The following is a 144,179-nucleotide window of genomic DNA, read 5'->3' on the forward strand; positions in this document are numbered from 1 at the left end:
AGGAGAAAGACCCCGAAACACAAGCTGCCATATTTTTTTCATCATAGTCCCCTACCTCCAAATAGAGAGTTCTCTTCATTCTTTCTCTTTATTTATGGTGTGCCTGTCATGGTCCAGATAATGTAAGAATTATAGCTAGTCTACCCTAATGCTCTAGATCATTCTAGACAGGAATAACGAAGCATATGGCTTTTACCATCTATCATCATTTCCTCGCCTACCAACCCTGTTTGCTCTGCCTTGCCATGGTGTAGTGGGGATTTTGCACTGCATCCAGGACAAACAGATTGCCCAAGCTTAACACCAGCAGTGAGATCATCTCTTGGTGGCCTAGGTCCTGTCCCTTGCCAGCCTACAAGAGACAGCAACACGTTGTGAGTAAAGCCCTCGCCAGTCCTGTGAAGAACTAGGTATTTTCTCACTTCTCCCTAACGAATCCTGAGTGCTCTGATGCATTAACCACGTTGTCAGTGGTTCATGACAGCAGGACCTGTGTTCCTGCAGCCACAGAAGCTTTGTCCCCAACACAAGTTTGATTTTCTGCAAGCCATAGGACCTCATGAGGAAGAAGATGAGTCGAGTCTGGCAGGATCTCCTGTATATCTGAATGCAAGTAGGGGCTGGAGGTTTCTGCTTGGCAAAAATTCAAAACTTTGCCCAAAGGGGGAGCTACAAGAGAATGGGACATGAGCCGAAAGGGATAACACTCACTCCTTCCTGTTCTGCTCTGCATCTGCTGCTGTGTCCTGATCATCAGATAGGCTTCCTCACTCTTCCCTGGGGAGCACCTGGCACAGGAGCAGGCGAATCTGGGTGGCGTTCGTTCTATTACAAATCAGCTTTACTACCTCAGAAATAACCACTAGCAGGAACGCTGGGATTCTGGTCACATGGCTCCTCCAATAAAATGGAACTCTGAGTGAGTAGTTTGCCCAGATAAGTCATTTTTTAACTATTTATTTGATGGTGTTGAGGATTGAACTCAGGCTCTTGTGCTTGCTTAGCAAAACTGCTTGACCCATGGTTCCAGTCGTTTTTGGTTTTTGTTTTCCAAGTAGGGAATTGTATTAACATTTCCTGAGCTCTTCTCAAACTGTGATCTTCCTAATTCTGCCTTCTGAATAACTAGGAAGACAGGAGAATTGTGGTTTCAACTCAGCTCAGGCAAAAAAAAAAAAAAAAAAAAAAAACAAATCCACAAAACTATCCTAACAAGAAAAAAATCTGGGTGTAGTAGTGCATGCCTGTCATTCTAGCTGTGAGGGAAGTATAAATAGGAGGATCACAGTCTGAGACAAAGGCAAGAGTTTGTTTGAAACCTAACTTATAGAAGAAAACAGGGATTGGAGTGGTGGTGGTGGTGGTGATGGTGGTAGTGGTGTTGAGAGAAGACACTCTGGAGATGCCAGAAATTTGACTGTCGAGTTCAGAGGAGGCAGAGACAGCATGATGAGTAGGATCAGAGAGCGTTCTGCTTTTGCATTTGTTTGGCTTTCAAGATTAAAAAAAAAATCTGTAAGAGTTTATAAGAAGGAGCCATTTGAGAAAAGAGGATTGATTACAGGAGGGTAAAAGAGTTGGCTATGCTCCCTGTGGGAGCAGGGTGGGTGTTTGAATTGAGGTACTGCAGATGTTTAAAGATGATAATCCTTTTCCTTCTTAAACAGTAGAGAAATGGCTGAGATCAGAGCAAAAGGCCTCCTCCCTGGAGAAATGAAGGGGCATGCATTCTACCCCTTCTATTCTTCCCTTTGAAGTTGCCCTGGCTCTGAAAAAAAGACGATGGGTCATCCATGGTGTAAATTGAGGTGGAGAAACACCACCAAATGTGTGAATACTTGAGGCAAGTGAGAAAGAATTACAGTTAGATGTTCAGCCCCGTCCATGACCCAGATGACAATGAATAATCAAAGTGCTACCCTTGTTCTCTGCAATTTCCTCTATTACTGTTCAGCGGCCCAAGGCATGGATTCTTTTAGAATCTGTTTTGGCTAAATGAATGCAATGGCAAGACAGAGCTAGGATGAGAGCTCCTAAAACAAGGGGTGGCAGGACAGCTGTTGAAATACTGGACCATGGAATCTAGGGTAACAAAGGGAGCAGTCAAGGTAAGAGTCACAATTATGTGTGTGATTAAGGTTGAAGTTGAGGTAAGCAGGGTCAGGACACAGTGTAAAGATTCTTAAAGATCACCAGGCTTTGCTGATTCATGCCTACATTTCTAGTTACTCAGGAGGCTGAGATCTGAGGATAGCGATTTGAAGTCAGCCTGATCAAGGAAATTCCTAGAGATTCTTAGCTCCAATGAATGATCCGAAAACCACAAGGGGTGATGCGGCTTAAAGTAATAGCACATTACTAGCCTTGAGCAAAAGAGCTCAGGGACAGTGCCCAGGTCCTGATTTCAATTCCTGTGATTGAACCCCTCCCCCAAAAAAAGAAAGAAAAGAAAAAAAAAAGAAATTCGTAAGGATGAAATAATAGTTCATGCAACTAACTAAGGGGAAAATGCCCAGCAGACAGATGATTCCAATTTAATCAGCTTCCATTGGCAGAAAGGGCATGTTTAAGGGTCTGAAGGGTGTGAGAGGAAAAGAAAAACACTAGACATGAGTGGATTTCTCACAGGATAACCAAAAGAATCTGTGAGGAAAACAAAGGCTGCTTGTGATTCAGTAGTCTAGGGGCTGGAGGAATGTTAGGTGCCAACCATCACACACTGGATAACTGGCAAGCCTGATGGCAGAGGGAGTTGTTACAGGCATGGGCGAGCAGGTATCTGAATATTACCATGGGGATTGAGGAAGACACTCATCTTACTGTTTGACATTTCATATTTGGAGATGTCAGAAAAATAGAAACAGCCTCTTAAGGTGACTGAGGGTTCTGAAAGAGACCTGGGATCTAGCTGTGGCACAGACAAGCAGAATGTTATCAATAGATGTTTTAGGGGAATTTTTTATGGGATACATCTTTCAGGGTACCAGTTATCTGAGAGGGGAGAAGGAAGAGGAGTTGGGAAATGCTGTCTCAGGTGGGGAAAAAAGCACACAATGCAGAAGAACATGGAATTTGGGGAATGAGGGCTGTTGTGCTTTATTATTATTAATAGTAGTAGTAGTAGTAGTAGTAGTAGTAGTAGTAGTAGTAGCAGTAGCCATTGAGCTTGAACTGAGGGCCTGGGCACTGTCCTTGAGCTCTTTTGCTCAAGGCTGGTGCTTGGCTACTTTGAGCTACAGATCAAAGCTCTGCTTCCTGTTTTCTGGTGGTTTATTGGAGATAAAAATCTCACAGACTTTTCTGCCCTAGCTGGCTTTAAACTGGGATCCTCTGATCTTAGCCTCTCAGGCTAGGATTACAGGCATGAGCCAGTAGCCCCCAGAGATTATTCTACTTTTTAAAGTCATTGAATCTTGGGATATTGCCTGAATGAAACAAAATTTAAGACCTGGAGATCCCTGGGGTTAGCTCTGATAGTACCTTTGAAATAGGTGGAAATGAAGAACTGAAATAATAAATGGCCTTTGGTTTACCCAAGGACAATGTTGATTTGGTCACAGAAATCTCAGAGGCAGAAGACAAACCTTTGAGTTATGTTAATGGTCCTATCTCTGCTGACCCAACCAGTTTATTTGTCTAAATGTTTACTACTTTGGCTACAATCTGTTATTACATGCATTGTTCCTATTTGCTTATAGACACATCTCTCTTATTAGACTCTGGGTTCCCAAAGGATAAAAATGTCAGTCTTATCTTTATCATTAACGCTTGGCCTAGTGCTTGCTCAATAAATCTTTGACCCAGTGACTTCAACCACTCTATTTCTAGTCCATGCTCAGTGTACTATCTACTATTCAATGTAGCTTATCAATGCCATGCATTGCTTTCTTTTCTCATGATTACTTCCAAAAAATTATTTTTTAATGCCTAGATATAGAGAGATGTTGGGCACAAACAAGAGGAAGAATGTGGAAGTACCACTTACTGGGTAAGGATCAGAGATAAGAGAGAGGAAACCAATTAGCATTCTTTTCATTATCCGTTGTTTTCAATCATGTTATGATTTCCTGGATAGAATTTCCCATAAGAACTAAATAGTGGGGTGGGGGGGAATAAAAGAGGAATAAGTTGATTGCTTCACTAAATTTGGTGCTTAAGACATCAGCTTGAAAGAATGATTTTAATAGTAAATGACTTCATTGTATTTATATAGATTTGATACTTTATAATAAAACTTCTCTCATACTCATCAAACAATGTTGCCAAACTTTGACAAAGTAAGCTTAGTTTTCATTCATTGTGTCCAAATTAAATCACAGCTGGAAGTTTTCAGTGATCTGTTGTTAAATTTTACATCTTTCCCGTTGAGGGAATTTTTTTGTGTGCCTATTTTCCTAGCACTCTTAAGTTTTCTTTATACTAGTTGGATTTTAATTTCTACTGTGGGCTTTGTAAGGGATATTATAAAGCCTTACACTGAGATATTATCAAATATAGCTCTTGGCAAATTCTAGTGGCAGAAACATGTAATAGTTTTGTAAGGAGAAGCAAAATAACATTTTCACAAGATGAACTCTTAGTTGATCTCTAACACAACTATGCAACTTCTCTTTTCTACTGTTAAGTTTTTCTATTAAGGTTTATTAATACCATAATAAAAATTATCATAAATCCTCTGCTTTGTGTTGAGTGTTTGAAAGCATCCCACAGAGACATAAACAAACCTGAAATGTTTCACCATTTCTAGATGACAGAACTTGAGTCACAAAAACACAAATAGCTGTCATTACATTCTTTTTTTTCCTGAACTTCAAAGGTTTTCCGAAAGGGTTGCAATTCCACGTATCTATTTAAGCACCAGTGCTTCTTGATCAGTGGCCCTCCCATCCTTCTCCTTCTGTCTGTTCCTTCCCTTTAACTCATTTCACATTTCTCACTCCTTTTATCATAAATGGACAACAAGTCTTCTTGCTGTATCTCTCTTCTTTTTCCTTTTTCACATCCCCTAACAATCCTCGTTTTCGACTTCGTTTCTACTTCCTGATACTCATTTCGTTATGTAAGTAGAGATGCTGAATTTAATGGGTCTCATCTTGGCCATGTGGTGGATGATAGGGAATTAGGTTTGGTGGCATCTTGTCTTCAAGGTGGAAGCAGGGAAGTCCCACCTCCTGGGTGATGGGTGTGCCTGAATTCCTAGAGGCAGGGAGGGGCCTTGCACTATAACTTATTGGGCCTACCAGTAATTCTTAAGCTCCCTGTGATTCTGCCCCCTGACCTGACCCTCCTTCAGCCCAGACCAGCTCAGAGGCTCACTCCTTGCCATGTGTGTCTTGTCTGCTCATGCCCTGTCTCCTCTGATCAACATGGTATCTCACTTCAGCTCTCTATTGGAGCTGACTTGGTTTGATGGTATTGTTTTTCTGCTCTTTCTTTCCTCTCCTGCCCACAGGGCTCAGTTTTCTGATAGTGTTAAGCATATTTGTGGGGCCATAGGTCTTTGTGACAAGAATCTGCCTGCAGTTGCTGGCCTTTTAATAAAGATTACCAATTCTACCTCTCAAAATGTGTATGGTTTTTTTTTTCTCACTGTAAAACAGTTAAACCATCTGTTTAATGTGTGAAAGGCTTACTTCATGGACTCCATTCCTGCATATACTGTACTGTAGATGCAATATTTATGATATCATCTTAGAATTAAGTGTAACTCTTCTCACCATGCTCTCTGTAGTATAGGGCATCATCTCCATTCCACCTATGTACCAAGGTTGTGTGAGCATGCATGACAATAAGCATTGGGTAGCATGTAGAAGAAATCAGGGACAACTGCAGGAGGACTAGCAAAATTTTAGATGAAAACCATAGGATCTTCTGGGATGAGTGATTTAGAGTACAACTTAATCTTCAGCTCCTTCCCAGTTCAGCTTTTTGTTTTTTCTTTTAATGGGCAAAGTTATACTTGTTCTACAAACTTGTCTGTTTCTTATAGTCTTATAGTATCATTATGTATTTCAAAAATACAGAAGATTCAGTCAACTAAAGTATTTGTATCATAAAATGAAATCAATTCTCAATTCACAAAGAAGATACATACAGGTTTAAAACAATGATCAAGTTTCTACTTCCTCTTCTCCCCATCTTTCTAGTCTTATAAAAATATAAACCATTGCTGGAGATGCAAGAATTAACAAAGCAATCTCATTCTGATATTTATTTTTAAAACTTCTAAGACATGCTTAACTTTTTTAAAAAGGAAAAAGAATCAATAAAAAAATCTTCTCTGAAAAAAAAATATATAAACCATTTTATGAGAATGAAGTATGACCACTAAACATGGATTTTAGAAGCTAATGTATTATTATAGATGAATATATCATTATGAGAATAATGCTTACCAAAAGAAAAAATATTTCTTTATTCTCATAGGAAGTCTACTAAAACCAGATTGTCTCTTGGGCAAGGATGACACTGTACCACTCAAAAGACAATATCATGAGCTTAGTGTTGACCAAGTAACTCTACTTGACAATAGTTTTATTCCTCACAATAAAACATGTACAGTGTTATAGCATGTGCTCTGCTGAGTCATCTTAATAATCTTGAAATATTGTCCCCAGTTGCTTATCTGAAATTCCAAATTCCAAAAGCTTTTAAAAACTAAAGTTGTAGAAGTCTGATACCAGCAATTATTTAGCTAAAAACAGACCTCAGACTGAAAAGGGGCTATATGTCATCTTTATTTCTCACTTTGTATAAATTCTTAAGTGTTTTCATAACAGAAACAATCAAGTTTTCAATTAAGGAATGCTGCAGGTGGTGTCCAAGATATAAAACATACTACATATTGTTATTCTAAAGTCCAAACAGCTCTCATCCCAAGAGTTTTGGAAAATGGGTTTTATAACACCCCTCTCTTATGTTTGGCTCTGTTACAGTTACACAAAAGCTATTGCATGATTATATAATGAAGTTTCTCTAAGTCAATATATTTAAAGTTAATTTGAAGCTAAGCACTAGAGTTTCATGCCTGTAATCCTAGTTACTCAGGAGGCTGAAAATTGTGGTTCTAAGCCAACCAGGGCAGGAAAGTCCATGAGATTTGTTTCTAGTTGAAGACCAAAAAGCCCAGTGAAGCTCTAACTCAAATAAGTGATAGAGAGCTAGACTTAAGAAACACACACACACAGTTCCTAGAGCCTGAGTTCAAGCCCAAGTACTGGTACACACACACACACACACAAAAATAACAAGCCTAGCAGCTCATGTCTGTAAGGATAGCTACTCAGGAGGCTGAGATCTGAGGATTGCAGTTCAAAGCCAGCCCAGGCACAAAAGTCTATGAGCCTCTAATCTCCAGTTAAACACCAGAAAACTGGAAGCAGTATTATAGCTCCAGTGGTAGAATGCTAGCCTTGAGCTGAAGAATTCAGGGACAGCGGCCAGGCCCAGGGTTCAAGCTCCATGTCCAACCAAAATAAATAAATAACGTTAATTAGAAACAATGAGATTGTTTTTATAATTACAGTCTGGATGAATAAATAAGTGGCTGTCTAGAGGAAGAAGGACATCCACTCTTGAGAGGGATAAATTGGGTCTTTCCATTTTAAAATGCACAGTCATAGAACTTCACTTCTAAGAGAATAGAGCATTTATTTTTGCACCAGGAAGATTTTTCAAGCCTTCTTGACACAAATCTTGCCATCCTCAACACAGAAACACATTCTGCCACTATTGTATGAAATCAGATCACATAAACTCACTGTGTCTTGATTACTTCTTTCAGCAGAGTTTGGATACCCATCCTTGTTATATATTGTTTGTTTCTCATTTATTATTGACCAAGGCTCATATATATATATATATATGGATATATATATGGATATATATAGGATATATATATATATGTTGGATATATATCACAAAATGTCTACAGTCATTATCTAGTAATATCAGCATTTCCAAATCGAAGTTGTTATGAGTAAAGTTGGACATACAAGACTTCAGAATAAACCAAGACGGGTGGGGGGGGGAGGGAAATGGGTACCAAGACATGTGAAAGGGTATCAATGTATGTGAATTAACGCACCTTCTATCTGGCAAATATCATGTAACCCTTTTACTAATTACAATAAAAAATTAAAAAAAAAGACTTCAGAAGGTACATTTTTATTCCTTGAGTAAAAGCCTAGAAAAGAATGACTGGACCAAGACATGTAAAAGGGTATCAATATATGTGAATTAATGCACCTTCTATCTGGCAAATATCATGTAACCCTTTTATTAATTACAATAAAATAAATTTAAAAAAGAATGACTGACTGGATCTTATTACAAAAAATAAATAAAAAGGGGGATTTAGAAATAGATATAAGAAACTATAAGAAATTTCCAAACTATTGAGAGTGATTTATTTTTTTCTGTTTAAAAATTTCTACTAGATTTTTCTAAATAATTCCCACACCCATTCAATATAAACTATACTGGGAGATATAAAATAAATATAGTTAAAGGACACAAATGTGTCTCAAGAGCAGTATTTTTTTTTGCCAGTCCCGGGCCTCAAGCTCTGGGCCTGAGCACTGTCCTTGGACTTTCTCAAGGCTAGAGCTCTACCACTTGAGCCACAGCACCATTTCTGGCTTTTTTTCTATGTATGTTGTACCAAGGAATCGAACCCAGATCCTCGTGCATGCTAAGCAAGCACTCTACCACTAGACTAAATTCCCGGTCCTCAAGGACAATGTTTCTAAAGTAACATAGTTCTTGCAATATTTGAGGCACTAGAAAAATCATCCAACTAAGAGTTTTTTGAAAAAAGGCACCATCTAATCTGGGCTGTAGATGATGGTACACTGTTGATGGATAATGTTGAAGAGATGGTATCCCATAAAATAGAGCAAGAAAGATGTTTTCGAGGCATGGTTTAAAAAAGAAAAAGTAGGTGTGTAAGGCAATAACAGTCCAAGCATTTTGGCTACAGATTAGCTCTTTTAGGGAAATAATGATATCTAAAACTGGGAAAAGATATACCAGAAGAAGGATATAAAGAGGATTTTCACAATACTCACTTATATATGAAGTATTCATTGGATTCTTTTTTCCTGAAGGGATACTCACTAAGTATTTCAAGTTCAGAAAGAATATTAATTGAACTAAAGAAGATGTTTTAGAAGAGTTGTTCACACTGCTTTAATAAAGGCGTTCCAAGGTATAGTTATTGAATACACAATTAAGAAGACTGGACTTCAATTTTCTCTTTTGTCCGATATGTTGTCTGTCTGCATTATAATTGTGTGTTTTCTGTAGGTGAATATTGTTGCCATTTCTGTCTTTAATATTTCCAGCCCTAGCATAAATCACCCAGAAATATTAATGTTATGCATACTGTACAAAAAGACATAGGAGGAGAGAGAGCATAAATTTGTAGTTACAAGAACTATGAATCTTCATCTTGTTACTAGAATTGGCTTTCAGAACATGCATCATGATTTACCACAATCTCACTAGTAAAGTACCAGCATTATTCCCTGTGAACCACTGTGAACAAAGGAAAGTCATAATTATCTCCAATTCTCTCAGGTTCACTTTTACTATCTATAAAATGTGAATTTTAAATGAAATGATACTAAGATCCCTTTATCTCTGAACTAAACATTATCACAAGGAACAGATATATTATCTCTTTGGTAGATATCCTTTAATGTCAAATTGCTTATGCACAAGTTTCTTTAAAGTCATTTTTTAAAGTAGTGGGAAAAATTACTCTGACATTAGCATTTACAGCAAGCAACATAATAATTCATTAAATACAGCATCTACAGAATATTAACTCCACTTGGTAGTAAGATCTCATATTTTGATTTCTGTAAACATTACTCAGCCTTAACAAAAGCTATATAGTGAGTGATTGCTATCCTTAATGTACTATGTTATCTCTCATCTCTTTTGCTGTCCCATATTGAAACAGTATTTTAACTTGTTATCTGATATATTGTATATATGTTTATTTGTTTACTTGAAATAAGATAGGGAAGAGGGGTAAACAAGATGAGGGGCGAGGGTGGGGGCAGGGAAATGGGTACCAAAACATGAGAAAGGGTATCAATGTTTGTGAAGTAATGCACTTTCTATCTAGTGAATATAATGTAACCCTTCTATTAATTACAACAAAAATATATGAAAAAAACATTTCTCAGCCTTAAACAACATGTGATTAATTATTGATTATTTACATATTATTAACTATTTATTTTTATCAATTACTAATTGTAATAGTCATTTTTATTGCTAGAAAAATAGTTTTTATTTTAAATATCTTCATGGGTATTTTTAGTGTGCATTGAACAATTTGTAGGAATATATTATTTTGTCCGGTGCCACAGTAAGGGCTATTTAGGAAAGCATTTGATATTGGTTAAAGAACAGTGCAGATGCTTGGTTAGTAGTATCTAAACTTCTAGGGAATAATCTTTTTTAACACAAAATGCACTTTATTATGAATTGCAAGCATGCAGAAAAAAACACAATACTAATGTTTTATGAACTCAGTAAATGAGAATATCCATAAAACCATAACCTGAGTAAAAATACAGAGCTTGTCAAGTTTCAATACTTCCTTTTATGCCCAATTTCCCTTATTATTCCTGTCTGCTCTAAATAACCAATGCCATGATATCGTAAGCTTATAATTTAGTTTGGAGATTGAAAAAATGGAATCATATTATCTCCTTTTTCATTCATTTTTTTGTTTATGAGACATGTTGATAAATGTAATGATAGCTTCAATTTGTTTGTTTACATTGAGCAGATATGACATTACTTATTCATTCTGCTGCAATAGACACAAGTTATTTCCTATTTGAACTCTCAGTAACAAAACTAAGAACATCTCTGTGTGTAGATGTTTACATCTACAAATAGAATTACTGGATTAAAGAGTATACTTATAGCCAGGTGACAGAGGTTCATAATACTACCTACTTGGGAGGCTGACATTGGGAAGAATGGGTTGGCTAGACAGTCCAGGCAGAAAATGTCTTCATGACTCCATCTCCACAGAAGCAAGCTGTACACCCTGTGATCTTGGTGAGGATGGAATGCCTCATAACTCAGAGGCACACCTGGGTGGGAAAGGAGGCCCTGTCCTAAACTAACCAGTGGAAAATGAGGCTGGAAGCATGATTCAGCAGTATCTCAACAGTCTAGGAAGGTTGAGGCTGTGAATTCAAGCTCTCTAGGGAATAATCTTTTTGGATGAATTTTATTTACCCTGGAGATCAGAGCACTCTGTAAGGGAAAATAATGCACATTAATTCAGATGATAAGAAATACAGAGTTTTTTAGGAATTGAAAATGAAATGTGATCTTAAAAATGAATAGAGAGAAAATTGATTACAATGGATTTTTTCTTTGTCATGGAAGTCCATTTAAAAGATCATAATTTCAAAATATATAGTTTTATTTGTTCATATTAAATAACCCTCTAATCATATTTAAATGTCTATTAGCATATAAATAAGTGCTAGAGAAAATAACTCTAATGATGAAACTAACATGAGCTAGTGACTAAAGAACCAACTTTTATAGAATGTCCAGTAGTTCTTCTGCAAAGAAACAATTGATTCAGATCAAACCTTAGGTTATTTTTGGACTGGTTTCACAATACTTTTGAAGCCAATTGTTTAGAAAAGGTCATTGAGTATACACTCAAACAAAATGAAAAATCAAGAAATTTTACCGTTCAATACTTCAGATCATTCTAGAAGTCCATTAAATCTCTCTAATAGCAATGCTAACCAGTTGGTTCTTTAGTCACCAACTATTGTTATTTCCATCATTAGAGTTATTTTGTCCAGAATTCTTTTGTTTCTATATCCAATTAGGATAATACTTCTCAAAAAATTTCAAAGCAAGTTCTAGCAAGGAAAGAGCAGGAAAAGTCACAGGGTTTAAAGGCATACCATATTCGTGCTTCTTTTTCACAGAACTTAGGTCCTACACACAGCCATATATTTAGAGATAGAATAATAATAGATAACAGACAAAGTAAAAGATGCACAAAACACAATCACGTTGATGAAATTTAACCTATTTTCTCTAGCCTATTTTTTCTGAGTTAATATAATTGCAATAGTTATTAAAATATTATTTAACTCTCCTGTCAATACAGTTTCAGGTTATTCATTGATTTTTTTTCCTTAAGTATGTGCATTTTGCTTGTAGGTTTAAGAGAGACTGCTTTTCACAGAGCTTTGCCCCTGTAATTTCCAATCCAACAACATGAAAAAGCAGAGGAAAAGGGAAAGAAGAATGAAAAAAAGTGAATATTGGTCTATAGATTGTTTTGAATATGAGAAGGAAAAAAATCACAATTGAGGAGAAAACCCAGTAGAGCCTCTGAGAATTAGAACTACAATTCCATTTAGTTTCTAATTGCTAGAAATTTAAATTTTATTTTTAAAACAACAGTTAGACAGTAAAATTTTCATATTTAATCCATCTGCCTCACTTTGAGCTCCATCTTCCTAAAAATTTCATTGAATTTGATTCATTTAACTGAATAAATTTGATTGTGGGTTACACAAAGTCATAGGCATACCGGTTGCTTAATGACTTCCAAAACTTAACTTGGATCTTAACCTTCTAAAATTCTGAACTTTAACATTTCAAGTGTTTTATTTTGCATGTTATGTAGAAATGAAAATAAAACTCTCCTGAGAAAATTTCTGTGCAAGCAAAATGTATTCCAAAAGGACTGTGAAGCTCTATTTGATCTCCTTATCTAAAGAGAGAATGAAATTATCATTTGATAAAGCCCAAAGAAAACTTGATGGTCCCAGATAAAATGAGTGATCTTTGCAAAGGAAAAGTACTTTACAGAAGCCGGAAACTGGAATACCAAAGGGAGGAAGCTGGTTCTAGAATATTTCACTTAATGACTGCATGACAAGTCCATCACAGGTCATTATTTATAGGTCATTTTCCTGTCAATTGTAGGAATCCTGGCCTTAATCATTTGTGTCAACACACACTTCCGTATAAAAACTTCCAACATGATACAGATAATTCTGAGAAACACGATATGTGTTCTGACAATTTTGTGCTTTCCTTTTGACTCTGAGTTTGCCAAGATACTTCCTGTTAACTCCTTGGGATGAGTGTTTTTTAAGTGCCTGTTACTGATGCCAGCACTGGGTGTCATGCTGGGAAAATCCAGTTTTTGTGAGGAAAATTACAAAGCATTGTGGTCAGCATTAACTTTAAAGGAACATTTACTACTATTGTTGAATGCATGTCCACAGTAAGGCATATCATTATTCTAGACAGGTTTTCTTTTTCCTTTGCTTTGTTTCCCTTGGGCAGAATTATCTCTTTCCATTCACCAATTTTTTCAAACAGGCCAAAATTAATGTAGTTCTCTGTTCTAAAAACTTCAACTACAGAAGAATAGTGATTTCTCAAAGAAAAAGAATCTATATGGCCAAGATAGCAAATATTCTAAAAAAAAAAATGAATGCATTCCCAGGGATGTTTAACTGTGGTTGATAGTCAAAAAAAAGTTCCCTCAACTGGTAAGAAGGTTTCTTTTATAAGCATTGTTGTGCTTCATCTCAAAACTACCTATTTTCAGACAAAAGAAACCCATATAATTTGGTCTGAAAACAATTTACAAAATTTATTTTTTTCTAAATTAAAGCTATTTAATGAAAAAGTGAGTGTGATAGCATTAAAACAGATGAGGGAGAATGATGGAGTGATGTATTTGTACACCAATGAAACTGTTGTTTGTTTTGTTTTTCTGTTTGTAATTTTTGTGAGCTATAGAAGAAAAAGGAGCTATTCCTGGCTCCTATGCTATTTCTAGTTTGGAGATAAGAAAGGCAGCAATTCCAAAGTTTGTAACTCAGAGAAAATCAAAGTCTCATGATGAATCAGTCTCAAGCTTTCTGATCAAAATAATATTTTCTACCAGAGATATTACTTACATTGTAAATGACTGTGTGACTTGTATGAGTCTGGAATTTAATATATTAGATTAAAAGTAAAGTTAGACATTTACAAATAAGGGAGAATCTTCACTTGGGTTACATAGAAGAAAATAAATAGCAAATAGAAAAGTGAAAGAACAAAGATAGAAGATGTTCCACAATTTAATTTAATGATTTATGAAGCACAAATGGAAAACAGCCCTAAGTATCAAACCAACAAGATAAGAAAATTAATTTTATAGGAATGTAATTTAATTATTTGTAAAGCTTCCCCCACTAACATTCTTGAAAAAAAAGATACTATAACTGTAAGTAAAGATTCATCAAATCATTAGAAAATAAAATTTGACACTAGGTATAAGTGTGTAGCTAAATTTTAGTCAAATAATGAGTTGATAGATAGGACAAACTCCAAATGCAAGGCCTAAGTTCAAAACCTAGTGCCATCAAAAAAGAAAAAACGTCAATTCTGAACTTTTTTCAAGAGCTTGTGATTACCTTGAGTCTATCTGGATAAGAAAGGATAATTCCTCTATGGCAAACTTAACTCAATCCTATGTGCAAAGTATCTTTAGCAAAGGAAGTACCAGAAAAATATTCAGATGAACAGTTGTGACCCCTGTAAATTATGTGAAGGTGAAACGTAACCAGATACTTTTATATCTGAAAGAAATCGTGGTTCCTTGAGAAAGGAAAAAACAAAAAAAAAAAGCAAAAAGGCCATGTTGTTTGGTTCAGATCATGTCAGTCTCAAAGACAGCACTTCCTCTGACTCACTATGTTGCCAAATCCCAGAGTAAGCATTTCATTGGCTAATTTGAAATGGCGTGTTTGTGATTAACTTTAATTCTGGATGTTCCTTAGAAAAAAGTAATTTAAAATTTGAATTACCTATAAAGCAGGCCTGATATATATATATATATTATTGTAATTAATAGAGGGGTTAGAAAGTTACATTCTCCAGATAGAAGGAGCATTACTTTACACACATTGATACCCCTTCTCATGATTTTGTCCCTATTTCCCTCACCCCACCCCTCCCCTCATCCTGCTTTCCTCCCTTCTCTTTCCTATTTCAAATAAACACATAATCATGCATACAATATACCAGATTACAAGGTAAGATACTGTAACAATATGCGCATAACCAAGGGACAACAAAAGAGATGAGAAATAACATAGTACATTAAGAACAACAGTCACACATTATATAGCTCTTGTTTCCATATCCTGGAGGTTCTTTTTTTTAGTCTCATCCTATATGCATCTAGGTTTTGAGCTATTGTAATCCTCTGCTAGGAGAGTCCAAGGTTTGTACTAATTATTACAAATGAGGGAAACCATTGAGCCTATGTTCCTTTGGGTCTTGCTTACTTCACTTAATATGATTTTTTTTCAAGTCTTTCTATTTCCTTACAAATGGGGCAATGTCGTTCTTTCTGACAGCAGCATAGAATTCCATTGTGTATAAATACCACATCTTGTTGATCCGATCATCTACTGAGGGGCATCTGGGTTGGTTCCATATCTTTGCTATGGTAAATAGTGCTGCAATGAACATCATTGTGCTAGTGTCTTTAGTATGTCCTTGTTTCTGGATAATTGGGTAAATGCCAAGGAGTGGAATTGCTGGATCATAGGGGAGCTCTATGTCTTTAGTCTTTTGAGGAACTGCCATACTGCTTTCCATAGTGGTTGAAGGAGTTTGCACTCCCACCAACAGTGTAGTAGTGATCCCTCCTGGCCACATCCCCTCCAGCATCTGTTGTTATTAGATTTCTTGATCATGGCCATTCTAACTGGAGTGAGGTGGAATCTCAGAGTTGTTTTGATTTGCATTTCTTTAATAGGCCTGACATTTTTACAAAATAAAGTGTTTTAAAAATTACTTTTCAGAGTGGTTAGCTGAACATTTCATAAAATTGTCTTGTTTCACAATAAATATAAATCTGTAAGGCTTTCCACAAACAACTGATGGGGAAGTTTCTATAATTACTTAAAAGTTGACTTTGAAAATATTAGGTTTGAATACCTCTGCACTTCCCTATAAACATAGGGTTCACTTTCAAAGGGCCTGGTACCATTGAGTAAAAACAGTGTCACCAATATTCACAAAGAAAGTTACCCACTGGCTCTGAATTATGTTCCAATGGGTAAGTTCTACTTAAAAAATTATAATTCATGTCCTCAAAATCAAAGGAACCCTTAGAAAGGACTCTTTCACACCTGTTATTAAGAAGAAAGAACTCAAATTTTGCCCTGTTTGGAACTATCAGAATTTAGATTAAACTTCCCACGGGAAGTGCTGGAAACAGGTAGGATAAATGTTTCCAAAGAAAGAGTGACTCATTTTGGAAGTTTATAATTAAAATCTGAACCCGTCATATAAAACACTCTTACCAAAGTAAGCCAGAGAACTAATATTTTCTTTGAAGCAAAATACTAAATAGTTTAGCTTTATCAGGGCACCTTGTCTATTTCAAACACAATGAATATGACTGCCCGTTCCCAATATCTTTAAGAATGCTCACTATTGTTATTATTACATATATAATTGAAAAGAAGAAGTAGATCCCCTGTATTGAACAACTTATTCACTGTATTTATTTCATAAATACTTGCAACAAATGATTGCTGAGAACGGAATATGTAGCAGGTAAGGTTCTAGGTGATAGACTAAGTTAAAGACAAAACAAGAGAGACAGAAGACTCGCCCTCATGTAGCTTACACCGAGTGGGGTTTCTGAAGGAAATACCTACACAAAACTAATGAAAGAACAAGTTAAAATCATGTCAAAATCTAAAAAAAAAAGAACAAGTTAATACTGAAATAACAATCGCATGAAACATTGTCCTGAAAAGAATAAAGCAAACTAAGCAGGTAAGTAGCAATTATTGGTGGATATATTTTAAATAGAGTAATCTAAAAAGATCTCTCGGAGGAAATGACATTTGTGCATAGACATTTGTTCTGAGAAAGCAAAGCCACCCATCATACAAAATTAAGTTCATTCCAAGCAGAGGGGACCAGAAGGTAGAGCAAGCTCTAGTGTGGCCAGCCACAGTGAACAAGAACCTGGTGGGAGACGAGGTCCATGGAGGGGTGGGGCATAAAGTTTAAGTTTACTTAGGAGTTTATCTTTAGAGGTTTTGCAGTGGAGACAGAATATGATCCTGTGTCTGTGGCCAAAAGTCCACCCTAGCTATAGTGTGAAGGATAATGTAGCTGTAAAAACAGAAGCAAACACAGATGGGATCATTTCAGGTGGAAGATCTTGGAGAAGGAAGAGTTGAAACATGAGGAAGGATTGGTGTTCTGGCTCCTCCATGATTCTTTTCCTGCAGAAAATATATGAGAGGAAAGGCAGGGGACACACTGTAGCCTGCACTGCTAGTCTCAGAGCCATAAGAGCTCATCCTTGTCCCCTCTCTATTCTGTCCTCTGCTCACTTTGTGTCAGTACCTCCACCTTAGTTATCAGAACCTCTAATCATCAAGGACAGGTACTCACAAGTACTAATTAACCATCAAACTTGGGTTAAGTGATGTCCATAGAGATTTCCTAAGGACTAAATGTATTCCTTTCTGCCTTAAGTGTGCAGCAAGAGCTGCGTCACAAGCTGAGGATCATGATCAGCTGCATCTGCCATGGTGATCTCTTCTCTGTTCACCTCTTGGCTTAGGTACTTAGGTAGCAATATGGCCTTAAATTCAGTAGGATGCATGGTATGCCTCTGCTGGAAGCGTTCTTCCTTGGAGAAGCAAGCCATCTCCACCAACAGAATTCAAAAGATTCAAAGAGGGAAGCACCAGTTCTCCATGAAAATACAGCATGATGTTTGCCAGACCCAGGAACTAGGATCTAGGAAATGGAGACATGACACCAAAGAGCAATCACTGATTATAGAGTCTCAATAATTAAGCCAGCAGGACGCCAACCTGGTATTGCAAGTCTGAATTCAACAAGTTACTGGATCTCTCAGCATGTAGCTTTGAAGTTGGATGTGAGTACTAGAATCCAGGACCATGTGCCCTCTGCCTTTGCTGAAAAATAAATGACCCCCATGATGTAAATGGAATGAACAGAGGAAGGAAGGTATTGGGGCATCATGATAAATGACACAGAGCTTCAACGATGCCTGCTCTGTGTTTGTGCAGCCTATTTGTATATCCCACCTTTGAGTGTTTCTGATTCTAGGTGGATCACTCAATGGAGACTACCAATATCTGGAAAAAATAGTTCTTTGTTCAGTCAATGGCACTGGACAGAATAAAGCATCATCTCCACATAAGCCCCAAAGATTTCACATGCTAGCTAGATGTTTTCTCCTTGCCTCAGCCCAAGAATCAATAAATAGCATTATTCTCTTTCATAGCAAGGCACCAAGATATAGAAGAAGGTTTCCTGTTCTATGCAACTGTCAAGTTTGTCTCTGCTCCATAGTTAAACAAATGAAGCCACAAGTAGATGGAAGTTGCCTCTTCCATCTGACAACTATTCCTTTTCTCTCCATTCTTCTCTGTGTATAAAACATTATAGCTTGACCATGTTTTCCAAGCCATTTACTCTTCCCTGTGCAAGCACTAAAGACTAAACAGAGAGGTCACCTATGACTCAGCAATACCACTCCTGGGCATTTATCCGAATGTCCAAAAACAAGGCTATACTAAACCTACCAGCACAACCATGTTCATTATTTACCATCACTAAGACACAAAACTAACACAAATGCCCCACAATGGAATTCTATGCCACCATCAGAAAGTCTGATATTGCCCTATTCATAAGGAAATGGAAAGACTTGGAAAAAAAATCATATTAAGTAAGCCAGACCCAAAGGAACACAGGCACCATGTTTTCCATCATTTGTAATAATTAACATGCACCAAGACTTTCCTAGAAGAGGAGCATAATAGTTCAAAAGCTATGTACATTTGGCCATATAGGATGAGGCTAAGCAAAATGAATTCTAGGATAGTAAAACAAGAGGTCTATCTTTGTGATTATTGTTCTTAATGTACTATGGGAAGTTATTTCTTTACCCTTTGTTTTTTCTTTCTGTTGTTGTTGTCTCATTTTCCCCTTATGTTTTATCCCCTATTGTTGTGGTTGTATATGACTTCGATACCTAGTAGACTGTATATACATTTAGTTATTTGAATCAGGGAAAGGAAGGGAAAAAAGATGATGAGACAAAGAACAAAGTTGAACCAATGTAACATCAATAGTCACAAGACAATATGTTGGAAATAAACTTTACAACTTGGGAGGAGATGGGGGGGAGTAGGAGACAAACATGGGAAGGGGTAACAATTTTCAAGAAGTAATGCAATTTTTTTCATTCACAGTGGTCCCTTTGGTGTCCCTTGCTTTCTCTTCGTCTCTAAATAGAAAAGATAGTCAGTTCTTGGCTCATGTCTGGATTTGAAAGGCAACTGCAATCACTAAAGAAAAGGAATTTCAACATGGATATTCTCGGGAAGTTAACAATATCAATAAGACCACTGTGTGTCCCCTGTCTGCCTGTCCTGGTACAATGAATGCCTTAAATTCTGAATGTTTCCCACCTCAAACCTCTGTGTGAAGAAATAGCCTGATTCATCTCAAAAGAGACATCATCCCATTGAAGTTCTAATAACGCTCAATATTCAAACAAATGGTATAATAGCTGATTTCCTTCACTTTTTTTCAAAATATAAACCACCCATTTTCCCCTACATCACTGTCCGGTTCTATATCCACCTTGCAGCAACATAAGCCCCAGTGACATGTCTTTTCATTGATAGTCTAGGACACATGTCAGCACGCCACTGACCCTGAGCTTACCTATACTTTCACTTAGTGCATCATTAAAGTTGACTTTTCTCAGGAAATTGGCAACTTCTGTCAGGTCTCTAAGGTTAATTTTATTGTTCAGATAATACATGTAAATACACCTCAAACTAATTTGTAAGTTGTGAATATCTATGTATGTATGCACAGTCCGACATACAGAAATGCTTCATGTATACATAATATTTCAAAGTCCAGACTGCTTTGTTTAGGCTTCCTTATTTCAGCAGAGGAAATTAATACAAAGAAAAGCAAAAGAAGACAGATTTTTCTTGGCCCCTTGGTTGCTGATGATAAAATTCCAAAAGGAAAGAGCATGTCAAGGGTTCTCACTGCCCTCTCTTGCTTCTTTGCTCCTCTCCTGAAATAAATCCCAGTGATACCACCATGATCTTTGCAATTAAATTGCTTTACCCAAAGCAGATGTTCCCTGGAACATTTCCCACTTCTATAGCCCAGAGCTTCGTACTTTCTTGGCTAGTTTATCTTGTTAACTCGTATCTGAAGGAATACATGGAAATGGCATGGGTGAAAAAGAAACTGGATACTGAAGGAGTTTAATTTTGCTATTAATACTATGCTAAATTATTAAACAGCAAGTCATATAAAATAGCTGACAGGCTGAAAAAGACATAAATCAGCCAACACCTACATATTTTATTACCTTTTCTTTTTCTTTTTTTTTAAACTGTTCTAGTACTAGCCTCAGTTTGAATAATGAAACAGAATTAATTGGTTTACTTTCAAAGCATTGCTATTAAAAACATGTACAAAAACCAAATAACACTCTCCTAAAATTCATTCGGCATTATCAAAATATATTTTAAGGCATTCTTATTTTAACTGAAGCAGTGAAATCTCTGTGTACCATAATAGTTTCAGTACAGCATATTTTAGCTTTCACCAGAATTCTTAAAAATCATTACATTAGGTTTCCTTTTCAGGCTTTAAGAAACCAAAAGCATGACTTAAAATAATAATATTTTTATTTAAATAAAATTAGCTTAGTATGAGTTAAACAGAAAAAACTAAATCACCTTAACATAATGTTGAAGTTAGGAAATGTGAGATTAATATGCTTTGCTCTTAATATTTGGAGAAAATGCCCCCTATATGTATAGCTAGATTTAAAAATATACCTTGGCCATTTTGTTTCTGTACAGAAATTTAAATTAAAGGCAAGACATAATGAAAATCTCAAAGATCTTAAGAGCCCTCTACTGTAAAGACTTATCTTACATTTCTATGTGATTTCCATTAATTGGAAGCCATCTATATTTTCATACAAATACCACTGAAAGTTTTATAAGTCACTTGGATATGCTGATGGTGGAAATAGCTTTATTTTTTCCTTTGAATGAGTTCCAAGTTACTGTTAATATGTACATATATATATGTAAATGCACACATATATATGTTATTGATTTTATAACAGACTTTCTCCATCTGGAATAAACTACACATTGCTGTCATGTTCAAGGACAAATACACAAGATTTGAGTTCTGAAAAGCAATAACATATGGGGTTTTCATAGGGGTCCTTTGGGGAGGCTGAGAGAGGGCTCACGTGACTGTGAGAGCAAGACTTAGGATCACATGTGACCCATTTGGAGATAGGCTCATATGTGGAAACTAGTGGTAATCACCAGCACGTAAGTGGGATCTACTAGAAGAATCAGCCTTTGTTCTGCGCTATGGGGACAGGAGCCTCCTGTCCTCCAAGAGGCACAAAAGGGGTAGGAACTGAATAGAGAAATCTCTGCAGTGTTTAATATGGTCTTTGCCTTACTTGGTGACAAAAGCTTATTTTTTCTAACAGAACCAACATTAGCCAACAAGTGATTGGTTTCTTTCTCCTTAAAAGATAAAGGTTTTCATTAAAGCACATTGTCATGCATAGATGAAGACTACATAGAGAACAGTTAGGTTAACTGCCAAACTTAAACCTTGTCAATTGCTGTGTTGTAAAAATAAAATTTTATTTAAGGATGTACATGCAGACTGGTGAATATGGATAATAGTTTTTAACATCAAATTTTGTGCCCAAATAAAAAATTTTTGTTTTTGTTTTTACTATGAAGGGCATAATTACATGATGTTAGAATGAAGAACAGAAATCCTGGGTGGCCTTAGTTTGTTGTGTGATCTTATAAAGGATGCTGAACCTCTGGGACCTTAGCTCTCTCATTTATGAAATGAAGAGCACAGTTCAATAATTAAGATCCTTTGTGAGGTTTAATTCTGCTTGTCAGCTTGATTGAATTGAGGAGCACTTAAGAACTTAATAAAGCTCACCTCAAGATGTGTCTCTGAAGGTGCTTCTAGAGAGGATTAAGTCAGAGTGAAGAGGGATCACCCAATCCCACACCTCTCTCTCTCTTCTTCCCTTCTTTATGTGGATAGATATATAGGTAGATAGGTAGTAGGTGGGTAGGTAGATAGATAAATAGGTAGACAGCCCTTTTCTCCTCCTACAATGGGCTGAAACTATAAATCAAAATAAACAATTTCTCCTTTGAAAGTATTCACAGCAATTTGATCAAGAGAATGTGTAGTCAAGATACATTACAGGCATACAAGGACATGTCAAAATGAAATCCTCTTGTACAATGAATTGATTCTAAAGAAATAAAAACTGGAAAGGAAGGGAGAGAAAGGAAGGAAGGAAGGGAAGGAGGGAGGGAAGGAGGATGGCAAGAAAGAAGGGAAGGAAGGGAGGGAGGGAAAGAAAGGGGCAGGGAGTGTGGCCTAGAGGTAGAATGCTTGCCTAGCATGCACAAAGCCCTGAGTTCTATTCTAAGAAGCTATTGAAGAATAATAAAGAAAGAAATGTAGGGAAAAGTGAAGGAAATTAGGAAAAACATTTGAGAAAACACAACCAGAATCTAAAATCCCTGGCTCCCAAATACTGTCAGGTTTCACTAATGCCTGTTTGTTTAGACCTCAGTATAGTCTATGGGCCCTATGCCTTCAATAGAAGAACTATGGCTTTATTTATCTTTTCTATTTTTATAAACTTATTTTGGGAGATTGGAATTCATGAACTAATAGTATAGATAATGTATCTCAAGGTGATCAACTTTATATGTAAATACTTGCATGTGTCCTGGCACTAAAGGGAAGATTTGGCAGTGATTAAAAAAAAGCCCATTTCCCCCAATGTTCCAATATAATTATTTGTCATAGTTGCTACTGAAACCCTTACAATGTTTCTTTACCCAATCCCCTAAAAATAACCTTATGTTTATGTGTAGTCTCCATTTTCTAATAACATCAATATTCTGTCACCTCAGGAAACTCCAGACTATAAATGATTTTGTTAGCAATGCTATAAAATACATTAAAAATAATTCATTGTAGAAAAATCTTAGAGGAGAGCTCAAGGCCTGGGAGTGTGACCTAGTGGGAGAGTGCTTGCCTAACATGCACAAAGTTCTGAGTTTGATTCCTTCGTACCACATAGAGAGAAAAAGCTGGAAGTGGCACCATGGTTCAAGTGGCAGAGCACTAGCCTTGAGCAAAAAGAGTGTCCAAGGACACTGACTTGAAGCCCCAGGATTAGCAAAAAAAAAAAAACATATAATCAGATTATGAGAATTCTTGTATAGCTTTTGTCTTCGTTGGTCTACTAATCTGGCTTATAATCTGTCCATGTTTCCCTTCCCTTCTGAAACACAAAAATGTAAGGTAAGGCTTGCACAAAGCAAATAGTAATACAGTGCCGTACAGAAATCCACACATGTACAAAATGCATCAAAAGGGTCCATAGCCTTACTTCTCTCTTGATCTAAAATATTTTGCTCAGGTGTCTCTATGGGACCAACCACTACAAACCTAATGGAGGATTTGTCAATATTCCTCACCCCTGATAAACAATGACCATTTGTATTTCCCATACTACTTCAAACATACTTGTGTTAAGCCAAATTCATGCAGAAAACCTTTTAGTAACAAAGAAAACTGTAAGAGAGATAAATGGGATTTAGCAATGATACTCATTAATTCAGGTTGGAATTGATTTCCACAAAAAGGTTCTTTATTTCTAGTCAGGTTCTTTCATTGTGCACTCAACAGTGCTATTTTAAAAACAAAACATAACACACCTTTAATTCCTTTCAGGACTTTTTAACAGAGAAAAAAATAGATCTTAAAACACTTAATGTCATATGCTTTTTTATTACAAAGAGATTTTTCATACACACTTGAGAATGATATTCAAAACATTTGGCCCGGGCACTACCAGCTAGTCACTGCTCAATTAGAGCTAATGTCTTCTCAAGTCCCTGTACAGGGCCTTTATCTTTACTAAATAAATCTGTGAAGATTGGATGTCGGGAGAAAGGAGGTCAGGGGAGGGAAGAATGGGGGGAGGAAGAAAGGATTGGAGCACCAGACAGGAGTAGGGACTTTTCTTTGAAAATATTACAATAATTTAACTATTGTTCAGCTCACAACCTAGGCCAGTCAGTACTTTCTTTCCTGTCCCTGTTTCCTAACTGATGTAAAAACATTACCACCATTGACCCACACTGCGAAGGTCTATTAGTCTTCAAAATGAAGGGGAAACAATAGTTTCTATATGCACCATAGGAATGTGTATCTGTCAACATAGTGTACATAATAGAATTTTAGAAACAGGAGTATTTTATTTATGAATTCAACAAATGTTTCCTAAGAACCTACTCTGTGCTGAGCACTGAGTTGCAGATGAAAACACAATGCAATTCTCAACAGAAAAAGTTGTGCATGAATGGGAGAAATCTTAAGGTAACATCCAACCACCATTATTTCCCAGTGACCTTTTGGGGCACCTAGCACTGTTTGTGTTACTTTGCATTTTACGAGAATAAAAGAATACTCTAAACACATTACCTGCCTTCTTCATCTATAATAAACCCACTTCAACTCTCCAGCTAAAACTACGAACATTGATTTGCCGAAGCTTCTGCATTTATACCAGACAGCTCTACTGAGATTTAGAAAGGTATCATTTTTCTGACACCTTTAGATTTCTCTTCATCCAGTTGGAGGACACACACACACACACACACACACACACACACACTCACCTTTCTCTGCAGGCCTTCTTCAGGATATATTTGATTAGAGAACACAAGGCTTAGCTCTCCCTGTGCTGAATTGAAGGTTTCCCTGACCAGTTGGGGCTCATGAGAAAAATGCGTTCTTTTGAATGAAACATTTCCTGTTTCGAGACAAGGATATTAACCAAGGGGATTCTATTTGGCTCCTTTTGGATGATGTTTGATAAAAATTGAAAACATTTACACACACACACACACACATACACACACACACCACACAAATTTCTCCCTGCTCTTAGTGGAATAACTTTTCCTTGCTGTTGGAGACATCAGCCTCCTGAGGAAATAAGATTATAAGATGGCGCCTTGCAGCTCGCCAAAGAGGATGAGTCAGTACTTGCTGACCAGGAAGTTTCTTTGCATTGGTTGATTTGTTTCTTCCATGCTCGTGGAAAAAGCGTGATCGCTAGACTTTTCCATGTATGCTTGTTGCATGCACAGATGTCCTTTATTGTGATTGGCTGCTATATGATATAAAGGGTGAAGGATTTCCAGGGGAGGAGAGGGAGAGAGAAAGACAGAGAAAAGAGAAGAGAGAGAAATAAAAGACCTCTGATTACAGCTATTTGAGTCTGTGTTCATTCCCAGTCGGCCCCCAAAGTGACGCGTCCTTGCAGCAACAAGTGGTGGCCCATACAGGGAATGTTTTTTCATTTCACTTTGGCACAGTGGGTAAGTACTGAGGAACCTCGCAGAAGTCTCTGGTCCGCGCGGTAAGGGCGAGGGAATAATGGGTTCAGAAGTTTCCAAGAACAGGATGGTTAGACTCATACGAGATTTATTAAAGCTAATGGTACTGCAGCAAAAGAAGCCACAGCTAAGGCTTATGTGGATACGATAGCGAAAGTAAGTCCCTGGTTTTTAAATGAAGGACTTCTTAATATACCACAGTGGGATTTACATAAATTAGATTTGGAAAAAGTGTTCCTCCCCCAAGGAACATTTTCTATGTGGCAACTTATACGGGAGTGCTTGTTTTCGTCCAAACAAATAGTTAAAGAACAGGTGGAAAGAAGTGCAGAGATGCTTGGAGAGATATATGAGAGAGAATCGAGCAAGCAGGAAGAGGAAGAATTAAGTGGTAGCGATTTGGAAAGCCTGTGCTTGGGTGCGGAATTGCATATTAGCATGCCCTAGTTTAAATTTACTTTCATAACTTTTTGGCTCAATGTCAGATATGTTAAAGAGTCATGGACTTCATATAGCTGAGGAAAAGGTACAATCAGGTTCTCCCATTCTGTATTTGGGATATCAAATTATGGGTACATGTATTAAGCCACAAAAAAATCAAACTGCTAAAGATAAATTGATTACTTTAAATGATTTTCAGCATCTCTTAGGGGATATTAATCGGCTACGGCCTTCCTTGGGTCTATCTACAGGACAACTTAAACCCTTATTTGAGATATTACGAGGGGATCCTGATCCCTCATCTCCTAGGGAGCTTACTCTGGAAGGAAGAAAAGCCTTGCTTCTTGTAGAAAAGGCTATAGAAACAGCTCAATGTGATCATATTGATTTTTCTAAAGAGCTCATGTTTATTGTAATTTCTTCTGCTTATACACCTACTGGGGTTTTTTGGCAAGAGGGTCCTCTTTTGTGGGTCCATTTTTCAACTTCCCCAAAGAAAGTTATTATGCCTTATCCATCTATGATAGCTGAATTAATTATGCAAGCCCTTACTACCTCCCTTAAGGTTTTTGGGTTCATCCTTGTAAAATTATTACCCCTTATACATTTCAACAATTGGAATATTTAATCGGAAATACCGATGAATGGGCCATTATACGATGCTCTATTCAAGCCTGCTTTGATAATCATCCTTCCAAATCTAGTTTATTATCATTCTGTTTAGAACATCCCATTATATTTCCCACTATAGTTAGAGAGGATCCCATCCCAAAGGCTTTGACAGTATTTACAGATGGATCTTCTCTTGGCACTGCTTCTGTGGTTACTAAAACTACTATACTTAGACATGTTACCCCTCATAAGTCTGCTCAGTTAGTAGAATTGGAGGCTATTGTTGCAGCCTTACAACATTATCTTTATGTTCCTTTAAATATTTTTTCTGATAGCTTGTATATTGTTCAACTTTTTCCTTCTCTGGAAACTGCTGGACCTATCTCACCACAAACTCCCGCCTTTTCTATGTTTTTCCAGACTCCAAAAATTTTGTGGAAATGTAGCGATCCTGTTTTTATTGGGCATGTGCAAGCTCATACGGGATTGCCAGGCCCATTAAGTAAAGGAATTCAATTAGCTGACATGGCTCCGAAAACTATTTTCATTTTTTCAGTAATAGAACAGGCTACTCACTTTCATTCTCAATTCCATGTTAATAGTATGACCCTTACTCTGCAGTATGTGCATGTATCTACTGATACCTGTTCTGGATTCATATCTGCTTCCTCTCATGCTGGAAAAAGGTTAAGGATATCATATCTCTTGCACTGCATGCATGTGCGGCTATGGGGATGCCTAAAAGTATAAAAACAGCATATTCATCTGCTTCCTTTGCTCAATTTTGTGCAACTTTAAATATTGTTCATAAAACAGGTATTCCTTATAATCCTCCAGGACAAGGGATAGTAGAGCATGCACATCAGACATCAAAATTATTGCTTTTTAAAACAAAAGGGGGGATTGGAAGACTCCCAAGGATAGACTTACTATAGCTCTCTTTACTTTAAGTTTGTTAACTCTTGATGCTGAAGGACATTCTGCAGGAGATAGACATTTTAATCCTTCTAGAAGTCATAAACCTTTAGTATTGTGGAAAGATATTCTTTCTGGAAACTGGAAAGGACCAGACCCTGTCCTCATGTGGGGGCAAGGAAGTGTTTGTGTTTTTCCACAGGATGCTGACAGTCCCATTTGGGTACCAGAGAGACTGATACGTCAGACGGTGGAGGCTCCTCGGAAGCATGTCAGTCAAGATGAAGGGTCTTCTACTTAGCACGAGTACAGTTCCCCAAATTAATCCACATGGCAATGATACACGACCCTATCAACATCGCTGAAGACCACGCTGCTGAGAACCTGAACAATCTTGGCCACCCTCCTGGACTGGATGTGAAGGATCCTCAAGAGCTAATTTTGTGGCTCAATCATCTTTTATCAAAATCCAACTCAGGCATCAGTTCCCAAACCATTTGATGTATGGTTGCTTTGCAGGCAATATACTTGCATGGACCTTAGTCCCTTAGGTATGATTCGAGGGAGTGTAATTGCTAATGGATCTTATAATTTCAATTTCAGTGAGGTGTTTGAAAAAATATGTTCAAGTTACCTTCAATAATAAGAACCTTAAAACCTTTGCTGCCACCCCTATATGTGTTATTTCCCCATTTTTGTTTTTAGTAATTGTTCCAATAATTCTATTAGTCTTTCATGTTCTCATGAATGTTTTCTTAGTCAGTGTTGGAATGCTTCCCTGTTTTCTCTGGCTGTTGTAGTCAGAGTCCCTCAGTATATACCAGTGCCCGTACAGGCAGAGGAAAATGCTTTCCTGCTTATCAGTAAAACAAGTAAAAAAGACTTTGGTATTTCCCTGGCCATGGTGGTGGCTGTTGCCGCATCTGTGGCTGCCATTACTGCAGCTGCGAATATTGCCCTTGCTACTGTGGTTCCTACAGAGAATGCTTTGCTTTATTTGAGACTGTTTGGGGATTTGGTCAAAGGTGGGCAGGATTGATTGGCTTGGTTTTGTTTTTATGTGTTATAATTGTAACATGTCTATATTGCTTGTGTAAAATAATACAAAGTCAACTCAGGCAGTGAATGCTAATAGGACAGGCGTTTGCTGCCATGGAAACAGGTGCCTCCCCTCAGGTCTTGCTTGCTTAAATGGATGGCTGATAGTCAGAGACAGGTAAGTCCCAGCTGTTAGCCTATCAACCTAAGACAGGAGCCAAGTAAAGAGTACTTGATGATCCCATGATGGGTAAGAAGACCAACGAGCTTGGAGACACCTAAGACAGGCACAGTTGATCTGATATAATGGTAGCCCCACATACCAGAGGTATTTTTCTTTTTTTCTTTTTCCTTTTCTTTCTTTCTTTTCTTTTCTAAAATAAAAAGGGGGAGATGTTGGAGACATTGCTTTCAGCCTCCTGAGGAAGTAAGGTTATAAGATGGTGACTGGCAGCTCTCCAAAGAGGATGAGTCAGTACTTGCTGACCAGGAAGTTTCTTTTCATTGGTTGATTTGTTTCTTCCATGCTCGAGGACAGAGCGTGATCACTAGATTTTTCCATGTATGCTTGTTGCGTGCATAGATGACCTTTATTGTAATTGGCTGCTGTATGATATAAATGGTAGAGGATTTCTGGGGGAGGAGAGGGAGAGAGAAAGACAGAGAAGAGAGCAGAGAGAGAAATAAAAAGACCTCTGATTACAGCTATTTGAATCTGTGATCATTCCCAGTCCACCTCCAAAGTGGCGGGTCGTTGAGGCAGGCAATGACACCTTGCAGTCTTCATAAAGGCTGAGACTGCAGAGGTCAGAAGCTACACTATGAAGGCATGATACTTGAACCAGCGTTCAGAGAAATAACTCAAGAAAATTCTTACAGAGTAGTACCAAGTAAATAAAAATTATCAGCAAGTACTTCACATATGTGTATTCACTAGCATTGAAATTGTGTGGAGAATGGTTGGTGTGTCCTGAAGTTAAGATTCATTCATGAAGAATAAAATAAATAACAGATCAATTCACTTATACAAATAGCCCTACCCTTGAGCCAAGCCCCACTTCCCCATTTCCTAGAGGTTAATTGGAGATAAGAGTCTCAGGTCCTTCTGTGCCTGGGCTGACTTTGAATCTTGATCCTCAGATCTCAGCCTCCTGAATAGCTGGGATTACAGGTGTGAGCCACCACATCACATCTGGCTAGAAAGAATTTTTTAAAACAACAACAGCAAGAAGAAATGTGAACCAATCAGAACCATGATCACTGGGAGTCTGAAAGGTATTATCTGTGATGCAAATCTTAAGTCATAAAAGACAATGAGATGTGGTTTAATGAATGACTTTGTTTTAGGGAGCTGTGTCTCATAGGAATGGTGGCATATCTGTTTCTGGGCTGAGTGACTCACCACCACTCAAAGGGTAATGGTCCATGTTAAGGCCAACCCAGGCAAAAAGTTAATGAGACCTCATCTCAACAAATAGAAGAGCTAAGTGTAATGGCATGCCCAGGTCATCCCAGTCTCACAGGAAGAATGTGGACAAGACAGCATAAATACAAGACCCTACTGGAAAATTCATCAAGTGGGAGGGGGGTATGATTCAAGTGATAAAACACTGAACGCCTTGAATTCAAGCCCCACTTTTCCCCTGACCAAATAAAAGAAACTATCACTCTAGCCTTGCTTTTATGACTAAAGCTACTCAGTCCAATATGACAACTAAAAGCAATTATTAAGTACTTCAAATGTATTTGTTCCAAGTAAAATTAGTTTTATCTGTGTGGGGTCTTTTTTTAAATGCTTTGTTGCTGTTTTGTCTTACTTTTTAAAATATGTATAGTCCAAAATTCTGAAATGACATATATGGTTTACATTCATAGCACATTTTATAGTCCTACCACACTAAACTCCATTATTAGCTCATTAAGACCCAGTGGGAGTTAAACTAACTGGCAATTGTTTACTGGAGAGATAGTGATGGTTAGCTCAGAACTTATCAGAGTGCGTCAAGTCCCTAAACAGGCAGTAACTTCTTGAATAATAGAGACATTTGCTTTAAATCTTTGTAACTCCCTCTGGCTTTGGACCAGACATCAGTACTAAAAATCAGTACATCTAACTTCTACTAGTCTCTCTGGGGCAATATGAGTTGACAGGTCTGGATTGAATTGACGAAAGAGACCAAAATCATTTTTAATGTTCATCTTGTTGAGAACCCAATGCTGATACTACGAGGACGAGATTCCAAGTTTAAAATGTGTATGAATGAACAATCAGATAAAGCTAAATGTTCAAGGGAAATGGGGAAAGCAGGAGATTGAACTCAGTTCTGACAGAGTTGTGAAAGAAAGAAAACCCTCTCCTCCAAAGACAGCCAGCCTTGTCTGGAAAAGCAGAGCTGTGCCATCTCAGTTCAGGAAAGGCGGTACCTGAATGGAGACAAAGAGATAGGGGGAAATATGTGGGCATACGGGGAGTTGGGGGGTTTCTGGTCTCGTAACCATTTCTATCCTTCATTTACTGATTTCTGTTCTGCACCATTATGATAGAAGCTGGAATCTTTTTGGTCAAAGCAGATGCTTGATATAGCACCACCATTTTTAAGGGTAGCTAACATCTTACAAGAATCTATTTTAATTAAGCCACATCTTGTTATGAAAATATTTTTAGGTACTAGGAGCATGATTCAAGTGGCAGAATGCCAACTGAGAAAGAACTGGTTTTCTAAGTTCCTGTTTTGGTTAAGAGTCCAAACCAGACTAGCCATTCAGCAAGATTGTGATCCAGTGCTCACCAATCAGAATGAAGGACTGTTGTGGATTAGGGATAAAATCTGAGTGGACCACTGGCTCAGTGCACTTGCTTACTGAGCTTCCTGTCATTAGCACAAACTTCCGCAGAAGTAAAATCTTGTCTTCCTGAGTTCTCCTCCAGCTATTGTCCCTCTTCCTACAAGATACCCCAATATCTCAAGACATTTCTAACATTATAGAAGCTTCTTTAAAGGCAAAAGAAAGAGCTTTAGCTACAGTCGAAAAAATGCATTACTTTTTAGACGGAATAAACTTAAGGGAGGAATTCAAGAATGTTATGGAGTTTGTTCTTCCTTCTTGGAATTATTAGAAGAGCTTTTTCAAGAACAGTGACTTTCTCTTGGCCCTGGATTACTGTCTCCCACTTGTTTCCAGTTAGCATTACCTGAAGTCCTGTTGTCAAATTATACTGGAAGTGACAATAACCAGAGGGAGGTGGGGGAACCAGGCAGAGGTTAGGAAAATGAATGTGTCAAGTCTCTTTTGTACTTTTAGTGCTGCTCCATGTTCTTTTATTTTGTTGAATATCCTTGTTCTCTCCATTTCTGTGATGCTATGGATACAGATAATTTTGCGTGGATTTAGATACTTTGGGTCTTGTCCTGCTATCTTAGTCAGTGACTTTGTAGACTTTATTAGTGAATAGGCCATTGAACCATTTCTGCTTTGGTGCTCTATTTGGCCTGCACTGTTTCTCAACCTACATCTCTATCTTTCCTCCTCAAATGGTTGTGACTAACTTCTCTACATGGTGAGATGGGATTGTGAAATAAACTTTTAAGACAGTCTTATTTTACTTATGGAAAATTCCATTTTCACTTCTCCTTGTCAAACAGGTCATATAGATCTTTTACACCTGTTGAATCTGTACAAATATGCAGCCTATTAGTAATTATAAAGCTTAGGACATTGGCTCATGCTTTGGGGCTTCAAAACCATGATTCCTACTTCATCTGAAGCTGTAAATATTTAAACTTTGGCAACGAATCTTAAAGAAAACATAGAATGATTTATTTTCTGAGAAGGGGCCACTGTTAAGAACTCTGGCAAGGTGCAATTTTTTTCTTTGCATTTGTAAGACAAGCCAACTGCTCAGCTCACGTACATTTCTAAGATGAATGACACAAGACTTCTGTGACTCTGCACAAAAATATTACTAACCTCATAGATCTTATGGAAGCAAGTCTATGATTGAGTGAAATAAATAGGCTGGGAACAACCAAAATTAAAGACAGACTGAGCCCAGAGAAAGGTTTCTGCCAACACTCAGGATTTACTACTGAAAATAGTCCCCAGATCTGGAAAATGTATTTCAAATCTGCAATTGAGGTAGACTGAAGCCCTACTGAAATTGCATATCATTAGGAAAGACCCATGACATTTTCTATTTTGAGGCTATGACTATAGTGTTATACAATACAGATATTACCATTAAATACATTCACAAAAGTAAAAATGGGACAACAATGTCACGTGAAGTCGTAGACACACAGGGCTGGAAAGTCCTGTAAAGTCACAAACATCCAATTACTCACTTCCCATAAAGCTTCATGCAATACTGGACTTAGCATGATTATAAATTATTATATTCCTTTATTTTTAGAATCCATAATACAGATTCTTATATATTAAATCTATAATTACACAACAATATATTTTTTCCATTTTAAAAGAGCACCATTTTAAACAAATTTCCCCAACAAAGGTTATTAAAAGTAAGTAGAGCCTTGGTTGTGGATCAAGAGGGCAGAGAATTTAATTCAATGTGCCCAGCATGAAATGACCAATAGCCTTCATTACATCTCTAACACTGTCAGTGATTATCAAGGATCACAAGTTAATGGCCTTCTAGATCGTTTCATGCCATGATTTTCTGTAAATTTGATCTCTTATTGTCAAGAGGGGCATGTACTCTATGTTCTGTGCTTCTATGTAGTGGTTTAATTCATTAATGAGAATAAACATTCCAGTGGGGCTTTGAAAGGGACAGAGAGCTCCTGGTAGGACTTTAGAAATTTCCAGAAATGAGTAGATCAAGGAAGAATTCAGTGAAGCTTATTTGCAGAAGTTCTGAACTGACAAATAATATAATCCACAGTCATCTTACACTTTAAGCCTCTCTCCTGAAATCAATGTCTAGATTTCGGGTAAGGCAGTTCGAACTCATGGCCTTGCACTTGCTAAGCAAATGCTGTACCACTCAAGCCACATACCTAGCTCATGTTTGCTTTCAGTTATTTTTCAAATAGCATCGGGAAACTTTTACTTGAGACCAAACTCAGACCTCAGTATTCCTACCTCCCATATAGCTAAGATTATAGGCACATGCCCTTTTTCTCTGCTCAGATCACTTTATATTATTTTGCCAGTCCTGGGCTTGAGCTCAGGGCTTGAGCAATGTCCTTGGACTTTCTCAAGGCTAGAGCTCTACCACTTGAGCCACAGCACCACTTCTGGCTTTTTTCTTTGTACGTAGTGCCTAGGAATTGAACCCGGGTCTTCCTGCATGCTAGGCAAGCACTTTACCACTAGGCCAAACTCCTGGCCCCAGATCACTGTATTTTTTCATATATTTTTATTGTAATTATTAGAAGGGTTACATTATATTCACCAGATAGAAGGTGCATTACTTCACAAACATTGATTACCCTTTCTCATGTCTTGGTCTCCATTTCCCTCCCCTCACCCCTGCCCCTCATCTTGTTTTCCTCCCTTCCCTATCCTATTTCAAATAACCAAATAAGCATATATACAATATATCATATAATAAGATAGAATACTGTAACATTATGAGATAACCAAGAGATAGCAAAAGAGATGAGAGATAACATGGTACATTAAGGACAACAATCACTCGTTATATGGCTTTTGTTTCTATATCCTGGAAGATTACTGTATTTTTATGTGAAGTTTTTCTATCATAAAAAAACACTTTGTTTTCAAGAAAAACACATCTGGTCCCTGTGCTTCCAGTTCCCAGCCTAGGGTCAAGAGGTTCTCAAAATTATTAATCCTTTACTAACTTCCTCTGCTTACTGCATTAAATCATTCAAAGATGGTAGCTCCTTAATCACCAAGAACTCCGATGTGAAACTTGACTGAAGGGAAAATTCATTCTTAATTTCTTATTCCTCAAGGACTATACCCATTGTCACCTCAGCACCTCAGCTAGCAAATTATGCACTCACGTGAGTTACTAAAGAAGTAGTAAAATGTCATAGAACTCAGGAAATGTTTATAAAATCATTCCTGTATGCCAGACACAAAGTAAATCCACATGGGAAAGGGAAAAACACACCATTTGGTTAGTTACATTGAAGGAGCTCAAAATTCATAATAATGATACAAATCAACACATTAATGATATTACTGCCAAATGAAGAATGCAATTTGTGACAGAAGTAGCCAGATGAAAACCCTTCTTTTGTTTGTTTGTTTCTAGGTTAGCAAGCAGCTAAGTCCATTTTCTCTGATTCTCTTATTAGCTGAGCTTGTACATGAACAATGGGGAAGGGAAAGCAACCTTTTACTAAAAGGTTGAAGCAGAGAATAAGGGCAGGAGCAAAAATAAAACTGAATAATTACCTCCTTTTATACACAGAATCTCATTAAGGTCTTGTTGTTTTTATTGAAAGATGAAAACAAAGATGTGATTGAGCCATTCAGATGCCAGATTTTGCTAATTATTACCGTCTAGTACTCAGCATTGTCACAATCAGCCCTTTCTAAAAGAGTAGGTCTCTATCTATTTTAAATAAAAAACACCTGCTTTGTTCATTCCCTTCTTCTGAATAACTCCTGGGAAAATGCTGAAATCAAGTTTCTAATTAGCTGATATTTGTCCTAACTCTTAGAAATAAAATCAAAGTTCACATTTAATGAGTACTTAGCTCTTCAGAGAGTCCAATAATGTGGTGTCAGAAAAAGACCTAATATAGAAGCTCTCAGACGAGTACAAAAGTGTGCTTGACTTTTGTCTATCCTAACAACCACTTCAGAGATTTCAGTGTGCTCAGGTACTTTTCTTGTCTATCATTAGTAGAGACTTGAAAGGAATAAGACCTACAGTGCTCTGTGCCTTAACCTACATGGCAATTATTTGCTGTTGTAATGAATGCAGGGGGGACTGGTAGGCTTTGATTCAAAAGCAAACAATGATTTTTCAAATATTCATGATCTCAGAAGCATTGTTTCTTAAGGAACATTTTTCTCTTTACAAGAATGTAAAAACAAGGGAAATGGGGACAAAAACATGAGAATGGGTATCAATGTGTGTGAAGTAATGTACCTTCTCTCTGGCGAATATAACTGTAACCCTTCTATTAATTACAATAAAAATATATGAAAAAAAGAATGCAAAAAGAAAAGATACTAAGTTATATCCCATCAAAACTGTATTAAGCCTTCTGTGAACTCGCAAGAGGGTAGAGTGAGGCCAAGGGGAGAGGAGTAGGAGAATGAAACAGGGAAGTGGGGAGAATACAGGTAAGAATTCACTATATATACCCACAGATTCTGACAAATATAAGGGAAGAGGTGAACTGAAGAGTGGTGAAGGCCTTTAAGTGATGACACAGATCAAGGGTATTGTCTACAAAAAGTGCTTTGCTCAGGCAAAACAGCCAGACGCTGGTGGCTCATATTTGTCATCCTGGCTACTCAGGAGGCTGAGATCTGAAAATCACAGTTCCACACCAGCCCAATCAACTACTCAGAAAAAGCCAGAAATGGTGCTGTGGCTCAAGTGGCAGAGCACTAGCCTTGAGCACAAAGAGGCTTAGGGGACAGCACCCAGGCCCAGAGTTCAAGTCCCAGGACTGGCAAAAAAAAAAAAGGCAAAACAATTAAATACATAACCTAAAATTAAGATAAGTAAGGAAGAGATGGGGTGGGGGGGATAGGTGAGAACAGCAATCACGATGCACTATATTCATAAACTGCCTTAGTAAATACTTAAAGATAAAAATATTTTTTAAAAAAATTAGTGGAATATAAATTGCATAAAAGATTTCAGAAGAGCAAATCAAAATTAACCACTTCCAAAATCCTTCTCACTTAGTAAAAAGAGAGAGAGCAAGAAATAGAGAGAGGAGACATTTAGGTGAATAGAGTCGATTGTGTTCAAGATGAAAATTGTTAATGTCTACAGCAAAGAAAATAGTTACCAAGTCAGAAAGACACTTGATTCTTGGTTTTTCTTTCATGAAAAGGCTAAGAGATCTTGACAGTGTGCATCCAGGGACTACAAAATGTTTACATCCATCAGGGACAAGCACACACAAGAGGTAAAAGGAGCATCCTCTGATGCTGGTCTGAAACGGACCAGGGTCCACATTGTTTGTGGGTATTCACGGCAGGAGAAAGGTAAAGCCAGTCTATCCGATTACAAAGTCTTGGCCACAGGAACAGGTAACAGGATTTCTTTTTCGTGCCCATGTAGTGCTGCCCTCCATATTTCTCAAGCTGAAATGATTTGTTTGAACTATTAGCCATTCCTAAAGTGGTTTCTAAGGCTGGGCGTCTTCTAAAGTTTACTTGAGCAGAACAGTCTTCTATTATTTATCTGCCATGACGGACAGAAGGACAGAGACTGCAGTTTCTTATTCATTCCCTACTCCTCCCAGCCCTGCAGGTGCAGAGCCATGGGAGATAAAGGTAGACTCGGTATTTTCACAAACTGTCAAGCTTTGCCTCCAACACTCTTTGATGTGGGAGCAAAACCTCTCAAAAAAAAATAGAAATAAATGGTTGTGTGGAAACATCACCTCCTACATTCATGTCCACACCCACAGTTTGTGCTGCAGACCCCCCCCCTCCTTGTCCTGAAGAGCATCTTAATTATGCTCTTTAAAACCCAGGTTTCCACTTTATAACTATCCTCTGACATAAAATTAAATGTAATCTGACAGGAACGTTTACCAGCTCCTTTGTTAGGAGGCATCTAGAGCTCTCTGGCCCTAAGCAGCGGTCCTGCTATCTCAATATGATTACAGCTCCATATATGATTTTGAAAATTGGGTTATCAGGGCCCATACCCATGCATGCTGATTCCATGAATTTGGGCTGCAACTCAGAAATCTATCTAAAAATGAAATTGAGTTTTAGTTTGTTGTAATGGAAGTAGTCCACAAGTCTAACATTAGCCTAGGGAAGGTACTCTCAGAAAAGGAATGAGCAATTTAATTTCCTTGATCCCTAGCCTTGAAAAATTGTGTGTGTATATGTGCACCCAGAATAACATAAGTACTTTGCTTATAGGTACTACAGGACAACTTTGTCCCTTTGGCCCAGGGATAGGAAATAATATTCTGTGGACCACGTTAAGTAGTTTATTCAAAATGACTTAACAAATCTGTGAAAAATTGATAGAATATTACTCTCTTACGTTGTGTCCCATACTTGCTGTATAAAATCTACATTCCCACAGCTATAAAACATATGCTATATTCATGTTCTTGACACCTCCAACAAGTTACATCATGCTTCCATTTCATGTACTACACATATAGAGATACATAGGTATGTATGACAGATCAAATGACTGAAAGAACCATTGACTTTAGAAAGGTGACGGTTGCTCTGGGTGATTATACAAGCTACTGTGGCTTCTAGACATCCTTTCCTCTTCCCTCACTCCTCTAAAGTCTAGTCTGCTCTTCTCTGCAACTCCATGAAACCTGCTCTCCCGAAAGCTCCTCATGGCTTTCTTCTTGCAAAACATGAAGGAGAACATTTGGATTAAGGTAACCATGCAAACATAACTTTCTATCTCACAACTTTCTATCTCATTTCTTGCAACCTAATTCTTGAAACAACACAAAGACTTTATAGGAAAGGACATCTCTACCACTCAAACAAGAAATGACCAGTGGTGAATGCATAGACAAGAAAATGTAAGATTGAAAGCAAATTGGTAAGACTAAAGGGAAATAAGAATGGAGAAGTCAAGAGATACAACAAAAACTACAAAAGGCCTCAATGATACTTTAAAGAACTTAAAAGATATCCATAACAGTTATAGCTCCATTACCATTTCTTACACTCTGATGAGATGCACAGAACTGTTTTAAAAGGACTAGCATCCAAAAATTGTTTCCAGCAGTAGGTAATCTTAGGGAAGTCTAAGAATATTGTTATTGAGATAATAACTACTGCAAGTGTTACAAAGAATCTGCTATATGTCTGCCCCTGTTGTAAGACCTTGACTTGGAAGTGGTCTGTATGCTCTCCTATGATACACCTACACTGTGGTACTTTGCCCATTTCAGAGGACCCATGTGGTTTGCCCAAGGTCACTCAGCTAATGCACAGTGGAGCTATGATAGGAACTCAAAATGCAGCAAAGGCTGTGGTTAGCCATTATGCAGCTGGGAACTCAACAACACTCATAGACACTCATAGGGAAGAAAGTCAAGTAACAGCTTACCATTTTGTTGATTTAAAAAAATAAAAGTATTTTTTAATGTGAAGCAGAATCACAGCTGAAAATTTTGAAAAGAATGATAGAAAAAAGTAATCAGAAAAAGGAAAGGACTTCTTGAAATTACTGAAAATCAAACAACAAAAGATGAACCAAATCCTAGAAGGGACACAGTAGAAGATTACAGTAATAAAGCAGAAGACAAAGTCAAGAAAGCCTTCTAAACAAAAAGAGAAGTAACTTGATATAGTAAGAGACATTCATAGTTAAGAAATTGGACATCTGTTTAAAAGCAATAGCAAAACCAGAGAGCTAAGACACAAAAAGAATAACAAAATGAGAATAAATTAGAAACAGAGAAAGGTGTTGAATTTGATTGGAGTACATTGTAGAAAAGTCATAATGAAATTTCTCCCTTGTATAAGCAATATATGCTGATAAAAAAATCTTTTAGAAGATTCTCTAAATTGGAAGGCACAAGGCTCAGATTGAGAAGACTCATTGAATTCTGAGTAGTGAAATAGATTGTTGATGAGGTGAAAAATGATAAGAATAAACTAAATCCTCAATTGTACAAAGAATAAAATCTGATATTGAAAGCATACCGAAAGTTCTACAAACATAAGAAATTTTAGCAAGTAAAAGCATAAGCATCCTAAAATTGATCTATAATTGACTGACTCCAATTTTTTTTTTGCCAGTCCTGGGCTTGAGCTCAGGGCCTGAGCCCTGTCCTTGGACTTTCTTAAGGCTAGAGCTCTACCACTTGAGCCTCAGCACCACTTCCAGGTTTTTTTTCTATACATGTGGTACCGAGGAATCAAACCCAGGTCTTCATGCATGCTAGGCATGCACTCTACCACTAGGCCAAACTCCCGGCCCCAGTGACTCCAATTTTTTTAAATCTACTAGAAATATATGCAAAACTTCAAAAGCTGGTGATAAAATTCGTATGGAAGAAGAAACAGTCATGCATAACTAAGATAATTTCAAAACAATAAGTTAACTCCAACATATCACATCTTATTTACAACTAGGGTAATTAAGACCATGTGGTATTGGCCCCAAAAGTGGATGACGACTAAAACACAGTCAACAACTCTGAAATGTGAAAATCTGGTCCAATTCAGAAGTGGAAAGAACAAGCTAGTCAATGAATTCTAGGACAAATGATTTCCAGACTGAACAAAATAATGGTGCTTGCTTCCCACAATACATAATATGGATTTTAGATGTTTTACAAGCCTAAATAAATCAAGTAGGCTAAGCTTTTAGAAGATGATATATTGAAAGTAATATTGGCCTGATAAAGATGGACTTTGACTAATTTTACTTTGACATAGAAAAACTAAAAAAAAATGTGTTCATATCTAGAAGAAGAGATAGACAAAAATAATGAGAGAGGGCTCATTTTAGATTTGCTTGTAATAACAAAAAAAACTAGGGGAAAAGCTAAAATAAGGACATGCATATATTCACAATGAAATTGAACTATATGAAACCAAACAGAACACATATTAAACAGTTATAAAATGATAGTAATAATATCATTTCACATAGATATGATATATAAAGTGTCCACACATTCATCACTTCATACAGCAATGTTGTACTTAATGCATAAGAATGATAAAAAAAAAAAACAGTTCCCTCTATAAAGTACAAGAGATGAATAGGAACCAGAAGTGATATTGAAGGCCTTCAGTTAAATCTGAAAGGCATTACTGCATCTGAATATATTTCATTACAGCTGTAGCATAAAAGACATCGGTTATAGTTTCTGATCTGATCTTTTCTCTATATTACTAGCATTTAATGAGAAATTTAGCTTGACCAAAAAAAAAAGCCTACAGTACATAATTTGTTTTCTTTCAACAAACAAGTCAACTTCTCTAGCACCTGGGAATGTCCCAGCAGGAAACGTCTGATAGTAATTGTTCACACAAATGCTTTAATATACCCCAAATGAGAATATAACCTGCTATAATGATTTTGAATACACATTTTTATATTCCAAGGGCCTCTTGGGAGTGACAAAGGAAATTCAAGTGAAAAGCCCCATCCAACAGGCTAGCCCCAGATCTCCAAGGTCATCTTCTCCCCTGAGAAGTAGTGGAAGAGCAATTCTCACTCTCAGCAAGGATTTAGACCATCTTTGGTCCTGTATTTAAACTAATGGGACGGCCTACTGAAAGGCTGACTGGTGGCCTGCACTAGAGACCGGAGATCGACAAGTAAAGGAATGAGAGAAGGCTGAACTCTTGTTTGAAACTGAGCCCGTTTCCTTTGTGAATAGTAAGTTTGATCAAATCATTATCATCCCATTCACAGACAATACTGAAAACACACATCAGCTAAGGTCCTAAGTGATGAATGGATACCCTAGGGTTGTTCTGAGACAGAGAAAACCTCAGAACATCCCAAGACTAGATCCTTACCTCTATATTCTATGCTCATATTCTGTGTCACCATGAATAGACCCTGAGGAGCCTCAAGGTTCATTTAACCTTGGAGCTGAGTTGCATGGGTAACGTGCTACACCAAGACCTCAGGACACGACAATGGTTGATGTTCTTCTATATCAACTGGAAAATTTGAGAATATTTTTCTATCTCTGTAAAATGCAAACCTTAACCTTATTTCACTAAGCTCTCCCCACCTCCCACAGTGGTTGTTTTTCCATCATGGGGAAAAGATACAAAGGTTGCCAAGAGACTTTTACAGTTTGCTCTAATGGTACCAGATGAGGGGTAATTTATAAAGAGTAGAAATGTAGAAATGTGTTCTCTTACAGTTCTGGTGGCTGGGAGTCCAAGACCAAGCCAATCACATCTGGCATGCTACTGCTCTTACTGCTCCTCAGAGAGCAGATGAGCAAATGAGGGAAGCTTTACTCATAGAAGTCTTTGATTGCAGCATTCATCTAAGGGGTCCCACTTCCCGACACTGTTACACTAGGGATTGAGCTTACATTATAAGTATGTGGGGGACACATTCTGATCACAGCAGGAGCCAGGGTGAAGGTACAGGGTCTGGGATGCATCCCAGCCCATGCGATGGCTTGCAGTCAAGATCTCAATCACTGCCATTCCTTCTTCACAGCCATCAAAGAAAATAATGTAGCTTGTTTCCCCAGCCATAATCAAGACTCCCTTCATAACTTAACCCAGAAATTAATTATTCAGCTAGCCCAGAGTAAAACAGTCTTAGAATTTTCTCTCACCTTTCTAGTAAAAGAAGCACAAAGCCTACCTGTTGAGGCTTCTTGATTATTTTATACCAGAAGGAAGTAATTTCTACCTCAGTTGTTGTTTTTTTTTTTTTTTTGCCAGTCCTGGGCTTGAGCTCAGGACCTGAGCACTGTCCTTGGACTTTCTCAAGGCTAGAGCTCTACCACTTGAGCCTCAGAACCACTTCCGGCTTTTTTTTCTATGTATGTGGTACCGAGGAATCGAACCCGGGTCTTCATGCATGCTAGGCAAGCACTTTAACCACTAGGCCAAACTCCCGGCCCTACCTCAGTTCTTATATTTGCCTTATTTTGACTTTTCAAAGTAGATTTTCCTAGGAGAACAAGAACAATGGGGCTGACCAGCACAGGATCAGCCAAAATACTTGCAAAAATAAAAATGGAGGGGTATGACCCAACTCTGGGGCTTCTTATCTGATTTAGATTCCAAAAGGATGTGCCTCTAAAAATTGATTCACTTTTAATGTTCCGTAGGTAATTCCTGGGTGTAGTTTATTTGGGAATCCAAGATCAGTGTGGAGGGCTAAAGGTGATGTTTGGAGGCTGCATAGATCTGGGGTCCATCTACACTTCATCCAAACTATTTGACAAAGGCTCCAAAAGGAAAACACTGAAGTCAGTGTGCTTTCATACCTTTCTGTTTTGACATTCAGTAGTATATTATAGACAGTATTCTGGAGCCAGGCTGATTGGGAGGGTCAAGTGTTGAATTGCAACTGTTTTTTTTTTTTTTGTCATTCTGTTGGTTAAAGTATTCTATCAATACCAAGAAATGCTACACATCAGGAAATTAACTCCCCATGGGGAATTTTACCAGTCTATCAGTTTACCACTCACCTCCTTGTCTGTCTGTAGAGGACAAAAAGAATAGTCTATTTAATATAAACATCCTTGAACAAATGCTGTCACCGTATTTAGTATGTTTATGTGGAAAGTGAACTATCAACTTGTGGGCAGAGAACAGAGGGAGAAGCTGAGAGAAAGTGAAAAAAAAAAGATGACATTGTCAAAAAAAAAGAAATGTACTCATTACTGGGCCATGAAGTGGTAATCCCTGCATACATTATACAATTCCTTAATAATCATAGGGAGAATTATATATATATATATATATATATATTACACAGCACTGTGACATCACTGTTAAATTTATTCAACTGAGTCTAGTGCCATAAATATTTAATATTCAGCAAAATTATCCCCTTGCAAATTACCAAATATCTTTAATAAGCCAAAAATTTACCTCCTCTGATGACAGGGGTGATTATTGATCAAGATTCACAGTATTCATATACTGCTTTGTTGTTGAATAGCAACCCCTTTGTACAACTAGTTAAAGATAAAACTAAAATTCTCTCATTTTTTTAACATTCGCTCATTTTTTCTTGAGGTCATATTGCCTTTCCACATCTATCATAAAATTTTATTCAAACATACTATGCTTTGAGCTTGCAAGTCTATTTTTATTTATTCTGTCACATCTCTTGTAATATAGAGAGAATCTTGGAATTAGAGGGTGTTTTTTTTAAATTTTCTATGATCCTAGAACTCTAAGTTGGAAATAATACTTACTGGATTAAGCTATGAGTACTATTATTACTAATTTACTAAATTACTAATTTAATTTTTTACAAATTAAAGAAAGTGAGTTTTTTTGGGGGGAAACGAATTACTCTCAATAGGGAGAAGAGTTGCGGCATTATCTCCAATTAACTGGCCCAAGCTGGCCTCATACTTGGGGCCTCCTGTCTTAGCTTCACCAACACTGGAATTATAGGTAAGTGCTACTATACTAGGGAAGTTCATCAGTCAATAAAATAGATGTAGGTATCCATCTGCTTTTCATCACTGTGACAAAAATACGTAGAAACAACAGCTTGAAAGGGAGAAAGGGTTACTTGGGGGTCGTGGTTTCAGAGCTTTCAATTCATGGTCACTTGGATCTTTTGCTATGGGCCTGTGGTGAGGTGAAACATCATGACATGGAGTCTGTGTTAGAGCAAAGCTGCTCACCACGTGGTGACCAGGAATCAGCAAGTAGAGAAAAATAAAACATAAAAGGCCTAGGGGGGTCCCAATATCACTGTCAAAGGTACACACCCCCTATAACCCAACTTCCTTGCACTGGGCCTCACCCCCTAAAGACTCTACTACTTCCTGATAGCACCATTAGCCAAAGGCCAGGTCTCCAACACACAAGCTCAGAGGGACATTTAACGTAATCATGGAGCAGTTAAAATTGGTAATACATTCAAAAATGATTATTACCTAGTGCTATTATGAAACAGGCTCCATGCTAAGCTTTATTACTATTTTTTCCTTTACTGGAGGGGCTTGTTTAACAAAGTAATAGGAATGAAAAATATAGTTATACTAGAGTCTCTCAGTTCTCTAAAGTGTTTCATACAGGCCAAAAATCCCATGGTGGATCTGGTTCAGAAAAATAATTCTTATGTATGAGATGTGTGGCAATTGCATGCTGCAGAAGAGGAAACAGAAGACTTGGAGTTGAAAGTACCAGTGCCCTGGTGTTTATTTCTCAGTGACTATGTTGATGTCAGACCCTCTCCATCACATATAGGTAATAGTTCCACCTTGTAGGCCTGCAATGGAGAGGAAGGGAAATAAAGGGGAAGATTTTTACACAATGAGACTGTGAAGATACAGGGTAATTATGATCTTTAATTTCAAATCATTCTTTTAAGGATATTTTTTGAAATATATAAGAAGGCTAGTTCTATAGAAAGACTTAAGAAAATAGAAGATCAAGGTGGTGGAAAGTGAAGGAATCTCCAAGAATTTGGGGATGTTCTGGAAGAGCCCAGGAACTTCTTGTAGGTCTTTGGACTCACAGATGATTATTGTTGAATTTTACATTCTCTTTATACAACTAAAGCCACATGGATAAATGTTGGTGAGAACACATCTCAGAATTTACTCTTCTACCAAGCAATGGGATGTTTCTGCAAATTCCTGCATGAGTTGATAAAATATATTAGTATAAATCTTTCTTTGGGTCAATGGGAAAAGTCAAAGGTGCTGGTTGGGGCAATCAGAAGTGGGTATTCTTCTTTTCCTTGAACATTGACTCAGCCTCTTAGTACTCCATAATTAGGGTTTAAGGCTCTTGTAATTTGCAGATAAAAAGGATTTATTTTAACAAGTAGAAGGAGGTGGTTCACCTTATAGGTTGTAGCTAAGGAAGTGTCTATAAGATCTTTATCTGCTTTTTGTCAGCATCTACATTAAGTGATAATGAGGTGGGGGAAAAAAGAAATGGGTATCTTTTTAATTTATGGTTATCTAGCCAGAATTATAATCAAGGACACACTCTAAAATCTTTACCCATCAGAATGCCAGGAGGCTTAAGACCATTCTCCTTTAGGGTATTCCTTGTTCCCTAAAAGTGACATCATATCTAAGTGTTTGTGAACATAATCATTTCAATCTCTCAGAAGTACAGAGAATTATGAAGTCTAAGTGAATCTTGTTTCTTCTATGTCTTGAAACCAATGCAATGTTTTTTTGTTTTGGGTTTTTATATTATTTAATGTTTGGATATAGTTTTATTTTTTCATATATTTTTATTTTAATTAATACAAGGGTTACATTATATTTGCCAGATAGAAGGTGCATTAATTCACATACATTGATATCTGAAAGTTTTGACTCTTCAAGAATTAAAAGCCTAGTAACTCTAAAGATGAATGGTAATCTAATAGATTCTTAAAAAAAAATCAGAGTTTTGAAAAGAAAAACTAACAAACCCACTGTGAATAAACAGAGGGCTCCTTCTTGAGTGTCTTAAATCCAGTTACACCCATTGGCCAGAGAAACCATTGGCCAAATCCTGCCACTGAAACCACGAAATGCTGTGGGGAAAAGTGCCAGAAATAATAAGTGGAAGCTTAGACAAAACCCAAGAGGAAACACTTGATGTCAGATATGAGTTTGCCATTGTTTTGAAGATCATAGATGCAGGAAAGGGCAGATGTCTGTGCGTTTGAGACTCAATGTATATATGCTGACTGTCAGAACTGGTCTTATTTTCCCAGGCTGCTTACCATGGCCACTGGTTCTTTCATTATTATTATTATTATTATCATTATTCTTATATTTACTTTAATAGTGACATTCATTTCCAGGGTGTTCTCTAGGGTTAAAGATATTTCTTAAAAAACAATAAATGTATGAAATAACAAATATCAGGCAGATGGTTATAAGCACTAGCCAAGTTCCTTTCCTATCAGTGTGATACTGCATCCACTCATGGCGAATTCATTTTGCTTGTAGGGATAGATAACCTCCTGTCTTCCATATTCATAATGAGTTTGTATCATTACTGGTACATAATAGAGAGACTACACGTGGGAAATTTCACAAAATGCATGCACACCCCTCCCATGATAGGTGTGCCAAGGTGTGTATAAAACCACCATTGTCTTACAGAAAAGGGGAAAAATCCAACAGCAAAATGCCACATCGACTTTCAGCAGCCAAAGACTGCTGACCTGACCTAGTATCATTTCATTGACCTCCTATTGAGTAAGCCAATTACTTACCATGTCTAAGACTCTGACCTGTAGAACCACTTCATCTCCATTGCATAATACCTATTTTTCAGCCAGTGCTTAGGCTTGAACCTAGGGACTCATTCCCTTGCTTTGTGCTCAAGGTTGGGGCTCTACCACTGGAACAATACCACTGCTCCCGGCCTTTTGCTGGTTAAATGGACGTATGAATCTCACAGACAAACTGGGAGAAAATGAGGGTAGAGATGACACTGTTTGAAAACAAATGTACTCAATACTTGACTTACATGACTGCAACCACTCTGTACATCACCTTTATAATAAAAATCTTAAAAAGAAAGAAAGAGAAGGAGAGGGAGGAAGGCAGGAAGGAAGGAAGGAAGGAAAGAAGGAAGGAAGGAAGGAAGGAAGAAAGGAAGGAGCAAGCAAAGAAACAAAGAAAAGGAAGCAAGCAAGTGAGCTAAGGCAACAGCTCAAAAAAATCACATTAAAAAAGATAATAATAATAATTACCCAAATGCCCAGAACCAAGGCCCTACTAAAGCCACTAGCACAACCATGTTCTTGCAGCACTATTTACCATAGCAAAGATATGGAACCAACCCAGATGCCCCTCAGTTGATGAGTGGATCAACAAGATGTGGTATTTATACACAGTGGAATTCTATGCTGCTGTAAGAAAGAATGACATCGCTCCATTTGTAGGGAAATGGAAACAGTTTGAAAAAATCATATTAAGTGAAGTAAGCCAGACCCAAAGGAATATAGGCTCAATGGTGTCCCACAATTGTAATAATTAGTACACATTTAGGATTCTCCTAGGTACATATGGTCATATAGGATGAGACTAAATGAAAGGATCTCTAGGATATGTAAACGAGCTTTATCTTGGGTGATTATTATTCTTAACATAGTATGTTATTTCTCTTCTCTTTTTTGCCCTTAAGGTTAATCTCATATTGTTACTGTATCTGACTTTGTTACCTGGTATATTGTATATACATTTATTTGTTTATTTGAAACAGGAAAGGGAAGGGGGTAAAACAAGATGATTGGGAGAGGCTGGGAGAGGGAAATGGGGGCAAAAACCCAAGAGGGGATATCAATGTGTAAGAAGTAATGCACCCCTCTATACATTATCCCGACCATAATTAATAAAAACAATAATAATAATAATGGCCAGGAGTTTGGCCTAATGATAAAGTGCTTGCCTAGCGTGCACAAAGATGCAGGTTCAATTCCTTGGTATCATGTACATAGAAAAAAGCTGAAAGTAGTGCTATGGCTGCAGTGGTAGAGCTCTAGCTTTGAGAAAGCCCAAGGACAATACTCAGGCCCTGAGTTCAAGCCCCAGGACTGGCAAAAATAATTAATTAATTTGATTAATTAAAATAAAATGAATCTCACAGACTTTTATGCCCTAGCTGGCTATGAACCTTAATCCTCAGATCTCAGACTTCTGAGTAGATAGGATTACAGGCCAGATCCACTGGTATCCAGCTCAATAAAATTAATAATATTTATTTTATATATGCGTATTTGGTTATTTGAAGTCAGATAGGGAAGGGAAGAAAAAAAGATGGGAGTGGGAGTGGGGGAAGGGAAATGAGGACCAAGACATGAAAAAAGGTATCAATGTATATGAAGTAATGCACCTTCTGTCTGGTGAATATAATGTAACCCTTCTATTAATTACAATAAAAAATATGAGAAAAAATTAATAATATTTATATCCCTAGAATACTACATAGAATCACAGAATTTTAGAACCAAAAGATGTCAGAGAAATGATCTGATTACATCAAATCCAGTTCCATAAGAATTGAAAAATTACTTAATATATATCTAGTATGTGCCAGAACTGTATTTTATTACTACATATTCATGAAGTACTGGACCTTGAAATGGTAAGATGATGATGATGTTGATGATGATGATGATGATGATGATGATGATGATGATGATAATAAATGTCATAGTCCTCATTTAGGGTGCTCACAGACTAGAAGGGAGAAAGATTCAGATAAAATAAATTGTGCCAAAATATACCCAAGCTTATCCACACAAGTGTAGCCACAGGAGATACTGATTACTTTTCTCAGTCATTGAGAGATTACAGAGAAGGTAGATTTGTGTAAGTCAGCAAGGATAATTTACATGACATTTAGAAGAAAGACACAGAGGAAAAGCTCCAAGCAAAATAATCGAAGAATAGAAGCCAAGTTGAACAAACAATAACAACAAAAACCCACAGGCTTGTTAATCTACATGCTGCATTTGTAGAGTTTATAATACAGTAAGACAAAAGTGGATGTCAGAGAATGGTTACTGGATTATTTTACTGATGAGGCTGACTGGATCCCAGGTGGAAGCCTGGGACAATTTGGGCAGAATGGCAATGATATTCAAGATTGAACACATGGTTAACAGTAGTACAACGTGTGATGGAAAAGAGTGGGAAGAGACTGAACACAGCCAGCAGGAAAGAAATGATGTGACAGGTATCAAGTTGGAACAAAAAATAATAATAATAATTTACTAAGGAGCTAATGGGGCCTTTTGCTTCCATATCCTTGACCCCACAATCCTTGTTTGCTTCCTAGTTCTACATCAAGATAAAATGCAAGATGGAACGTTACCCAAAACTCCAGCAAAGAGCAGCATCATATTGAAAAATGTGCATTGCTGGGTTTAACATCCTCACACCCACATTCTCTATCATGTTCAAGGTCTGCCATCAGGAGCAGTATAGGGACTGAAGGAAAAACCATAGCATGAAACCATAGGAAGACTTCAATGCTGGGCTACTTTCTGGAGACTCATTCTCAGCAGGGCTTTGGAATTGCACAACAGTTCAGGAAACTAGAGTTCTATGAATTCCTGGTATTGGACAATTTGTCAAAGGCCTGGCAGCCAGCACAGCTGGAGCAACAGCTGCACAATCACTGCCAGGGTGGTTGTGGCTCAGGCCTTGCACTTCCTCTCCAGATCCCAGCGGGGACTCTCCTCACTGAAGGGAGGGATTGCATTGTGATTTGGGGATAGGAGACTCTGTCCCTGGACCTTGTGTCTGGTAGTTCTGCTTAGTCTCCACCCACCTACCTGATTCTTGTCTACCTCTAGCATCCTAATCTGGTCATAGCTACTCAAGATTCTCTGCTCTGCACACATCTTTAAGTAATTGTCCAAAGGAGGTGCCACAGAACAAAGCAGCAAGAATACAATGCATCTTGATCAGTGTCACCCCCTTTCAAAAGTCTCATTCCATTACAAACCATCCCTTCTTTTACTTTCTTACTGTGTTAGACTAGTCCCCCAAATCCTGTTGTTCAGGCTTGCCATATAATTGACATGACTCAGGGAAAATATATATACAGAGAGTTGTACTAAGTGAATTTTTAGTAGCATGGTTCAAACTGAAAATATTTTAAAGATACAAGTAGGGTTGAGCTTTTCACTTTCTTTCTCCAAAATAATATTTTAAAAAATGAGCTGTTTTGGAATGTTTTGGCAACTATTCTTTGTCTCCATTAAATTGACATCTGTTGAGGTACATCTTTCTTTTCTGAGTTTAATAAAATGAATGAAAAGAAATTTCTCAGAAATAAACAATAAAAGTTCAAACTATGTGAGCTGATTCAAAACTTTGGCAAGACAGCAGGGTATAAAATTAACCCTCAAAACTCAACTGCCTTCCTATATGCCAACAGTGAGGGGAACGAGGTAACAATCAGGAAAGCAACTCCTTTTGCAATAGCCTCAAAGAAAATAAAGTACCTAGGAATTAACTAAGAATGCAAAGGACCTTTTTGATGAAAACTTTAAAACCTGGAAAAAGGAAATTAAAGAAGAATTGAGGAAATGGAAAAACCTCCCAAGCTCCTGAATTGGAAGAATTAACACCTTGAAAATGGCCATCTTGCCAAGGACTATCTACAAATTCAACACAATACCCATCAATATCCCAATGTCATTCTTTAAAGAAATAGAAGAGGCAATCCAAAATTTCATATGGAATAATAAAATACCCCGTATAGCAAAAACAATTCTTAGCAGAAAGAACAGTGCAGGAGGAATTTCAATACCAAACTTCAGACTCTATTACAGAGCTATAGTGACCAAAACAGCTGGTTACTGGTACAAGAACAGGCCTGAAGAACAATGGAATAGAACTGAGGACCCAGATATTAACCCACAGACCTATGGCCACCTAATCTTTGACAAGGGAGCCAAAAAAATAAAATGAAAGAAAGACAGCCTCTTCAACAAATGGTGCTGGCAGAACTGGTTAAGCACCTGCAGAAAACTAAAGTTGGATCCTTCTTTGTCACCCTGCTCTAGGATTAACTCCAAATGGATCAAAGACCTCGCGGTAAAAGCTGACACACTGAAAACTTTACAAGAAGGAATAGGAGATACACTAGGTCTCCTTGGCACAGGTCAAAACTTTCTTAATAAGAACCAAGAAATACAACAAATCAGAGAAATTCTGGATAAATGGGACTGCATTAAACTGCAGAGCTTTTGTATGGCAAAGGACATAGCTAGCAGCTTAACTAGAAAGCCTACAGAGTGGGAGAAGATCTTCACTAACCCCACAACAGACAAAGGCCTCATATCTAAAATATATCTACAGCTCAAAAAATTGAATCACTCCAAAACTAATCTCCAAAGAAACAACCACCCCATTAAAAGATGGGCCAAAGACTTAAAGAGAGTCTTCTTTGAAGAAGAAATAAGAATGGCCTATACACACATAAAGAAATGCTCAACATCTCTGGCCATAAAGGAAATGCAAATCAAAACAACTCTAAGATTCCACCTCACTCCAGTTAGAATGGCCAGGATCAAAAAATCTAATAACAACAGATGCTGGAGGGAATATGGCCAGGAGGGATCACTACTACACTGTTGGTGGGAGTGCAAAATCGTTCAACCACTATGGAAAGCAGTATGGCAGTTCCCCTATGACCCAGCAATTCCACTACTTGGCATTTACCCAATCATCCAGAAACAAGGACATACTAAATCTACTAGCACAATGATGTTCATTGCAACACTGTTTACCATAGCAAAGATATGGAACCAACCCAGATGCCCCTCAGTTGATGAGTGGATCAACAAGATGTGGTACTTATACACAATGGAATTCTATGCTGCTGCCAGAAAGAAAGACTTCGCTCCATTTGTAGGGAAATGGAAAGACTTAGAAAAAATCCTATTAAATGAAATGAGCCAGACTCAAAGGAACATAGGCTCAATGGTTTCCCTCATTTGTCATAATCAGTAGAAACCTTGGGGTCTCCTAGCAGAGATTTACAATAGAACAAAACCTAATTACATAAGGCCCATATAGCATGAAAGGACCTCCAGGATATAGAAACAAAAGCCATGTAATGAGTGATTATTGTCCTTAATGTACTATGTTACCTCTCATCTCTTTTGCTGTCCTTTGGTTATCTCATATTGTTACAGTTCTTCACCTGGTTATCTGATATATTGTATATATGCATATTTGTTTATTTGAAGTCGGATAGGGAAGGGAGGAAAACAAGATGAGGGCAGGGGGTGGGGAGAGGGAAATGGGGACCAAGACATGAGAAAGGGTATCAATGTTTGTGAAGTAATGCACCTTCTATGTGGTTAATATAATGTAACCCCTCTATTAATTACAATAAAAATATATGAAAAAAATTCAAGCTATGGAAGGATAGAAATTGGAAGAATCAAGACCATCAATGCTTTTTTTATTTTGTTTTCGCAAGGCTAGTGCTTGTTCTACCACTTGAGCCAAATCCTCTACTTCTGATTTGTGTGTGTGTGTGTGTGTGTGTGTGTGTGTGTGTGTGTGTGTGTGTGTGTGTGTGTTTAATTGGAAAAAAGAGTCTCATAGACTTTTCTTCCCAGAATGGATTTGAACCTCAATCGTCAACTCTTAAGCCTGCTGAGTAGCTAGAATTGCAGGTGTGAGCCACTGGTGTCCAACAGTTCAAAGCAGTTTTTTTAAATTATTTCCATTTTTTCTTTTTTATCTTTTGATCTGTCATGGGGCTTGAATTAGGTTCCCTGAGCTCTTTTGTTCAAGGCTAGCTCTACCACGTTGAGACATTGCATCACTTGGTGGTTAATTGGAGATAAAAATCTCACAGGCTTTCCTGCCAAGGCTGGCTTAGAACCAAGATCCTCAGATCTCAGACTCCTGAGGAGCTTGAAGTACCGGTGTGAGCCATCAGAGCCCTGCCTCTATTTATTACTTTTGATGTTCCCAACAACTCCAACTGAGATCTGCCTACCTTTTTCTCTAATTTTGGTTCCCGTTCTGCTTCTGAGAATCACACTAATACACTAGGAACTTCCACCAGTACACATAATATTGTAAACAAATGTATTTGAAGAAACTGACTACAATCACCTAACTTTATATTTTATAGCCCATTCTACCAACAATTATTTACATAAACTTAACAAGTCCCTCCTTCCTATGACCACTGTGACTGTGGAAATTAACTGTTTCTCAAGGTCTTTTTGGTATTTTCAGTGTACTGTCAGATGGTGTTTCTATGAATGCAGTTAAGATTTTATTTTTTCAACATCTGTGTCACCATTCATTCTTTTACGTATGGTACAAATTAAATCCTTAGATCAATTTTTAAGCAAAATATCTGCTCTTACCATACACTAAAATATTTTTCCTAGTAATGAACAAATGAAAAATAAGGTAGAAAGACTGGGAAGAAACTAGCTAATCCAGGCAAGTGAACAGGAGAAATATAATTCTCATTGAAATTTTCTATTTTTCATACAATTTGGTTTATTGCCATCTGGCAATATCATGCTGTTGATTCTCTGGAGTAGTGTCGATTCTGTTTGTTATTATTGTATCTATCATAAGAGTAGAGACAATTGGGCTAAGAGTATTGTATTTTTAAAACAAATTAAAATTTAATTGAAAAGTTACATGAATATTTGCTTGGTGAACTGAAACCTATCTGAAGCTCTTTATTATCTTCATTTATCAGTGTAAAGGTTTGGAGGTGGGTGTTGTTTTGTTTTATACAACACAACTGCCATAGGACCAGGACCAAGGCCGGACCAGTTGTCAGATGAATCTAAAAGTGCATTTTCTGGTGACCAGAATTAAAACTCCATCTGTTCTTCCCATTTCCTTCCCAGCAGGTGTGCTCTGCTCTCCTTGAGGAATGCTGGCTGTGCTCTCTATGATACTTTAATACTACATAACAGAAAATGAAACCTTTCCTGTTATTAACTCCCCAAATCATCTCCTCTACTTTCCACAATCAAAAGATTTTATATTATATTTTAAAACTCCAAATATTAGCTTTTTCAATTTTTTCTTCTTGCTGATCTAAGGATTGAACCCAGGGCTTCGCCCTTGCAAGGCCACATTCCATCTCATGAGAGCTAAATTTTCAGCCTCCCGAAAATATTAGCTTTAAAAACAACACCGAGGAGTTAGAAAAGTTAATTTCCTTATCTCATTTGCTAAAATCATACTACGTTATTGTATGTGAAAGGATTATAGCCATTAACTGCTGTGGTTTCCATTATGGCACTGTAGCTCAGAGCAAAGGACAGAAATATTTTTTTACACATCCAGTTTCCACAAAATGATCTACCTATCAACTCCAGTATGGAGAAAGCACTAAGATTGACTCTCTCTAGCTGCTTAATTTTAAGCACCTTGTTGGAACATTTTGAAAAATCAGCTTATTTTCTCCTGGAAATTAAAAAGAGTCCCTCCCCTTTCGCAAAAAAAAGTCTTTCCTTTGAGAACATGGAATTTCTGATGCTCTCATGCCCCTGGTAAGTTCTCTGTCCAATTACCTATCATCGCCCAGCTGTGATTCATACCCTACACTGAGATTTAGTGAGAGAAAAAGAAAATAACCTGTCACATCCAAACAGTTCAAATGAAACAAGTTAAAAGGATACAGCATGGATAATTTTGTATGCAGATGCTCAACACAGAGTTCAGTAGCCAGTATGGAAACATTAGTGCATTCTAACTTCAGCATTCTATAGCCACTAACAGAGAAGCCATGAAAATAATGCATCTTCTTCAACTAAATTTTCTGGTCTGCACCATTTTAGTTCACTGTATGACACTTTTTCTTTCCCTGTATAGTTGTTTTTCTGATTACTCTACAGTTTTACCAAGTCATAATTGCTACAGATTGCTCTTTAGACACTGAATATGGGAAATTGGCATGGAAAAGACTACATAATAAGAATTAATGGAGTTTCCTCTAATGGATCCTTATGGTCACTGATAGTTAATGATGTGAAAATATGAATGTTAAGTCAACAGTTCTCCCACCAAAGGTTATTCACTTGAGAAACCAACGGCTCATCATAGAACTATGAGTGCTAGTAAAAAGGAAAAAAAAAGGCTAGAGGAAGTAGAACAAAGCAGAGGAAATATTTAAATTGGTCACAGAGGAAGGCCATGTCAAATGAGTATGAAGTCAGAGTTCACCAGAGCTAGCCATGAAGAGAAATCAAAGGTAACCTTTCTAAATGGAGGTCATGCCTCTCATCCAAGCAAAGGCTACACAATGGTAGATCTCCAACTAGCAATCACCTTCAAGCTGTAAGCCTGCCTCAGATGTCAGCAATATTTATTGCTGAGCTCACTCTTCTCAGAGGAGGCAAAGATCAGCCATGTTCTCAGGGTCTAGAAGCAATGTAGTAGGTACACAAGTGTCAGTACCTAAAACTCAATCTGACAATACTAAGAGGCATGACTGTTCTCTTGGAATTGAAAAGGAGAGTGCTAACTGCAGCAGGAAACAGAAGAGGAGAATTCTGTAAACTTTTTTTTTAAGACCAAACTCTGGCTTCATGAAGGAGGTAGCATCTTCTAAATTTGATAATTTCCTGGGTAATCTGCTGGTAATATTTTTACATGGCCTTCCTCCAAGTTTCTCTGGAAGTTTCTTCATAATCAGATAGGTAAAAGTGAATAAAAGGCTCAGGAGCACTTAGTAGGGCTCTATGCACATCTCAATAAGAAAATGTAAGACCTTACTAAAAACAATCTAAATTTTTAATGATTTTTAAAATATATACAAAAAAGACTCTATAAATAATCTCCCTACATTACCCAATATGGTATCTACCACCAGTTCTTGTGGCTATTCATGTTCAAACTAAATTAAGTTTAAAATTCTCTTTTTCAGTTATACTATTAAATTTCTTATACATCTAGTTTGTAATTGTTATTGCAAAAGTGATGTACAGAGGGGTTATAGTTATATACGTTAGAGTATATTTTTGAACAATGTCACCTTTTCCCTCACTCTCCCCATTTTCCCCCTCCCATCCCCACCCACAACATACTGTCTAATATCATTGCTGCGTTTGTTCCCCCTTTGTCCCTCCATTTCTGTGTCTCCCTTTGACCCTCGAATGATAGATAAATGACAAACAAGACAAAAAGAAAACAAAAATAGGAAGAAAGGAAAAAAACCTCTTGTTTCTATTTCCTGGAGTTCATTTTGATAAGAAATATTTTATGTGATCATATGTACTTAGCTATTGTGCCTTTGTGATCCCCTCCTAAGAATTCCTCCTTTGATCTCATTCTGTGTGAATCCCTAGAGATCATGTTCCAGTATTTTTTTTCCTTTTCCATCCACTTTTGGTAACCATTCTCATTACCAAAAATGAGGGAAACCATGCAATCTATGTTTCTTTGAGTCTGGCTTACTTCACTTGATATAATTTTTTCAGTTTTCACTTCCTTATGAATGGTTCAAGATCATTCTTTCTAATGGAAGCATAGAATTCCTTTGTGCATATGTACCACATTTCCTTTATCCATTCATCCACTGAATGACATCTGGATTGATTCTGTATCATGGCTGTGGTAAACAATACTGCAATGAATATGGCTGTGCTGGTAGCTTCAGTGTGATATGGTTTATATTCTATTGGGTAAATGCTCAGGAATGAAATTGCTGGGTAATAGGGAAGTTCTATGTCTAATCTTTGAAAAACCTCATTCTACTTTCCAGAGTGCCTGGACAAGTTTACATTCCTACCAACAAACATTAGTTAAATTTTAAATGCTCAATAGCTACATCTGGTAAATAGCTAACATATCAGAGAGAAAAAAAATAGAATACTTCACTCATTCTAGAAACCTCAACTGAGAAGCACTGAGGTTTGGCCTCATGGTAAAGTGCTTGCCTCGCATGCACAACGACTAGGTTTGATTCTTCAGTACCACATACTTAGAAAAGCCGTAAGTGGTGCAGTAGCTAAAGTGGTAGAACACTAGTCTTGAGAAAAGCCCAAGGAGAGTGTTCAGGCCCTGAGTTCAGTCCCCAGGACTTGCAAAAAACAAACAAAGAACAAAAAAAATCTTTGCCACTGTCATTACCAGGTACTTTCACAGAAACGTAAGCTAAAAATTAAATACTAAGGATAATAATAAAATAAAAGCAAAGTGGCATTGTTTTATTTATTAATTCAATTTAAATTATTAAGAATGTAATTCTTTCAAAAAAAACCTTAGGATATTTGCTTTTGATGATGATTAGAGTGAGGAAAATTAATTAAACAGTTCAGCAACCAAGAAAAGGCTGGATAAGAAATCAGAAGTGTGGAAAGAAAAGTCATGATAAGAGATCCAAAGTATAGAAAGATCAGGCAAAAAGAAAAAAAAAGTGAGCAATTTCAATGGAATTCTATTCTGCTGTCAGAAAGAATGACATCTCCCCATTTGTAAGGAAATGGAAAGACTTAGAAAAAATCATATTAAGTGAAGTAAGCCAGATTCAAAGGAACATAAGCTCAATGGTTTCCCTCATTTGTCATAATCAGTAGAAACCATGGGCTCTCCTAGCAGAGATTTGCAATAGAGCAAAACCTTGATACATAAGGCCATATAGTATGATGCTAAATGAAAGGACCTCCAGGATATTGAAACAAAAGCCATATAATGAATGATTGTTGTCCTTAATGTACTATGTTATCTCTCATCTCTTTTGCTGTCCTTTGGTTATCTCATATTGTTACAGTATCTCACTTTGTTATCTGATATATTGTACATATGTGTTTTGGTTATTTGAAATTGAATAGGGAAGGGGGAAAATCAGATGAGGGGTGGGGGTGAGAGGAGGGAAATGAGGACCAAGACATGAGAAAGGGTATCAATGTTTGTGAAGTAATGCATCTTCTATCTGGTGAATATAATGTAACCCTTCTATCAATTACAATTACAATAAAACATATGGAAAAAAGTGGATAATTTAAGTTAGAAAACAGAAGGAAAGGAGAAGTAAAAAAATATATGCAAGTGTCAGGAGTAATGTTTTCTCCAAGTAACAGTGAAAAAAGCAAATAATCTGGGGAAGAAGAAGGTATGTTTTCGGAAGTCATTATCTCAATTATTTAATTCCCTGGGGTCTACCTAAAGCATACACAAGAAGGTTACTAGCTTACATAGTTTCTCCAGTATGCACAAAATATTTTTTATAAATTTATTGCCTTGGTTTTTCATCAATTCACAGACTACTTATATATAATTTTAGTGCTCTGTTGAAATTTGTCTTTTAACCTCAATGTTATAAATTATAGTTGTAAAGTCCCATGTGATTAAAATATTATGTCACAGACCAGTGGAAATATTCTTAATGATTCACAGCAAAATACAACCACCCAAACCAAGCAGACATTTTCTCCTGGGAATTCAAAAAGACATAATAATGTGGCCCATTTATATGTCCTACATAATTAAAACAAACTTTGAAGGAACAGTCTAGGATCAAAGTATGTTTTAGGTTGTGTATATCCATAGAGCTACAAGATGTATACTTAAATTTCTTTAGCAAAGCAACAAATTAGCTTTCAAAAAAATGAACTAGCAAATTATCTCCTTTAAAAAAAGAAAAGAAATTGAAGGTTAAAGAAGAAATGTGGCCATTTAGATAAATTTAACCCAGAACACAAAAGCAGTAATGACTTATTGCATACTTTTTAATTAGTAGATCTTTAGAAAGAAGCTTCCAATCACAGCGCTGCTTAAATAAGAAGGAAAAATATATTTTATATGATAAACAAAAAAATTCATGGCTTAAAATATTGTTTGAAGGCATGGATAATGCGCTCTCTCTCTCTCTCTCTCTCTCTCTCTCTCTCTCTCTCTCTCTCTCTCTCTCTCTCTCTCTCTCTCTCTCTTTACTTTTCTTCTTCGTTTGTGCCAGTACTGGGGCTTGAACTCAAGATGCTGTCCCATAAGCATTTTCACTCAAACCTGGCATTCTACCACATGAGTCATGCCTCCACTTTCAGATTATATTCTTAATGTATGTTCTTTTACAAGAAAAAATATATAAATGTAGTAACCAAGAATTTTTTTAAACTGGAGGTAAGAAGGTAAAAAGACCATATCTTAGCCGGGCTCACACATGTAATCCTACCTACTTGGGAAGCTGAGATCTAAGGATCAAGGTTCAAAGCCAGCCCAGGCACAAAAGGACCTGAGACCCTTATCTCCATTTAACCTCGAGAAAATGGGAAGTGGGGCTTAGTTCAAGGAAAGGGCCATAGCCTTGAGTTGAAGAGCTCAGGCTGAGTACAAGCCCCGTGACTCCCCCAAAAATATCTTACCATTATATGAATAATATTCAAAGATTCCAAAGCTTTTTGTATATACTACTGTATTTAATCCATACACCAATAATTCTTCCTTACTGCTTGTGGAGAAGCGAAGCTCTACTACAGTAGGGTGTCAAGGTATGCCCACACGCAATCATTTGTTCCTAAAATTGTGGGCAATTGGGGGTACTGACACTGATTTTCATTTGCTAGAGAAAGCTGCAGAAAATTAATTGCTACATCGTCTCACCTATTTCCTGTGCAGTAATGTGTTTAGGTATTATGCTTACCTAGAAACCATTTGAGACTGAAAGGGATAGTACCCACAATATGCCTGGACAGGAGAGTAAACTGAAATCCTGCCAAACCAAGGCCGCAAATCACCCTACCTAAGAATAACCATGGATCAATATGGCTATAATCTGTGACTCTGCACTTTCTACTGATACTCTAAAAGAAACCCAATTCCTTAGCTTTTGGGGGAGATTAAGGGGGATAGGGAAAATGCTATCCTTGACTTCTTTTCTATGAAGAATTCACATGTAACTGACAGCTTTTTAAAAAGAAAGCCTGATTATATATTCAGTTTTCAATCACTGAGACACCATTTAAGAATCTTAACCCAGCTAAGGTTACAAAATAAGGCCCCAGCAGCCTGTTAACATTTGGACGGAGCCAAAAGAAAATGAGGCTTTGGAACTGAACAACTGTATTGGAACACAGCCCCTCCTCTCTCCCAAGGCTCTGGAGTTTTCCAGTGGGTCAAGGCCTATCTCCAACAGTAGAGATGAAGTTGCAAGTCAGCCTTTCCTTGGATCATGGTGGGGGAACAGGAGCAGATGCTGCTCATGTTTATTCTCAATCAAGGCCTTTCCATCTTAAGTCATTGAAGGACACTGCATGAAAATGATACAAAGGAATCAACTGAGTCTCGCCTACAGTTTAAAGTGAAAAAGAAAAGCAAAAATTGCGTGTGTGTTTTAAGTAATCACAGTTTGCCACAGTATTTATACTGTGAATCTATACTTCAACTCTCTTCCAGATGACTTCTTAATGATGCTGTGAGAAATACAGGACGCTGTATGAAGCCCGGATGGAAATACTGAATCTGGGTGCTGTATGTTTCCCATTGGTTCCTACATGGTCTTGACTCCCCAAAGGAAAGATCACAGTCTTGACCACGACTGCAAAAGTCTTCTCCTTGTGAGTATGCTTTCCCTCTGTGATTCTCTAAGACAGTTTTCCCGTTGTCTATCCATTTCTACAACTATATGGCACGTTTGTTTTTCTGTGAACTCCGTCATGTAGTTGCCATGATTCTGAGGCTTTCCAAGATAGATGTCTGACATGAGATTTATTTCATTCTCTTCCTGAATAGAAGGTAAAGAAAAGCAGGTAACATTTTAACATCTATAATTTTTTTAAATTGTGGCTAGTAACTGAGTGCTGACATACCAGCACCAATGATCCAATTTCACAGTATTTAAACTCCACCTCAGTTTTGGATGATATTACTTAAAAATGAATTGTGTCCTCTTCCAAACAATTCATATTCTCAAGTCTCTAACGTTGGATTTATCACTTCCAACAATACTTAAATATAGGATGAAGTCATTTAATTGTTTTTCCACAGATTCTAATAAATATTTCAGAATGGCATAAATCATAACAAAATGAGAAATAGAGAAGCCCTAATACACCACTTGTGATCCATGCAGTATCTAAAATGATGATCACAATGAATTGGATAAGTAATTTGCATTCTTCACACCATTAAAAAGTAATTTGAAGCCTGGAACAGTGGCTCATGCCTGTAATCCTAGCTATTCAGGAGTCTGAGATCTAAGGATCAAGGTTCAAAGCCAGCCAGGGCACTAAAGACCGTGAGACTCTTATCTCCAATTAACCACTAAAAATCCAAAATTGGTGCTGTGGTTCCAGGGTAGGACAGTAGCCTTGAGCTAAAGAGCTCAGGGACAGTACCCAGGCCCAGAGTTCAAGCCCCACAACCGCCAAAAGAAAAAAGAAAAAAAAAAAGTAATTTCAGTGAACAACATATCATTATCTCATTGGTAATCTTTAAGTTTGTGGAATACATTAAATATCAAAGGATGAGCTAGACATACACATATATATGCATGTATGTGTATGAGTATGAATGCACTGTGTGTTTTTATATTACATAGCATGAAGATTATAGATACTCAGAAGGAAAGCCAAAGAACAAACAACCTGGTAAGAAATTTGACGCTAAAATGATTGTCAATGAAGGCTGCATGTGGAATATCTGTCTAAGTCTAAGGTACCCACAGTGTTCATTTTATGAATTCCCCTGTCTTTATAATTGAAAAGACCAAATGGAATGCGTTAAATTAACCTTTATGAGCTCTTAGTTTTATGAATTCATCTATGCCTCGGACTGGCAATCTAAGTCATTTCTTCAATAATAATAGTTATGGCATCTGAATTTTAGTTTTGGGGTCCTGGATCTGTTATGAGGTTTGAAACTGTTCAAATGAGAGGAAGAAATTAGAGCATAGTTGCTCTTAACAGTTTAAATTTCCCCTAAAGTGTCATGAATAACTGTGACTAACCTCCCCTAAGTGAAGTTGATTTCTTAGAATGGGATATCACAAAATATAGAACAGAGTCATTTTCATGAAGATGAACCTGGTTTGTGTGTTGGCGGTGCCTGGGTCTTGCAGATTCATCTGGGGATATTAAGCATTCCATAGCTAAAGAACCCTGGCAAGTTCGTATTCCTAGGGAATAGTAAACTTTTGCTTTTCTTCTTAGAATTTTTCAGATCTGGTTTGGTTTAAGTCCCAGTGTTTACTTGCTAATTTTACCAGTAACTCATTTATATACACACTAAGAAAGGACATGCACTTAAATTAGCAATAACAAAAGGGGAACATGAGAAAAGAGATACAAATAAAAGTACTGTTCTTATTTTTCCATTCAGGATTCTCTTCATTTTAAGCATATTTTCAAAGAACTAGGTTTGTTATTTAGATGATTCAATCATGGATGAGGATTTACACGTAAAGCATGATATACCCATGCAGTAATGGCTTGGAAAACATTATGAGCAACTCCATGACTCAATAATTCACATTGAGCAGATAAATAAGAGTTGCAAAATGACATTAATTAATTTTCCACAATGTAATTATTGTAATTGGGGTACCTATCTACAGACAGAATGAAAATATAGTTGTGTAACATTCTAGATGTTGGATTGATAGAAGTTTGAAAATTAGTTTTTAATAAAAAAAAACTGCGTAACAATTTAGCTCAAGGTATATTATTAAAACTTAAAGGGAAAAAATGTTCTCTTGGAAGACATTTTCTAAGAAATAGTTTGCAATCATTGCTCTGAAAGTTCTATAATTTCACTCATTACAACAATTTTAGCTGTCTTTGGTTACTGATGCTTAAATTACTTTTCCTGTTCCAACCTCATCTCCATCTGAATGACTCCCTAAAGTAGAATTAGGGCTCTATAGATCTTACATTTGTGTCAGCCCCAAATAACTACCCCTCTTCCCCAAATCTTTTCCTGGTAACCACATTGTTTCTTCTCGTTGTTCACTTGTCCCGATTTACTGTTCACTACTAGATCTAATGGTGTCTACTCCCAGATCATATCCTTATCCCCAGTGTTCGGAAATGGCATTTTTGTCTTGGGTTTCTGCCTTACTTCCTCATGCACACACAGCTTACCACTTTGGAGAAAATCAGGAGTAAATAGCTTTTCTTTTTTTTTTTCTTGAGTGTACAAGCCCACAAAGTATGTCTAGATCCTCTGGTTACAAATAGACTTGGCTCCAGTATTTAATGATAGTTATCACTATGTACTTATTGTTTTTTATTATACAAATAATTTTACTCTTTGGCAGAAAACAGGATTTTAAAAAAACAAGGGTATAAGGTCATCACAGTTAGTGGCTTAAGAGAACAGGAACAAATAGCTATGTTCAGCTGTTGGCTAATTTTTGCTACTTCTACAAATAGTCAAAACCCTATATTGATCCTCAAAATGGGAAATAAGTACATGCTTATTAACCCTTTTAAAAAGAATGTGATATGGACTGTCCTCTGTGGCAAAAGGGAAACATTAGAATGTGTGTGCACGTGTTTATTATGTGGAGATGATATGGGCTGTATTTTAGGAATTAACCTGTATCTGGAGTCATTAAGACAAACAACAGTTGGATGCCCCAATCTGGGTTTGGCACTCGGTGTTCTAGCCTTGCTTCTTGAATGGCATGTGGCTTAGGATATGTAAAAATCCCCCGCCACCCCAAAATATATATTCAGCTAATATCTAAGTCCTTAACCCAACTGTTGGCTTTCATTGTGAAAAGACATGCCTCAGCACAAGTGGGGATGGTAACTACATCCGGATTCCCAACAGGCTCACAGCAAGGGCGGGAATGGCAAATAGAGGGATACGTAAGGCAGAACCCACAGGAGACACCTGGAACCTATGAGGAGAAAGCAGTCTTTGACCATAGCTTTAAAGAAAAGGTGACCGACGACACTTTAAGAGCAAAAGATTTAATAGTTACTACCCAGATTGAGGATTTGTCATCCACCCAGTGAAATGGGCACCTGTAGAGGAGGACTTCTATATCAATGCACCTGCAAAGTGTTCTTTCCTTTTATGATCAACTTTCATGATGTGCATGGATGGAAACGCCATCATGAAACACCTGACTGTGCCCAAGAAGTATACATGATTGTAAAAACGAGGGAAAAAAAATATCTAATACCACCCATACACCAAAATAAGCAAAATAAAACAGAGCATGTCAAGGAGTCCCAATCCTCCAGCTTTACATAACAAGCTGAGCATGCCCAGAGCATTCCTGATCACAAGCTTAGTCGATCTGTTCCACCAACATGATCTTGAGTTAAGCATGCCCCATGACATGACCCTCTCTTGAACTTTGAACTTAAACTGAGCATGCTCAGAAATGTACTCCTTAATTGAACAATGTGCCTGCCCCTACAGTGTTGCTTTCCTGAATATGTATGAGCTCCCAAATCAAACACCAACTCTTCTTGCTCAAGGAGAGAACCTCTTTGGAAATAATTCTGTACTCTTCATATCTGCTCCAAGTAGTAGATATTTCCATCCATTTGGTGGGGAACCTATGGGATCTTTAAGCCACTTACATTTGAATATCAAGGAATTGGACCAGGAGTGTGGTCTAGTGGTAAAGTGCTTGCCTAGAGTGCTTGACACACTCAATCTTGGTGTGTCACTCAGTGGTGGAACATGTTCCTGTCATGCACAGTGGGTTCAGTCCCCAGCAAAGCAAATAACATGCATCTACAATACTGTTCCACCAGTGTTCTGTGGATTAATAAATTAGCTATTCTGGTTTGCACATCAGGGTGTAGGATTCACCATCTAAACTCTTTTCAAAAGAAGAAAAGAACCACATTCTGGAAATCAAAAAAACAGCCTTCTGTGCCTTGAAAGCTGGGGGTGAAGTTCCAAAGAACTGCAAACTAAATCCAGTAACGCCTGCCACCCAGGAGTTCTTGTGGCTAAACATCAGAGTGCCTTTTTGAGAACCATCATAATTGCTCCAAGATCGACCTGGAAATTCAGCAGAAAAAAACGATCATAGTAAGACTCATTATTCTCTTCATATATATTCAACTATTCAACTACCACTTTCAAATACATTTGACCTACAGTAAAGAACAGGAAAGTAATGAACAGGATCACGATTGCATTGAATTTCATGTAAGAAATGGGTTATCATAAATGGCAAAGTATGTGGTTAGTCAAAAACTAAAACTACAGTTTTAAACAAAAAAGACTATAATTCTTAATTGCCTATTTTGATATAGTTTGTAATCCAGTATTTGTAGATATCTTACTAGAGTCCAATTTGGCTAATCCTAATACACACTAAGTTGAAGTTCATGAGTTTTTTGAGATGTTATGCTCAAGCACTTAGGTGGCATCTTTATGATGTTTTACATTACTTCTCAAGTGAAGAAACACTTTGTTATCTGGGAATAACATTATTTTGGCTTTGACATATATAAACAATTGTAATGTCACATGCAGCTGTTGAACTGTAAATGAAAAATAAGTTAACCACATTTGGAAACCACAGGCTTTACCCCTGCTTGCATTAAACCATACTTAACCTTTGTTTAACATGGAATACTGTTAAGTGTAAGTTACTTAGCTTCGTATTTTAGGTTTCATCTTAGTGACTCCACATGAAAAGATCAGGTGTATTACATGGTATTTCCTCAAAGTATATGCATAATGACTTTATTTCTCCGTCTAGAGAACTGAAGGTTTCCATGGGTAGACATGCAGAATCTGTGTAAAATGTGACGGAGTTCATAAATATGTCTGGGTTATGACCCACAGATTCAATGCAGCAAAGGCATGCTTGAGACCAAAAGCCACAGAGTTTAGCCCATCAAAGTGAAATACAGCTTACAAATTTTCATTCATATTTGAAAGCATTTTTTAAAATTTTACATTTAAAATAAGTATCTCAAGTATCTTTCCCATGTTGGGATTATTTTGGTGCTGAGAATACAAATGCCACAGTCTTTCTGGAACTTACATCTCAGTGACAGAGAGAGATTCTACCCAAGATCAATTAAAATGGGTTGTCTGTTAGATGGTGATCAATGCAAAGGAAAAAAACAAATCAAGGAAGGAGTCCTGAGCTTCTGTGAGGTGGTGGGGATAGAGAGAAGTGAGAAGGGGCTGCAGTCTTAAATTTCTTTCACCATGTATTCCTACTTACTAAAATAATAATTGAAAATATTGATTATGTTCTCACTGCAAGTATTTTTTCTCTGGCACTGAAGTAATTTCACAAATTTTGCAGCTAGACCATAATACATATCTGTTTTGGAAAATAAGAGCTAAAAACTTGAATCTTTCTTTAGTCTAGGCTAAACCTCTTTGGTTTACTTCTGCTATTTCAAAAAATTCTGACAACACATGAAATGCGAATTTCAATAAGCTTACTGGTCTATAAAACCTTTTTATCAATTGTTACCAACCTCTCTCTTACTCAAGCCTTTTTTGTTGTTGTTGTTTTTTTTATTCTTACAATCATCAGACTGAGAGTTCCACTTCTCTGCAAAGCAAAAGATTCACTGAATTGCATAATCAGTGCAAATTATATAAACTGTGGTCTTCTTCATAATGAGTATATCAAACACTTTATGCTATAGTATTTTCCTATTTACAACTAGTTTAATTCCTTAGTAAACTATATTTGAGTCCCTGACCTACTTTGTAAATTTAGAGTATTTCCAACACTTGGTCTAAGCAATGAAAAATAATAATATTGATAAAATAATACCCACATACCATAAATGTAATTTGTTTAATTATCTAAAACAAATGTATCTCACCTAGAACAATCATTATCACACTTATTTGGAACATGGAGACAGACTATTCTGCCAGGGATTTATTAGTGCTGCATTTTTTTAAATTTATGAAATGTTAGCAAACAAAGAGTTCAATCCTATATCACCAAAGCTCCTAGGAACTACCCTTAGATCATCAGGGCCAGCAGTATTCCACAGTCTGTGCTTCAAGAACCATTTCCCTAGGAATTCATTACTGCAGCATCTTAGGAGATGTACCAGAGGAGCACAAGTGACTGGAAGAATGAAATGATATCTCATGTCAACAAGGCATGACTTTTTTTTGCCAGTTCTGGTACTTGAACTCAGAGCCTGGGCAGTTTCCTTGAGCTTTTTCAAGGCTAGTGCCCTACCACTTGAGCCACAGCACCAATTCCAGCTTTTCCTGTGTATGTAGTACTAAGGCAAACATTCTATCACTAGGCCATACTCCTGGCCCCAAGGCATGATTTTTACGTAATTTATGTATTGGTTCTCTGGAGAAATGTTTTACTTAAATTTTTTGGCTGATTAAACAATAGAATTTTACGAGCACCACTGAATTGTCTAGAAGAGGAACTATAAAGCCATTGAAGGTACATTATTTGAAAAAAAAACCCATATTCTTAGCTAGTGGCACAGCTCAAGTAAGAATTCAAGTTCTCCTAATTCAGCATAATGATATTTCACTTTGTTCTCTTCTTTTCTTCATACTAAAAGAAAGAAACGATTATAGGATCTCGTAAGCATAAAGCTATTGACACTTTGATCTGAGCATCATGGATGATGTCTATGATCCTAGCACTAAAGAGGCTGAGGCATGAAAATTGAAAACTTGAGAAGGTACTGGGATAGATAGGAAAGAAATAGAAAAATAGGGTATGCGGCTTAATGGTAGAGTGCTTGCCTAGCATGCATGAAGCCCTAGGTTTCGTTCCTCAGTACCACATAAACAGAAAAAGTCAGAAGTGACACTGTGGCTCAAGTAGTAGAGTGCTAGACTTGAGCAAAAGAAGCTCAGGGACAGTGCTCATGCCCTGAGTTCAAGCCCCAGGACTAGGAAAGAAAGAGACGGAGGAGGAGAAAAAAAGAAAGAGGGGAGAAAGAGAGAGCAGGAGGGGAGAGGAGAAAAGAGAAAACAATGAGTCTGTCTGCTTTAGGAAAATGCCTAAATTTATATGCAGTATGTCCACTGAAACCTCTGAGATGTGTAAGATAAGATGAACAGAAATATATGGAGTAATTTTCATTATTATATAGTCTGAGAAAAATAGAATATTCATAAATTATAATTCTCATGCTATACTGTTTCAGGAGCTAAATCTATTACTATTCTGGTGATTACAAAATTGGATCAGTTGATTTCAGTATACCAAATTGATTGTTCCATGAATGGAATGAAACTACCATCCCTCACACTACTTTTGTTCATTTTTGTTATAACTGAAATGATTCCTGTGGAATATTTCTTAGAATTCACTTGTCAGAGTTCCATTCTCTGACCATAACATTCCCCAGGCAGAACTCCATTGAAAAACAAGCATCCACTTCTGACCTTTAAATTCATCACTCTTTGAAACTCCAATCACAGAAAACACTTAGGAAAATGTGTCTCTTTAATCTCTGTGCTGGTATACACATAGCCCTTCCTACAGGAGCTGGCAACCCTGAGTTCCTCTTCTCACTTGTGAGAAATGCTTTGAAAAAGCCATTTCCAGCCAAAGTTCTCTGCCCTCTAGTTCCTTCTTTACTTAAAATGAGGAAATGATTTGTAGAAAGAGGTTAAAAAAACAATAAAAGGATTCATTTTTGTCTGCTTGACTGGTACATTATCACCCAACTCACATCTTTGCTGATCCTGGAAACTCCTTGAATCTTTCTCAGCACTTGACAGGGACAACAAATTTACTAAAATTGAGTTCTCCCATATAAACTGAGAGTTGATTTAAAAATAACATAATTGGCTAGGCTTGGTGGCTCACACCTGTAATCTTAGATAGGCGGCTAAGATCTGAAGATCTCAGTTCAAAGCCAGCCCAGGCACTAAAGACCTTGAGACTCTCATCTCCAATTAACCACCAGAAAACTGGAAGGGAGGCTGTGGCTCAAGAGGTAGGGTGGCAGACTTGAGTTGAAGAGCCCAGGGACAGGCCCAAAGTTCAAGTCCCATGACCAATGGGGGAAAAAAACAGATGCTAAACTTATTTTGACATGTGGCATATGTATAAGTATTCAAGACTTTGCAATGCTGCACATTATTGGTTTTTAGATAAAGTTACCTTCATAACCATAGCTATTTGATTTCCCCCAAGACACCACGGAAATATTCTTCATGTGCTAGTTGGCTTGCTGGCAATGGCATGTGCATTATCTCCTTGAAGCCCAATCTCAGACTTTAAGGGGAAGAGGATTTATAAATGTTAGAACCAAGGTCTTAGAACAAGCATTCCAAGTGTAAAGTCTAGATTCAAATCGAGGCCTAACTAGATGGCTTGATCATCTAATACCATTATCCTGGCTTCAATGTACAGTACAATGCTACTATTAAATTCCTTCAAGGATGGTGTGTTCAGGTAACCAGCACAGAAATAAACTCCACAATGTCTCAAATTTACTCCTAGCCTTTCCATTCATCATCCTACTAAAAATCAGTAAACCTGACAAAATTAGAGTGTTCTATCTTTTTATACCACAACTGATACTCTGAGAGTTTCATTTATTAAAAAAAGAAAAAAAGATGAGCTTGGCCTAGTGATAGAGTGCTTGCCTAGCATGCACGAAGACCAGGGTTCGATTCCTCAGTACCACATACATAGAAAAAAAAAGCCAGAAGTGGTGCTGTGACTTAAGTGGTAGAGCTCTAGCCTCAAGAAAGCCCAAGAACAGTGCCCAAGCCCTGAGTTCAAGGCCCAAGATCAGAAAAAAAAAAGAAAAAGAAAAAGATAGACTTGGATGGTATATGTCATTATCACACTATTAGAACCATCATGATGCAATCATCTGAAAGATGATCTGTAAGATTTAAGAATAAGAAAGTGATTTTAATTCTATTTTTCCCTTTAAGTATTTCTACAAAGAAGTTCCACTCAACACAGTAGTATATGAATACAAGGGTCTTGGTCAATATTATCCCCTTTCATAATTTCGATTAATTTTTTTCTCTACAGTAGAATTATATACCCGTGGGGGGAAAAAAGTCATTCAAAAAAAAATGAAAGTTCCAAGGTTTAATGTTGCCCATAAGTTCAGTAGAGTGCTTATTCCTAGGTAACTGGATTCTCATCCTTATTTCCATGTGATGAAATTGTTCAGCTGAGAATATTTTGAGTACAAGAAATCATGTGCGGAAGTTCCCTGATTATTTAACCATTCAAAGGCTCCCAAATCCTTGGAACTAAAGTCTCTGATTCACCTGAGACCTTCCCATCTCTCACATTGCCTATAAAACCTAATTAATCCCAAATTCCTATTTAAAAAGGAGCAAAAAGAGACCATTCCAGACTAAATTGGCCCAGTGGAACATGCCAAATAGCTACCTTGAAATATAGCCTACTAAAACAAACCCACAAAGCCTCCCAAAACCCACAACGCCTTCTTTCATCTCAAAACTTTTTCTTTTTTCTTTTCTTTAAAAAAAAATGATTTATTTTCTTTAACTGAGAATCTTGGAATAAAGTCTCCCCTGGAGAGAATTTAGGTGTAGGCAATATGGCTGGTCTGGACTTGTGGAGATATCACTTCGCTGACCACTGAAACAACCACCGCCTATGGACTACCACGCTGCAGTTGTTTAATTAAACACAGCATCCCATGCAGGGCAATTTCTGGAGGGAAATGCAAAGATCCCACTTGAAACTGCTAGGGGGCACAAAACAGGCAAAATGTAATTATCTGGACTGGAATCCAGCTGACATCTCTGACAGCCAACTACCAGGGGATCTTTAAGGATCAGATACTCCATTTGAAGTCAGTGCCTCTGGCTCTCCCTTCCTCCCCCACCCCCCACTTTCCCTGTGGAGAGGAAAGCTCACCCTCCCTCCATCACCAGCCACCATTTGATTTGGCTTGTCAAGTCCAGCATAGCACAAGGAGACCAGGATTATACTACCATAGTAATTGAGACAACTATCCAAGTATTTTAAGCCAAATGCATTTTGATCCTTTCCAAATGAGAAGGATTATATCGTATGTTAAAAAGCTACCCTGACCCATTCCAGACAAAATCAGTTTTTCCTGCTTTTTGAAAGTTGGTATGTGGAGATAGAGAATCTCATACCTATATCTTATGGTACCCAAGGAAAATATTTATTAAAATCCATCATAAATCAGCCTTTCAGGAAAGCATACTTGGAATTTTTACTCATGATGGGCTGCCCCCCTTCTGTTTCTTCTAGTGAACAGATTAAAACCAAGGTACTATCCGAGTTGTGCCAAAGCTCAGTGTCCAGAGTTTAAGTACCTCAGCTGAGATCACTGGCCACAATCACCCACAGTGGCTCGTTACCTTAAGAAAGGAGAAGAAACTTTAGAGTGTCTCAAGGATATTAAGAATTACAGCCAGGTACGGTGGTCCATGCCCATAATCATAGCTACTCAGGAAACTGAGATCTGAGGATTACGGTTCAAAGCCAGCCCGAGCACAAAAGATCATGAAACTCTTATCTCCATTTAACCACTAGAAAACCTGAAGTGACACTGTGGCTCCAGTGGTAGGGTGGAAGCTTTGAACTGAAGAGCTCAGGGACAGCACCCAGGCCCAGAGTTCAAGCCCTATGAGGGTGGAGGGTTGGGGGGTTTGGCCTAGTGATAAAAATGCTTGCCTAGCATGCATGAAAACCCAGGTTTGATTCCTCGGTACCACATGCATAGAAAAAAGCCGGAAGTGGTGCTGTGGCTCAAGTGGTAGAGCTCTAGCCTTGAAAAAGTCCAAGGACAGTGCTCAGGCCCTGAGCTCAAGCCCAGGACTGGCAAAAAAAAAAACTACAGAAAAATTTCTGTTAACTGATCATTTAATGGTCAACATATTTCTTAATAATATATATACATATATACATGTACATGTACATTATATAGATACTATATTCTCCAGCTCTCCTTTGCATTTTAAATTTTTTTAGTATTTTATTTAATATTGGCTAAGGATACTTTCCCATGAAAGAACTTTTATAATCAGCTTTGGCTGTTAGAAATTTTTTGTTGGTACTTCACTTAGCTCAATTTTTCCTTTGTTTAGGTTCACACTATTAGTCTTAATTACATCCCATCGGGCTTCTCTAAACAATTCTTTTCTTTATTCCCAATTCCTCATAGGAAAAACACAGTTTACTTACTGAAAGTGTTAGCATTTTTCCTCTTCTCACTTACTTACTTTGAATCCTTTCCCCATTTCTCTTGTTGGCCCTATGTTGTAGACCATTATCTTGACATAATTATCAGCCTTAGCGAACTGGTTTGAATGATAAATTGTATAGTCATTTTGAGTTTAAAGTACTGATTGGGCCAATACCTTCCTTTAAGACTAATAGGAAAATGTATATGAGAAAGCCACTCTCATAGTCCTGCAGAAAAGATTATGAAATGGAAAATAATGGCATGTTCAGGTTTAGGATGTTCTTTCTCCATAAGGCTAACATACTTAGTATTAAATTATGTAATTATTTATTTAATATCCTTTTTCTCTTTCAGACGTAGTCTTATTTTGCCTCTTGTTAGCATGTAACCATCACATAATCTATGAGTAAGAGGTATTTATTGAACAAAAAACTAAACTTGGATTTCTAAAACTCAGAATTCTATAGTTCTGGTATTTCTTATCTTTTCTCTATTGCCCTGTACTTGATCTTTAGTCATAGATTTGGGATAAATGTAAATAAAAGTATTTTCCTTCTGTTCCCACTTCATGAAAATATAGAAAATTTTTGGCTCATTTCCTTACTTCTTGTCTGAGTTCCCGAAATTAAACTGAAAGGTATTTGTGTTTGGGTATTCATAGCTGTCAATTATTCAAAAGAACATGACTAAAAAACTCAGCTCTCACTAGCAAACTTAAGCTTGTTTAGAAATTGTATAAATCTCTTAATTCCATAATGGAATCCCAGATTGTATTTTCTTTCCCATTTTCAAGAGATCTTGTACTTACATCTCCCCATCTCAAATAGCTCAAATAGTTCTTTAGCCTAAAGCTGAGAAGTATATTCCCCTAATTAAACTGTATTTTCAAGGACTATAACCTTTCTCATTTTCATTGCCAGACTCTCCAAAAAGGCAGCCTAACATTTTTTTTGCCAGTCCTGGGGCTTCAACTCAGGACCTGAGCATTGTCCTTGTGCTATCTCAGGGCTAGTGCTCTACCACTTGAGCCACAACCCTACTTCTGGCTTTTTCTATGTATGTAATACCAAGAAATCAAACCCGGGCCTTCAAGCGTGGTAGGCAAGCACTCTTCCACGAAGCAAAACTCCAGGCCCAGCAGCCTAACTTCTGGTATTTCCACTGAAATATATTACCACCAACTCTAGCAATACCAATGCACTTTATCCTATTGCCTTTTTAGTTTTTTAGCTCTGTTACTGGTGAAACTAAGAGCTCTTCCAATTGGTAAAATTCAAGAAGTAAGGACAGTGTTTGTAACAGGTCCCATTTACCCAGTATTCCATTCTGTGTCCAAATACTTCTTTTTATTCATAACTACATTTTTCACCCCTACAATAATCACTCAGTCCTGACCTTCATCACCTAACATCTAGAGACTATTTCACAAGAATTCCATAAGACTCACAGAATGTCACTTGTCACAATTAATTAAATGTTGTCTTAGTCAAGAAAATATTTCATTTCCAAATCCTCATATCCTATTTCTGTTCTCCCTGTCCCCTCCTTTTCTTTCCTAATTGCTCCCAAAGGACCTCTTTGAACACATTTCCACCGAACTCTAGCCTCTACCTTCAGTTCAGCTACTCCAGGGTGATCAGAAAGGGATGGAAGTGCATACTTACTCCTCCATCCATATGTAATATTTTGCTTCTCAATGTCTTCTAGTTTGTTTCTCTATAATAGTTTGCCTCCATCCTACCCTGTAACTCTGTCCTCTGATTTTGAACTATCCAACTATGACATATTTATTTATTTACTCTTACTCTCTTACTACAAATAGTAAATCCCATAGAAAACTGACTTTCTGTTTTATCTTTTTCCTGAATTATCCCCAGAAATTCAAGAGTAAGAGTTCAATATAGGTAAAAATATGATTCATTTTATGTTGTGCTTTATATGTAAACAATTTCAATATTCTGTGCCAGTATTTTTGGATTGCTTAAACATAAATATAAGTATCTACTGAAAGATTTCTAAAATTTAAAAAAAATTCAAGGATGGTGTAAGGAGGATTTACTAAGCTTCTTTTGTATTGTTTTTCCCTGTTGTACCCAAATACTATGGAATGTGGACTTTGGTAACTGCTGACTGCCCTGTAGACCATAATTCCTATTCATTTCCAATCTCTCAAATCTCCTTCCCTACCAAAGTAGACTTCCTTTGATGTGAACACTGGAAAATTCAACAAACTTTCCAGACTAGCAAATAAGTCTTGATGTTCCTGTATGTTCCTTTCCTCACATTTTCCCTTCCTGCTATGAGTCAAATCACAGAAGTGATCACCATGAATCAGTTGCTAATTTCACAACCCACACGACATCCCCATTGGTATATGAGGCAAATTAAGTTTAGAAACTTAACTAAGTAATCTAATGTCCTAAAGTGAATTTGCAAAAGATTTAGGAATCAAACCCAGGTCAAGCTAACTCTCCCGAACACTGTCCTATATCACTTCCACCACAAAATGCATTAAGTATGTTTTAAAAGAATAGTTCCCTTAAGAGGGCATTAAGAAATTAATCTCTTTGGAACCAGGTAGGGAAAGGGATTGAGTGAATTAACAAATGATTAATTGCCTCCATTTTCCATTTTATTAATGGTGTTTAATAACCTAACTTCAAGCTAACCCTAAGAAGGGCTGGTTTTCATCCAAAGAGAGCATCTTGTACATTACAGCCATTAAGCAGACGGATTCTAAGTGAACATTTGCCAAAGACTTAGCAGAGGATACTCCTGACCAGCGTGGGAGGGATAACTCCATAATTTCGAAGGTCTCTTGGGGATCAAGTGATACATTCCATAATTCCAAGAGGTTCCTGTAAAGCGGAAAACTAAAAATCATGAGTGACTAACTGCAGTGTCTACAGAAAGAAAAAGAGTACCTAAGTTGGTCTTTTTTTTTCTTTCCTGCAAAATCCAACAGATCTGAGGGCAAATCCAACAGATTACAATCAGAATATCACCATTTTGACCTCTATCAGCCTCAATTCTTTTTTTTCTTTAAGTTTGCACTTTTGTAGGACTCACTTTTCTCTAGAGTCAGAGAAAATGACAATGGTAAATAATGAGCACTTCATGTTCCTGGAACAAACTACCCGATGCTAGAAGTGCCGGGTTCAGCATGTGCTGAGAAAGCATCCAGATGTTAGCCAGCTGAAACAATATATCCTTTTGCACCTACATAAAAAATTCATCTTCATTTTAAAATTGGAAGACAAAATGGAGCACAAGATTCTCACTAAGATTCAAAAAACTGCAAACACAAATGAAAATGAGCCTACCAGATATCTGAAGGTACCCATTTGGTTTCTAGGACACTGGGGATAAGAAAGAAAATGCTATACTAGGTAAAACATTTTACCTTACTGGCTTCTGTACCAGCTACTAGGTCATTTGCCAACTTCTGACCACACACTAATTTCTAATCTAATCTGGAAAGAATGAGATTAAAAAACATAGCAAGGGGTATCAATGTTCAAAAAGTAATGCATTCACTATCTGATGAATATAACTGTAACCCCTCTATACATCACCCTGACAATAAAATACTATTAAAAATGAGGCTAATCAAATGCCCCTGCTGTGACAAATTTGGAAAAAGAAGGAATGATGACTAAGAACTAGAACTCTCTTTGGGGAGAGAGTAAAAGGGGACACAATCGAAAGGAGGGAAGAAGAATGAGCAAATACAGACATTATGCTTAATATATACCATGTGACAACTGAACTACAAAACTTAAAGGTAGGAATAAAAGGAAGAAAAATAGGGAACAACAATGAAAGAGTTGACATTGGTAAAGAAACATTGTACTCATAGCCTGATTTGGAGAACTGTAACTTCTTTGTACAGCTACTTAATAATAAAACAAATAAAAAGGGGGAAAAAAGAAGTAGGAATTGAACAGACAGACCATCATGAGGTCTGAGAGTGCCAGGATCTGCCATACATTGTTTCTGAAATTCCCTAAATGGAAAAAGTAATAAAACTCTGAGGCAGACAGAACAAAGTGCAAAGGAGCCTTGAAAACTTTAGAAGAAAACAAAAGTTTCTCAGAGTCACAGAAAAAGAAATTGTACTCCCCCTAGAAACTTAATTGAGGAAAATGGAATTCCAAATTGAGAGCAAAAGCCTGCATGCTTTGATTTTTCACAATGGCTCATTCTTAACACGTGATCTGAGAAGGACCAGAGTATGTTTCTCAAAGGATGGCCCACAGACTTGCAGGCATTACAATTACACTGTGATTTCCCTCAAAAAAAAAAGCCCAGAAAGGGCTTTATTTCAGATCCAATAAATAAATATTTCTGGATACTCAAACTGTCTACATTTTATTATAATTTCAGTGATTTTTTATGTACACTAATAATTGAAATCTTTAGGACTTGAATGCCATTTATAGGTACCTTTTTTTTGAGAAATCTGAAGTGCAAGACCATGATTAATTTTGACTACATTATAAGAAGGAAGGACAAATCAACTTCAGTTTTAGAAAACAGAAAACAGACAAAAAGACAAACCAAATGAAATCCTTCATGGGAAAATAAGGAGGGAATTAGAATCAAGCTTCCCTGCTTATTTTCCTTTCTTTATTCTATCTTAGGACAAAAAGTAGAGGCAATAAAGTAAAAGAGGTCAATTAGTTTGTTTGGAGAACAGTCTTTTGTCTTTCAAAGACTTTTCTGTTTACTGTGACACCCCAAGGCCACTTTGCTTATCTGTTCTTGTACCCTGGGCTCATCTGAGGCAGAACTATGAAAGAGCAAACATTTTCCTAAATAGGGAATGGAGAACTTACATTAGTCCCCTATGCCTGCCATAATAAATGACCACAAAGTGAGTGGTTTCAAGACAACAGAAATGTGTGCTTTCTCAGTTCCGAAGGCCAGGAATACAAAATCAAGACATGCACTGGGTGGCACCCTCTCTCCAGAGGCTCTGGGGAAGAGTCTGTTCTGTGGTAGATTAGGATGGTTGTTAGCGATCCATGGTGCCCCTTGGCTTCCAGATAAATCTTTCCTCCTTTCCAAAGGAGGACTTTGAAAGTAAGGCCCATCCCAATCCAGCACCACTTCAGGTTAACGTAATGCCCTCTGTGAAGATCTGATTTGCAAAGAAGGTCATATCCCTGGAAACAGGGGACTAGAAATCAAGTAAATGTGAAGCGTCAGGGGTCCCATTTTTATAACACATCATGCTAAGAAGATAATAGGATGTGACTCTAAAGTTCTGTTGTTTCCCCCTTCATGTTGTACTTTCTCCTTGAATGTCAGTCCCTGAATTTACGTCCCACCTAGATAATTTAGAATAGTCTCATCTCACGTTTCTCAATGAAGGGTCTTTCAAGAAGACTTGTCATCAGATAAAGTCATAAGGGTCCTAAAAGCCCCAAGTCCCAAGGATTAGGCTATGAACATACCCCTTTAAGGTGGGGAAGGAGTGTTGCATGTGCTCTATTGGTACATAAACTCAAGGCCTGGATGCTATCCCTTAGACTTTTCACTCTATCACTTGAACCACATCTCCACTTCTACCTTCTTGCTGTTAAATTGAAGATAGGAGTCTCATAGACTTTTCTGCCTGTGCAGCCTTCAAACCCCAATCCCCAGATCTCAAGTCTCCTGAGTAGCTAGGATTATAGATGTGAACCACTGGCACTGGACTAAATGACAGAACTGAAAAACAGAAGTTTCATCTGTCTGGCTTAACTCTTGCCTAAAGTGAAACAGGTCAAATAATCAGTATGTTTATTTCTAATTAATTTTTTTTAATTTTATACTCATGGTAGAGTTTGGGTTTGCAAGGCCTCAGCCAAGAGAAAAAAATATCTGGGCAAATTTATCACAAGTTGAACTCAAAGCATTCTATATTCAATGGGTTTAAATTTATAAAAAAAAATGAGCATTCAAGACCTTTAACCTGGATAACACTATTTTTTACATAGTCTAATAACCAACTAATTGAAAGATTCACAGTAATAAGAGTCCATTTGAAGCTGTCAAATGTAAATTTTCCTGTACAGTATTTCCAGGCCCAGCCATCGACCTTGCTCTCTAAAATTTGGAACAATCGGTAATGTTCTGATGCTAAGGTACCCAAAAGATGGTACTTGAAAAATGTCTCAGAGTTTAGGATTAAGATCAGGAAAACCAAGAATAATGTGCCAGTATGGATATACCTACAATTATCTAACTCTGCACTGAGATGACTATCAGGGATGACTCCATGAAGCAACTGTGCTGACCAGAAACCAAGTAGGCCATGAAATCTATAATTTGGAAAACCAAAGTAAATTTACTCTGTAGTCAATTTAACAAAATTTCAAGTGGAAAAGTTACATAGCATCTATTTCTCTTCTTGTTTCCTAGTTATTCAAACTCTGTAAAGAAGCATACATAAAAAACATCTATCAGGGTAAAACAAACAAACAAAAATCTGAGCATATTTTTTTCATCTTAAAATATAAGAAAATACTCTGGGCATTGGTGGCTCATGCCTATAATCTTAGCTGCTCAAGAGCCTGATATCTGAGTATTGGGGATCAAAGCAAATGTGGGAAGAAATGTCTGTAAGATGCTTATCTCCAAATAAGCCACCAAAAAAAACAAAAGTGGAGCTCTGGCTCAAGTGGTGGAGCACCAACCCCAACCAAAAATACTCAAGTACAGTGCCCCTGCCCTAAGTTCTAGCCCCAGAACCAGCCAAAACCAAAATCTGTGTCTCATTTTTAATTTTAAAACATAAAAGAGAGAAATCTAATTTCCTTTTATTTTAAAGAACAGTGTCCCAAATGGATCAAAGACCTGGAGCTGACACACTGAAAATTTACAAGAAGGAATAGGAGATACACTAGGCCTCCTTGGCACAGTTCAAAACTTTCTCAATAAGGACCAAGAATCCCAACAAATCAGAGAAAGGCTGGATAAGTGGGACTGCATTAAACTGCGGAGCTTCTGTAAGGCAAAGGACATAGCTAGTAAATTAACTAGGAAGCCTACAGAATGGGAGAAGATCTTCACCAACCATACAACGGACAAAGGCCTCATATCTAAAATATATCAACAGCTCAAACAATTGAATCACTCCAAAACTGATCTCCAAAGTAACAAACATCCCATGAAAAGATGGGCCAAAGACTTAAAGAGAGTCTTCTCTGAAGAAGAAACAAAAATGGCCTATAGACACATGAAGAAATGCTCGACATCTCTGGTCATGAAATGCAAATCAAAACAACTCTAAGATTCCACCTCTCTCCAGTTAGAATGGCCAGGATCAAGAAATCTAATAACAACAGATGCTGGCAGGGATATGGCCAGGAGGGATCACTACTACACTGTTGGTGGGAGTGCAAACTCGTTCAACCACTATGGAAAGCAGTATGGCAGTTCCTCAAAAGACTAAACATAGAGCTCCCCTATGACCCAGCAATTCCACTACTTGGCATTTACCCAATTGTCCAGAAACAAGGACATACTAAATCCACCAGCACAACAATGTTCATTGCAGCATTATTCACCATAGCAAAGATATGGAACCAACCTAGATGTCCCTCAGTTGATGAGTGGATCAACAAGATGTGGTATTTATACACAATGGGATTCTATGCTGCTGTCAGAAAGAACGACATTGCCCCATTTGTAAGGAAATGGAAAAACGTAGAAAAAATCATATTAAGTGAAGTAAGCCAGAAACATAGAAACATAAAAACATAGGCTCAATGGTTTCCTCATTTGTCATAATCAGTAGAAACCTTGGGCTCTCCTAGCAGAGATTTACAATAGAACAAAATCTAGAGAATAAGGCCAAATAGTATGACACTAAATGTAAGGACCTCCATGATAAGGAAACAAAAGCCATACAATGAGTGATTGTTGTCCTTAATGTGCTATGTTATTTCTCATCTCTTTTGCTATCCCTTAGTTATCTCATATTGTTACAGTATTTCACCTTGTTATTTGATATATTTTATATGTGCTTAATTGGTTATTTGAAGTTGAATAGGGAAGGGGGGAAATCAAGATGAGCGAGGGGGGGGCAGGAGGGGCGGGAAATGGGAGCCATGTCATGAGAAAGGGTATCAATGTTTGTGAAGTTACACACCTTCTATCTGGTGAATATAATGTAACCCTTCTACTAATCACAATAAAAAATTATTTAAAAAAAGAATAGTGTCTTCATGACTCATGAAATTCCACATAGTGATATACATAGCAGTAATATTTTTACTTATACAGTTACACAACATGTATAATTGTATAGATCATAATCATAAGGAAGCCCTTGATTTAACCAAAACTGAAATAATTTAGTTTGTCTATTCTTTACCATAAAGCACAGCCCTCTAAGTTTATCTGTTTTGTGTATCTGGATTTTATATAGATATGGATTACATTTAAACATGGATATAAATTACACTGAAGGTCTTGGGAAACTCTTCTGCTCTTTGTGGAACAAATCTAGTCCACATGCTCGAAGGGCAGACCATCCAGTAGGATGACATTTGCATAAAAGTCCCAGCATGTCCCATCCCTAGTAAGATAGCTCCCAAATTCATCAAGAAAATCCTATCCTAGCTACTCAGTCATTTAGGAAAAAAGGAGAGGAAAATATTAATTCAAATCAAATTCAGCAATTTCTTCAGTCTTCATAAAAATAGTTACTAGTGTTACATACAGAACATCCTACAATTTAAATACTGCAGTGTGAGTCATAGACATTTGGGAGTTCCTTCTGTGACATAAATTCTCTTTTCTTCCTAAGTATCTTGAGAAGGATGTGAATTACCTAGAGATTTCTTTGAAGAATTAACCAATGACTTTTTGTGTGCTCTAACACTTGAGCCACAGTTCCACTGCCAGCTTTCTCGATGGTTAATTAGAGACAGAGTCCTAGGAATGTTCCTGCCTTAGGCTGGCTATGCATAGCAATCCTCATATCTCAATCCTCCTTAGTAGCCTAGGATTGCTGGTGTGAGCCACTGGTACTTAGCCAATAATGGAGGTGACTTTGATTTGTCTTAAAGCTCACTGAAATAATTATTATCAGTTGTCATGTCAAGACAACCTGATGATCCATGTTCCACTTATTAGGAAGGCATAAACATTTTATTCCCAACAGTGCTTCAAGTAATCATGAAGAAATAATCACAGCTTTCTTTCTACTACCAATCTTCCTTAAATCCTATCATTATTCTTTTCAGTTTACAAACTGCCTTCTGATTTTTTTTTGGTCAGGAAAGAAGAAAACAAAAAACCTTCTCCTCTCCCCAAGGAATGACCCACATGACAGGCTGTTCAGAGTTCTCTAAGCCCCTTGACATGCTCATTAGTCCAACAATGGACAATTGGCCAAACAAGGTCAGCTTGAATCTTTGCAGCATTGAACTAAAGGTTACTATGGCAGGCAGGGAGCAGGTTTGGTTTCCCTCTGAGATCATTGGCACCAAAAACAAGAGAAGCCCCTGCAACTGGAGCCACTTTTTTGCCACCAAGGGGGAAAAAGGAGATCTTCTTGAAAATGAAATCAGCACAGAAGAGGTGAGAATTGGGGAGAAAAAGAAGGCATCCTGCTTTACACATGCCCTTTCTGGGGCAATGATTCCCCTCTTAGAATTGTGTTTCTCTCATTTGCGAATGAAAAAAGTCCTCCACCTTCTATCTGGCAAATATCATGTAACCCTTTTACTAATTACAATAAAAAAAAAGAAAAAGAAAAAGAAAGAAGTCCTCTTACCACAAGAGATGATACTAGAGTGCATGAAAGCCATAGTGTGATAATAGCACTTGTCTTTTCTGGATATACTTACCTACGTGGCCAAAAGACTAATTTCTAAATAGCCTGAAATTCATCACAAGACTGTGACTGCATCTCACTGAGTGGTCCAAACATGAAAAATCATCCATTGCATGTTTCTTAGGCATACACACCACACACACACACACACACACACACACACACACACACACACACACACACACACAATGTTGCCTGCAAAGAACATCAGATAGATTTTTTTTCTTTCAACAAACATCACCAACAACAACATAAATGCTTAGAATTCCTCCAATTACAACTACCTCTAACATAACCTACCTTATATCTACTTGGACAATTTCTAAATTTATTTACTTATCACCCAATATAGCTTCTCCTAGACCATACAACATTCCGAACTGATGAATATAAATTTGGTTACAACATTTTGTGACTTAGCTTTTAGAAGCTGAAGATCACCAAATGGAAATTACCATTGATCAAAAAACAAATCAAACATTTCTTCAAGCCTCTAATCAATTTTAAATAGTTTGCTAAGTCAACTGCATAAGCAATTTTCTTTGAAGAAAGTCAACAAATGAATGCACCTTTTTTTTAAAGTTGTCTATCACTGGCATTTTGTAAAGAACAGGGTCCCAGGATACCACTCTTTTAAAAGAGAAATAGTTATGGTCAATTCTCTTTTTTTCAGGAGTAAAAGCTGAATCTTCTACTAACCTCTTTCTTTTTTGCTATGATGTATTATTAAAAGTGGAAAGGCATTGTTGATAGTGTGTATTGTATAATAGCATTGTGGGATACCATTTATTTTTACTTTGAGGAGGGTTCATTTCATCTTGGGCCAACTTAGAAAGCTTACAGTGGCCTTGGTCAGCACACCAGCTTTCTTTGCCTAAGATAAAAGCAAGACCGTCACTTGTACATTGACCTGGAGTCAGTCAATGATTGCATTGAAGAAGAGAGACTATGTTTTCTTGGTACAGAGTTACTTTTACCTTGCATCTGTGCATTCCAGAGCTGCAAAGTCCTTTTGAAACTGAGAATGTCAGTAGGAAACTTTCACCTTGTTTTGAGATGCATATTGGATATATGGAGGCAAAATTTATCAGGACACAGAAAAGAAGGAACCAAAAATCACGTTTAATGTCAACTTTAAATGTCAATGTATTCTTATAGAGTAAATAGTACAGACCTAGATTTAAATCATAACTGTTCCTAGACATCTTTAATGACTTATTTGTTATTCATAAGATGGAGGCTATCATATCCAGTGCCATGTGCTCCAAGGATGCTGAACTTCTCAGGGATGCTTTCCTGGCAAATATTTTATTTAAATAAGCAGATTGTGAGTATTTTAGGCTCTGTAGTTTAGCCACTTCTGAATTAATTCTGCAATGCTAGTATGAAAGTATCCATACATAAACAATATCTATGCTTCAATAAAACTTTATTAACAAAATGTTGCTAACAAAATCAAGTGGTGAGCAGAATTTGGCCCTTAGGTTGCAAACAAAACCCTGCTCTGAATTATTAGATGAGTTGCTGAGAAGATGGTTAATTCACTTAATAAACGGAATGTTTTCCTAAAAATCAGACAATACATTCTCTTTTAAAATTCATCAATAACGTATCAGTCTAATCTTTCTAAAGGGCATTTCCTTACTGCCTAAACTTCATAGATGGGAAGCAAATAAAACATGTTTGGACAAGACAAACACGAATTGTGAGTAAGGAAGGCTTCAAGGTCATGCTCCGATTTGAAACACACTAGTGTCAAATCCAAAGTTCCAGTTAGAAACAAAAGACAGAATTAGGAAACATGTTTTTGTGGGGGAAGGGCAAAAGGGACACATGAATGGAGGGGATGGGAGTAAGCAAATGCAGTAACTAGATTCAATATACATTAATTAAACTACGAAACAGGAGTGGGAAAATGGAGGTGAATAATGGAAGGGATGCTATTGACCAGGAAGCAATCAAAATTCATAAGCTGACTTATGAAACTGTAGCTTCTTTATGCAATGGAGAAGAAAGAGAAGAAGAAGGAGAAAGAAGAGGAGGAGGAGGAGGAGGAGGAGGAAGAGGAGGAGGAGGAGGAGGAGGAGGAGGAGGAGGAGGAGGAGGAGGAGGAGGAGAAGGAGAAGGAGAAGGAGAAGGAGAAGGAGAAGAAGAAGAAGAAGAAGAAGAAGAAGAAGAAGAAGAAGAAGAAGAAGAAGAAGAAGAAGAAGAAGAAGAAGAAGAAGAAGAAGAAGACGAAGACGACGACGACGACGACGACGGAGGAGGAGGAGGAGGAGGAGGAGGAGGAGGAGGAGGAGGAGGAGGAGGAGGAGGAGGAGGAGGAGGAGAAGGAGAAGAAGAAGAAAAGAAGAAGAAGAAGAAGAAGAAGAAGAAGAAGAAGAAGAAGAAGAAGAAGAAGAAGAGAGGAGGAGAAGGAGGAGGAGGGGGAAGGGGAAGAGGGAGGGATGGGGGAAGGAGAAGGCGGAGGAGAAGGAGGAGGACAACAACAGAAAAAAAAAGAATGATAAGCATGATCCAACTGCTGCATATGGTATTATGAAAACAGAATAAGGAAACCTATTTTAATTTGGTTTAAAATGGAAGGAGAGCCAGGCCTGGTGGCTCACACCTGTAATCCTAGCTACTCAGGAGGCTGAGATCCGAAGATCAAGGTCCAAAGCTACCCAGGGCACAAAAGGACCTGAGACTCTTATCTCCAAATAACATGTAGAAAATGGGAAGTGGGGCTTGGCTCAAGAGCTCAGGGACAGCACCCAGGCCGAGTTCAAGCACCATGACCCACAAAAAATAAAATTAATTAATTAATTTAAAAAAATGAAATAGGCGGATAAGAAAAGTGACAGTAGTATGGACATTCTATGCATCTATAGAACTATGTTTAAAAAAACTTTGCATAATTAATATGCCCTCATACAAAGAGAAAGAGGAAAGGACTGCTGTCAATCATTTATTTAGGTTACACCTAACTCTTGTCAGTCAATGGTGTGTGTGTGTGTGTATGTGTCATATTACAAAAAGAGCAAGCGACAAACACCTTGAGTTTAAATAAAGGAAATCATAGAAAATGAATATTTACTTGAGATCACTGAACACCTGCCCAGCCTCAATAGAGAATCCCCAAAAGTGCCAAAGAATGCCAACAGGGACACACTCCTACAATGTCAACACAAGGAGCCACCCAGGCAACTGCCTTTGCCTTCCTGGCTTCAGGGCAGCTTGTTCTGAGGCAGATTTTCCCGGGGTGACCAGGAGCAGGGAAGCATCTTTGCAACAATGATCACATGTGACAGCCATAATTGAGTAGGTAAAGGGGGTGCTGAGAAGGGCGTAATGGACCATGCGGATAAAAAGAAAATCAAACAAATCACTAGAGACGATCCTCGCTGACAGTGATGTGAGCTTTGTAGGTGTGTATGGAGCCACAAACACACTTCTAATCCAGAGAAAGGAGCCACTGTCATCATTCTGATGGATTTGCAAACCGTGGCCATTGTCCAATTGCCACAAAAACGCTAAGAACTAGAACTGATGAGGTAAATAATCCCCTGAAGCCATGGCAGAAGGACCGGTTAGAATTAGGGGTACGCAGGATACCTTAATTACAAGTAAAATTATTCATTATGGGTCTGTGCTAGAACTCAGGAATTTGGAGGAAAAGATTATTTAAAAAGAAACTAATACTATGAATAAACACAATTGGTGATACCCTAAATTTTATCCTTCAGGCACTTAGTTCTTTGCTCTTAGCATCTCTTCTTCAACAACTTAATATTATGACCTGTCTATCTTTAGAAGGAAATAAGGTTCCTTGTCCAAAGGCACAGTAGTCCCTCCACGAAGCTTCCTGAAGACAGAATTTGACGCAACTGGACAAGTTTAAGCACCTTGTAATTTCAAGATCTAAGTGAGAAAAGCCAAGTGATGCAGACGTGGTCCTATTTCTGAGTTGTAATAATGAAAAATGCTCTATAGAGCTTTTCTTCAGAACACTAACTTTGCACTTTGGTTAAGCTGACAGCAAGTATTGTGAATGCTAGTAATTAGTCTAAGTTCTTGCAATCTGAACAGAATGGATTTCTATCAAGATAATTCATACATTCAAGGGAAAATGCAGTTAATATCCCAAATTAACACTATTTTTTTGAAAATTGGGTGTTAGAGTAAATACATATTTTGATTTGATTAATGTAGAGTAATTTTGTTTAAAATAATGGGTTTCATTGTGACATTCTCATAAATGTATATACATACAAACATCATACATAAACACATCATATATGTAAATATATCATATTCATTTACTCTACACCCTCATGAACTACTCCATTCACAATATTCACTACAAAATGCATTTGCATGCACAGACACAGACAGGAGAATAGATTGCTAAAGGCTCAGCCTTATAAAGACAAGAAATCACCAAAAAGAAATGTAGCATGAACCAATGTCAAATCTGTAGACTATGTTGAATTTACTGGGATTACCAGCAGTTATTGAATGTGGCTGTCTTTCCACCTAAATTGTACAATATGGCACTCCATTCTTATGCATTTGCTGTAATACCCCTAAAGCCTTAACACAGTTCAGAAATCACTGATTTAGAGATGATCTAGATTTTATTCTGTATATCTTCTGTCCCGTTCCAATGCAGTCATGCAACAGCTCATATTTTAATGCTCTCGCAATCTGCAAAATCTAAAAATATATCATTTCTTCCAAATGAAAGAAACAATAAAACAAAAACTATAAATGCAGTCAGTGGTTTCAGAATCTTCTTCCATGGAGAGTCTCCATTGCCTATACAACTTTATCTAGAGAAAAGAGCATTTGTTCTTTTCAGGTCAAATGAATTCTCCATTTTTCCACAAATATAAAGAGATAGATGTCTCTTGTTGTTTTCCATTTCTGGCTACATTCATGGAAGAAATTTATATGTCTATCTTTGATTAGTCTGATTAATCAAGAGCTTCCTAAATTAGAATAATCCCTCACCACACAAATAGCTTGGCCTTCACAAAAAACTTTATCATAGATTTTAATACACTGTAGGATTTCAACAACCCTCACCTACAGAGGTAACAGACTCCTCTAGGTTAACCCTCCTCTAGGTTACTCTTCTCCTAAAGTTCACTCTCTTGAATAAAATTAAAGACAATATTATTTTTTGACTGTTTAGCCATTCACATTTTTTCATTATAATTAATAGAAGGGTTACATTATATTCGCCAGATAGAAGGTGGATTACTTCACATACATTGGTACCCTTTCTCATGTTTTGGTCCCCATTTTCCTTCCCCACCCCTGCCCCTCATCTTGTTTTCCCCTCTTCCCTATTCTATTTCAAATAACCAAATAAACATATATACAATATATCAGATGATAACAAGGTAAGTTACTGTAACAATATAAGATGACCAAGGGACAGCAAAAGAGTTGAGAAATAACAGTACATTAAGAACAATAATTACACATTATATGGCTTTTTAAACACAATATTTTTTTCTTTTTTCTATGTATGTGGTACCAAGGAATCAAACCTGGGTCTTAGTGTATGCTAGGCAAGCACTCTACCACTAGGCCAAACTCCCAGCTCCTAAACACAATAATTTTAAAGAACTTTACTTGTGAAAAATATTTAAGAAGCATTGAATGATACCATCTAAATAGAAAAGAATCCTGAGTGCTTAGGAAGTAATACTAGGTATGTGGTGGTGGTGGTGGTGATGGTGATATGTATGTGTACGTACACAAAAGACAGATGGAGGAGGAGGAAAATACAGAGTCATGTTCCTTAAAAATATGTGGATGTGAGCCCAGCAGTGGCTCACACCTGTAATTCTAGCTACTCAGGAGACTGAGATCTGAGGATCAAGGTTCAAAGGCAGTGGGGGCATAAAAGGACCTGAGACTCTTCTCTCCAATTAATCTCTAGAAAATGGGAAGATGGGCTTGGCTCAAGGATAGGATGGTAGCCTTGAGCTGAAGAGCTCAGGGACAGCACCTAGGCCCAGAGTTCAAGCCCCATGACCCACACACACAAAAATATATATATATACATATATATACATATATATACGTATATATATATATATATGGATGTGAACTTGTGGTAGGGTGAATTTGGTAGAACAAGTGTAGGTAGACAGGGAGGAATGAGTCGACACACAAATGAACCAAACAGCTGTGGTAGGTCAGATGATGTTTCTCAGAACATTGACAGTTTTCATCCAGATCTAAAGCAATTCTGTCAAAACACATGAAAGGGAGATGATAAGCAAGGACAAACTGCACCACTATCCTTCCTCCCCAGATTCCTTGGAGGCTTTATCACAACAGCAACCAACGCATCATAAACCTTTACCCATTGACAGGTCTGTGCCATATACAGTAGTTTGGAACTGCCCTCTGCTCCCAACACTGGAAAGAATGCATGCACTTTCATACTGAGCTCCTGTGACATAGGAAATAAGTTCCTACTGCATTTACAACTAGCAAACATGGCCAAAGGAAACAGCTTTGACAAAAACCCTACTCAAACTAGTATTAGTAGTTCTGCTTTAATGGATTTCTGAGGAGAGCGCCGTCATGTCTGAAGCACGTCAATACACAAAGACCCACAAATCATGCTAGACATCCTAAGATTTTATGAGGAATTCATTAGGAGATTACGTCTATTTAAACACAAACTGTAAAATCTAACACGGTAAAAATAAAGGATCAATGTGATATTTATTGCATATAGAAAGATGTTTAAAATTTATATAAAAGAACAGACATAAAACCAATAAAAATTGATATAAAAGCATGAGTACATTACCACTTACCCTTTTAAAAAGAAAAGCAACTTAAATTCAGTAAATACCTACATCTCAAAGCCCATAATTATTGGATCTGTGGCCTTGTGCCAGGAATTAAGCTAATGCTAATTATGTGTCATGCATTAAAGAATGCTAATTAGTTGTCAAGAACAATTTGTCTGAATCTTCTTACAGCACAGTAGGATATATGTAACGCATATATAGTGACTTTGGGTGATGTCTGGAAGATGTAGCAAGCAGAAATAAACCCAGATGTGAGTGGTGTGATCTCAGTGTGAGCTTTCTATATTACCCTCCCATTGCTTTTCTGTTACCATGTTAAGGAATTTTGCTTGGGAGAAAATTATTCTTTTCTAGTGATATAAACAAACCTGAAGAAATACACTTCTACATTTTTATCTGTAAATCCATTTAGAACTTCCTAGAAGTAGGAATAGAAGAAAATAATCCTAGAACTTTTAACTTATACCTAGTCAAGGTAATCCTCTTTTTCATTTGGAAAATTCAAAGGGTATCTTGAAGTAAAATATCTAAGTATTCCTTAAATAATATACGTGTGTGTGAGTGTGTGAGTGTGTGTGTGTGTGTGTGTGTTTTAAAGCCAAGTAGTGGTGGCTCATACTTGTAATCCCAGCTAGTCAGAAGGCTGAGGATCTGAAGCCATCCCAGATAGGAAAGTCCATAAGATTCTTATCTTCAATCAGTCACCAAAAAAATAGCCAGAAATAGAGCTGTGTCTTAAGTGATAGAGCATTATCCTTGACCACAAAAGTTCAGGTACAGCATCCAGGCCCTGGGCTCAAGACCTAGTGCTGGTACAGAAAGGAGGGAAGCAAGGGAGGGAGCGAGGGAGGGGAAAAAAGAAAGAAAACATGTTTTAAAGAAGTTCCCAACCAGAGAATCTCAATCTTAAAACAGCCATTCTTGGTAAATATTCCTTTACTAACCTTTCTCTTTTAATTTCTTTCTCTATAAAATGGAAACAGTCGATATTAATGCCAACCTCTCTAGGTTGTTTCACATAACAAATGAGTTAGTACATTCTTATACATTCATATGGACAGATGTGGCTCAAAACTCAGAATTACTATTTTTCCTTTAGAGAGGCAGTACAGAATGATAGTACCTTATGAAAAAGTACTTGACAACCAATTTACAATCTGATTTCTATATAGCTTATAAAGAATTATATACAATTAATTTTGAACTTTCTGTGACTGGAGTCACATCTGATCTTGCTGCTAATTGAGTTGGCAACACACAAATGTTTTTAATTCTTGGGTAAGGAATTTAAACCTTATATGTCTCAGAATATCTCAGATAAAATATATGTTTACAACTGTCATATTTTAGTACTATTATAATCCAATTTTGAACAAAGGGGACCTTCCTTCTCTCTCTCTTTTCTTTCCTTCCTTCCTCTGTCCTTCCTTTTTTCTGTATTTCTTGCTTCCTTCTTTTTTCACTCTCTCCCTCTTTCTTCTCTTAACAGAGAACTAACCAGGGTATTTACTTATATAATTCCATGTATAGAGATAGTTTGAGCAATGTAAAATACACTATCTTTCCCTGGACCAACGACCAGTAAGATTCTTAAAAATGTAGCCTTTGTTCCTTAATAATTGTCTATTACCAAAGTTAACACCTATTATAACCATGCGCATGTGCTATCATGTGCACATTTAATGTTAATGATTCAGTTAAATTGTTAAGTTAAAGTGGATATTCTATGTGTTACTCTCATTTGCATGATAATTTTATCAATCAAAGATTTCTCTGATCTGACACTATCCTCTTAGATCAACTGCTCATAGAATGAATGTATACATATTTAAGCTACAATATATTTTCCAAAACATCTCTTCTCCTCTCCTCACCCCAAACATTTCTAGCCTAATTTTTTCTGATTCAATAAAAGCCTAATTAAAAGAGAGAGAGGAGAGAGAGAACTAGGTAATACCCCAAAGTTACTCAAAGAGTATTAAAGCTCAATCCTCATTAAATAATGTTTTATATTTAAGCAATAAAAATTTTCAAAGCATTCCCCTTTAATTGCATAAGAAAGTTATTTATGTTTGGTTCATGAATGTTCTGCACAAGAGAAAACATCTTTTTAAGCAAATTGTTAAATATGCATTTTACCATTATTGCAATCAACATACACCAGCTTCTCTCCAAATCCAATTCTAATTCCTAAATGGGAAAGATGCTTCTAATGAGGGTGTTCTCACAATTTTCCAGTTAATCAATTGCTATATTAACAGTGTTAGGATTTAATGGAAAAATTAACCTGTAGCTTTTTACCTTTTATAGCTTTGCCTATCATGAATACAATATACCCTAAAGTAGGGATAACTCTTTTACTTCCAGAAGTTATTGCATGGGTCAATTTTAAGTTCAAAAAATATTTAATGTCAATGTACTACTTGCTGAAACTATATCGAGAGAATATTAAATACATAGAGAATATTATATATAAATTACATTAATAAAGAGAAAAATAGAAATGTTGAATATTGCTCAACCAGTTAACACCATAAAATGGTAATGTTATTTACTCTCGATCTATTGCCAAAAGGAGAGGAAACAAAACACAATATAGGTAATCACATTTACATATTTCTATTAGGTAGTAAACCATGGCAAATTCATTTTAAAGTTTTTTCATGAAAAATTCACAAGAGCTATTTATTAATACAATACTACATAACCAAATACAGGCTATTTACATGCACGACACATGATCACCTCAATAAAAAAACCTATTGAGTATAATGACATGTACTATAGACCCTCTATATGAGGTATAGACTACAGTTTTAAGATATACAGAGGGCAGGGAATGTGGCTCAGCAGTAGAGTGCTTGCCTAGTATGCCTGGGTTCCATTCCTCAATACCACATAAACAGAAAAAGCCAGAAGTGGCACTGTGACTCAAATGGTAGAGTGCTCGCCTTGAGCAAAAGAAGCTCAGGGACAGTGCTGAGGTCCTGAGTTCAAACCTCAGGACTGGCAAAAAAGATATGCAGAGAAATATTTTCTATTTTATGGTATCTACGTACATAGTACAAATAAAAACAAGTAAAAGTCATCAAGAGTAACTTTAGGATAGTATTCATGAAATTCATTCCCAATATGTCTGGCAATGGAGATATAAATGACAGGAGTGAAGAAACCTAGACAGTGTTGACTAAATCTAAGATATAATTTCATCTGTGTGTGCTAATCCTAGGACTGGCCTTACCTCTGGCTGTCTCTGAGTTTTTGTGCTCAAGGCTGGCACTCTATCACTTGATCCACAGCTGTACTTCCAGCTTTTCGGTGGTTTATGGGAAATAAGAGTCTCATGCACTTTTGCTGCCTGGGCTGGCTTTGAACTGCTCAAGATATGTATGCTCAACCTATGTATAGATGATATTATGCATATGTATGATTTCTTAATTATAATATAGTTTTGTTTTTATACTTCATAGTTTTAACTTAAAAATGAATATGTACCTGATAGGGGTCTCCAAAAACAAAGAACTAAGTTACAAAAGGCATTTTTCTTATGGAAATCAGAAATTAATTAAACATCACTCTGATTTCTGATCATCTCTTTATAAGCAAAACAGTGCCAAAATATTCTAAAGACAGAGAAAATACATGTAACATTAAACATTTAATGTGACTAAAAGTTCATACTCTATACCATCATAAAATTATTCTAAAAATATTGCTATGGTATAAAAATAGAACACTCCCAACAACTTCATATATTGGGGACTTGATTAGCAAGCAGCCAAGCGACTTTTGGGAATTAAGTGACTGTATCCTCAGGGCTCTAGCATAATCAATCAATTCATGAATCTCTGATGGATTCATAATAGGATAATACTATTGGAATGTGGTAAGGAGCAGGAAGTAGAAGAATGCAGGTGACTGGAGGAATGTCCTAGCAAAATGTACTTTGCCTGCCTCTTCTTCTGTCAGTTTTCTGGCCATCATGAGGTGAGAGATACTCTACTCTGCCACACCTTAACCACCGTAGCAAAGCAAACCTCTGAAACCATGAACCAAAATAAATACATCCTCCCTTAGGTTGTTTTGATCAGGTATTTTTGTCTTAGAAACTAATACATTTGTGAGGTGGTGGTTATTATTCCTATTTTACAGATAAAGGGTTTCAAATACCACAGAATCTGCATAGGTTTATACTATGGCAGAGCTGAGATTTGAACCTATACAACTGTCATCTCCAAGGCTATTCTGCTTTGTCAATATTCTTGGGGAACCATAAAAGAAGAAAACAACCCAAAATAATGTCAGGGAAGCAGGTAGATTAAAATGAGAAGCAAGCTGGGCCCAGTGGCTCACGCTTGTAATCCTAGCTACTCAGGAGGCTGAAATCTGAGGATGGTGTTTCAAAGCCAGCCGGGGCACTAAAGAATGTGAGACTCATCTCCAATTAATCACTAGAAAATGGGAAATGGGACTGTGGCTCAGAAGTAGGGCAGTAGCTTTGAGCTGAAGAGCTTGGGGATGGCACACCAGGCCCAGAGTTCAAACCCCAAGACCCACAAAGAGAGAAGGGAGGAGAGAAGAAGGGAGGGGGGAGAGGGTGTGTCAGAATAGTCTTAAAAGATGAGATTTGAGACATGCTTCAACAAAATCTTATTACTGAGTTCAAAGTATAAAATGCAACCCAGGTGGAAACATTTGGATCAAGAGTACAAACGAAACAAGGAGAGCAAGTGAGATTTACAAAAAAAAAAGAAAGAAAGAAAGGAAGGAAGGAAGAAAGGAAGGAAGGGAAAAAAAAGTTGACAAGAGAGAAAGCTTTAAAGGAAAGTGATCCAAATCAGAAGAGAAACTAAATGATAGAAAACATACAAAGATGAGATTAAGATAGAAAAATAAGGGAAGATTGAAGAAATCAAGCATTCACTTCTGAAATCAGAATCATGCCAAACAATTAAGGCACGGGTAAAAAAGAAGCCGATTCCTCTGATTTCAAAGGTAGGAAAATTGGAACAAATGATTAAATTGGGGGGAAAATGGAAGCAGAATTGTGGTTTGTTTATTTTTAGAGGTTAAATGGAACCCTTTCAAATATGTATTAAAAGCATCTGATTCCACATAAAGAACTTGGAACGGGAAACCTGCTCTGAGTCTACTGTGAGTACTTAGGTGGGTGTGTTTGGGTGGAAACATGAGCTATTTTTTTTTCTTCTGAACACCCTCTGATCCTCTCCCTCTAACCTGAACTCCTAAAGCTGTGTTTATAACAACATAATCATTTCTACAGTAACTAAAGAGCTGTCAGCAAAAGAGGATTATTGCTTAAGTTGAGAAATAAGCAACTAAAAAAGCTCTTAAACCACAAAGAACAGGTTCCCATGCCAATACTCAAAGTGGCAAAGCCAAAGCAATGCAAATACGGAAAATGTTATACGCAGGGCCACCCCAACTGACCTTCTAGTAACTGCTCTTCAAACTTCGTGGAAACGTTCCTCCAGTTAAACCCAATAATGTCAGGCTTTGCTGACACTGCACCTACAAATTCATCTATGAGTATCTGAATACAAACTACCTGGTTCATGTCTCATCCCCATCTCTGTGCCATATATAGGAGTCGAACTCAAACATTTGGGTATTTTGTGATAAGAACTGTGAGTTTTTTATGAAGCTCTGAGATTTCCCAAAGGCTACAAAAACAAATGAATTATTTGTCCAGTGAATGTTGCCTCGGAGTTTTAGGATAAACCATGATGTCGTATACTATTACACGAAAGACACCCGATGGACTACCAATACAGTAGCAGAAAAGGAGCCATGTGTGGTCTTTTCACTGAGTTCTCCTTCTTCCTCAGCTTATACCATTTCAGGGGGCTTCCCCCTTTTCTTCTGTTGGACAAGGAAGCTTTAGAATGCTTACAACAAATGATTCATATGTTAAATAGGTTATAGATTATTACAAAAACTTCTTTTTGCTAGTACACTAGCACATATCAAAGAAAAATAAGTAGAAGAAAAATGGAAGAAAGGAAAGAGGGAGGAAGGGAGAGAGGGAAGAAGACAGAGAGGCAGGGAAGGGAAGGAGGAGGAAGCAAGGGAGGGAATGAGGAAGAAAAGGAAGGAAGGGAAGAAAAAAGGAAGGAAGGAAATAGGTTGGTTTTAAAAATATGGAGCTATATTAAAAACTGTAATTTTATTCTATAACATTTGGTCAATACCTCAATTATGTAGATGTATGCATACGTAGAAGGAAATATAGATATATAAACATAGAACAATTCTGGTTGTACATAAAATTAGCAGCATAATAGAATATTTTAATTAAAATTTTATTAGAACATTTTTCTGTGAAATTAGCATCCTTTCTACACAACTTTTAACTATGATTTTAAAACCTTTCCCTATTATTAACCATTTAGTTATTGAGAATGCTTTGAAAATCATGGTTACTTGAAAGTGTGGAAATACACATGACCGTGAGAACCACTGTAAGAGTCAGCATCTAAAGCAACTTGCATATTATCCTTTTACTTGGAAAATATAGCCCTATTTTACATTAACATGTGAGTAGGTTTAACTTGATGAAGAGAATAGCTGACTTAAAAATAAATATTTTGACACCTAAACTAAACAAGTCAACTGTCTTAAATACCTGCTAAAGAAGAGCAAAATGTCTGTAGAACAATGATTCACTTCTTATTCAATTTGCTTCCTAATGGATTTTTCTAAGTGGTTTGTCCTGTCTAATTTTATTAGTCTAATAAGAATCCATGCTTCAACTCATTCCTGCCCCAGGCCAGAAACTCCTGAGAACATGTCAAATGCATGAGGGACTGGACAAATTGGCATGGTGGGAGAGCGCACACACACACACACACACATGCACAAACACACACATACACACACACACACACACACACATGCACATACAAAGTGAGATGACGGCTGACTGATTTCCCTAATTACAGGAGTTTTAATGAGATGATAAAGCCCTTTGAAAGATTTCCTAAATATTATTAGAAGACAAGACTCTTTCCATTTGGAAAGCAGGAGGACTCCAAACTGAGACACAAAGGGACATTGTTAATGTACAGTTAGTTCACAGTTGAGGATCGCTGGAGGTGCCCAATGAAGCCTTAATGCATAGCACTGCTGAGCATACAAAACAGAAATACACAAAACAAAAAACTCCCAGAAAGGGAAGTGATCTCAGACAGTAAGTATGGCAAAACAATGAGTTCAAAGTGACTGAGTCCTGCCCTTCTTTTAAATTATAACCCCACTCATCAGCACATCTGAGCCTACAAAATGAACTGATGTGTGTTAACTCCCTTCTAACTATCACAACAGGCCATTCCAGTCAGTCAAGATCTTAAGAACAGGCACTCTCCTCTTCTAATCTAACCTGCTGGTATTCATATAAAATCCTGCTGGTATTGTATGTTCATCATGCCCCTCTTCTACCATTACTATTATTAGATACTTAAGTAAAACCTAATAGCAACCACTTCCCTTTTCAGACATTGCTCTTACATAGCTTTACAATCAAGAATCATTTTCAGGGGCCGTGAGTTTGGCCTAGTGGTTAAAGTGCTTGCCTAGCATGCACGAAGACCCGGGTTCGATTCCTTGGTACCACATATATAGAAAAAGCCGGAAGTGGTACTGAAGCTCAAGTGGTAGAGCTCTAGCCTTGAGAAAGTCCAAGGACAGTGCTCAAGCCCAGGACTGGCAAAAAAAAAAAAGAATAAAGAGGAAAGTCAGCACCAGATCTGTTATTTCTCACATCTCATTGCGCCTCTTCCTCTCCCTCTCTTCCTCTCCTCCTTCCCTCCCCCCCTCTTTCTCTCTCTCTCTCTCCCTCTCTCTCTCTCTCTCTCTCTCTCTCTCTCTCTCTCTCTCTCTCTCTCTCTCTCTCTCTCTCTCTCTCTCTCTCTCTCTCATCACACATGGTATTTTCCTACTGTTTCCAATGCCACACAGCAGTGTCTTTCAATTCTCTACCCAGAACATAAAGTACAGAGGAAGATGCTGGCTCAAGAAATTTGCAACCAGAATAGCTGAACTTACTTGCATAATCTTTAATTTGTTTATTGCTCTTACCCATATATACTACTTGAGCCAAAGAAAGCATGGTCATTTGACATGAAGGTATAGACACTCCATGTTAAGGCACAGAAATACACACTGACTTGTTTCTGGTTTTGTCAGGTTCATAAATTATTTTTAAACTTTTAAAAGAGAATAGGAATTCACTCTCTACTGTGTGTGTGTATGTGTGTGTGTGTGTGTGTGTGTGTGTGTGTGTGTGTGTGTATGTGTGTGTGTGTGTGTGCGCGCGCACGCACGTACGCTGGTCCTGGGGCTTGATTGCAGGACCTGAGTATTGTTCTTGAGCTTTTGTATTCAGTACTAGAGTTCTTACCACTTGAACCTCAGCTCCACCTTGGGCTTTCTGATGCTTAATTAGAGATGAGTCTTGTGGATTTTCTTACCTGGGTTGCCTTTAAACTACAATCCTCTGCTCTCAGCATCTTGAGTAACTAGCACCCAGCTTTCATTCTACTTTTAAGAGAAGCTTATTTCCAAGTTGACCAATAGTACTATATTTACTGAACTTCATTTTTTAAAGGTATAAAATGGAAGCATAAAAGGAGGGGCGATGAAGAAACAAAGGAGGAAGGAAGGGAGGGAGGCACGGAGGGAGGGAAGGAGGGAAGGAGGGGGAGAGGGAAGGAAGGAAGTGGAAGAGAATAACTTTGGTAATCACTTCCAAACAACACTAATCGGTCCCTACAGCTCTAGGCTACACAATAGACACCTGTCCTGCATTCTATTTCATAGTAATCATAACTAAGATTTAAAAAAAATATTTTACTTAGCTTGTAACTAGAACTAAATCTGAAACATGGTGGTGTAAGGCAGGTATGTTTGCAGAGAGAGTAATGGTTCTGAAGGAAACAGAGGCTAAGAGAATAGCATTCTTAGTTTCTGAGTTTTCTTGGTCTTGATTACAAGGCTTGCAGGGCACAAATAACCCCTTGTCCCTCACAATTGCTGTTCCATTTTTTCAGGCTCACTTGAAGAACATTTATAATCAAAACCATCCCAAAGTTTGATGTCAGTGTTCATTTTACATTGCATTTTTCAGTTCAATCATTTCCATTCAATTCTTGCCTATAGTTTTCATTTCTCCTCTAAGATTCTCTTTTTTAATATTCATCCCTGTGCTTAATTCCATGAGCATTGCCATAATAGCAATCCCTTGTTAACTCTCTCATTTCTCTTTTTGTTTTTAAAATTCTGTCTTCTGACTATGGACACTTTTTTTGCTCCTTCTAGTCACTTTAAGTTTATGCTGGACATTATAAATGCTGTATTGCCATGTGAATTTTGTTATATTCTTTGAATGTTAAGTTTTGTCCTTCCAGGAAGTTTATTTCCAGTTCTGATCAATTCTTTCAAGCCTTTTTGTCAATGCAGTTTGAATGGTCCACAGTGATTTTCACTCTATTTGCCCCATTCTTGACTGCTCCAGAGCACAACTGAAATCCTGAGCATTGACTGAGATCAATCCATTCTAGTTAGGCAGTGATTTCCCATCTCTCAGGCCTTTGCAGACTACAGAACATATTGTTGTTTCCAAAGAGAAAATATTTACCCTGACTCACAATTTCAAAGCCAGTGGGACTTTGGGACATAAGAAGAGGCAGAATATAATGGTGATTAGAACCTTGTGATAGCCAGGAATAAAAGAGATTCCAAAAAGTGCAATGGACAAGATACATTTTTCCAGGGCAAGCCCTCAGGACTATTTCCTATGCCACACAATCCAATAATTTCATATTATAAAGTCTTTAAGGTATTAATCTGTTGATTAGGTTAAAACTGTCAAAACCTCAATAGATGCCAATAAATGAATGCTTTGTGGGGCCTACTTCCCACTTAAAGCCCACAAAACCTTCATTCGTACACTTTAAGCCATCCTACTAGAAACATTCAAACAGTATGTCAAGCCCCAGTCCCTTGAACATTTACCCTCCCAGAAGAGAAGGCAAAGCTACTACTAGATGCCTGTATAACTGAATCCCTCCATCACCGGCCAATAGTGAAGTTTCTTCATTTAATCTATGGTTAACTCTTCCATAATGTATTTGTCATTGCTATGTATTTAGAGAAAAACATGCAGTAACTAACTATAAAACTTCCCATAGTTTGAATATGAGAAAGGCCAAGTCATTCTGATTTGCATAAAAGCATTTTATAGAAGGAATCAGAAAATTAAATCATTGAATAGCATACCCTTACTAGAAAGTAATACCTTATGATTATGAAAAGAGGTTCATCATATGAATTGTAATGAAAACATTCATAAAAGTCTAAAATATGGTTGCCCTTGCTTTATTAAAATTGTCCCTTTGCTTTCCATGTTCATGAACCAGTATCAGTTTACAAATAAAGTATTAAGTAGAATTACTATTATATGTCCTAGGATTCAGGCATGGTTGGGCACAATCTTTAAACTTCTCTTTCTATATGCTTCTTTGGCATAAAATATTGAAGAATTGATCTCTACTGTACCATCCAACTTGCTTCTCCTCCATGTAAACCAATCCTCTCAGGAGAAAACTACCATGAGATCATTGTAGTCTCTGAATTTATTGCTACTGGGCAAGCTGTTCTAAAAAGGTTGCTAAACAAATTAAGACACCGAGATCAAACAGGGATTAAACCAACATAAAGCACTTAAGACATGGTGTAAATGGAAAAAAACTAACCCTTCTACCTGAGTTCTTTACTTCTCTTTCTCCCTATCTCTTTATCTCTGCCTGTGCCTGTCTCTTCATCTATGTCTGTGTCTCTGTGTCTGTCTCTCTGTCTTTCTCTGTCTCTGTCTCTCTCTCCTTCCCTCCTTGCCTCCCTATCTCCATCTCCCCACACCAGGAGATGGTATGGTTGCTGAGATTGAACAAGGAAGATCAGCAGGTGAACCACTTTCCTCTACTGAAACATGAAAATAAGTTAGCTTGGGCTGTTATAACAAAGCACCACAGATAGAGATGATTGTAACAATAGATAATTTGTTTCTTTCGTTTATGGAGGCTGAGAGTATAAGATGGCTGCAGCAGATTTAGTATCTGGGAAAGCCCATTTCCTTGTCTATGGAAAGCCATCTTCTGCTCTGATCTCACATGGCAAAGGGATGACTGAGGCTTCTTTTACCCCACTGGTGAGGGCCTTGATCTATGATATAAACACTTTCCAAAGACTATACCTCCTGATTCTAGTTGTCACGTCAGGGTTAAGGTTTCAGCATATAAATTTTAAGAGAACATCAACTTTCAGAATATATTACTAAGCTTTATCTTTTATCATTTTGTCTAGGTTTCTTTGCAGCAGATCTGCCAGTTCTTAAATAACATGCCTGTCATTAGACATTTTCTCTAGAGCTATAATAGTCTTTACTCATGATTTCATTCTGAGTACGTCAGCCTCCTTACTCTGCTATCATGTGCTGTGAGTAATGCCCACCCAGCTGCCACCTTCCTCCACAGACACACACACTGTGGGATATTGTCCTTCTGTGGCATTGTGGTGATAGAAGAATACTATCACACCTCACCAAGGCAATCCCATTGTCCTTGCCAGGGTCTTCCTTCAACACAACCTCAAAGCAACCAGAGAGGTTGTTGGGAAAAGTCTACTCACTGATCATAAGTTTAATAAGAGCCAATCATTTTACTTATGATATTGTCGCCTTCACGATCTTCAGTTCCTTGAGATTATTCTGACAGTCAGTTTATGAAAGAAAGCCAAAGGATGAGAAAGGCAGAAGAGAAAGGTGGAAAGAACTGGGAATTTGATGGGCCGGGAGTTTAGCCTAGTGGTTAAAGTGCTTGCCTTGCATGCATGAAGACCCGGGTTCGATTCCTTGGTACCACATACATAGAAAAAAGCCAGAAGTGGTGCTGAGGCTCAAGTGGTAGAGCTCTAGCCTTGAGAAAGTCCAAGGACAGGGCTCAGGCCCTGAGCTCAAGCCCAGGACTGGCAAAAAAAAAAAAAAAAAAGAACTGGGAATTTGATGACTTTGGTAATCCAATGAATTAATCAACCCCAAAATGACCCTGTCTCTGCTAGTCTTTTTTGTTTTGCCGCCAGTCCTGGGGCTTGAACTCAGGGCCTGATCACTGTCCTTGAGCTTTCTCAAGGATAGCGCTCTAGCTCATGAGTCACAGCACCATTTCTGGTGGTACTGAAGAATTGAACCCTGGTCTTCGCGCATGCTAGGCAAGCACTCTACCAGTAGGCCAAACTCCCGGCCCCCTGTCTCTGCTTTTCTTGTTATATAAGATTCTCTGTGCTGTTTAAGGTATTGATTGTTCAATTTTATGTTATGTGAAAATTTTTCTAATCCTATCTGAAACCAAAAAATGACTCCATTTTGTATTCTGCTAAACTTATAACACAAAATTAAAGACAGTATTCTCTGAGTTCAGAGCTTATACTCTTAAAAATAATTGTACTAACGACTTACTCATATATTTGATACATATAGTTAAAATGTCTCCCTTTATTGCTATATATGGATCACCTGACCAGCTTTAGCAGAGTTTTTCCACCTTTATCTGTCTTAATTGTTAAATATCTCTCTCACTATTCCTACCTCTTCTTCTAGCTCAGGATCTTTTCACTCTTTCATGCTTTTAGATTTTTCATGTGAATGACACTAAGTCAAAGGACTTAAACCAAGAAGACAGGCTACAGTGTTCCTTTATTAGCATATTTACTGGTATTTTTCTTTTCAATTTACAATAGACAAATGACATTACAAATCCTTAATGACCTCATTAACTAGTGCTTATTGAAACAGCTGCAGGGGTTCACTCAACTGAATCTTTTTTCATATGTTAAACAGAGGAAAAATAATGCCTTCCTAGGAAGGCACTCCCTTAGGAGAAACCTTCTATGATATTCTTGCTGTTAGCACTTTCCTAAGTGACCTTGAGTTTTTCTTCATTCTCTTTCTTATTTTTCCCCACAGTTGTATGATGATTCACTATTGCTTTTCCTTGGTCCTGAAGAAATTTCTTCAACTTTTTAGTGTGGAACCTGTGATCTCCTTTTAGGAGGAAGCTTGGTCCTCGTAAACATTTGGCTGAGTCATTTGGAGACACTGTGTGAACTTGTGCAAGTCTGTAGGGGGCATAGAACTTCGCTCCTGGGAAAGCACTTATCTCCAAGATTTGAGGGAGGCTGTCAGAATGAATTAGCATTGGATGAAATATTCATTATCCCTTCACCTTTAGAGAGGTGAGCAGAATATTTCATGCCTGTGCCAAAGGAGATTTGTCTTTTCATGCAGTGAAGTCCACAAAGGAGTGACTTACAGGCCACTACATGTTTGAAATATATTACCACAGATTTTGGGTCACCTAGAAATCCCAATCATCTAAAAGTAGGAAAGATGCTGGCTTGTGAAGGACATATGCTTAGCATGCTCAAGGTCTTGGGGTAAATCTGGTACGTAATACAAAAAGTAAAATTATAGTAGAGACCAGGTAAACACAAGAAAGATTCACCAGGAAAAAGCACTATGAATCACAATAGCCATTTGCTGAAAGTGAACTGGACACATTGATAGAGGTTTCCAGATCTTATGCAGAATGAATATCATCATATTTGATTATATCATCATAATAAAATTACTTAACTTGTTCCTAGTGCATAACAAATAGAAATCACAACATCAAAAAAGGGATACATTGTTTGGACGAGAAAGAAAGAAATCATTTTAGTAACATATTGAAAGCAAAGGAGAAGACTGGCAAAAGAAGCCCAGAAGTGATTCACAATGTATTCTAGTATATTCAGCGAATGCCCACAGTTGAGCACATCAAAGTTTTCACTATTTAATAGTTAAAATTACAGTTAATATTTACCTTCAGCTAGCAAGAAGGACCAATTACATTTAACATGCATGACTTTTTCACTGTCAGACTTGCTTAGGCAACAATGAGCAACAATGACAAAGACTTTCCCCCACTAAATCTATGAAAGATAAGTAATGCAAACCTACTCAACACCAAAAAAAAGTTATATCTGAATACATATCATGAAATAAAACTAATCCTAGATCTATAAAAAAAAATTTAAGCCATTTGAAAAGGGAAAATAATCAGGCATTCCATATGGAAAACAGAACTGATGAATAAATCCATCCTGTACTCTCTCCATTGGGATATTTTTCCTAGTCTTTCCCCCTTTTGCTTTGCTACAATTTCAGTATTTTTCTTTGCTACTGGTTTCTCTATTCTTAATGTCTTTGCTTTAAAAAATTATCCATCTTGATCATCAATCTTTTTGAAAACTGCAGTCTTCCCTCTGAATTCACTTCATGCTGACCTCTGTGACCACTCACGAAAATTTTTCCTTCAAGACTTTCCTTTAGTTCCTGAGATAGTTGGTTCCTTCCACTACCAAAAAATGCTTTTGTGCTTCTTTCTCAGACTTTTTAAAAATTAGCCCCCTGGGTACTGGCATTCTACCCAAGACTGCATTTTCCTTTCTAAGAGTTTGCACTCATTGTACTTTGAGAAGAACTAGGCTACTGTCCCCATATTTCCAGTGTCCTCAAACACAGGCCATGGTGCAACCTCAAGACCAATATTTACAAAATTAAAATCATCTCTCTGTCTAACCTGCCACATTAACCTCATAATGAACTATTTTCCTTCTTGAGGTATTTGCTAACTGAAATACCTCTCCATAACACTTGATCAGGCAGCTCAGTTTCACTTTTCCTCTACCCATACCTGGTGTCAAGTAACTTCTAAATCCCCTAAGATTTTTGTTGCACGCTGTTAGAGGAGTTTAATCACAGTTGGTGCTTTGTGACAGTATAAAGATCATAGGAGAAAAAGTCCTTGCACTGGTCTAAATTTTTTGATGTGGAGCCCAAGATTATTTCAATAAACACATTTTTCTCATTGCTGGTTGTCTCTCATGAGTATAAACCTCATTTCTACTGGTGATTTTTTTTCTATCTCTGGATTTGCACGTACTGTCATTTAATAACAGCTATATTTTCCAGTCTGCTCTGGATCACTACCAGGCATATCTTCAGCCAGTCTACCTTTTGCAAAATGTGTACAAGGCCCAAGGAAACCATTTACAAACAGCTATGTTAAATTAAAAAACTTAAGAAATTATTTTAATAGCATAATAGTACTAACATGAAATGCACAAAGCAAAATCAGGCTGCTCAATCTGACATTAAAGTAGTGAATGTGGTTTCTGGTATCAGAGATTAGGTAAGCCAACCTATTGCCTGGGGAATACTTGAACAAGTCGTTTCTACTTCTGTTACCCAAGAGAGCTCTCTAGTTCTAGAAGAAACTGCATCAAAACACTTGATATTCGGGGCAGAAACCTGAAGCCCAGAATGCTTATATATGATTTGTCAAAAATCCCAGCTGTAAAAAAAAAAAAAAGAAAAGATCCAGCTGCCAGCTGTAACGGAGCACCAGGGCTCACGCCATTAATCCTGGCTACCCAGGAGGCTGAGATCGGAGGACTGAGGTTCAAAGTCAACCCAGGCAGGAAAGTCCAGTGACACTCTTATCTTCAATTAAACACCAGAAAACTGAAAGTGGAGGTATGGATTAAAATGGTAAAACACTAACCTTGAGCAAAAAGACTAAAAGGCAGTGTGCCCAATCCCTAAGATCAGTCCCCACAATCAACACACACAGACACACACCAAAAAAAAATCCCAATTATAAATAAAAGGTCATGACAGTAACTACCGTAATCTAATTACCTCTCTAGTCCTTTCAATAAAATATCTCCAAAATTTATGCTGAAATTTATCCCACTCAACTGTGATCTAAAGAGACAGGATTGTTGAGAAGTGAAAGTCCTGATAATTTCATGAGTGAATGGCTTAATACCTTTTTCAAAGGAGGCAGGAACCTGTAGGACTTTTCTGCCCTTCCATCTCTTCTGTCCTATGAGAGCATAGCATTATTTCCATTTTACTCCCCTTTTCCCTATGAAAAAGTGGCAGGAAAGGTCCATACAACAAGGGCAATGCCACCAGACACTGACTCCATGGCACCTTGAACACAAACTTGCTGGCCTCTAGAACTGTGAAAAATAAAATCCTCTTCCATGTATAACATTCCATTACTCTTATTTTGTTAGAACAACACAGTTGACTAAGCTCTATCTGTATCTCAAGACTATTACCCTGACAATGATAACCTGAGTCCATACAAACCCTGTGGTGTCAGATTGTGTCTTTGGCCATGACACACTCAAATACCACTCCTGACTTGTTCCACTCAGGGTAAGAAATCCTGTCCGCAAACAGAGCCTTACACTCTGCCACACTGCTATACCAGGGTCCATGTGTTTCATGTTGCAAGGCTCAATAATACAGGTGGTCTCTTAGTCACCTTTTTCTCCAGAGAAAAATCACAAGGAAAAATTGCCCAGAAATCTCTCTACCCATCAAAAAATACTGATACTTCTTCAAAAAGCCTGTGATATTATCTTCATGACAGATACAGGTTCCAGCAGCCGTCGTCCCTAAACAGAGCTCTACAGAGGCTACAGACTTCTGACTCACTGATTAAATTTAGAAGTGGAATAAGAAGCTCCCTTTCCCAGAGATTTTGAAATCATCACTGTCCACTGATGGTCCTGAGCTCACACTGTGTGTCTAAAACAATGATTCTAATCATTCATTCACTGAGTATTTAAAAATGTACACTGGACATAAGGCTCTGCTCAGCATTGCAAAGTTTATCCATTTGGAGAAAAGTTAAACATATCTCTATTTACTTCTTATTTCTTATATTGCCTCCTTTCAAAGTACTTTTGAAGTTAATTTAATTTTTTTAAGGTGCAAATGAGCACCAAGGGCACAGGCCTGTAATCCTAGCTACTCAGGAGGCTAAGATCTGAGGATTGCTGTTCAAAGCCAGCCTTGGCAGAAAAGTCTATGAGATTTTTTTTTTCTTTCAGTGTATCTTTATTACCTTTAAGTAGCTGTTCAAAAGAGTTTCCATTAACAAAGCAGTTTGTGAAGATAATGCACCTTGATAAATGTTACCCTTTTCAACAATCAAGTCTGTATGATTCTTACTTCCAATTAACCACAAAAAAAGCTAGACGCAGAGCTGTGGCTCAAGTGAGAGAGTACCAGCCTTGAGTAAAAATGCTCAGGATGGCACCCAGGCCCTGAATTCAAGCCCCAGTTCCAACCCCTCCCCCAAATAAAATTATTTTAAAATTCAAAGTTAACTTGTCCATATTGTTGGCTTGCTGAATTGATATTTTAAATTGTTACGTTCATCCATATCAACTGACTTTTCACATTTTACAATATGTGACAATCTACTTCCTTTTTTAAAAACTTCATGTATCTTCTCTTGAGTACCACCAAAAAATAAGGAGAAAAGTCAACCTGACACTAGTCCTAGGCAAGGTGATCTCAGCTATTTCACCACAGGTTGTAGTTGAGAGTGACTTTATTTAATCTCCTAATGTTTCCTGTTATATGTGGAGTGGCGCAGTAAAGTTTACAATTCCTGCATTCTTCTGTAGGGACCAATACAGTAGGCTGCCTCCACTTGCAGCTGAGCTTCCTTGGGGTTTCCTGAGCTGTGTCAAGGCCAGCAGATTCCAGTATTGCTGAGTCTTTATGGGCTATTGTTTCTACCAACTGTGCTGTGCTTCTGGTTGTCATCTGAAGGGCATGTCAAATTTATGTCTCATTCAAGGGTCCTATGCCACGTGAGTAAGAGCCTTTTTGAAGAGAATATCCCTTAGGAAATCATGACTGTTTAAATTTTGCTGCCTACAAAACTTGCTCGACCAGATTATAAGTCCTCTGAAAATTAAAACCAAAGTTACATCTCACCAGTCATTTGATATAGATAGAAACAATGGCACCCTGCCTAGATCTCCTGAGACATGAATATTAAAACACCAGTGTAACACCAATATTCACAAGACAATATGTTGGGAATGAACTTTACAACTTGGGAAAGGGTAGGGGGAGAGAAAGTGGGAGAAAAACATGGGAAAGGGTAACAATGTTCAAGAAATAATGCACTCACTACCTTATGAATGTAACTGTAACCCTCTATACATCACCCTGATGATAAAATTTTAAAAATAAAAATAAAGAAATAAAAAAGAAATTAGTTATGTATATTATACATATTTTGTATAATGATTTGCTATATACTTTATATAATTTGTTATATATTATTCACTGTATATATTATAAATAACATAATATTATAAACTATATAACAACATATAATATGTACTAATATGTTAAAATACATATGAAAGGATAGAACTTTGAAGACCACAGTCCATACTATAATCTCCATCTCTCAAATATCCCAAACAAGCATTTTATAAGTAAAACAAGAGCCATAAAATGTCAAAGCGCATAATGGAACAATGAAGTGCCAGTGGAATTTAATGGTGCCCCTTAGGTTCTAGAATCCTGGTATAAAATATACTTTTAATCAGTTGCCTTTCTTTCATTTTTTTTCCTATGATTAATTAGCAGTGGACATTATTACTATACTTTGGGATTTTTAAGACCTCTCCCTTACACTGAGTTAGAACCTCAGAGCACAACCAAGTTTCTTTTTTCAGTATAAATTTTCTGTTGTTATTAAGGTGTTGTACAGAGGGATTACCATTTCATACGTCAGGTAGTACAACCAAATTTCTTAATGTAGCTTTGTTCTTGAGCAATCATTCTTCCAGGCACCTTCATCTAACTCTTAGGTCTCACAAATCTAAAATACTTTAGAGTAGGAAGAGCTCTGTTTGGTATTAGGTTACAATAGTGAACCAAACAGTTTTCTGGTTTCCAAGGAAATAGCAAGATTATAGCGTGTGCAATAAGAGCCATATGTGTTCAAACACTAAATATCTAATTCAGTCAGAGAGTCACAGAAGGCTTTCTAGGAAAAATGCCTAGACCAACATGAGAAAGGTAACCAACAGTCAGGCAAAGGAAGGATGTAAACAAATACTCTTTCCAGAAGAGAAAGCCTGTGTAAAGTCCTGGAGATCAATTCATCCATGGTGTTTCCGGGCCAATCACTCTAGCCGAACTTGAAATACAGTCTTCCTTTACATGCTCCTAAATTTGAGGATTTTTTCCTATGTCTTGATGGAACACTGAATACATACCTACACAAATGAAAAGACCACAGTGATATATGAACATTGTGTGACTTGCTACGCACCAAGGACATTATTTTTCTCTAAACTTCAATGTCTGGCCCTCTATGGCTTTTAATTGTTTTATCACACTCACTTGTATGTACTGTTCTCTTCATGAGATTGAAAGTCTGGGATCGTCCTGAAAGACCAGTCTTGGGAGCAAGTTGGCTTTGAGCAGCTGTTTCTCTTCTCTAACCTTTCATTTCTCATACAGCTCAGCTTCATTGGTCTCCCTGACACAATATCCTCATTCAAAACACAAAAGCAAAGCTGAAACAATGTTACTCACCATGCTTATTAAAAGCATGACATCTCCCTTACCTCTATATTGGCCTGATTCTGTTCATTTATCATCCCTTGGCCTCATTCCCAAGTTCTTCCAGTTATCCTCTAGTCTACTAGGGGAAAAAATATGATGGAGGAGAACTTGGCAAAATATGGGCCATCTTTAGCTAAATATACATGTGTAATACACATGTGTATTGAGAATAGAAGTAGGCAGAACTAATTGCACATATACCACAGTGGCATCACATCTGGTCTCCATCAGTGTGAGTTAAAAAGGAGAATTTGCTTGGAGTTGGCCCCAGAGATGAAAATGTCTTATGTCTTCAATTCTTGGCACTTTTTTTTTGACTTACAACATTATGCTTCACACCCTTTTGGCACCCAGTGGTTCTCTCCCTAAGAGGCAACCATGGTACCTGGTCTCTACTACCTCGGTCAGTGGACTTCCTAATTTCTGTGCATAGTGGTCACTGCTCATTTAGAGAAGGAAAAGAGATACAGATGCATGAAAAAATGGTTCTCTCGTGTGTCAGGAGGTGGGGTAAAATATTATCCATGACAATCTATCTTGAATGCCAAAATCTGCCACAGAATTATGCTTTTATTTTTACCTAGCCCTGTGGCTTTTGTTTTATACTCTTAAGTGTTACAATCTTATCATTTTTTCCATTTAAAGTTTAAAATGAATTTTTTTATTTTCTAAGAATCTAAATAAGGATGAGAACAAACACAAGTCATATTTTTTTCCATTTCTAACAAGAGCTAAATTCTGGTTCTAATATTTGCAAGTACTGCCCTGTGAAGAAATGAGTGAAGAAATGAATGAATGAAAATGCAACTGAAAGTATGCTCCACTTCAAAAGAGCTCAAACAAATCTATAAATAGTCCAATCTTTCTGATTTTCTAATTTTACATGATGCATCATGCAAGAGTTACAAACAATTGTTTCTTGCAAAATTACTTCCCACACAAAGTTTAGTATCAGCTCTTGTAAGTCATTTCCTACGATTTCTGAATCATTTGGACACCATTGTGCATCTGAATGACCTAAATTACTCTAACTTCTGATTCATCACACCCCCATCCTTTTTTATATTTAGCTCTATTTTTCTCACAAATTTCAGCGTCAATACTGCCCAAGGTTATTCATGAAGAATCTTCTACTTATACCTTTATTGTCTCTTTCCCAAAGAGATTTTTCATGTTTTCTCTTGACAAATTTCTTCCTTCTTAGGTTCTAATCTATTTTTTTTGCCAGTCCTGGGGCTTGAACTCCAGGCCTGGGCACTGTATCTGAGCTTCTTTTTCTCAAGGCTAGTGCTCTACCGCTTGAGCCACAGTGCCACTTTTAGCTTTTTCTGTTTACGTGGTACTGAGGAATAGAACCCAGGGCTTCATGCATAGTAGGCAAGCACTAAGCCACATTCTGAGCCCTGGCCCATGTACTTTATATGCATAAATGAAAGCAGAACAAAGAAGCCTGTTGAAATTGCTTTAAGAAGGAGATAGGAAAATAATATTGCAAGACAGAGGAAGGAGGCTGATCAGAGTGCATTGTGTATTTGTATGGAAAGGCATAATGAAACATTCCTCGTACAACAAATGTATACTAATGAAAATGCTCTTAATTAAAATAGGTTAACTGTGCAGCTGTCAGCCTACAATAAAATTAGGTACATTTAATTCTTCAATTTTCTCCTTAATTTATTTTCATGGTCTGTTTAGAAAATAGTTCCTGTACTGCTGCCTCAAACTTATTTTACCACACACTTATTCCACATTTCTAATTCTCCCTGAAGATCTCTGTATACCAGTCTCGTTTTCCTTTAAAAAAAAATGAGTAATTCTCTAAGGCTGTGACCCAGACTTCTTCACCTTTCCTTCCTTACAAAGATCCATATCAGGGACACTGTCACCAAAATATTTACTGATTGCAGCAATTCCTTCCTTTTCAAGTTCTCAGCGAGCCTTCCTCATCTCTGCCAGCACTGTCTTCCACCAGATAAAAATGGTTGTTACCTGGAGGAAGCTGGCTTCCTGTCCGCAAGTTGCTCAGTCACAGCTTGTTGTTACTCTACAATGATGTTATTCTACAATGACCAACTCCTCTTTTTTTTTTGCCAGTCCTGGCCCTTGAACTCAGGGCTTAAGCACTGTGCTTGGTCTTTCTCAAGGCTAGAGCTCTACCACTTGAGCCACAGCACCACATCTGGCATTTTTTCTATGTAGGTGGTACTGAGGACTCAAACCTGGGTCTTCATGCATGCTAGGCAAGCACTCTGCCACTCGGCTAAACTCCCAGCCCTCAACTCCTCTTTTTAATTTCTTTTTTATGTTTGCACTATATCCTACATAGACCAAACCTCTTCATTTACTCATTGTGGTTCCTTCCACTCAAAACACAAAATTCAAAGCACATACTAGTTTCTTTCAACTTCCCACAGCCCTTTCTGCATCACCAACCCACTTTTCCTACCCATTCACCCACTATTATTTTCTCCAGTATCTTGGGAATCACCTAAGTAAACACCATCATCCTCCATTTCCCAGTTAAAAGAAAATACTGAGCTCTGACAAGATGATTAAATTACCTAAGATTGTAGACCAGACAAACATTCATATACTCTATGTGGATGTCATGAAAGTCACTGACATTTTGAAAACAAAAAAGTGTTGGACCATGTCTTGTGAATATATTTTACCACGATTTTAGATTAAACCTTTGGCTGACTCTCCACTGATTCCCTCCTGGTCTGAACACAGAAGCTTTAAGAGCTTTAGTGGCTTTCTAGTGAATCCAGACTAGAAAATGGATAAAATTCCAAGGAACAATGTTTCAAATGGCCTTCCCCTTCCCCCACAACTCGATGTCCAGTCTGCCCTAAGGTCTTGGCAAGCAAGACTAAACACTTCAAAACACTTGACACATATGTGCCCAGTCTTCCTTACTATTTCATCCTCAGTAGATTTCCTCTCCTTAAACCCTAGCTCTCAGTTTTCCATGAAAAACAATCTGTAGCAAAGGTTAGGAGTGAGGTACTTCACTTAGAGACAATGCAAATGAAGCAAGCAAATGATAGGTAAAGCAAAATAATAGTTAAAGCAAAAGTTGCCATGCTCAATGCTGGGCCATGTTTCTTATTGCTCTGCTTTCGATGTTCAGCTTCACGGTTCCTTAAAAAACAAAATGATGAGTGAAGTGTGGAAGTCTCTGAAATAAGAGTTCAATCTTAGCTATCCTATGAAGTCTTGTGTCCAAATATAACCTGAGAAATGTTATCCATGATAACTGAAACTCCTTGGTACTCATTTCCTAGTGCGACTTAACAAATTATCACACATTTAACAGCTGAAAACTCGAGGATGAATTTACTACCTGACACACCCCATAGGTCAGAATGTTTGGCACATTCCTGTATAGTCCTTTTCTCAGAGACGCACATAGATGCGAAGTGAGAGCCAGTACTGTGATTTTATCCAAGGGTATGGTCTTCTTCCAAGATGCTTGGTTTGAGGCAGAATTCAGCTTCTTGTTGATGTAGGGCTTAAGTTTTTGATTTCTTGGTGGCTGTGATCTGGGGCCTGCTTTCAGCTCCTGAGGGCCACCCATGGTGTCCTGCCATGTGGCCCTCTCTACAGTATGACAGTCTGCCTCTTGAAGGTCAGCAGGATGGCCTTGCTCTTGCTTTGAATCTCATTGGAGGGCCCACCTTTCAGTATTACATGACAGATCATGGGAAGGACTGACCATTACATTCACATGTCCTACCCACAATCAAGCACCAGGAATCTTACCAAACATGTATAGACTTGGGGTGGGAAGGTAGAAAACAAAGGCATCCCATTTATCTTTGAGTCCTAGATCCAACCTAAAGTCAAGATTCCTTTCACTATTATTTTTCAGTTTGTGCAATTTATGTTGGCTCAACTAAAACCTAGGATTCTGGTACCCTTTTTCTCTCTCTCCTTAGGTTTTAGAAGTTCTTCCTGTACCTTGAACTTTATTACTGCCAATGCCTGTGCACAGTCATGGGCTAGAGATATTTCTGCTCGTGTCTCTACAAAGAGCCTGGTTTTGCTGGCTTTGCTCTTGACTCTTAAAGAACTTCTCAACAGGTTCCAGCCCTCTCTAACATCGTCCAACCATAGCCCTCCTGGGGGTGTATGCAGATAGCCTGACTGTTGTTTCTCTACTCTCTGTGTCCTTTCAATGTCTGTGGCTTTTTGTGTAGTTGTAGATCCAAAACCTGACTTTAAATTGCTCCTACTAAGTATCTGATTATACGTCATCTTAAGTATAGGTCTTTTATTTTCTCTCTAAGCAAGTCACTGATTCTGAGTCTTGGTCTGTGGAGATGTTCAACTCTATTCAATTTCTGAGGGATAAGACATAGTATGTAAGAGAGAAAGAAAGAAAGAAAGAGAAAGAAAGAAAGAAAGAAAGAAAGAAAGAAAGGAAGAAAGGAAGAAAGGAAGAAAGGAAGAAAGGAAGGAAGAAAGAAAGAAAGAAAGAAAGAAAGAAAGAAAGAAAGAAAGAAAGAAAGAGGGAAGGAAGGAGAGAGGACAGAAGGGAAGGAGGGGGAGAGGAAGGAAGAGGAAGGAAAGAAGGAAGGAAGGAAGGAAGTGGAGAAAAGAGAAACACTCATACACATGATTATAATTTTCTAAGTGTAAAAATATTATGGGACAGCCAGACGCTCATGATGGTAATCCTAGCTACTCAGGAGGCTGAGATCTGAGGATCTCAGTTCATAACCAGCCTTGACACTCAAGACTCTTATCTCCAATTAACCACTAGAAAGTGGCACTGTGGCTGAAAGGGTAGGGCGGTAGCCTCAAGCTGAAGAGCTCAGGGACAGCAACCGGACCCAGAGTCCAAGCCCCATCACACACACACACCACACACATTCTGTAAGTTTGTGGAAGAAACTCAATATATACTTTCTTTAGAGAAGAATGCCAGAGAATTGAAGTCAAAAGAGATTTGTTGTCTTGCTTTACTTTGTCCATCTTATAACTTTATTTGACACTTGGTGGTTAGGTCCTATCTATGTGGACTTAACGATTTCTTGGTATAGACTAGGAGTTTGACCTAGTAGAAGAGTGCTTGCCTAGCATGCATGAAAACCTGGTGTCCAAGGACAGTGCCCAGACCTTGAGTCTGGCAAAAAAAAAAAAAAAAGATTTCTTGGTATAGTAGCAAGGACAAAGGTTGCCAGAGTTGCCAGTGTGTATGGTGAGTCTTCTGGAAAACTACAGACATGACCTGGGACTTTCCTTATGCCTTTGACCTAGTCTTGTTGAGCTTGGTATGATAAGTATAATATATTCAGAATTCCTATTTCCTTCACAGCAAAGATGCAGATCGCATTCAGTGTCTGCAGAACATTCTTCTCAAAGTCCAATCCACCAATGTGCTTGCGAAGAGGGAGAGATGTATTTTGGAGTCACCACCTCGTGGACAGACTGATGGCTGTTCTCATCACCCTTTCTCATGGAAGGGTCCTGTACTATATACACACCTTCTAGTTGAATGTGTCCTCCTCATTCCTTTTTAACTGATAGTAAAATAAAAATTGAACTTAAAAATAATGGATTTTTAGTTTTGTTTGATTTTTGCCAGTCCTGGGGCTTGACCTCAGGGCCTAGGTGCTGTCTGTGGGCTTTCTCAAGGCTAGAGCTCTACCACTTGAACCACAGCACTATTTCCAGTTTTTTTTTCTGTGTATGTGTACATGCCAGACGAGCATGGCCAAATTCTGGGCCCAAAATAATGGATTGTTTTAAAAAATAAAAGTCCAGGGTTGGTTTGGCTCAAGAGGAGAAAAGACAAGTTCACAGATGTAATCTGTGTCACCTAAACCTGAAGTGACAAAGCCCTTCCTCCTATGCAGGAAGGAGATGATGTCATTCAACAAAACCCCTGCCAAGCGAGCACTCTTCTCTGTGCTGTGAGGATCCACACAAGATATTTCTCAATGTTTTTGTCCTCCAGACACCAAGAAGGATGGGACACACATGAATCAGTGAGTACAGATTAAAGTGGTCAGTGGCTAAATGCCAGGGTCGCATTCCTATTATAAAATGTACAATTGTTAGAATCATAATGCTGTGGGTTAAGTTGTTTCCTCTTGGGGGAAAAAAAGATATATTAGAGTCATCAGCTCTGGTAATACCTCAGGACAGGATCTAGACATAGGGTCTTTATAATGTAATAAAATTGAAGTGAGGTCAACTGGTATCCACATTCAAAGAAAAATTCGAACAGAGACAGGCACACAGAGGGAAAGGTATTATGAAGACAAAGAAAGAACATCACTTATAAGCCAAGAGGCACTGGCAGCCAACAGAAGCTAGGAAAGAGCATTAGAACAGACTCTCTGAATCTTCTACATTTCAAATGCACATAAAGAACAGTTATTAAAATGTATGTTTGTCTAGAGTCACAAATAATAAGTACTTGTGGTACACAATTCACTACCAAAAGTAGCTCTTCAAGAATGAAGAGACAGGTGGAAACTGAGATCTGAGGGTCTCAGTTCAAAGTCAGTCCAGGCATGAAAGTCCATGAGACTCATCTCCAATTTACTACCAGAAAACCGGAAGTGGCACTGTAGCTCAAGTGGTGGAATGTTAGTCTTGAGCTGAAGAACTCAGGGACAGTGCTCAGGCCCAAAGTTCAAGCCCCAGAACCAACCCAAAAAAAACCCAAAAACGAATGACGAGATGGGATTAAATTCCACTACAAAGCTTCTGCACAGCAAAGGAAACAATAACCAAAGTGAAGAGACAACCCACAGAATGGGAGAAAATCTTTGCAAGCTATTCATCAGACAGATGATTGATGCCTATGATATCGAAGAAGCCCAAAGCAATTAAGATATCAAAGAACAAACAATTCAGTAAACAAATGAGTGATCCTCCCATAAGAGTATCCTCCTTCTTCGTTCTCACTGTGTGAATGTTTAGAGTGCTGCTTAGTTAATCATGTTCAAGTATAATTATTTGTCTTTTTATTAGCTATCCATTGAGCTTACTTGTAGGTTTATAGACTCATTCTAATTATTAGGAAAGGATGACAAGGGCTCAATAGCTATGTGTACATGATTATATAAATGATGCTTATTGAAATTAGCTCCAAGAAATGGAAACAAGAGGTTTTCTATTGTACTATTTGCAGTTTTTTTAAATTTTTTTCTTTATCGTTGGTTTAGTCCCTCTTGTCACTGTTTTTTATCTTTGTACCATTTGTCTTGTATATAAGTGGGTCTGATTTAGGATGGGAGGGGGCGAAGGGTAAATCAGTTTAGCAGTGATACTCACTAGAGACTATGTTGGAAATGAACTTTACAATTTGGGAGGGAGGGGAGTTGGGAGAGGAAAACACTGGGAGAGGATGAAAGAGGAAGTGACGCTGTTCAAAAGGAAATGCACTCATTGCCTGACATATCTAACTGTAACTGCTCTATACATCATCTTTACAATAATTTCTTTTTAATTTTTTAAGAATGGATGAAGGCATTGGATAGTTCTCCAAAAGGAGGACAAGGCCAACACATGAAGCAATGCTCAACATTCTAAGCTATAAAGGAATTGTGACTCAAAGCAACACTGAGATCCCATCTCACATCAGTCAGAATGGCCATCATCAAGAAAACAAAAGAGCAAATGCTGGCAATAACAGGGGAGAAAAAGCAAAACCTCCATAGGATCCCAGCCATATATACAAAGGAATGCAAATCAACACACAGTAGAAACACATGTGTACACATATTTATAACGGCACTCTTTGCCAAGGCCCAACTATGGTTATAGAGGCCCAACAACCAACAAATAAATAAAGAAGATATAGACACTATAGGCAGATGAGAGATAGATACATAGATGTGCACAATAAGTATTATTTAACAAAAAAGAAGAAAATTATGTCCTTTGGAGAAAAAAAAATGGGTGGAACTGGAGATGGTAAGTCACATAGACCAAGGTCACAAAGCTAAATATAGCATCTTTTTGTTGCTCACTCATGGAGTCTACAGCTAAAATTCTATGACAGAATTGTACAAAGAACTGTTTAGGAGGAATCAGAGGAAGGGAAGGGAAAGGATGAAAGTGTTAGAGGTTACTATCATCCAAGTACTATGTACACACACACACACACACACACATGCTAATGGCATAATCAAACCCACTAAGTGGAGGAGACAGGGGAGTTAAGAAAAGACAATAGAGGTTAATCTGGTGAAAGCATACCTAGCTAGGTGTGTTAGCACCTGAGATTATAATCTCAGCTATTCAGGATTTGGAGATGGGGAGAATCACAGGCTAAAACCTGCCTAGACAAAAAAGGGAGTGTGGAGGGGGATGCTAAGCAAGATGACTCTAGGTAGAGCACCTACCTAGAAAGTGCAAAGCTTGAGTTCAAACCCCAGTGTTGCAATATATACAATACATATTACATATGATATGTAATCATAATAAAACTCTTGTATACTAATAACAAAACCAAAAATAAAGCAGGTTCTCTGTATCATGTCTTTGTATGCTCATTACACTCTGTTTAACTAATATAAGGTTGGTTGCATTGCTTCCACTCTGCAATCCAGGTAAAGTAATTCATCCCTTCTTCCATGCCTTTGTTTATGCTAATTTATGAGATGCGAAAGCACGTCTCATAAATTAGCATCCGTCTGACAAAAGCAACTGCAACTGCTTATTTGGATCTCCTGTTATTGGAAATCTCATGACAGGTGGCACTGGGTCAGAGAAAATAAATGGGCAAAGCCTTATTATACTCATTCTCTGATAGGCCAGGATGGAGATCACACAGTGTGTGATTCTTATCTTGGTTTCATACAGTCTTCCTGCGTTAGAATATCTGCCATCTAGGTCCACAAAAGGATTTGCCTTTTTTTTAATTGAAATTCTCTTGTCTGAATTTTTTCTTTAAAGAGTCTATGTCAATTGCCTTCTATGTTGGTTTTTTTTTTCTTTAACGAGTTTCCATTCAGATTCCAAATGGAAGTCACTAAGGAAAAGATGTCTTGTAATTCATATAAGCTCGTAAATGGTCTTTTATCGCCATTAACTATTGGATGTTTCAACTTGATAGACAGTTTTTCTTAAGAAAAACACACACACACACATCCTATATGACCCATGGATTTGAATGGCAGCTCCTGTGAACACACTTCCTCGTTTACTTAGCAAATGGTTTCATAGGCTAGTCGTCTGGGAGGAATCTATCTGAACAGTTCCTGCTACTGTTGAAAGGCAGCTCTTTTTCATCCTCCACATCGATGCTTTAGAACTGTTTAGATTCACAATAACGCAACTGATGAGTTTAAATATAAAACTTCACAGGCAATTGGATTGTGGAAGACAAAGGAAGCTGTGTGAGTTTAAAAATGCAACTGAAGAACAAGCAGGATCTATTTTAGGTGCAACAAAACTGGTGAGTGAACCAGAATCTTACAACCTTTACTCTCTTCCTTCCTTCCTTTTTCCTTCATTCTTTTATATTTTTCTTTCTTCCTTTTCTTTCTTTCTCACTCTCTCTCCCTTTCTCTCTCTTTCTTTCTTTTTTTTTATTGTCCCAGTACTTGGGCTTGAACCAAGCTGTCCCTTAATATATATTTGCTTTTTGGTTCATGGCTGGTGTTCCACCACTTGATCCACCGTTTCACTTCCAGCTTTATGATGCTTCCTTGGAGATAAGAGTCTCATAGACGTTCCTGCACAGGCTGGCTTTATCCATAAGCCTCTGTTCTCAGCCTCTGCTTATCTAGGTCTACAAGGTCTGAGCCACTGGCACCCATATAAGATCTTACAATCTCATGTTAAATGTTTACTTGAATATTACAACATTGGGAGATACTGGATTATTTGAAAACAAATAAAGAGCCTGAAAAGGCGTAAAAAGTCTGGCCTGCAGGCAGGAGGTTCAATTGTTTTGTTGTAGATGTTTATTATGTTTTCCTGTAGCCTTAGGTACACTAGAAATAAAGCTGGTGGGGCAAGAAGCACTCCTAGAAAAGACTGTGCGTGTGTGTCTGTGTGTATTTATTTGTTTGCTTGCTTCCTGGAAACAGGAGCTCCTTGGTGTCATCCCTCAAATACAAGTTTTGCTTAAATGACAACAAGGTTTCCTCGGGGAAAACAAGTGACTTCTTTCACCAGCACAGAGTTAGAAATAAACTTTGTAAAATGATAGAGATGTGTAGAGTGTGTACATTTTTATACAAATGCTGTCCACATAAACTAGGTGTGGTTAAGGAGAAAGAAATAGCAGTAGCACCGAAAAGACAGCCCTATATGCAGGCTTAGAACTTCAAAGCAGGCGAGAAATGAAAAGACAATGTTGTATGGTGTGAAGTTCAGAAAGGACGGCGGTAGGGATTTTTACTGTAGTGCAGGAAACAGAGCATGAAGGGGCCAGGGCCGTGAGAAATAAAGAGAAGCCCAAAAGGGAAAAAGCCAACTAGAAATAAAAAAGTATACAACAAAGGGGTTCTGAGTGTCTGAGGTCCACTAATGTCTGTTAAAGGATCTGGGTTGAATAGAGATGGAACACCCCTCAACAGAAGTCTGAAAACTTCCCTCCATCACAGAGAAAGATCACAGGTCACTAAAGCAGCTTTGAAATGCCAGCATATACAGCGAGCTCTATTTCATTATTAAAACTAGATCTATGTTGTCTCTCATCTCCTTTGCTGTCCCTTGGTAATCTCATATTGTTATAGTATCTCACTTTGTTATCTGATATATTGAATTTATTTGTATTTGGTTATTTGAAATTTGATAGGGAAGGGGGGAAAACCAAGACGGGTGGGGGGTGTGGGGGGGAGGGAAATGGGTACCAAGACATGTGAAAGCGTATCAATGTATGTGAATTAATGCACCTTCTATCTGGCAAATATCATGTAACCCTTTTACTAATTACAATAAAAAAAATAAAAATAAAAAAAATAAATGCTAAAAAAAAAAAAAAAACTAGATAGGGAACCACTACCAGTTCTCTCATGAGGAAGGCTCTATGGTTTAACACTTCTTAATTCTCTTATTTAAGCCATGTTGTTAGTCATTTTGTAGGATTATTGTCAGATTATACCTGTTTTGATGGAAGGGTAGGGAGTCTGGCTAGGTATCCCAGGCAGGCCTGGAACTCTTGATCCTCCTGGCTTTACAATAGACATCCTCTACCATTTCTTGCTTGAAGTTTAGTTAAAGCTATTATCTAAAATTGCTTATCAATGTATCTCTGAAAGTAAAGACTTTAGGTGTATTCTTTTGGCTTTTGTGAAGTGGGGATGCTATGTTGATTAATTCTGTCTGCACCCTCACTCAGCCTAGTGAGAAGCACAGACAGTTAAGTAATATACCACCTTGGAGAGCCACATGACCCCATATAACTTCATAACCTACCACATGTGGAAGGTGATTAGCTTTCAAGTCCTCAGATAGATGGATCCAGTTTGCCTCTTCCAATTTCACCCTGATCCAGATCTTCTCTAGCTTACTCAGTGGGAACTAACAACAGATACATTATTTTTGGCACAGCACAAAGACCAAATGGAAAAGTTCCATCTGGGTTCCTCATGGCCAGCAGACAAACTCTTTATTCTCCACTGGTTTTACGACATGTATTCACTCATGCACTCATATTTATCAAGTTAAAACCTGTAATGTGGCAGATCCTGAGATTTTTTTTCTGTCTACCCGGGATTCAGGCCTATATCCTAAATCCAGCTCTCCTAGATTCTATTATTATTATTATTATTATTATTATTATTATTGTACTGTTGGGGTAATATATAGAGGGATTCCAGTTACATTCATCAGGTAACAGGTATATTACTTCTCAAACCTTGTTTTTGTCCCCCTTCCCCTCCCCCACCACCTCCCAATCACCTTGTTTTCCCCCTTCTTTTCCCAGATTCAAATAAATAAATGTATATTCAATACACCAGGTGACAAAGTCAGATACAGTACCACATGAGATTAACCATAAGGAGAAAAAAATAGAAAAGAAATAACTTCACAGAGTACATTAAGAACAACAATCACAAAGACAAACCTCTTATTTCCATATCCTAGAGTTCATAATCTCAATACTATTGATATTTGAGGAAGGAGCAATCACTCTTCCTAGCAAATGGCCAGGAAGGCAGTTAGAAAGAAGGAAAGACCATTGATTGAAAAATCCTATAAAAGAGAGAAATGTGAAGAGAAAATCAATGTCTGAATATTAAATAAAGAAGGAATGTAAGATTCCCAAGTGCTGAGTTTAGAAGCTGAGTGTTCAGGTAGGGACCATTTAAGGCTACTTGAAAATAAGACATGACTAGGAAAAAATAGAAGGGATGTTTTGCTAATAAGCAACCTAAGATTTAGGGGGTGGATAAGGGACATACACAAAACAATGAGATTCAAAGGGAAATTAGTGCCAAGAGCCATAAGAAGGAACAAATCTGAGGGCTGAGAGTAAGAGAGAGTACATGCTCTTGTTGCTAGCTATTTGGGAGGCAGTGGAAGTGATGCTCTGGCTCAAATGTCAGAGTGCTAGCTTTGAGCAAAAAGTGTCCAAGGACAGTGTCCAGGCCCTGAATTAAAGCCTCAAGACTGGCTAAATAAATAAAAATAAATAAATAGAAAAAATGAGTATTTAATGAGTGAGGAGGAGGAGGAGACAGAAAATTCCTATTTTAAGAAACTTAAAATAGAAAGAAAGGGAAAAGAGCCTCTTTGGGAAAAAGTAAATAATAAAATGTTGAATAGTATTTTGTCTTTCAAAAAATATATCTCCTTGGGGCCAGGAGTTTGGTTAGTGGTAGAGTGCTTGCCTAGCATGCATGAAGACCCAGGTTTGATTCCTCAGTACCACATACCTAGAAAAGGCTGGAGGTGGGGTGGAGATGTGGGGGAGGGAAATGGGGACCAAGACATGTGAAAGGGTATCAATGTATGGGAATTAATGCACCATCTATCTGGCAAATATCATGTAACCCTTCTATTAATTACAATAAAAAATATATGAAAAAAAAGAAAAGAAAAGGCTGGAGGTGGTGCTGAGGCTCATGTGGTAGAGCTTTAGCCTTGAGAAAGCCCAAGGACAGTGCTCATACCCTGAGCTCAAGCCCAGGACTGGCAAAAAAATAAAATCTTAAGAAAGATTTTGCTGAAGGAGAAATCTAAGATCAGGGATGATAAAGGTTCCAACAAGAGAACAATTAATGGGGTAAAATTAAGTAGATAAAATCCAATAATGAGTATTTGTTAAGTAATATAATAAACTCAAAATTATGCTAAGCAATGGAGATATGCAGGTGAAAATAAGTGGTTTCTTTCTACATAGAATTCATAATCACAGGAGGAATTAGACAGGAAAAACACACAATTATCGTGCAATAACAACTTTAATGAAGGCATTTAACAATGATAGGAAGAGCAGATGAAGAATCAAAACATGCCTTGGGAGATATAAAGATGCTGGGCGTCCATTTCTCTCTGTTAATGAGTTCTTACATACTTCTACAAAATCACATCCACCCCACTAAGTCTATGTGGTTTAAGACAATTTACTACGAGTCTCGATCCCCGGAGAAGGGTATGACCCTGGACCAGCCAATCAAACATAACCATTCAATCTGCAGTAACCATGGATTCCAAGCAAGGACAATCAAAGTCCCCCCACAACCTTTGTTTATCAGTGTACCAAGTTGTATCATTTAAATATGGATTACGGACTGGGAATATAGCTTAGCAATAGAGTGCTTGCCTCTCATGCATGAAGCCCTGGGTTAGATTTCTCACCTCTAAAATAGATCACATCTCTAACATAACCAAATCTTACAAAATTAAGAAGAGTGAGGGAAGGGGTTAGTAGGAAGGGATGAGTGAAAATGCTGAAAGGGATGTACTGGACAAGATATACTGTATTCATCAACTGCTGTGTTAAATGGCATGACAAATAAAAATAAAACGACCAGCAAAAAAAAATCAACCCTGACTGAATGAATGATTCAACTGGTGGGGCACAAGCATGAGCAAGAAAGGCCCTGAGCTCAAACCCTTGTCACCAGATGAAAATAAAGGCCATACAGAAGGATGGCTGAAAAAGAAAGAAACAAAACCGTAAGGTTAGTTGTGAGAACCATTATTCATGACATCAGGTATCAAGCTGCTGCTAAAAAATATAGTACCGCAGTGTTGTGGGTTCTTTGCCCAGTAGCTCTGATATAAACACCTGCACTCACTCGAAATGGACAAGCTCATATGAACTCATCTCGAGATCATGGGTAATACAATTACATGGACTGGTGAAGCTTGTTTTATGTCACCACCCCTGCAGGCACTACTGCCCGTGTCAATATGAAAACAGAGATGCTGAGGTTAAATACCTTACCCAACACACTACACTAGCACCAACAGGCACCAGGGGTTCATGCCTGCAGTCCTATCTACTGAGGAGGCTGAGATCTGAGGATCGAACTTCAAAACCAGCCTGGGCAGAAAAATTCATGAAACTCTTATCTCCACTTAATCACAGAAAAAGCCAGAAGTAGTACTGTAGCTCAAGTGGTAGAGTGTTGGCCTTGAGCAAAAAGAACTTAGGGACAGTATCTGGTCCCAGAGTTCAAGGTCCAGGACTAGAAAATCATCATCATCATCATCATCATCTAGCAGTCTTCAGTCTGTTCTGAAGTCAATACTCTTCATCTTTACACCATAATTCCTTCTTTCTCTGTTATAGAACTTTGCTGCACTAAGTATTTATATTTGTATGTTCTTCCATGATTGCATGTGCATTGTACCTATTGCAGTGTACAACAGAGATTTGCTGAACTAAATTCTCTTAATAGTTAAAACCACGAAACAAAAGGGAGATTATTGTTTAAACACAAAAACAGAACCGACCTCTACTACTAAATCCACAAGGATATATCTTTGAGCAGGAAGTAGCATCCTGGAGCTCCAGCTGAAGTGGATATGCCATAAAGATACATAAGGTTTTCACTTATAATTCAACTTTGACAATGTTATGTAATTATTTTACTAGTGACTTGATTGAGAAAGACATATTGGGATATGGAGCTGGCTTGAAACTTTTGTATTTAAACACAAAACAATTGATTTCAGCTCATATTCTAGAAAATAAAATAATAATGAAAGGAAGGAGGAAAGGAAGTGGGGGAGGAAGAGGAGGGATGGAGAAATGGAATGATAACTCAAAGCAATTAGCTACAGTAAATATACATTTTTCTATTCCCAGTCTGTTACAAACTATTTTTCACTGTCTTTGTCATAATCTGGTGTCATTCATTGCTTAAGCTATGTGATTCAGAAACCCTGATTTTTTTCTTGGCTCTACCTTTAACTCATTTTGGAATATTACAAAATCCATCTGTTCTATAAGTATCCTGCTCTCTGTTGAGTATCAAATAGATGATCAAATGCCAATCCATGACTAAAATACTTAGCCATCCCTGGGGTAAAAACATTAACCCCAAAGGAATATTTGATTGTTATTCCTGTGGGCTATTGTTAAAGGAACATTCAAAAAGATTAAAGCTGTAAACTTGTAGAAGGATGAATGCAGTTATAGGAAATTGTTTTAGTTGCTTAAAAATTCAAGACAAACTGCAGATGAATGGATACAGAAAATGCGGTATATATACACAATGGAATTCTACATAGCCAACAGACAAGATAAAATAAGGGCATTCGCAGGGAAGTGGATGAATCTAGAGCGAATCATGTTGAGTGAGACAAGTCAAGACCTAAGGAACAAAAGGCGCATGGTATCCTTAATATGTGGCTATTAAATCCAAAGAGTACAAGAGCAAGGACTCAATATCTGCATACCCAATGCGATAGACTTGGTAATGGAAATATAAACATAACTATATAGATATAAAAACCTATGACTCTATAGACATAACGTTTTATTTTCTAAAATTAATATGTTTCTATGACATACAAACCCTTAGTCTAATTTTGATTAAGTTCTAAATACTAAGACCCAGTGATTGTAAATAGAGATTCCCTTCTTGAACACTCGTTTGTTAAACCTGTCATTTAAAATATGATGTAAAAATCAATGTTAATAAGGAAAAAAATTCAAGACAACCAAAAGCATCCTCTATGTGAAAGTCTGCATGTTATTTAATCATGAATAAAAATTCAAACTTTCTAACAATACTACCTTCATAAATCTTACTCCTTCTGATGATCTAAGTCCATTTATTCCTGTTTCTACAAGTTTGGCCCAGATATTAAACATACCAATAACAAAATGAAATAATAAAATGAAAATAAATGCAAACAAACTCAGCAAATACTAGGATTCTAGTAACCATATAGTACCATTCCATTCCCAAAATGATGAAGGAAAACAGGCTTCTAATTGGGTTTGTCAATGAAAACAAATATTGCAGAGATGGTACAGAACCTTTGTAGAGGCAGAAAGGTCCGAAGATCAGCAGGCAGAAAAGTAAGTAGGTACATAGGTTGTAGAGTCTGAATTTTGATCCTTGTACTTGTTAGATACTTACTCCCTGAGTCATGCCTCCAGCCCAGAAAGGAAATTTTTCCAGTGGCTTCCCATTCCAGCAAGTAGTTGTCTTTTGAGTCATTGTCTGAATCAAAGAAGAATTATCTGTCTTCCTTAATTATCCATTTCAGAGCTGATTAAGTTGGCTGTTCAATTGTGCAGAGATATTCTTTTACTCACTATCAAGTCACTACATGATTCTTTTTCACACTTCCCAGTCTAGTTTCCTCCTGAGCTCATGTAGACCCACTAGTTAACACCTAAGCTGGCTCACCTTCAACTATGGCTCTGACTGCTCTCTCTCTAGTGCTACATTTGTAGACATACTGCATGGTATTTCTTCTTGTGTGCATATAATCATGTCAACAGATTGCATGTCTAATACTCCTACTGGAGCTTAAGTGTTCAAGGTATGATGGAGGAGGAGTGGAGCTGAGGGAGGAAGAGGAGAAAGGAGAGAGAGAAGGAGGGAGGAAGAAAAGGAGGGAAGGCAGGAAGGGGAGAGACAGGGGTAGGGAGAGGAGAGAGAGAGAGGGAAGGAGCAAGGGAGGTAGAGAGAGCCCACAATGTAAACACTGTAAAAGAAGGGTGGAAGGGACAAATGGGAATACAATGGAAAGTTATTTATGTATGCATTTATTTATTCAAAATACACTTTAAAATTGTCACAATAAAAATCCTTCATATTGCTAAGGTGTGCTAATTCAATTTTCCCGGTTTCCTCGCTTTTCTTTACTCGACTTTCCGAAGTATGTAAGACTATTTCTTGCTCCAGGCTGCCAGCACTGCAGTTGCTTAATGTCTGGGGCACACACACACCTGCTTTTCTTATCTCTTTGGCCAGTCTCTATACTGGTTCCTCCTCTTCTCCCAGATCTATTAGTAGCTGTCCTCTCTGCAGCCGAATCCTCACACCATTTGTCTTCCTTTGCTACACTTTGATGATCTCATCCCACATCATGGGCTCATTCACCATCTCCATGCTGATAATTCCCAAATTTACGACCCTCGCCTAGACATCACTCCTGAATGAACTCCAAATTCAGACACCCAAACACCTACTTTATAACTTCACTTGGATGCCTAAAAGGCATCTAAAACGCTCATGTCCAAACCCAAGGACTTGACCTTCCCGCTCAGCCTGTCTTCCCCCCGTTCTCCTCCCTCATCCCTTTTCCATACAGATGGACTCCAGCTCCAGAAGCCTACCCTTAAATCTCTCTTTCCATTCCACCATGCATCCAATCTGCCAGCATTCTCCCTGGCCGCAGCCCTACCACAAACCAGGCTTCCCACATCTCAACTAACAGCTATCACCTCCTGGGTGGATTACTGTGGTAACATCCCAGCAAATCTGCCTGCCCTTATAGTTGTCCTTTTAGAGACTTTTCTTTATCAATGAGTCAGCCAAAGTGGCATTGTTAAAAGTATACGTCATCCTAACAAAAGCCTCTGATGCCATCTATTTCTGTGACAGGAAAAATACCAAAATCCTTAGAATAATCAGCAAGGCCTTCAAAAAACCCAGCACTCACTACTGGCATAACATAGCTCCTACATCTCATCCCCATGTTCATTCTAGTCCACTAATGCTTCCAATTTGCCAAGGCACACCAATATTTCTATCACGAGAGTTTTTGTTATTTGCAGTGCACTTCTTACCTCACACTTTCTCCAACTATTCACAAGGCTCCATCCTTTATATCCTTCATGGAATATTTTTTTAATAGAGAAGTACTTTCCAGGAGCTGGTGGCTTGCACCTGTAATCCTAGCTACTCAGGAGGCTGAGATCTGAAAGTCACCGTTCAAAGCCTGCCTGGCTAGCAAAGTCCATGAGACTCTTAGCTTCAGTTAAGCACCAGAAAAGCTGGAAGTGGCACTGACTAGTAGAGCACACTAAGCTTGAGCAAAAAGGAGCTCAAGGATAGTGCCCAGGCCATGAGTTCAAGTCCCAGGACAGACAAAAAAAATAGATAGATATAATAAAGTCCTTCCCCCACCAATATTATCTATTCTTCCTTTCAACATTACTTTCCTTTATAGTAATTTACCCACTTTGGTCATTTCAAAGTAAAATCTGGAGAGAGAGAAAGAGAGAGAGAGAGAGAGAGAGAGAGAGAGAGAGAGAGAGAGAGAGAGAGAGAATGTGTCTGTCTGTATTTAGTCCTCTAATCTAAATACAGGTACAGGAAAGTTGATCTCTCATGACTCTCTAGTCAGGAACCAATTATCAAATAGAATCTGCCATTCTAATTAATACTATTAATTATGATCATTAATTAGTAATAATAATGTTACCATAGGTGAGAATGCTTCATAAGATTTACCTAACTTCATTCAGCCATGAAAGAATCTGAATCAGAACTTAAAGCTGAGACTTAATGACCCAAAGACTATACTTAATTATTCATAATTTCTTCATATAAATTGAAACTGAAATTTCTCTCTCACAGTCAATCAAGGTCAAATAAGACATGGGTTTGCCCTCAGTGAAAATGAACTGTGATTTGCACTTTCATGAATTTTTCCAGGCTTTATTTGGGAAATATCTAAGGATATCTAAAGACATGTCCCCAAAAATATTTCATCCTCTTCAGCTCCCTTCATGCCTCATCAGACAGGTAACATTGATTCCTGCTTCTCAGTGAGGAGGCAGAAGGAAAGAATTTTGCTGATGCCTTAACTGAGTGGTCAAAAACCACACTGGGAAAGACCGGGGCCAGCACTGTCCTTTCTGTTCAGATCTTTTCCTTCCCTGCTTCACACTTGGCACCTGTTCACCAACATTTGGCAAAAGTAGAGTTACTCCTGAAAACAGTTGCCTAAGCCAATACCTCCCTTTGCCTTTCTGGAAAAAAAATGAAACTTTTAAAATAATGGGAATTCCTGTGGCTTGGAATAAATAACCATCACATCGTAGGTACTGCATTCCCTCACCATATACGTATGCCTGTGCGCTGAGCTCTGAGCAAAAGCCACAGCCTGAACTCTTTGCTCCATTATCTGGAGAAGTTTGAAAGCTTCCTATTGACTCTCCTTTGATTTTAGCACTCGATCCTTCCTGTACTTACATTAAGCATGAATTTTCCTGAAAGAAGTAAAATGCTGCAACACTTCACTGTTAGTTTATCAGATGACTTCATGGGTTAAAAGAAATAGAGGCAGTTTGCACTAGGATTCATTAGGGGAGAGAGTTTTATGTTTCATAGGGTAGAAAAGAGAAAAAGGAAATTCAAATTACAAATCTGATCTTCCTCTAAAATCTCTGCCCAGGCTGATTGGAGAGGGAAGGGAGGGAAGAAGAGAGGGAGAGAAGGAAGGAAACAATATGGGTTAAACTAAATCCAACCTAGTAATTGGTGAAGGAATTATTGAGATTTAAACAAAAGGCATTGCACTTGCTAACACACCTGCTAGAGCCATGTGTAAACAACGTAATAATTGTAATAATTTTAGTGGGCCTTTTAGTAGTTCTGATTGTCTTTGAAGCATGTACCCCCCCTCCCTCTCTCTCTCTCTCTCTCTGTCTCTCTCTCTGTCTCTCTCTCTCTCTCTCTCTCTCTCTCTCTCTCTCTCTCTCTCTCTCTCTCTCTCTCTCTCTCTCTCTATCTCTACGGGATTACTGTGCTGTGACACCACACCTCTGCCTTCTCTTTTCTTCCTAGAAGGACAACTGGACACTATGCTATAGTATAGTCACAGCAGTCAGGAGAGCCACTCTTCTTGTTCCGCAAACATCTCAGCATCCACTGATTCATGGGGCTTCTCTGAAGCCTGCAACTGACATCTAGCTAATAAGACCTACTGAGTCTGCTTCGTAGCCCTATCTCAGGGCTCATCCAGTTAGAGCAATCTCTACCCCCAAACTCCCCTTCTACACATTCAGCAGCTTCTGAGAGTCACCCAAAAACAATCATCACTCAAGAGCCAAGGCTCATGCACACGTGCTATAAGGAGCCAAGGAGCTGACTCCTTTCTGGATTCCTGATATAAGGTGGTGACAGTAGCTGCTTTACCTTAGAGTTCTCCTAACATGATAATACAGGCAGGGAAATCAAAACACAGAAACCTAGAGAGGAAAAAAGTCCCCTTTCTCTTTCCTCTTTTTGTGGGGCACGTCACATCAGGGAAATGGAAACTTATGCTGTAGAAAAGAGGCCTAACTCGGGACCTAGGGCTCATTTCCTGGTTTTGGGACTCAACCTGCCTGTGGCCAGGCTGGAAGGAGTGGCTGTGGTTTGTGATATAAAGTAAGGCTACCTCTGGGATAGGCCCGAACCCCCTTCCATCCTCTCGGATAGCACATGATTCCCCTTCTTTACCTACCTCTCCCCACCCTGCCCACCTTTGTGCTGATAGGCTCCTGCATCCTATATTAGCTGAATGTACTTCCTCAATAAAGGAGGTCCTGCATTGGGGTCTCCCTGACGCGTCTGATTGTCCTCTGGCGAGGGAGGGCTGGGTACGGGTGATCAGTCAGTTGTCCCTTTCCTTTCTCTGCTCGTCCTGGTCAGGGCATGTTCTCCCTATCCCTCCTGCAGGTCCTGCAGGTCGGGAGGGATTGAGGACTAAAAACCCCCGACACTTTTCACCATCCTCATTTACCTGGAAAAGCTGGACTCTCCATTCTCTGATCTTGTCTTGGTGAGTCAAACCTCTGGTCCACACAGAGGCCATCTCTCTGCATAGTTGGAAAACTCCATGAAGGAACTCTTCTAGATTTGGTTGTAGATACTTTATTATATATATATATATTATTGTAATTAATAAAAGGGTTACATGATAGTTGTCAGGGTTGTAGATACTTTAAAAGGAGGAAATAAAAACTCAGAAATCATTCTCCAAATAATGGCCTGTTTGGAAAGAAATTTCTCTAATTGTAAGTTATGTTATTCTATGTGCCCAGAGCTTAAATATGCCTGGCATGGTGATTCACGACTATAATGCTAGCTACTCAGGAGACAAAGGTAAGATGATCTCAGGTCATTGACAGCTGGGACCATGTTAGTGTGAGTCCATTTAAAAATCAAACTAAAAGCAGAGCCGGGGTGTGATAAAATAGATTACAAGTTTGATGGCCTGAGTTTGACCTTCAGTGCTGAATTTTAAAAGTCTAATGATTTTGTGTTTCTGTTTGCATTACTACCATAATAAACCTTCATTTCCCTTAAAGGAATATCTAGCTTGAGATAATTAAGATAAAAGTTCATGTACTCAGAACAAATAGGGCATGCACGTTAGAATTGTATGCAATGTATAGACAATTAGAGTTAGTACAAAAGAGATTAGTGAATAATGTGCAGGGTGTGAGTAGCTCAGGCCTGCAATCCTAACTTCTAAGAAAGCTGAGATCTGAAGATCATGGTTCAAAGATAGCCAGAGCAGAAAAGCTCATGAGACCCTTATCTCCAAATAATTGCCAAAGAAGCCAGAAGTGAAGCTATGGCTCAAGTGGCACCAACCTTGAGAAGAAAGATAAAAAGAAAAAAGCCTCAGGACTGGCACCAAAAAAAGAAGAAAAGAAATTAATAAGCAATCTTGTGAGTATATCTTCCTAGCTAATATAAAGATTAGAGAATAAAAAATATGTAATATTTTATATAAATCAGATCTTTTCTGTCTTGAGTTTTTCAATTTAAGTTGCAGACTCAATATTACTTTCATGTCATATATATATATATATATCTTTTTCTGATAATAATTTGAATCTAAAATTCTAAAAATCTTTTCTTATTTCCTTATGTATTGTTCCTACTTGCAAATGATTGTGCGTGTATGTGTGAGCATGCAAGCGTGCATGTATGCGTGTTCATTCTAGGACTTGAACTCAGGACCTAGGTGCTGTCCTGAGCTGCTTTTGCTTAAGGCTAGCATTCTACCATTTGACTACAGTTCTATTTGGGGATTTTGAGTGGTTAATTAAAAATAAAAGTCTCACGGACTTTTCTGCCCAGGCTGGCTTTGAACCATGATCCTCAGATCTCAGATTCCTGAATAGCTAAGAATATAAGCATGAGCCACTGGCTCCCTATTTTTATTGTTCCTCTTTTTCTTCTTTTTTTTAATGGTACAACCCAGCACTTTATTTCTGATACCTAGGACTAAAAAGTAGGTATTACATGTCAATTTCCATCTCAAATTCAACTACTGCCAGGACTCAGCTTCTACACAATTATTGGCCATTTGCCCAAAGACCTATGGGCCACTATGAATGCTTTGTACCTTTCCACTATGGATAGGGCAAAGCAAAACCCTGGATTCTAGAAACTTAATCTGAATCTCTGCCATCAAGGGAATTTACTCAAACAGTTTTCTGGAGGTCACACAAGCTGATCATTCCCTACAGAACACTGGGAAAAGAATCCAACTGACCAACCTCAGTTTGCCCAACTTCTTTCAGCTTTTCTCTCTCATTGAATTTGTCTAAGGACTCACATGCAGTTGGCTATAAGGAGAAAGGATCCTATATAAATACCCATGTTGTTTTTCCTACTTCCTTCTTCCAAGCACATTGGAAAGGGCAGGATTTCACACAGGAAACACTTAATGATAATATTTGGAAGAAACCTGCTGACTTTGTAAGACACAGTTGGCCAAAATTCAGGTCAGAAATACCCAGGGAAGTAAAAGCCTGCTAGGATTACAGAGATGAGGTTTCTGCAAGTAAGGAAGCCCTCGGCAAAGGACAGGGCTTAATATTGCTTACAAAGCTAAAAAGGAAACATTAGCAAGGCTGCAGGCCACCCCCAGGCACCATACACAGGTGTGCCAAACAGGGAAATGTATCTGCAGTGAATGGAGGGGGGCGGGGATGGGGAGAAGAGAGGTCCTCAGATTCAACAATAAAGGGAAAGGGAAAGGAGGAAGGAAAGAAAATAAGGAAGCAAAAGGAGAAAGAAGGAAGGAAGGAAGGAAGGAAGGAAGGAAGGAAGGAAGGAAGGAAGGAAGGAAGGAAGGAAGGAAGGAAAAGCATTCCCCAAAACAGTGTCCATACTCTATGTTTATAAGAACAACTATCTAAAATGCCAAAGTGAGAGAATTCTAGATCCACATGCTTTCTAAAGGATTTTGCATAATGAATCTTTAACATTATTGATAATTATAAAGTATTGAGTCAAATTGTCAGTTATTTTGTGAGGACATAAGTATTAGAGCAGATGTTTATTAAGTTTTTCCTAAAGGAATATAAGAAGAAATATATTATTTGTCTATTAAACTCACCAGAAAACAAGTTCCAATTAGCTGATCTTAAAACATAAAGAAGGATATGTTATACAAATACAGTTTTGTATGTAATCCACCATATGCTAATAAATCAACATCATGAAACTCGCCAAATGCTATTTGAAAAAGCAGGGAAGAGGAAGGGTAAGAGAGGGAAAATGGTAGATGGGATGAGTTTGTTCAAAGTGCACTATGTGCATATACAGAAATATCATAATGAAAACCCCTACTATTACCAATATTAGGTTAAAATGTTTTAAATAAAATAAAAATGATCTGGTTAAAAAAAAGGAAGGATGTGTTAGGTGCTTAGATTATTCCTCTTTGAAAGCCAGTAAGTAGCATAAATAGTCTGAAAAGGGAAGCAATGAAGGCCAAATAAGGCCCAGGGTCATATCTCATTGGGTAGAGAGATGAAATTATTATCTCCAAATACTTTGCATTGTGCTAAGGATTGTTACTCACAGTTATTGGAAGAAAGCCTATTACCTTCTTGCCTCCATCTGCAAAAAGGCTAAGTTGCAAAACTCAACGGTAGGAATGTCAAGGTAACGACTCATATAGCCCCTGAGCTAAGGAAGATGGAGGTGAAAGGCGCATGATAATTAACCAAAGCCTATGAAGCCTCATGTGTGATGGTACATGACCAGGTGCTGAGGAATTTATTCTAGTGTTCCCAAAGGGTAGTTATTTAAAAAATGGTTAGCTTTAAGACAAGACAAAGATATGAGAAATAGCTTTGCAATAGAGAGATCAAATCTTTCCCCAACTAAACAGGAATGGCGCTTGCCTCTCCAAGTTTTTCAAAGATGGCTGAGTAGAAATAGGGAGTCGCCGCTGTGCTGGATACCCATGTCTGCTCCCAACAGACTTGAGATCCAGCACTTTAAATTGGCCCAAAGCCCAGGCTCCCAGCTGACAGGTGTGTGTCTAAGAGGATGAAAGGAAGGCCAACTGCGGGTAGGATTTCACACACTTCACTCCCCAAACCCTTTCCTTAATGCAGAATTCAGATGTACAGTCACTGCCTCCACTAACTCCTTGCCAGAATTAATTACAGTAGTGACTGCTGGTCACACAGCCAGGATGTGACTTCAGAAGCTTCTGAAAGAGCCTCACATGCAGGCTATGGTTACGACAGAGAAACAGGAATTAGGGTCTGGGTATGCAGCTCCATGAAAGAACACTTGCTGACTGTTTACAAGGCCCTGGATTCGATCCCTAGCCCTGCACAAACAGAGGGAAAAAACAATAGAAATTACCATTGCACAGTATGCATATTGAATTTCATATATATATATATATTAAGAAATATATATATGTGTGTGTATATATATATATATGAGATGTCTGTTCTCCTGGAACTTCTTAGTTCTAAAATGTAAATATCATCTGAAATATGTCATGTGTAGAGGGAGAGACACGTGACAGAGAGCTCAGCCAAGGTAGCACCCAGATACAACAATGATGTACTATGTGGTCCAGGAAGTGATAGTGCCACAGCTTTCTATAAAGGGGTAGGAAGGAAGGGATTTTTATGTCTCACATAGTCCCATCAGTCATACACTGTGAAATGTCACCAGATGGTTTCACACCTGGTCATCCTTGCTACTATAGCCCCTCCGTAGGACAGAGGCATCCATTAGGTAAAGGGAAGACAAACCTAGAAGAACCGCTCACCTTTAATTAGGAAATAAGCTCTAACAGCCCAACTCAGACATAAGATGGTCCCTTGTGAGAGCCAAGCTCTGATCCAGAAAGATCTGTAGAGCCCAAAGAACCAAGATGAAGGACTAGAATATAGAGACTGTGAGTTTTTCAAAGTCTACCATAAGGCCGGGGGTTTGGTCTAGTGCTTGCCTAGCATGAATAAAGACTGGGGTTGGATTCCTCGGAACCACATACAGAGAAAAAAACAGAAGTGGTGCTGTGGCTCAAGTGGTAGAGCTCTATTCTAGAGAAAGCCTAAGGACAGTGCTCAGGTCCTAAATTCAAGCCCTGAGACTGGTAAAAATAAAAAACATTAAAAAGTCAACCATAGTACATAAAGGATGCTGGGTAAGTCCAAGCAAACCCATTCTCAGAAGGACAAGTCCTTTTTTTGGATGAGGAAGAGCTTCTAGGGAAAGGCCAGAAAGGATTAAGATGTTTGTTTAGGGTCTGCTTCCTTTCCCCCAATTTGAGATCTAAATTTTAGAGAGGGGATAGAGATACTCAGGTTTTGTGACTCTTGTGCCCCAAATTTTGGATTAGATTGTCTTTCACAGCCTACTAAGGTAGTGGGGGTGAGGACTCAGAAAAAGGAGGACTTGGTTGTTCCTCACTTTGAACAGAGCTTCCTACTGAACTCTTCTTCATCGTCTTGTTCTGTCCTCTCTTCCTCTTCCCCACTCTGGGGAAACCTTTCTGGCAGTATTTTCCCCCAGAAAGATACTTCCCCTACAACGACACTTGTGTCATCTCTCCAACTGGCCCTGCATCTTTTCCAAGAGAAGGTTGTTTTGTTGACTTCGGAGTTTGTGAGAGAATCAGAGCTTTGCATTTCTGCCTTTCTACCTGGAAACTGACTCTGAACTAACTTATGTGACTCTAGAAATGGGAGAGAGAGAGAGAGAGAGAGAGAGAGAGAGAGAGAGAGAGAGAGAGAGAGAGAGAGAGAGAGAGAGAGTAGATATTCTTTGCAAGGATTAGAGCCAGAATTGAAACTCATCATTCCATGATGCTAACCACCATTTTGCTTATACTGGATCATTTAAATATTGACACTGCTGTCTCTGAAGAGGTCTTCATATTCAGAGACAGTTTGGGTTTCTAAACCTACATGTACACATGCTCACGAGAGCAATTGCACTTGAATTATACTGATTAATGAGAAAATACTTGACAATACTCTAAGAGGTAAGAGCAAGCATCTCTTACCTCTTATTTCATTTCCACAGCCATCAGCACATTCGCAAGTACATGTCTCAAAGCCTAGGTTGTGTTGCAAGTTTCCTGTTTAATCAGAAGCAATAACTTGTCTATGAGTTTGAATCTAGCCAGTAAGAAAAGAATTATAGAAATTTCAAAATTTTACAGATATTTCTATCAGAGATCTTCAGATAGGGCGATGCTATAAATTACAAATGTCTAAAAAAAACCATTGTTGCTTATTCTGGGAGCCAAGGGCCTACTGTGTATTCGTCTCATGTCTGTCAAGAAACAATTCAGGAGATATATACCATTGTGAAATTTCCTGCTGAGAAGAGCAAATGAACCCACAGACAGATGGTCCAGGTGCAGCATCCTGAAGAGTAGTACGTGCTGCGTTTCCATTTAAGTAGAGGTTACCTCACTGAGTACTATTTAGGGCTCTGATTTCAACAACTCGGAAGGTTGAAGCATGTTTGCCCTGGCACACAGTATAACGTGGAATTGTCTCGATCGTGCACAGAAAGCCTGTGATTGAAGCTAACAAGGTTCTTCGAAGCAGATATTTCACAAAAGGAATAGGAGTGTCTGACCTACTTCCCAATTTTTCTCAGCAGAAAGAAGAAAACTATTCCCTGAGATGGTATTTTTCCTGGCATGCCCATCAGACAATGATTCAAAAATGAGAGTCAGAGAGTCTCCAAGTTTAAACGTTCACTGTCACTGAGGCAGTATATAGAATGAACATCCCATCAGTCTTATAGTGGGAGCAATAGGGGAACTGTGGGTAATTTAATCTGTAAAGCAAAAGCAAGAGTCAAATTCCAGTCTCTTGCTTAGTTCTGAAAAGAATGGTTGATATGTCAGTTATGTAATTAACTTCATCTATATAGGCAACCAAATTAATTTTTTTTACTTATCTAGTCTATTAAATATCCCCAGGTCAAATGAATTGAATCTTAAAGGCTATGTCTTAGTCTTACTAATAAAAAAAATAATACAAAAAAATCCAACCATGTATCATCTAATGTGTCTATGTAAATGTCCTCATTAACTTTTCCACTTTCCTTGTTGAGATAAACAATGGATGTTTGTTTGTTTTTAATCTTTGAAGTTCATAGTGTTCACAGTATACAGGACACAGCATGCAGCTGGAAAGCTGTAGTTCGCTCCTTCACTGTACATTGTTGAACATTGCCGACCACTCAAATCTCTCCTGTCTTGGCCTCAGGCCACCATGCTCTTTTGTTTGTTATTCTTTTCCTCTTCCTTCTCCGAATATAATTTCTCAAGAGATCAGGTTCTGAATCACTTGGACTTAGGCTCACCGTCCCTCCTAAAGCCAGGGACATGTCTGGTTAGCAGGTAAAAGTTGTTTGTTGGTTTGTTTTTGCCAAGCCTAGGGCTTGAACTCTGGCCCTGGTCACTATCCCTGAACTTTTTCTGCTCAAGGCCAGCACTCTACCACTGTGAGCCATAGCAATATTTCCCATTTTCTGGTGGTGCATTGGAGATAACTGTCTCATGGACTTTGCTGCCCAGCTAATTTTAAACTATCAACCTCAGATCTCAGCCTCCTGAGTAGGTAGGATTACAGGTGTGAGCCACCAGCGCCTGGCCAGGTAATATTTAACAAGATCATCAGAATTAGAAATACAGCTGTGCTGTCCCTTGAGTTTCCGATTCCAGCTGAGCTGCTGTGTTCAGCAGACTCCCCGCAGTTAGTTTCCGACCCTGCAGCTCACAGCGATGCTGTAGCATTCCACAGTCCCAGCATTAGCTCGCACCCAAATCTGTTCTGTGCTCTCCCTCAGTCCACCTCCTCAAATTCCACCTCTCATCTAATGGCACACCTGCCTTCCCACGTCTGGGACAGAGCAACTCCAGCACGGAAAGCACTGTCTACGACTGAATTCACACCTTTATCCTCACCCGGAGCCTCTTGACTCTGAGACTTAATGACTTTTCCATTCCCCTTGTCTCCCAAGCCACATCTCTTCTAAGCACACATATTCAGCCTCCACATTATCCTTCACATATACTACATTCTCCCACAGCCTCATTTACCTTTTTATATCCTTACTTGGGATTCTCTTGCTCTCTCATTCATAACAAACTTCAACACTTTCACCCTACCGCCAACTTCTCTTCCTCACCCCATTATTTCATTTCTCCTGAAATGGTTTTTGTTTAATGAGAACTACAATAAATCATTCAATCAATCAGTCACTTCCTGATTGATGTTTGAACTCATTGTTTGGCCTCTGCTTGACTCTGCAACGATTCTTCCTGGCCAGTCTCTGCTGACACATCCTGCATCTCAGTGATACCACACTTGTTCAAGAACAATGAGATTTAGGCATCTGATTTATGTAAAAAACATAAGCAGAAAAATGATATATATGATCAAGATAAAAATTAACTTCATCACCACTAGAAACCCCATCTTAGCGAATATAAATTAAAAGAGCTTTAAAACATTTTGAATACACATTCAAATTATTTGACTAATTTAAATGTAATCATGGTCAAAGGAAATGAGCATGTGGAAAAAATGATTTTCTAAGTTTTTTGTCTCCTCCTCCTCCTCCCCCCTCCTACCTCCTGCTCCTCCTCCTCCTTCACCCTCCCCCTCCTCCTTTCTTCCTCCTCCTCCTCCTCCTCCTCTTCTTCTTCTTCTTCTTCTTCTTCTTCTTCTTCTTCTTCTTCTTCTTCTCCTTCTTCTTCTTCTTCTTTGATATTTTTATTGTAATTAATAAAAGGTTTACATGATATTTGCCAGATAGAAGGTGCATTAATTCACATACATTGATACCCTTTCACATGTCTTCTTCTTCTTCTTCTTCTTCTTCTTCTTCTTCTTCTTCTTCTTCTTCTTCTTCTTCTTCTTCTTTTTCTTCTTCTTCTCTGGTCTGTGCACTGTCCTTGAGCTTTGTGTTCAAGGATAGTTCTCTACCACTTTAGCTCCAGCTCTACTTCTGGCTTTTTCTCTACGATTAATCGGATATAAGAGTCTCATGAGAAGCATGTGCTGGGGGCAGGGGAGGCGGCATTCATATCGCAGCTATGGCTTTGTTACTTTGGGGAGGCGACACCAGGGTGGCAGAAAATGAGCAGCTGAACAGCCGTTTTTCAAATCTCATCCATCCCCAGGAGAACCTTCGGGCTATTAAGAGTACCACAGTCTCAAATATAGATACCTCTCTTGATAATGCAGAAGACGATGAAGATGATGTAGTGGATTTAGCAGCAAATTCACTCTTGAGCAAGTTAATATGCCAGTTCTTAATAGAATCCAGTCATTGAGTGAAAGTCTTGCAAAAAGATCCCAGCTCTCCACTCTACTCAGTAAAAAAAAAAAAAAAAAAAAAAAAAAAAAAAAAAAAAAAAAAAAAAACCAAAACCATTTGAAGAGCCGCGGCTAAAGGAAGAGTTACTAAACGGGATCTATGCAATGGGATTTAATAGGCCATCCAAAACCCAAGAGGTGGCTCTCCCTATGATGCTGGCACATCCAACCCCAGAACCTCATAGCACCGAGCCAGTCTTCAGCAGGAAAAACAGCTGCCTTTGTCTTGGCGATGCTAAGCAGAGTGAATGCCTTGGAATTATTCCCCAGTGCCCCTGCCTTGCTCCTACCTATGAATTAGCTCTGCAGACTGGCCTTGTAGTAAAGCGTAGATGTCCAAGTGATGTATGCCATTGGAGGGAACCGGATTCCTAGAGACACTGAAGTCACCAAACAGATTGTAACTGGCACTCCTGGAACCATCCTAGATGGGTGTTTCAAGTGAAAATTGATTGATCTAAGATTCGTGTGTTTGTCCTTGATGAAGCCGATGTGATAACTGACACACAAGGATCCTCAGATCAGAGCACTCGTATTCAAAGAGCCTTGCCCTCCAAATGCCAGATGCTCCTGTTTTCAGCAACCTTCGAAGACTGTGTGACAGTTCACTGAGTGAATCATTCCTGACCCCAATGTTATCGAGACACGCAAAGAGGAGCTGACCTGAACAACATCCGACAGTACTATGGGCCGTGTGAGAACAGGACAGACAACTACCAGGCTCTGTGTAACATTTATGGCAGCATCACCATTGGCCAGGCCATCATCTTCTGCCAGTTGCATGGAAATGCCAAGTGGTTGACCGTGGAGATGATGCAGGATGGTCACCAGGTGTCCTTGTTAAGTGGGGAGTTGACAGTGGAGCAGCGAGCTTCCATCATTCAGAGGTTTCGGGATGGGAAAGAGAAGGTTCTCATAACCACCAGTGTTTGCACTCGAGGAATTGATGTGAAGCAGGTCACAATTGTCGTGAACTTTGATCTCCCCATAAACCAAGCAGAAGAGCCAGACTATGAGACCTAGCTCCACCACACAGGGTGGACAGGACGCTTTGGGGAAAAAAAGGCTTTGCCTTCAACATGATTGAGGTGGAAAAGCTGCCTCTGCTCATGAAAATCCAGGACCACTTCAACAGCAGTGTTAAGCAGCTGGACCCTGAAGACATGGATGAGATTGAAAAGATTGAATATTGAAGAACGAAGTTTATTGTTTGTAAGCTATCCTAGTTTATGTGAGATTGTTGCGGCAGGTTTTGAAGGTAATTTTTTATGTTGAGACTCTTGCAACATGAAACTGTCACAGATGGCAAAAGAAATGTTGTGGTACCCTTCAAAAATCAAAAAGAGCCTCATGATACTCAGTTATCTCAGGCTGAATTGTATGGGAGAGGCCAGGCAGTACAGGACAGCCCTGCTACTTGGTTATGAGCGCAGTAGGTTCTTTGTCGCCCTGGTTACTGTCATAGAGGAAGAAACAGATGGGAAATCTCAAGTGTATTGGCTGTAACTCACTGTTGAGACTCCTAGATTCCCTATTGACCTTGATTTGGGGTTCTAGCTGTATTTCAGCTCTGAAGCTAATGCTTCCTAGATAGGGTGAGCACCTTAACCTAGGCACTGCCCATTAGCTTCCTTTGCAAAGGCTCCTTAGCCCTTCATCCCCCCCAGCACCCAGATAGAGCTACAGGACCACCTCCTCCTAGCTATGATGTCAGAAGGGGCTGGCTCCAGCAACCAGGGGGACAAACTCCAATTAGAAGCCTTTGCTCACTTCCAAAACTGAGACATGAAACTTAAAGTCTGGAATGTAACATGTGAAGGGTTTTTTTGTTGTATTTTTTTAATGTAAACGATTATTTTGTTGCTAATTTAAAAAAAATAAATGACTTTATATTGATTGGGGAAAAAAAGGAGTTTCGTGGACTTTCCTGCCTGGTTTAGTGTCAACCAAGATTCTCAGATCTTAGCCTTCTGAGAGGTTAGGATTTCAGACATGAGCCACCAGTGCCTGGCTAATTTTCTTTGCATCATATAAACATTAAGTGTCTATCACTAGTGAGAAAAATCTAATAGATTATCTGTCAAATTGCATGGTACCTATCCTTAACAGGCAGAACCTCTGACATTGTCTGTCCCCTTCCTATGAAACCTGCTTCCCATTTGTTGTACTCGTCTCCAAGTACACACCATAGCCTTCAACAGAATTTTTATCGGCCTTTTTTCTTCCCCAACCTAATTCCCAAAGCACAGTTTACAATGCCGTCAGGACACTTCCTACACCTTCTTCTAATTGCCTGGTTGCCTCATCCGTGAGCTCCATCCAAGCTCAGTCAGGTCTCGTCGACCAATGAACCTCAACCCCTTCTCACCACTCTGACCTGCAACAAGTCTTTCATAACTGCTTATTAAACAATAGATAAGTACATACATTTGAGCAGACATTATGATAAACACTGAAGATAGGAGAATGACAGAGGATGGGGGACACAAAACAAAATTAAAATTGCTATCTTTCATTAATTTGTTCATTTTGGAAATTTAGCAAGGATGTTTTTAGTGAAGCAAGACAAAGGGGAGAGAAATAGGAAGGGAGAAAGAAGTAATTCTCCCCACACTGACCTGTAAACAGTAGAAACAACAGACTCAAGACAGTAGTCGTTGAGTACTCATCCTGGGTATATTGGTACCTACTAAGCTGGCTAATGCCAGCTTGAACCCTCATCTGACATGGATGCATATTACCTGAGAACCCCTCGTTATTTGGTCAAGTTCCCAAGCACAGAGACAAAGGTTTTCTAAAAGTTTACTATTTATGTTGGGGGAGCAAAATTCTGTGAGAAAGACTAGTTATTTTGTCTGTCAACAATCTTTTTTGCAGTCTATATTTTAATTCAGAAAAAAAGCTAAATATGTTCGTTGATAATAAGACATTCAAATGAATGTCAATGATGATGTTCTCACAGCTTATGACTGTTTATTGTCTTCAGGATTCCTAAGCAAGCAAAACATTCTGTCTTTGCAGCAGCCATAGCAAGCTCTGAATTAGTTCAACTAGCCGTAATAGCTAGTTTTATGGGTGAGGGGTTTGCAGTTAACTAACTTGGACCATAAATGTTGGGTGTTTTTTTTTCCCTGTGCTCAATTTCACTCTCACAAGTACCCATACATCATGTCACCTTGTCTTGGAACTTGAATTTCTGGAACACGTCATCTGGGAGCTAGTCATAGTCCATACTGCTGTCCCAGATTCCAAGCTTCCATTCTTAACAGCTTGATAAGGCCATAGCTGTGTGTCTACCACCCGCTTAGTACATTATTAGCACAATGTCACCCTGATTTTATCAATGCCAAAAGTCAGGGTTGAGTCATTTCTTGAACAGAACATCATGAGCACTTTCTACCAAAACTTAATTAATCATATTTTTTCATCATTGCCTTGTTAACACATGCATGGAAGACTGTTCAAGGGAAAACAGTAAGTTCGTCAGCCGGCTAATAAAACTCAATTGGTAAATTGCAGTGTTTACTGCTTGCTGTATGGGCACGACACAGACATTTCTGGATGCTTAGACATGACTCAGAGGCTGAAAATGTTCAGGCACATTCATAGATAGCTCGCCAGGGACCAGAGAAAAACTTTTTCCTCCTTTTTTGTTAATTTGTGGGCTCTAAACAAGCTGTAGACATGGGGAAATCAGTTACTAGACTGTTTTCCCAAATGCTAAGGAAGAAAGAGCTTGACATGGATCACTAGATATATGGCCCCTGTTAAGTGTGTGCCTGATTTCAACCAATCTATTAAGGTGACTAAACACTGGACGAGGTCTGTAACTCAAGACATAGAAAACTTACCACGCACGAGGTTTGGGGTTTGATCTGTAGTATACCCCTCCCCCGAAAAAAAAACTTTCTTCAACATGTTCAGGCTATGGGGTTGGTTTTTTCTAATATTAAATTGTCTACAAAGACAAGGCTAATGTCTTACAAGTCTCCATTGTGCCATTTGTGAGGAGTGAAGGAAGATCTGAGAGAATGGGAGCATGCTTCATATTGATCAGACTGATGTCATCTCTCAAAAATGTAAAGATGACACTTATGATGATGATTTCCTTCAATAAAATTATTGTAGGTTCTAATAGAACTATTTATTACATGAAAAGTAGATTCTTTGCTATTTAGACTTTTTAAGTTCATTGCATCTCTTAGACAGTTACTGAAAAATAGCCTGGGGATAGTACATATGCAAAGTAAGAGCAATTAAAAGAAAGTACAGGCTAGGCTGGGGGTGTGGCCTAAAGGTAGAGTGCTTACCTAGCATGCATGAAGCCCTGAGTTCAATTCGTTGGTATAACATACACAGAAAAAGCCATAAGTGGTGTTGTGGCTCAAGTAGCAGAGTACTAGCCTTGAGAAAATCCAAGGACAACACTCAGGCCCTGAGTTTACAAGCCCCAAGACTTGCAAAAAAAAAAAGTACATTAGGTGTGTTAATACAGTCAAGTAGGAATCCTGGTTAGGGTAATAGAAAAGCTAGTAACACTCCATTGAAGAAATCATGTCTACCTCATGACTTGAAGCCAGACACCAGGGCCTTGCTTTTATCCCCTAGCTACTCAGAAGGCTGAGATCTGAGGATCATGGTTCAAAGCCAGCCTGGGCAAAAAAGCCCATGGGATAGCACCTATTCCCCAAATTCAAGCATACACCAATAATAATAATGATATTAATAATAATAATAAAGACGAAAACAAAGAAGACTCTCAAAATTATCATTTCGGAGAAAACAAAAAAGCCAAGAGGACTGAAAGATAGTGTTTTTGAGCCTAGTTCACTCAAGTTTCTCAAATAGAGCCAACTATATTTGGGAAGTGTATGATGACCACAATTTGGATTTAGTCTGAAGGTTATGACTAAAACTGATTGTCCCAAGCACACCCTTGATTCTGGCACTGTCCTGATGTCCTTCCACCGGGGTTTTGATGGGGATACTTGTTTCTAACACTTCAGTGTGTCACATCCCATTGTGCAGCAAGGACAAATTGGGTTAAATTGAAACTGAACTCCTAAAGCAATGGTGTTCTCTGCCATCTTCCAGGTATTATTGCTTTATTCTGCCTATCTCCCAACAAACACACAAGACTTCCAAACAGTGAGAAAACTATGAATCTGGACATTCAAAAGTTAAGGAAATAACATTTGCTTTCATCCTCCATCTCAGGATACAACCTTGAGTGTTAGTTCCTTCTCCATAATCATAACTTGGCGTTAAAAAACGAAACATCTGTATCATGACTGTTTAAATTCTCCACTGAGAAGAAAAGCATACAGCTTACATGGCAGATCTACAGTTACTTATAATTTGACATATTTGTCTCCTTTCTCTGGATCCTCAGCTCCATCAGGGCTAAAAACTTAAACTTCTGGGTATCTCTCATGAGAATAATAAATTTTTTAACATCAGGTGTTAAGTGATTATTTGTTGATGGAAAAACCATATGAGATGACAGTAATGGGTTTTATTCAAAGCTCAAAGTGGGAAATAGCTTTTCGGACAGAAAGACCATAAAAAGTTTGAAAGTAACAGACCCTCTTAGACTCTTCCTTTGTATCTTGGCAAGAAAAAAAATACTTCTAAAAGCACAAATATATTAGATAGGTTCATGTGCCAGTCCTGGTTCATGTGCCAGTTCTGGAGCTTAAACTCAGGGCTGGGTACTATCTCTGAGCTTTTTTTTCCTCAAGACTAATGTTCTACCACTTGAACCACAGCTCCATTTCTGATTTGGGGGTGGTTCATTGGAGATTAGAGTCACAAACTTTCTTGCCTGGTCTGGCTTCAAATCCCAATCCTCAGATCTCTGTCTCCTGGGTAGCTAGGATTGCAGACACAGCCCATACCCAGCATATCCCCGCTTCTGCTTTTACACTAGACTCCAAAGCAAAGATTTGT

General features: G+C 38.0%; 1 long non-coding RNA gene and 1 pseudogene across 1 annotated transcript; both read left to right on the top strand.

Moving 5' to 3' along the window:
- The first annotated feature begins 409 nt into the window (after positions 1-409).
- LOC150049346 (uncharacterized) lies at positions 410-115,193 on the top strand. Its single transcript, XR_016538991.1, has 3 exons — positions 410-919; positions 60,296-60,456; positions 113,550-115,193. It is a non-coding gene; the product is annotated as an uncharacterized LOC150049346 (long non-coding RNA).
- A 22,754-nt stretch (positions 115,194-137,947) lies between these two features.
- Positions 137,948-139,611, top strand: LOC150049347 (ATP-dependent RNA helicase DDX25-like; annotated as a pseudogene).
- Positions 139,612-144,179: the final 4,568 nt, after the last annotated feature.

The sequence above is a fragment of the Megascapheus bottae genome, chromosome 20 (genome assembly GCF_031878675.1).
Source record: "Megascapheus bottae isolate mThoBot1 chromosome 20, mThoBot2.hap1, whole genome shotgun sequence".
NCBI classification, from domain to species: Eukaryota; Metazoa; Chordata; class Mammalia; order Rodentia; family Geomyidae; genus Megascapheus; species Megascapheus bottae.